Genomic DNA, 142,924 nt, shown 5'->3' with positions numbered 1-142,924 from the left:
CTGCATCTCTGTATTTCAGGGAATGTGCAAGAGGGTCTTCATGTTGCCTCCCTGCAGTGCCTTTCTGTTTGGGAGAGGCAGACAGATCAGCCTTTCCAGCTTGTCTGGTCCTCTCTTTAGTTAGGAAGCTGAGAAAGGTACACCCTGAAACTCCTGGATCTCCGGTTTCAAACATGAAGACGCCACTTTAAATTTAGATTCACAGCCTTGAAAGATCCATAAAGCTGGCAAGACCCTGTTTCTACCCTGTTTGCACATTGGAACAAGCTCTGTGGAGCAGCTCATCTGTGCCCGCGTGGGTTATTCCTGAGGTCCGTATGCATCCCCAGGAGCTGCCTCCCTAGTCCATGGTCCAGGCAGGTTCAGAAAGTCGGGCTTGATTTTATCTGAGCTCCAGCCCTGCTTCTGTGATTCCTGTGCCAGTGCTGTGCGTACCCGCTCTTCCTCCCCTCCAGTCAGTTGTTCCTCTGTCATGAAACCTTCCTCTGCCCTAGTGCTCCTGCTGCCCCTGTGCCTCTGCCTCACATACACTGTTTCGTCATGTTAAACTCCCGTCTCCCTAGTTTGCCTGGTCGCCTGGGTAACACACCTATCCCACCCCGTCTCCCAGACCTCCAGCATCTTGCTTCTCTGTGAATTCTCCCCTGAAGAGCCTGCTTACGTCTAGTAGATAGCAGTAAACCATCATGAATTTGTCCTGAGGAGGGGATGACCCAGGAGAGTGTCTTATTTCATTAAAGCCAAAGCAGATGACTTTTAACAAGAATATGAGTTATGTAAAGGAGCCACCGAGGATCAGAAGCCCACCCCACTGTCTGGGTGTTAAGTAAATCCAAGAGTTCTTAGGGCAGTGCTGAGGTTGGGGATTGGGACAGGGAGGCGGGGTACGAGGCCCTGAAATGATTGGAAATTGAGTTTCTACCCCAGCAGAATGAGGTCAAAATTAAAATTAAGCTCACTTACTGACAGTAAACATTTCTTTCACACTTCAGTGCTATGGATGTTTTCGATTTTTGAGTGCTGTGGATGGAAATTTATATCCCCCTGCATTCATTGTGCCGTCCCTGCCACCCATCGATCCAGCCCCTCCATGCATCCTCAGGCATTCCACCCGGTTACTCTTTTTCAGAATTTTCATTTTTATCTGTACTAAATTGTTTTTCCGTGTTTTTTTTAGTAGGAAAAAAAAAACCCTGGTATTTTAATTGGAGTGTTTTTGGATGGCACAGGGATATACTGGAATCAAATCCAGGGCCTGTACATGCCAAGCAGGACCTTTACACTGTAGCCTCAAGCTCTTTAAAATGTGTTTTAAAATAGAGTGCATTAGAAAAAATTAGGCTCAATAAGGCCATCTTATCAGGCGACAGATACTACTGAAAAGGTAGCTGCTATAATTCAAGAGTGGGAGCCATGCCAAAGCGGGGCCACGAGAGACAAGTTGGTCCTGGACAGAAAGAGAGAACAAGGAGGCTCAGGCCTTTCTGTGGAGGAAGGAGGTGAGTCGGGGTGAATGGGTGAGGTGTGGACTCTGGGCTGCTGTGCTCCTGGGGTAATGCAGTAAGGCAGTGGCCAAAGGCCAAAGCTTGGTAAAGTGGGCCCGGAAAAAGCAAGCTATGGTCTGAGCCCTGAGTAGTTTGCATCTGAAAAGCAAGTTATTTGTGCATGGGGTCAGCAAAACCCAGCAGGTGAGCATTAAATTTCACTAGGAATTAACAAATCCTGGGGAGGGGGCCAGTCCCAGGAGCAGCAAGCACCAATTACCAAAATTACAGATAAGAATATGGAGTGCATTAAGTGAATATTTACTAAATAACTGTAAATGTGAACTAAATATTTTAAGAATTGATTCTTAACATTTTTCTCTTCAGTGGGGTTTTAAATCTTCGTATTTGACCCTACACAACTTTTGTTACATTTGTTTCTGGAAATTAATCTGTTTCAATTTCTACTACACTTTATGTTTAGCTATTGTTAATGTATTTTGTCTATTCTATGCCTAATAAATTCTTTCCTTCTCTACCTAGTGGCATTGGCTAGCACTTCTAAAACAGTGCTCACTAGTACTAATAGGCATGTACCACTTTTCTTCTGGTAGTAGTTGTTTTTGTTTTTTGATATTGAGTCTTGCAATGTAGTTCAGGCTGGCCTTGAACTCACTATAGAGTCCAGGCTGGCCTCAAACTCACAGTGATCCTCCTGGCTCTGCCTTCTGAGTGTTGGGATTATACGTATGCAGCACTGTGTCCAATTCCTTCCAAGTATTTTAGAATTAGTGTTTCCTTGTGTCTATTTCTCCTTCTTTTTTTTTTTTTTCGTCTTTTTCCTTTTTATCAGTACCAAGGGTCAAACTCACGATTGCCTGCTTACAAGGCAGCCGCTTATGCCGCTGAGCTAAATCCCCAGCCCCTATTTCTCCTTCTTTACAAGAGCAAAATGTGACAAGAAAACTTCCCTATAAAGACTTACCTGCCTGAGGGATTTGGATGCTATTAAACTTCCCCCTAAGAGCCATATGCTAAAGTCTTAGTCAGTCTCCAGCCTATGGCACTACTGGGACGTAGAGCACCTTGTTGCAAAAAGTAGGTCATTTGGAGTATATCCCTTGAAGGGGGTACAGAGCCATACTCTCCAGCTCCCCTTCCAGCAAACCGTGAGATTAATAGCTTTGCTCTACTATGATTTCCGTGCCAAGACATTTGGCCTTGCCAAATACCCCAGAACACAATGCAGTCAACCAACCATGGGCTGAAACCTCTAAAACAGGAGACAAAATAAGTCTTTCCTCCTTTTAAGTTGATTCTCTCAAGTATGTTGTCAGTGTTAAACACTAACAAATGTCTTCCTGGAAAGTATATGACAAGATTAGAAAAGAATACTGTTTCCAGTTTGGAGCACTTATAGTAACAGACCAACTACTACTCCTTGGTAATCACTGCAGTTGGGCTGCTGGTCAATTGTCCCCTAAACCACCTTCTTTCAAGGGAGCAAGACTAGTGATGAAGGCAAATACGTGGAGAGGTCCTTTCCTTTGTGGTCTTCACCTTCACATTCTCTGTCCAGTTGCTTCTTGGTGAGTCAACAGGTCACCTCCTTCCCTCCTTTTCTCTCACAGGTGGGAGCCGCAGTGTGGAGGGACAGTGCTTTGGTTCAGGTGCTCTGAGGAAGATAACATAAACAGGTGGTGACTTGGTGAAAGAAGACAGGGAAGGAGCTAGAAAAGGGTAGGGGATCCATAGGATGGTGTTATGGTTTGTGTCTAGATGTCTCCCCAAAGCCTCATGCAGTCATGGATTTTTTTTTTCAGAGTGGCTGAATCTGGAGTGTGTGATTGATTCATAGTGCAATGCTGGGATTAAGGGTGTGAGTCCTACACTCCCCCTAGGGTGGGTAACCTACATACAATATAAGGGGCAGAAGGAGTCTTGATCTCTCTTGTTGCTTTTGCTGTCTTCTGCCATTTACCACCATGCCTTGGAGCCAGCTGACTATGGACTGAATCCTCTACAAACTGGGTTAAATAAACCTTTTCTCCTTTAACTTTGGGTGCCAGACATTTTGTCCTAGCAATGAGAAAGTAACTAAGGAAGATGGCAAGGCAGATCAGACCCCAGTGGAAGAAGAAGGGAGGGGGATATGGGAGTACCCACCACAGTCAAGGGAGGTTTCACAAGGCTTCTATCAGAGGAGCCCCCATCTCCCAGGAGTGGGTTCCCTTGGTTTCCCTGCGGAAGCCTGACATTGATGGGGAGCAGCACAAGTGGCAGATTTCACAGAGCTGTAACTGGGGCTCTTGGTGACTTATGTTCCTGCAGTTGGAAGCAGATTCCAACGGCTGCCACAAGCACTTGCTGGAGGTGTCTTTGCTGCTGTCTTTATACTGTTTGAGTTGTTAAGTCCCATTTCAGCAGGACCTAAAACCCCAAGACCTGACCTAAGTCTATCTGTAGCTATCTCTCTTGGACAGACGATGTCTCAAAAGAACTGAATATAAGCCTGAGCATCAATCCTCACTGCATGAGTATGCACTCGACTTCTCTCTCTTGGCCCCAATTTTCTCCTCTCTGTAGTGGGGATAAGTGGTGTCTTAGTTACTTTCTTGTTACTGAGACCGGATACCTGACGCCCACAGATTAAAGAGGAAAGGCTTCTTTTGGCTCATGGTTTCATTCATTTAGGGTCCAAGGCAGGATGGCATGCTAGAGGAGAAACAGCTCATTGCATGGCAGGAAGAGGGAGAGAGATGGACCCTTCCTGACCCACCTCCAGGGACCACCTCCTCTGACTAGGCTTCACTTGCCAGTGTCAGATTTACCAGCAGACTAATTCGTGCATGATGCCACACACCTGTGTATCAGTCACCTCCCAAAAGCCCCACTGATGGTCACAGGAGGCTGTTGGGGGACATCTATATATAAACTCTAACAGGGTGTATGGAGGACACACTGCATATAGATATGCTTAGCACCAAACCGGACCCAAACAGCTTTCAGGAACCAACATCCCTTTCCTTTCACTCCTCACACCTCTGGCCCTCACCTCCACAGACTAAAGGGTCAGGAGAAAGTTATCTTTTTCCCATGGTGGAACCGTGTGTAAGCAAAGTCCCCATGGCCATACCGTGACTGTGTGTCTCTGATAATCTGTCTGCTGCCCACTGGGGAACTGGCCATAGTCCACACGTAATTTGGCTGCCTTCCTTCCACACCTTGGCCCAGGCCTGGGTTGTCCATTAGCTCAAGAAAGACACATTCATTTAGACCAAACTGAATTAGCCAGGGCAGTCGGCAGCCAGGAAATCACGTGCTACATTCCCAGACCAAACAGAAATTAGTTTTAGATCATTCCCTGTTTGGTATTATCTATGCCCCAGCTCCCTCCTGTTAGAGCACATCACAGAAAATGGGATGTAGCCAATTAATGGATATTTAGCAAGTCTGTTGCCAGGACAGGACCTCTGTGTTCTCATCTGTGAAGAGTGCTTAGATTCAGCCAGGGTTGTCAGCTGCGGCAGCAAGCTGGCATCACTTGGGAGCCTAACATCTGATCAGCCACATCCGAATCTGCAGGTGGCCCTAAGTACAGGTGCTGCTTCCGCCTCCCATGGTTTCAGTGTGAGACCCAGTGAGAGACAGTCCCCAAGCTTCCTTCCATGTCTGATTCCAGGGAGAGTGACCCAGGAGGTACAATCTACTTAAAATCTATGTTAAAATCGGAGTTGTGGCAATGAACATTCCACCCATTTTGCAGCTATAAAATTTTTAATTTTTCTGCTCTCTGTCATGTTCCTATTTAGTATCTTGGTCACTGTATTTAGATTTATAATTAATAAATTTTTCCTGTATAAATGTTTACTTCATTAATCTCTCACAATCTCTTGTTTTCACTCCTGGACTATTTACATTTGGCATTTTAGTATAGTTAAATGAATTTTACATATGTGTCCACATAACCACTCCCCAGATATGTGTCCATCCACCCAGAGTCCCTCTTGTGCCCTCCCCAGTGAACACTTCCACCCTTTCTGACTTAAAACTCCATCTCCTTCAGTAAGAGCCTCACTTAACTTCTCTCCTCTCCCCTTGTGTCTTCTCTAGGAATAGTCTCATTTTCTTTATCATCCTGCCATCAGAGGAGAAATCTACTTTAGACATGTTTCAATAATCTATTTATGATTCATAAACCCTCCCAAAACATAATGGCTCAACACAAGACTTTGGTACGTCTCCCATTTTGTGAATTGAGAGGGCTTTGTGGGTTCTTGTGCTTCTCCTGCTTCTCTTTTGTGCTGCAGCCAGTGGGTGGCTGAAGATGGGTTCCTGTAGGATTTAGCTTTCCATGGTAAAACACCAGAGAGAAATCAATGTTGAAAAGGGAAGATCTATTTGGCTCATGATTTCAGAGTAACCTGGCTTTTGCTTCTGGTCTGTAATGAGGCAGAACGTCATGGCAGGCAGGATGCATGTGATGGAGTGAAGCCACGTACCACATGGCTTACAGGAGGCAGAGAGAGAGCGGAAGAGGCTGGGTCCCATAGACCTTCAAGGCCATGGCCCCGATGACCTACTACCTGCAGTCGGCTCCACTTCCTAAAGTTTCCTTGTCTCTCACTAATGCCACCAGCTGGAGACCAAGCCTTAACCACAGGAACCTCTCGGGGGGCATCCAGATCAGTACATTAAAGCATCCCTCTAGAGGACAACACTGAGCTTGGAAGGTCTGAGTTGATTTCTTTACTTTTTTTTTTTTTTTCCTTTTGGTAGTACTGGGGATCGAACTCACAACCTCACACTTGCCAGGCATGTGCTTATGCTGCTGAGCTAAATCCCCAGCCCAATTTCTTTACTCTAAGAAGAAAAGTAAGTTCAGGCTAAAAACATTTAAAAAAATTTCCCAGGCATCCATGAGGCTCAGAAGAAACCTGATAGAGCTAGTGCAAGCTAACATGTTTCTTCCAGAAACACACTGCATTTGTATGTGGCTAGCAGGTTTCTTATTCCCTGGAACACTGTTTTCTAATTTACAGATGATTGGAATCTTTTACCATTAAGCATGACATCCTCTTTTGCCTGAAGAAGCAATGTCCCTGACACAGAAAAACAGCTCTGATCCATAATTCAGAGGCTGAGAGTTTCTGAACACAGCACTGTACGTCAATCACAACTTCACAAATCCAAGGTAGGAGGACCTTGGGGTCCCTGTAGACTGTGGACCTGGTGCTGGGCTTCTTACTCAGCCTCTGCTTTGCTTTAAGCCTGAATTTGTCAACACCTGGATTTGCTATTAAATACCACTGAATTATGCACTCTGAAATGGTAGTAAAGTTGGTAGGTAAATGTATGGTTTATGAAATATGGCATCTCAGTTTTCAAAAACAGACATGGAAATACATGGAATGTTGAATATAACTTTGAATTGTGGACGTTTCCCCAACCACCCAGGCTCATGATGGTCTCACTTCTGTTCCCTGTTTCCTAGTGAGTATCCTTTGCTCTGCTCTAGATCTAGGCTAGAATACTAAGGTTCTGTCCTCCAGCCTTGTCTGCCTGCTCTGTTAGTGCCATCCTCTTCTTTTTTTTCTTTTTTTTTTCTATTTTTTTTTCCTCCTAAGACAGAGTCTTGCTGTGTTGCTCAGGCTGGTCTTGAATTCATAGGTTCAAGCAATCCTCCTGTCTCAGCCTCCCAAGTAGCTGAGACTACAGTTAAGGGCCGCCCTCATCCTCTTGAAACCCCTTCTAATTTACATAATCCACATTATCTTACTTTCCTTATTCCTGGGACAAATATCTGCACCTGCAATTTAAAGGTGGAAAGGTGTATTTTGGTTCACATTTCAGTCTGTACCTGGCAGGCTCCAAGGCGGGGAGGCCTCGTGGCAGAGTCTGGAGGGAGAGAGTGGCTCATCTCATGGCATCCAGGAAACGGAGAGTCAAGGGAAGGAGATGGTGTATCATCTTCTGGATCTAAGGTGACTGGCCTCTTCTGACCCTACCTTATACCCTTATAACCCAGTCACCCTCCCAGAACTCACACAATGGTCGAATGAGGCACTTGGGGGACATCTGGGTGTAATCCAACCGTTGGCATGAAAACTGACTATTTTTTAAATTGACAAATAAAAGTGTATGTAATTTTTTAGTGCTTTGTGTCACTTCACAGACTAAAGTAATAAAAGCAGTTTCAATTAAAAAACAAACAGAAGAACCGCTTGGTTTATTCCCACCTAGCTGCCACTTTTCCCCAGCGCGTGGCCTGAAGGTCCTGCTTTTGTCCATGTTTCTTCCCGACAGTACTAAGCCACGTGCTCTAGTGGACTCTACCTGCTCCTCGTACCTGCCTGCCATCTGTCTGCACACACTTTGTCAGCCTTTCTAAGGGCTTAGCCTGGCCCTGGGGCACTGTCACTTCTACCGCATTTCATAGGTTACAAAGAGGCAGGGCCAGCACAGGTCGGCGAGGGAGGGGGACAGAGCCGTGTGATCTCCCTCCCCGAGGTGTGGTTCATCGTGGGCCTGGCCGCAGCTGTCCTTCCTCCTCCTGCATTCTGTCTTCAGGCCTCAGGTCTGCCCGGTGTGTGGTGGCATTCACTCTGCAAACAGGGTTCTGCCGATTTACCATCTATGTGGCCCTCCCGCCTGCCTCTGGGGTGAAACTGAAGGAACTGGCTTCAGTGACACCAGTGGAGTGGAAGAGAAAGAGCTCAGAGAGACTTTGGCTTCGGGTTGCGATTTTGAAATCTTCTTCCCAACAGGCCCCGATCCCACTACTAAATGATCATGCAGGGAACGCTTTACTTTTAGTTTTTGAAAAGACATTATTCTTTGAAGAGCAGCTTTAAGTGTCCAGCAAAAGTGCGAGCGATGTGCAGAGGTACAGACGTATCCCACACACATCCTGCCCCACACAGCAGGCGCAGCGGCCTTCCTTAGCAATTGCATTCATTATTTTGAAAATCCAGACACCATCTTAAATAAAAATAGGTTCCTGGCTGGCTGGATAGAAAGAAGCCACCAACAGAGACAGTGTTGTTAAGCAAGAGAATCGATCTTTGTTTTCAATTCTTTTCTTCCATTTTTAATTTCCCCTATTATTTTCATTTTATTTTTACATCTTTGTATTTTTATGTAATTTTATTATAAGGGAATCCATGTTCAAATAATAATATATAAAGGCACAAAAAAATAGTCTGTCTCTTCTGTCCTCAATGATCCACTTCCTTCCCTCCTATTTCTAGTTCTTTTGTGCATCATACAGAGATATGCTATGTATATGCATCAGTTCCCTAAGATGAATGTAATCATTGTGTATCACAAACACATACTAATAAAGAGAGGCTAAGAGGGATAGTGTACGCGTATACATATATAGGCAATATGTGTATATGTAGGCAATATATACGCATATATATAACTTCCTTACACACATGTAGAATGCTAGAAGTTTATTTTCATATTGGCTTATTGTTCCTGTTTCCTTTTAAAGTTAATTAAGGCATGATATTTGTAAATCTTTGGGGGCTACATTATGAAAAGTCAATACATGTTTTCAAAGTGTAATTAAATCTAAGTAATAAGCATTTCCACTTCTGTACCCATTAATCATTTTCAAGTGTGAGGAATTTCATATTTTTTCTAGTCCTTTTAAAATATATATTATTTTAACCCTGGTTATTCTACTGTGTGAAAGAAGAACCAGAAGTAATTGCTCCACTCTGTGTTTCAGTGCCTGTTACTGAAATTTCTTTCAGCCCCTTTAACCCATCTTTCCTAGTCTCTAGGGACTACATTTATTTCGTCCTTCTACAAGGTTGACTTTTTTTTCACAAGTTAATGTGAACATGTGGTATTTTGCTTCTCTGTGTCTGGCTTATTTCACTTAACATAATGACCTCCAATTCCATCCACGTTGCTACAAATAACAGGGTTTAAATTTTTTGTTTTAAATGACCAAGTAACATTTTATTATATATATTATGTGTAATATCTCTCTCTCTATATATGTATATATATATATAATTTTCTTTATTTCATCCACTAAAGGTCATCTGAGTACTTTGGCTATTTTGCATAATTCTGCAATAAATGTGGGAGCACAAATGTCTTGGGATGACATCATCATATCTTTATCTACATAGACATAGATATAGGTATAGATGGAATTGGTCATAAAAATTACAATAGTGTTTCCATAATGATTATATTTATATTCCTGGTGAGTGTATGAGACTTCCCTTTTCTCCACATCCTTGTCAGCATTTGTGGTTTTCTGTCTCTTTCATGACTGTCATCCCAAGGACCGTGAGAAGATACCTCATTTGTGACTCGGCTTTTTTTTTTTTTTTTTTTTTTTTTGTCTTTCTCATTTTTATTGGTACCGGGGATCGAACTCACGACTGCCTCTTGTAAGGCAGGAGCTTATGCTGCTGAGCTAAATCCCCAGCCCCGTGTAACTCTGCTTTTTTACCTTTCTCTGACAGTTAGTGAGATGGAGCATTTTTTCATGCAGCCATGTGTATGTCTTTTGAAAAGTGTCTATTTAGTCCTTTAATCTGTTTTTAATTGAATTATTAGGTGTGTGTGGCCATCTTTTTAAATTCCTTATATATTCTGAGTACTAAATCCTCATCAGATGATTAGTTTGCAAATATTTTTGTAGGTTGCCTCTTAATTCTGTTGTTTATTTCCTTTGGTAGGATGAAGTTTCTTAGTTTGATATAATTCCCTTTGTCTGTTTTTACTTTGGTTGCCTGTGATTTTGGAGTCCTATCTAAAACAATATTGCCTAATCTGGGTATGGTAGCTCACATCTGTAATCCCAGCTCTCATGAGGCTGAGGCAGAAGAATTGCTATGAATTCGAGGCCAGCCTGGGGTACATAGAGAGTTGAAGGCAGCCTAAAATACATAGCAAGACCCTGTCACAGATAGATAAATAAATAAATTTTATTGCCTAAACCACTATCTTGAAGTGCCTCTCCTATATTTTCTTGTGGTAATTTCATAGTTTCAGGCTGAGCACTTAACTTTTATCCAGTTTGAGTTGAGTTTTGTGTACAGTGAAAGAATCTACTTTTATTCCTGTGCATGTGTATATCCAATTTTGTCAGCACCATCTCTTAAAGAAAATGTCTTTTCTCCAGTGTGTGTTCTTCACACAAAGATCAATTGGCTGTACAAATGAGAATTAATTTCTGGGTTTTCTATTCTGATGTAATCAGTACCATATTGTGTAGTTACTATAGCTTTGTGGTATGTTTCAAAGACAAGTGTTGTGATACTTGTAGCATTTTTTTCACTCAGAATTGATTTGGTTATTTTAGATCTTTTGTGGTTCCAAATGAATTTTAAGATCATTTTTATCTGTTTCTGTGAAGGGAATTGATGGGAATTGTATTGAATCTAATGATCTCTTTGCGTATAATGGTCATTTTAGCAATATTGGTTCTTCCTATCTATGAATATGGGATATGTTTCATAAGTGTGTGTGTGCACATGTGTGTGTGTTCCCCTACTGGAATTCCTTTCCTTGATGTTTTGTGATTTTTCACTGTAAGAACTTTCATTTTCTTGGTAAACACATTTCTAAATATTTTATTTTTTGTAGCTATTGTGAATGAGATTGCTTTCTTAATTTCTTTTTTTCAGCAAGTTCATTATAGTATATAAAAATGCTACTGTTGGGGCTGGAATTTAGCTTAGTGGCATAAGCACCTGCCTGGCAAATGCACAGTCATGAGTTTGATCCCCGGCATCAAAAAACAAAACAAAAATGCTGTTTTGGATGTGTTGATTTTGTTATCTTGTAACTTCATTGAATTAATTTATAAGTTTTAATAAATTTTTGAGAAGTGCATAGAATATTGTCATTTGCAAACATGAATAATTTAACTTCTTCCTTTATAATTTGGATGTTGTTTGTTTCTTTTACTTGCCTAATTGCTCTTGCTAAGACTTCTAGTACTATATTAAATAAGAGTGCTGAAAGTGGACACTCCTGTTTTTTTTTCAGATCTCAGTCTCACCTTTCTCTCAATATCAGTATAATATTGGCTGTGCTTTGTTCATAAATGACCTTTAGTATTTTGAGGTATGTACCTTCTGTACTTAATTTATTGAGAGTCTTTTTAAAAAGCAGAACAGAAAAAAAGGATACAAATGATACATATTTTCTAACAAAATAGCAGGAAATTAACACTAGTTAATGTATTGCATATTGTTATTTTAGAAGTAACTGTTCAGGTTACAAGATTTAGGCATAAAAAATGATCAAACAATGAAAGCACAAACTGTTCTTTTTGATGAACTAACCGAGATTAGTAGTATAGTTACATGTCTTGTATATGTATACATACACACATATATGTGTATACCTACATACATGTAATCTTTTCCCTTCCTTTTCTCCTTTGCTCTTAACCCAGTTGTTCTGTCCTTTTGAGCACTTTCTTTCCCTTTCATTATCACAATATCTATTGTATGTTTTGCTTCTCATGATTCTTTCAGTTTTCTTTTTTTACATTACAGAGACAATATGATATTTATAAATGTGAGTTTGATTTATTTCATTTATGAATATGGTCTCAAGTTGCACCCATTTACCTATAAAAGCCTCAAGATTATCCTGCTTTATAGCTGAGCAATACTCCATTGTATAAAAATATCACATCTTCTTTTTTTGTACTGAGGATCAAACTCATGACCTTGCACTTACCAGGGAAGCACTTAAATCACTGAGCTAAATCCCCAGCCCCTATATCACATCTTTTGTATTCCACAGTTGATGGGCATTTTGGTTGTTTCCAAGATTTAGCTATTAAAAATTGTGCTGCTGTGAATATGGTTGCACATATATCACTGTGGCATGATATTTTCAGTTTTTCTGGGAAAATACCCAGAAGGGGAATAGCCGGATTGAATGGAACTTCCAATCTTAGTTTTTTGAGGGATCTACACACTGATTTCTACAGTGGTTGCACCAGTCTACACTCCTACCAACAATGGAGAAGCATTCCTTTTTCCCCACAGCCTCACCAACATTTGTTACTGTTTGCTTTCTTGATGACAGCCATTCTTTCTGGAGTGAGATGGAATCTCAGTGTTGTTTTAATTTGCATTTCTTGAATGACCAGTTATGTTGAACATTTCTTCATGTATTTATTTGCCATTTGTATTTCTTTACCTGAGAAGTATGTGTTCATCTCACATGCCCATGTTTGGACTGGGTCTTTGAATTTGGGGGGCTTGATGTTTTTCAATTCTTTATATGTTCTAGATATTAGTCCTTTGTCTGAGAGACAGCTGGCTAAAATTCTTTCCTGTTCTGCGGGTTTTCTCTTCACTCTGTTGGTGATTTTTGTTTGAAGTGCAAAAACTTTTTAATAAGATGAGATCCCAGTTATTGATTCTTTCAAGTACTTCTTGTGTGGTTTGCATTTCATTCATGAACTCCTTGCCTACCCCTATGTCTTCAAGATTTCTACTTATTTTTTCTTCCAGTAGATTTAGTGTTTCCATCTTGATGTTTAGATCTTTGATCCATTTTGACTTTAGTTTAGTGCATTGTGTTAGACATGAATCTTGTTTTAGTCTTTGGCATATGGAAAGCCAATTTTTCCAGCACCATTTATTAAAGAGGCTGTCTTTCTTCTGGTGAACGTGTTTAGCATCTTTGTCAAAGATAAGGTGGCCAAGTCTTTTTGTAGTTGTGTCTGCATGTTCTAATCTGTTCCACTGATCCGCAGGTCTGTTTTTGCTTTTTTTCTTTTTTTTGCCAGTACCATGCTGATTTTATCACAGTAGCTTTGTAGTATAACTTCAAGTCAGGGATTTTCATGCTTCCTGCCTTGCCTATGTTGCCCAGAATTACCTTTGCTATTCTAGGTCTCTTCAGTTTCAAAATGAATCTTAGGAATGTTTTCTCTAGATCTGTGTGGTATGTAAATGATATTATGACAAGGATTGCATTAAATCTGTATAACAGTTTTGGGAATACAGCCATTTTTCTATGTTGGTTCTTCCTATCCAGGAGCAAGGAATGTCTTTCCATTTTTTGACATCCTCTTCTATCATCTTTTTTAGAGTGCTGTATTTTTCAATGTATAGGTCTTTTACATCCTTTGTTAGGTTGATTCCTAAGTATTTGATTGTTTTCAATGCTACTGTGAAAGATGTTATTTCCATAATTTCTCTCTGTCAGTTTGTTGTTTTTGTACAGGAATGCTATTGGTTTTTGAGTGTTGAGTTTATTTTCAGTTACACTGCTGAATTTGCTTAGTCTAGTAGTCTTGGATGGAGTTTTCAGGGTCTTCTATGTAGAGTATCAAGACATCTGTGAATAACAATAATTTAACTTCTTCCTTCCCTGTCTTTATTCCTTTTATTTCTCTCTCGCTTTCCTGTCTAATTGCTCTGGCTAATGTTTCCAGAACTATATTAAGTAGGAATGGTGATAGTGGACATCCTTGTCTTGTTCCTGATTTTGGAGTGAAAGATTTCAGTTATTGTCCACTTAGTATGACATTGGCTATTGATTTGTCACAGATGGCTTTTTATCAGATTGAGGTAGATACCATCTATTCCAATTCTCTATAATGTTTTTTATCATGAACAAGCATTAGACTTTATCAAATATTTTTCTGCATCTGTTGAGATGATTGTGTGATTTTTGTCTTTGGCTCTGTTAATGTGGTGTATTACATTCATTGATTTGTGTATGAATCCCACTTGGTCATGGTGTATAATCTTCTTGATGATTTGCTACATTCTATTTGTAAGTATTTTATTGATAATATTTTAAATTTTTATTTTAAAGGGGGTAAAATTAAACACAACAAAACAGAACAAAATAGGACACAAGAAAGCAATGTAAGAGATATAAATTTCAAAGCTAGACAACCTGAGATCTTTACTATCATATTGTCTCTTGTTTTCTTCCAAGTATTTGTCCATGTCTTTGCATACAGAGATTTCATACAAAACAACATAGTATAAAACTGATCCGAACAGAATGAGGAAAGCATTATAGGTCTTCAAAACCAGACAACAGGGAAGTCATAGAGTCTCTTGTTCTCTTCAAAATAGCTGCCCGTACTTTCATGTATATTGAAGTTCAACAAAACAAAACAGGCAAGGGGGGAGGGGTTGCTTGGTTTCCCAGTGCTCCAGGTCCCAGCATGGCATAGGTCCCAGTAAACGCCAGTGGCTCTTGTACTGGGTCGCCGGAGCCTGCTGTGTTCAAAGCCGCTCACCAGGGTGGGAGGGTTGCTTGGTCTCCTGGTGCTCCAAGACCTAGCATGGTGCAGGTCCCAGTAGATGCTGGTGGCTCCCATCCTGGGCCTCCAGAGCCTGCCACACTCACAGCCGCTCATGGTGGTGGTGGGGGGGGTTGCTTCAAGCTGTTTCTTTCTAATGAATTGACCATTTCACTGCCCAAGTTCTGAAATGGCCAACAGACCGTAGAAGGACATCTCTTTAGGCTCCTACTTGAAACCAACAGCATTAGGAAGCTGCTGGCCTTGATACAGGGCCAGGAGAATTTTTGTGTTGATGTTCATTAGGGAGATTGGCTGTAGTTCTCCTTTTTGGTTGGGTCTTTCTCTGATAATACTTGTCTCCAGGAATGAGTCAGGGAGAATTGCTTCCTTTTCAATTTCACTGGAGTTTGAGGAGTATTAGCATGAAGTCTTCTCTAAATTTCTTGTAGAATTCAGTCATGAATCCATCAGGACCTGTGCTTTTCTTTGTTGGTAAGTTTTTAATTATGTTTTCAATTTTAGTAGCTGATATTGGGTTTTCAAATTTTTTATATCTTAATTCAGCTTTGATAATTCATACATTTCTAGGAATCTGTCCATTTTCTCTGTCTTTTCCAGCCTATTTGAGTAAAGATTTTCAAAGTAGGTGTTCATGATCTTCTGAATTTCCACAGGTTCTATAGTAATTTGATGCTTTTCATTCCTCATTTCATAAATTTGAGTTTTTTCTTTCCTTTTCTTGATTAAGTTAGTGGGAACTTATCATTTTTGTTTATTCTTTCAACTCTTTGATTCATTAATTCTTTGTATTATTGTCTTAGTCTCAATTGCATTAATTTCTGCTCTGATCTTTATAATTTCTTCCCTTCTCTGAGCTTTGGGCCTGACTTGCTCTTCCTTATTTATAAACTTGAGGTGCAGCATTAGGTTGTTTGTTTATGCTCATTCTGTTTTCCTGATGTGACAGTTCATTGCTATATGTTTCCCCCTTAGGGCCACTTTCATTGTGTTCCATAGGTTCTGGTATGTGGTATCTGGATTTTCACTGAGTTGTGAATATTGCTTAATTTCTTCTTTAATTTCACCTGTAACCCATTAGTTGTTTAGGAGGATGTTATTTAATTTCCATGTATTTATTTAGGTTTTGGAGTTACTTTTGCCATTTATTTCCAGTTTTATTACACTATTGTTAGATAATATGCATGGAATAATTTCAATCCCTTTGCATTTACTTAATTATGTTCTGTGGTCTAATATTAGTTTATCTTGGAGAATGTTCCATGCGCAGCTGAGAAGACTATATATTCTATTGTTGGGTGGAGCACTCTATAAACATCTACTAAGTCCATTTGTTCACAGGTTTGATTCAGTTCTGTTATTTCTCTGCTAACCTTTTAGTTGATCTATCTCTGTGACAATGGTGTATTAAGGTCCTCCATTATAATTGCATTATTGTGTATTTGGTTTTTCATGTCTATTAGTATTTGTCTTATATAGTTGGGTGCACTTGTATTGGGTGCACATATATTAAATATGATTGTTATCACTTCCTTTTGAATTTTCCCCCTAACAAGTATCTTTATCTCTTGTGACCATTTTTGGGTGAAGTTCACATGTCTGCAAACAGAATAGCTACTCCTGCTTTTTTCTAGGTTCTTGTCACATGGAATATTGTTTTCTGTCCTTTGACTTTTGGTCTCTGAGTTTCCTTTTGAGTCAGATGTGTTTTTTGTATATAGCATAGTGTTGGATCCTGTTTCTTGCTCCATTCTGTCAATCTATTTCTTTTAACTAGTGAACTGAGGCCATTTACATTGGTAGTTATAACTGCTAGGTGCTGACTTACCTTTGTCATGTTATTTTCTTGTTGTTGATTCTCTACTCTGTGCTTGTCTTGCTTGGCAGTTTCTTTCTGTTGTTATTCTTGAAATTATGGTCAGCTTTATCTCTTTGTAGAGTATCCTTCAGTATTCTTTGCAGTGTTGGTTTGCTAATCATGAATTTTTTCAGTTGTTTTTTTCATGGAAGTATCTTATTTCTCTGTCAATTTTAAAAGATAGTTTTCCAGGGTAAGTCAATCTGGGTTGGAAGTTGTTTTGTTACAGGACCTGAAATACTTCACTCTAAGCTCATCTTGACTTGAGGGTTTCTGTTGAGAAGTTGGCTGTGATTCTAATGGGCTTTCCTTGATAGATGAGTTGTGTCTTTTCTCTAATAGCTTTTAATATTCTATTTTTATGCTGAATTTCTGGGATCTTAATTATTATATGTCTGGGCATAGATTTATTTTATTTATGACTGTTTGAAGTTCTACATGCCTCACTTATCTGTGTTTCAGATTCTTTTTCCATGTTTGAGAAATGTTCTGCTATTACTTTGGTGAATAGTACTTTTTATGCCAATTGTGTTGACTCTTGTATTTTCAGTAACATCTGTCAGTCTTATATTGTTTTTCTTTGCATCATGGTGAAGCTATTGAATTGTTAGTTCATGATCCCTTGTTATTTTTAAAAGTTTTTTCCTCTCATGATTGCTAGCTGCTATTCTGTCTTGAAGGTCTGAAAATCTATCTTCAGTTTCATTCAAGAAGTTTTGCCAGATTTCAATAGAATTTTTAATATCCTAGATATCTCTGAATTTTATTTCATGTATTCTATTTCTTTCTTACATTGTTCTTTCAAGGTTTTCATCATTTCGCTATGCTCCTATACATTTTTTTATCTATGTTTTCTCTAGCTATGCTAAGCAACTCCTTTATTAAGGTTGTCATTTCTTTCTTTACCTGAGAGATTATTTCCAATCTCCTCCATAGCCTGCTAGGTGAGTCCTATATTCTTCCTAGACTGACTAGCCTAGGGGGATTTATGTAAGCTAACCCTTAGTTCCTATTGTTACTGCAGCTTCAGTGGGATGTTTGACTCTAGGCCATGCATCAGTAGGTTCATTATTGCTTAGCAGGGAGGCAGGCTGGTTGTTTGGCTTCCCAGTGTCCTAAGTTCCAACATGGCGCGGATCTCAGGAACTGCTGCTGATTCTCCCCCTGGAAGGGCTTCAGTCTGCCACACTGCCACCACTTACCAGGGAGGGGAGATGCTTGCTTGGCTTCACAGTGTCCTAAGTTCCAACATTGCGCAGATATCACGGGGATATCAGGAGCTGCTGCTGGTTCTCCCCCTGGAAGTCTGTTGTAGTTTAAAAAGATATGGTGCATGATTACAATTTTTAAAAGTATATTGAGACTTAATCACATGATCTGTCCTGGAGAGTGTCCCATGTGCTGATAAGAAAAATGTTTTCTTACTGCTATTGGATAAAATGTTTTATAAATATCTATTAGGTCCATTTGCTCTGTAGTATGGTTTAACTCATATGTTTCTTTGATGATTTTCTCTCTGGATGGCCTGTCCTCTGATGAAAGTGTAGTGTTAAAGTCTGTTACTACTGCCACTACTGTTATGGTTTAGCTCTACATTCAGAGCTGACGTTTGCTTTATGTGTTTGAATGATCCCATGTTGGATACATATAAACATATAAATTTATAATTTTTATATCTTTTTGCATAATACTTTGATCTTTAAAGATTTGGAAGATTTTAAGCTATTATTTTTTGGAATCAACTTTCAGTCCTTTTCCCCTTTCCTTCGACTCCTGGAATTCTCATAATGCAAATATTCATTTTCTTAATGTTGTCTCATAAGTTTATAAGCTTCTTCATTCTTTTAATTTCCTTTTTATTGTCTGACTGGGTTAGTTTTCTGTCGGTGTGTTTAAAATTGTACATTTGACTAACAAGCTAAGGCTAAGTAAATGTAAATAATTTCAGTTTTCTTTGGCAATGTGACTCAACTGGGGCAAATAGGATTGAAAATGATCCAAAAAAATTTAGAACAAATTATCTATTTATAGAGACAATTACTAACATAGATGAAAATGCTTTTAGCACATGTTCTTTCCAGGAATCTCCCAGACTGACTGAAATAGGGCAGAATAAAAATAGAAAATTACTTTAGGAGGGGAGTCACATGTTAGATGCTACCACTTATCAGTTGCCTGGAGTTTGTGAAATCCTTAAAGCACTGTCCAGATACAAACTGACATAAAAGGGAGGGAATTAAAGAGGAAATGAGGGACATGTAAGAAACAAAAAGCAGTGAGATATGTTTTAATGTTGGCTTCAATTCATAATGTATTTTTTAATTTCCTATATTTTTTAATTTCAGGTCTTCTCCAGTATGCCTCAATTCTGAGAAATGATGTACCAATAAAGTGAAATATAGTAATAAACAAAAAATCTAAAAATAAGGTCCGAGTGGAGAAGCAAAAGGAGAAGAGACTACAAGAATATAACCACAAAATAGGATTTCCTAGAAAATTGTAAGTTTCAATTATGTTCTGAAAATGACTATCCAGTTAAGTGTTTCAGTAATTCAGTCATTATAAGTACGTTTATTTTGCTTAATCCCTTAATCTCCAGAGCAGTTATCTCAAACTGGCATGCAAACATATGAGAAGTCAAGACTCTTTACCCAACTCTCAAGACTTCTTGGGGCAGAAAGTCAGAAATCTGTGTTTTCACAAGCCCTTTGGGAATCTGATGTATGATGAGATTGGACTATCCTTATGTGTCTTTAGTTTCAGGGGTACCAGAAAGAAAACGTGGCTTATTTTTCTTCTATCTAGGTGTGGGTGAGTGTTTGGCCTCATTTCTGAAACACAAGATATCAAAAGAACAGGGAAGTAGATGTTGGGTATGAGTTTGTTCTTATGCACAATGGCATTCAGTTTGGGAGGGCTAGTAGGATGATGCTGGGATCTACCTGTATAAGGAATCTCAGAGCCCATGAAAAGGAATGCACCCAGAAGAAAATTGGAATAGTCAAGATGGGCGTGTAGCACATACCTGTAATTCCAGCACTCAGGAGGCTGAGGCAGGAGGATAACTGCGAGTGTGAGACCAGCCTGGGCCACAAGGTGATCTCAAGGCCAGCTGAACTGCATAGCGAGACTCTGGCTCAAAAAGAGAAAAAAAAAAAAAAAGTCAAATGCAAAAAGGTGAGGTTTCATAGTACATCTACAAATTCCTTGATACTACTCCTTTTGTGTGGGGAAGCTTACTTCCTCTCTGTAAGTATGGCTGGTCTTGGTTACTCAGCCCTCATGATGATTTATAGCTCCCACAAGTCGGTCTTCAAAAGGTGTCTTCCTGGTTCTTGCTCTTTGATCTTTTGCTCTTAAGGAAGCCAGGTGATGTCATCAAGACTCACTGTCATGGCCTGGAGCTGAAATGTATCTCAAAAGCCTCATATATTTGAAGATGGTTGGCTCAGGGGAGTGTTAGAGCTGCCTTGCAGTGAGGAGGTGGGGCCAGGTGGAAGTGGACCACTGACAGGATGTATTCTTGTGCCTGGCTCTGCTTCCTGGCTGCCGTGACATGAGCGGCCTTCCTCTACTGTGTCCCCTACCATGCCGTTTCTGTCTTGGAACCAGCAACCTATAAACTGAAATCGTGGGCCAAAATAAACCTCTCCTTTAAACTGTGGTGTTACAACAATGAAAGCAAAATTAAGACACTCAAGAAGTCCCACAAAGAAGTCTTCGTGGCTTGGAATGGAGGTTTCTGGGGATGCCCCAGTCCCATCCCTTCCTTGAGAAAGCTGCAGAGATGGCGCTGACTCAGCCTCTTGCAACTCTGCCTATTTCTCACCCTTGTTTCCATATAGTCCTCAGTTTTCTCACCCTTGTTTCCATATAGTCCTCAGTTTGTCTGTATTATATTTTAACATGCTTCTTTAAAAAGTGTTTGGTAAGAAATTTAGAGTTTTCTGTGGGACAAACAGTGAAATATAGTATTTTATTTAAGAGGAAGACTCCATTAAGAGAGTGCTTCGGATTGACTCTTGTATTGCAAGAATAGTAGGTCTGAATTTCTGTTGCTTTGAAGAGCTACTGGAAAATATAAAAAGGAGACAAGTAGAACCAGTTGATGGCAAAGTTTTGGCTCTCCCTGAGTCTTACCACATTTCCCTTTGGGTTATAGTTCAAGCAGAAATCATAGCTTTTGCTCTCTGTTTCGGGTATTAACAAAGTCTCTCATTTTGGGATTTAGGAAGTCCAGCCAGTCAAACTGTCAATCTCTCATCCAGTTCAAACAGGAACGGATATTAGGTACCTGAAGCAGAAGAGGGATGCTGTCTGTGGGGCTTTGTCCTGGATAGCCTGCCCACTCCCCATCCCCAGCATAGTGGTCAGAAAAGCACTGTCTTGATTTCCTGTCCATCGTACGCTTTTTCTCATGAGTGTTCCTTTCCCCTCTCGTCTCCAGTCCAGGCATCAGTAAGGTGGCCTGTGTGTCTATACGTTCCATATGTGGGATGAGGCCAGAACCAGTATTCCTTAAGTGCGCAGTGTGCCAGGCACTTTCCCTGTGATATTTCCTTTTGATCTTATGATGTTAGTCGCTTTCTCAAGGCGGGGATAAAATATGTAATGTTGCAACTTACAAAACAGTGTCCAAGCATGGCAAAGGGATGCTGCTCAGCCCTCTGGCATCCAGCACGTGTCATTTTCTTCTTCTGCATGCACGTATGGTCAGGATACTTCCTAGAGGCTGCTCACTTAGGTCTGGGTTCTCTCCCATCATTTCACTGTTAGCCCTGGACTGGGGACAGATGGGGCACGAAGACGGTCTGATCATCTCGGATTGCATGGAGAGAAAGCAGGCAACCCTGTCTGGCCTCCAGGACTATCCACATTCCCTCGCTCAGCTTTTGCCAGAATTTGTTAAGGGGGCCCAGCTAGAGCCTAGAATTTGGTACCATTCACCTGTCCACCATCAGAAGGATGAGAAAAGCCCATAGCTATGGAAAAACAAATTTATTCACAATTTGAACAAATTTGGAGGGAAGCTGTTCTCCTCAAGAGACAGAAGTGCTTTAACTTATAGAGAGGGTAGAACAAAAGCCCTGAAATAAGCAAATATCTATTCAGCTAGGGTTTGGTCCAAAGCAGGCCCAGAAAAATGCAAAAATTCTGGTTCTGATTTAAATTCCTTGCCGCCAGGGCTGAGCTGGAGGTTGTTCTCAGCAGAGAAAGCTGGAAAGACAGCTTAGCTTTAAAACTCCTCATTTTTAAAGTTCCATTTTAACTTCTTAGTTCTTACCATAATAATAAGGCAGCCTTTCCTTTCCACTGAGCTGCTGAATTGTACAAGGAAACCTGATCAGGAGTCCTGAGAGGAAGGGAGGGGAGGGAGGGCTGGGTCCTGAGTTCTAGATGGTCTTTGTCCATGGATCCTTAATGTCCATCTCAGAGCCTCCATCGGAGCCCCAGAAAGGGACATGGCTTCACTGGAGTCCAAAGAACTCCTTCAGCTCATGAGTGGCAGAAGCAATGCAAAGCAGGTGCTCCCTGTTGTAAAGTGTGGTTCCTTTACTGCCAAGCACGCTGCCTTCCGAGTGCCGGGGATGGAAAGCATGGAATTCACTGAGGGAAGTTCCCAAGAAGGAGCACGACTCTCTTAGCAAAGGCTCAGCAAACGGGGGACAGTTGATCTGACAAAATGGGGGGACTTGGACATCAGTGCTGGGGATAGGGAGGTTCCAGGTGGTGGGGGAGCAGAGATTCTGGAACGGGCTCTCAGGCTCAGGGAGACAGGATAACATCCCTGCTGGCAGCTCCCAGCAGGAACAGGCACTGGAGTCTTGCTGAGTGAAAATGTAATTTGCCCTCATTTATACAGCTACTCAAATTTGGAAGTGACTGTGTTAGGCCAGGCTATCAGAATCTGTCTGCAAGATCCCTTCCAAGCTTAGATCATTCTGTTCCCCTTCAAGGACTAAGAAGCTCTGCCACTGACCCTTAGAGGACAGTGACCAGATCCTCATGCCTTAGGTAGAGGAAGGCCCCTTTACCTGTGTTCCATTTCCATTTGGTATGCAGCTCTGCTTCAGGGAAACAGGACTTCGGGGTGTGTGTCTGGCTGTGCCTTGGAACCCTATGGCCTTGAGCAAGTTACGTCAGCTGTCTTCATCAGCTTTTGTTTGTTTTTCTGTAACTAAGAGGTAAAATAGTAACACCTGTGAGGTTACTGTGAGACTCTTTTAGTTACTTTCTCACTTCTGGGATAAAATATCCTACACCCATAGTGGAAAGGAAGAGAGGTTTATTTCAGCTCACAGTTTCAGTGAGTTCAGTCGGTGAATCAACTCTAGTAGAAGAAAGCTGTTCATATCATGGTGGCCAGGAAGCAGAGAAGGGAGGAGCGGGGATAGGGACAAGAATACAGCCTTCCGCGTCATGCCCAGACATCCTCTCTTTCTAGCCAGACACATGTAAGACTATTGAGGGACTTTTTGTAACTAAACCATTAACAGAGACTTTCAAGAAATGACATCTGTACAAGCACAATAGGTGTTTCATGAATGATGGTTCGTTTTAAGGACAGAATTGAATTCTATAAATCCTTCCATGAGAACAATAAAAAATTCCTTTTCTATCTCCCTCAATGACTCCAACAGTCCTCTTCCCCAATTCCTTTCATTAAATAGCAGTAGTCCAGTCAGATGGCCCCTGATTCCCTTTCTCCTGGAGTGGCAACATTCCAAAGAGGTATCTGGAGGTACAGTTATCTTTGAACAGTACAATTTCCATCCTCTATCTTGAAAATATATCTCATTCTGATAATTATTCACCACAGTCCATTGTCACTGTTGGGAAGCCAGCCACCAGCATCTCCACCTTCAGTGTCCACCCACTGGGTCTCCTCCTTTCTGAGGTCGGTTTTTATACTGAAAACATGTGATCCTGTTGAAACAATCAGATCTTGTCAGTCCTCCGTCCAAAACCCGATGCTGGCTTCCATTTTAAAGTTCAAACTCCACATCATCTGGTCCCAGTGGCTTCATGCGCCCGGTTCCTTCTCACTCCCCTTCGCTTACTCTTTGTCAGCCGCATGGGTCTCCTTGCTGCTCTCGGGACAGCGAGCTTATGGATACCCATATGGAGGGCCTTGGTGCCTCGTGTCCCCTTGCTTCTGGAGTACTTTTCTTCTAGGTATCTGCATGGCTTAGCCTCCCGGGTCTGTGCTCAGATGTCACCTCCTTAGGGTGGCCGTCTCTGATTATGTATATATCTCCATTATTCTGTGTTACACAACATGATCCTGGACTCTTCTGTATATTTCTCTCTGTCTTGAGATCCTTGAAATCTCTTGGCAATGCAAATTGCCAAGAGAAAGGAATTCTGCACATTCTATTCATGCTGAACCCCAACTCTGAGCTCGATCTCTGTAGGAACTCAGTAAATACATGTTTAATGAATTAATTCTCTGACTGCAGAAGACTACATGTGTGCCCCTCCTTGAATGCAGAACAGTTGCTGTAACAGTTAAATCCAGTCTTGTTTCCATATACTGATATACACAGAGCTGGCTATGGTACTTCCTTCTCTCTTCAATTGGCTCTAAGCAGTAAAAAGAAGGCCAGCAGAATTACTGATATATAATCTTTAAAGTGGGTCTGACAGTCTCCTGTTTCCTTGCATAGTGCTCCTCTCTGTAAAAGATCTGAGTGCAGCAGGGTGGCAGAGCCACTCAGCTCCAGGAATGTCAACTGGGTACACATCTCAAAGTAAGAGGCTGTGAATCTCCAGGGTACAAAAGTTTACATATCAGAAACTGAAGCAAGAGCCTCCTAAATTCTTTCACATACTAGCCCAATCAACTTATGAAGACTGGTCTTTCTGCTTACCTCCTTGCATACTGCAAAGATGTTCTTCTCACCACCCTCAAAGATCCAAATATGTTTATTCACCATCCACACTGTCCCTCCACCTTAAGGCACCTCCTTCTTCACAAGATAATAAATTCTGGGAGAGGCCTTGGATCAGGGCCTCTGTCCGCACATCTCACTTGGATTGGGCTTAGGGCTCCTGGGCTGCCCTTAACTTTGAATATGTCTTAGTGTCTTTACTGTCACTGTGGGTTGCATTGGAGGTGATAGATTAGAATTAACTTTCTGGGATTCCAATAACATCTCAGTGGGATTACAAATATAACTTTCCAAATTGTGAGGAACATTAGAAAAGGGATTACAATATTTGGATTACAGTAGTCAATATTTGGACTACAGTATCTGATCTTTGCTTACTTCCCTAAATCATTTCTTTTCTGTTTCTGTCTTCTGTAGTTTAACCTAATCCAGTGTCTTTCTAGGCTATACATGTATATTCCGTGACTATAGGTAATGAAACAAGTTGCTACATAGCGTTGGCAGGATAGAATTATTTTCATGTCTCCAATGCTTAAAAAAATCATCTCTTATCTCAGACTATATGTATATACATTTTTGGCCTGGGCATAACCCTTGCCCAGCGGCTGAATATTTTTAAGTACCTCAAGGCCTTAAAGAGTGGATAAAATATAAGATGCCCCAAGACCCAAGTATGCAGAATTTGTTCCACCACTGCTTGCAAGAAGAGAGAACCCATTGTTATGAAGATTACAGGGCTACTCTGGGATGCAGACCCCAAACCACCACAAGGGTACAGCATCTGCCATATGTATTTTTCTCCTCCATCTCGTTGGTGATGTTCCCTAAACAGAATTGGCCAAGATCTCTCTTTTACAGCAGAGAGAGGAGGATGCATTTTTGTGCATGGAAGGTCATGGCCCTTTCTCAGCATTGGGCTCTTGAGCAACATTTGTGCATTACAGACTTTGAGGTCCTAAGGCCTTGCTAAACAAGCTGTGTGCCCTTGATCTCCACCGAGAGAAGATATAGCCTTTGAAAATTACCGTGGGCCAAATCAAACTATTAGGTGGGCTTTTTTCCATACCCCATCCAGTCTCTTCAATACAAGAGGAATCATCTCTCCACGTGGATGGAGGTGAAGGTGATGGGGTACTTCAAGGGGAAGTATCAGGATGATCACGAGCCATCAACCCAAGAACCATTAGTGGGATGTCATAAACCATTTAGGGATCTCCTTCGAGGTCTCCAGCCCTCCCTGGCTTCCTGTCATAAAAGCTGTGACTGTCCTTTCTCCCTACTGAGAATGCAGTTTTGTTGCCAGTCAGCCTAGGATTCTTTTGCTTGCTTAGATGGAAATTGTAAATGGGCAAAGGACAGCTCTGCTAGTCCTGATGTCACCAGGTAGTGCAGGATGCCAACAGATGACACAGCAGCTGGTGATCACTGCTGCTGCTGGCACCCCTGACTGACTGGGTGCCGATCTCTACCGCTGATCATCATTGGCTGCTGCTCTCTGGAGCTCTTCAATGCTAACAGCCCTTAGAGTTTATTGCTTTTCTTTTGAAACAACAGTTCTATCCACACTACTTAGGATTAGAATTGCAATTAGGTTTACAGGACTTCGGGAGCCCACACTGCCTGAAAAATAAATCATAAATAGGTTTACAAACCACCAAAGGGCATCTTTATTTTAACAGCTCCTGTGCTACAGCCACCCCCAGACTTTCACATCAGCCTCACTTTTCTCATCTGTAAAATGAGAATTATTCCTGTCGTCTTGCTGCCTCATGTGTGTCAAATGAAAAACATTGATTAAAATGATCTTATAAAAATAGTCCTGCATAAGATTTATTTATTTATCATACCAGTAGCCTGTGTTTAGTGTATTAAAAACATAGACTTTAAAATGAAGGGTGTGAAAAAAAGAAAAAATTACAAAGGAAAAAACTAATAGAAGACTCATGATGCAGCCAGAGGAGAGAAGCCCCAGAGGTGGACTCCTGCGGATCTGGGTCGGCCTCTCACCCTTGTTGGCCTCGCTCTTGGCCCCAAGGTCCCCACAGCCACCAGCACCATGGAGAAGACTGAGCTGACCTGGAAGGCCAAGCCGGCCAAGCAGGCTGAGCACTGAGAGGATATGGCCACTGCATGAAGATGGTGACCGAGCAGGGTGCCGGCTGTCCAGTGAGGAGAACATCCTGCCCTCAGTGGCCTATAGGAACATGGCTGAGAGCTGCCGGTCAGCCTGGAGCATCATCTGGAGCATCGAGCAGAAAACCAACACCTCTGACAAGAAGTTACAGCTGATTAGGGACTACTGGAAGAAAATGGGGTCACAGCTGTGGTCCTGAAATTGCTGAACAGGTATTTAATAGCAACTAATCCAGGAAGTCAAGTCTTCTATCTGAAAGTGAAGGGAGATTACTTCCATTACCTCACTGACGTTACGTGTCGTAGTGATGGAAACAAACAGTAGATAATTCCCAGGGAGCTCACCAAGAGGCATTTGAGATAGGCAAGGAGATGCGGTCCACACACCAATCTGCCTGGGCTGGCTGTTAACTTCTCTATACCTTACCATGAAATTCTTAGTACCCTGAGCTTGTCTGCACACTGGCTAAAAGCTTTGATGAGGCCTTAACAGAGCTCGATACACTGAGTAAGACTGCTACAAAGACAGCACTGTCTTCAGGCAGCTGCTTAACACCGTGGACATCGGACAGCGCAGGATAAGAGTGTGACACGACAGAAGGGTCCAGGACTAAACACACACAGGTTGTTATCCTTCCTCCTGCAAGAACCCTTTCTACACATCTCCATTCTGTACTGCACTTGGATTCTGTATAGCAAAGAACCCAAGTGTGTGTGCATGTGCGTGTGCGTGTGTGTGTGTGTGTGTGTGTGTGTGTGTGTGTGTGTAGGTGGCCCTCATGCCCTTCTCACTGCAGCTCAGAAAACTCTATTCCTCAGTTCATGGTGGTCTTGGCCTTCCTGACGTGCACTTACTGCTGCAGAAAAGTCTTAATAACTTCCTTTCATATAAACATAAGTAACTTCCCACACTTAGGCAGAGGACTAAAGTGTGTATTTAAGTCGTCTGAGCCGGTTCTGCGGTGACTATGTTTTGCATTACTATGGAGATTTGATGACAGTGTAATTAATTACAGTTTAGAGAGTGTTCTACAGAGCTTCTTAATTTCTACACTCCCTCCTTTCTCTTCTTTGGGGTTTCCTTTCAGTGGGCAACTTCTCCATCTTCCTGCTGTGTTCCTTTTTGCTGGGCATCTAGAAGTATTAGATAGAATGGGAAAATGCTTGGTACCTCTGGGCTGAGGTTGGGCGTGGTCACAAGTTGAAAAACCTCCTCTATGGAGTTTGAATGGGTCATGTCTGTCTGTGACAACGGAGGTTTCCTTCTTCACCTGTGTTTGCTGCTGTTTAAATTAATAACTTCCCTTCCCAGTAAAAGTTCACTTACACTTTCTGCCCTTGTGGTTCTGGTGTTCACCTTACTATGTAATAGACGTAGCATGTTGCTGCCAGGATCCAAGCACTGTCCTTTCTTAATGCACTAGGAAGGAGAAATAAGTTAAGGTACATGAACCCAGGTCTAAAACCTTAGTACTTTTCCATGTGAGCGCGTGTGAGAGGGTGACCCAGTTTGTCTATTCCTTAGAGAGTTTCCCATGACTGTGTATTGCTAATGACTGACTGTAGCCCCCCAAAAAGCCTAGTGAGGATATTATGTCCTGTGTAAGTGCAGAGTAATGTTATGTAAAGTTATGTTTTATAAAAACAAAAAATAAAAATAAAAAAGGGATGTTTGTGTATTAGTCAACTGCATTGTTGTGACAAAAATAACTGAGATGACTTAAAAGAAGGGAAGCTTATTTTGGCCCCCAGTTTCAGAGGTTTTAGCTCATGGTGTCCTGGCTGGGCTGCTCTTAGGCCTTTGGGCAGGCCGAATAGCATGGTGGAAACAGGAAGAGGAATAAAGCTGTTTACCTCATGGCCCGCAGAATGGGGAGAGGGAGAAAGGAAGGGAGGGAGGAGAGAGGAGGGAGGAGAGAGAAGAAGAGTAGGAGGGAGGGGAGGAGAGGAAGAAACAGGGGCAGAGAAAAAAGGCCGGGACCTCAAAATCCCCTTCCCGGGCACGCACTCCGTGGTATCTCCCTCCCACTAAGCCCACTTCTTGGCACCACCACAGCCTGGTGATGCACAAGGCTTCGGAGGACACTTCAGATCCAAACACTAACTAGGGGTAGGTAAAAGGAATTAAAATGCATTTATGAGCCAGATACACGGAGGAGGAAAAGCAAATTCAAAGCATTTCTTCACTGTGGATTTCTCTGCTGTGCTGATCTATATTATAACTTTCCCAAAGAGACGTACATAGGCAATATTTTTTGTCAATATACAAGAATTTCTCTGCTTTTTAAAAGCAATATGAAAGAGAAAGGAAAGAAGGGAAAAGTAAAAAAAAAATTGAGAAAGGAAGGAAAACTACAAACAAAGCTTTTATAAATGGGGAGGGAAAGGGGTTGAAGGGAAGGCAGTAGGGAAATGGGAAAAAATAATCCAGTTATATCACATACAAGTACAAATTCTCTGGGATGAATGTGATCATTACGTATATCTAAAATGTACTAACAACATCTGATTGAAGGAAAAATACAACAGCATATCTGCTAGAATGAGTGCATCTCAGCACAGTTTGACAGACACTGTGCTGGATGAGATTATTGTTGCTGTTGTGATTGTCCTTTAGACAGCTCAAGGCCAGCCCAACCTTGAAAGAAGAAAACCAGATTCAGGCATGTAATGCGCACCAAATGCCGTGTTTGGCTTCCTAACTCTTCTGCACTCTGACCCAACCATCCTTTCATTGCTAAGTTCCATCACATCTGGCTCTGATTTAAAATGGCGCTGCCAGGGAACAAGGAGATGTGAGGAGCACACCCTGTACTGTCTCCAGACTGCTTCCACCACTGGCAGAAGATAGCTAGGACCAATGTACGGATCCAGAAAGACTGGCCCCAGAGCTCTGTGTCTGGACCAATAATAACTCTGTCCTGCAGCATGTGGGCAAGGACCTGCTGGGGATAGGATCTTCTTCTTTTACTGCTCAGGAGGTCAGAAATTTTATTTTGTCTTTTTTGGACAGGATCTCACTATGCAGGGCAGGCTGGCCTTGAGCTCACTTTGTAGCCCAGGCTGGTCTCAAACTCATAACAATCCTGCCTCAGCCTCCTGGGTACTGGGATTATAGGCATGTGCCATCACATCCAGCCCAGTGGTCAGAATTTAATTTTTTAAAAAACTTGCATTTTAAAGTTAAAAAGTAAACAATATACCATGTAAAATTCAAACAATGCAAATACTTTTAAAGTTAAAAAGGAAAGTCCCAGTCAGGCATATATACCTGTGATCCCAGCATTTGGGAGGATGAGAAGGATTATCACAAGTTTGAGACCAGCCTGAATTACACAGTAAGATTTTGTCTCCAAAGAAAATTAACTAAGCAAACAAACAAGTGAAAAAAATCTGGACGAATAGATTAAAAAATAGATTTAAACAAGCATTTAAGGAAGAGTTAGATGTACTGTCAATTTTCTGTTTCACTGAACAGCTTTCTCTCGACAGCTTCCGTGTCACTGCATAGGTGTGAACTATTTATTTCTTATTTTTAAAGTCTAGTTTATCAAGGGAAAATTTATATACAACTAAATTCACTGTTTTTTAGGAGTACAATTTGGTGAGTTTTGATAAAGTACATAATCACTCCAATCTAAGATAAGGAACACTTCCCTCACCTCAGAAATTATTGGGATGGGGGAAAGAGGGGCTCCAATCAGCACTGTCCTCATATTCCTGACCCCTAACAAGCACACCTGTTTTTTTGTCTCTAGTTTCCAGAATGCTGTATGTATTAGTCAGCTTTTCACTCCTGTGCCAAAATACCCGAGATAAGCAATTTAAAGGGAAGATGTCTCAGTTATTTTTTCTCATTTTACTTAGTTCACCATTTGTAGAGGTTTCTGTCCACCTGGCTTCAAAACAGAGTGGCGAGCCAGAGGGAAATCGCAGAGGGACGTCACAGAGGAGAAACAGTTAACAGTGTGGCAGGCAGAAAGCAGGAGGTGATGAGCAACAGGCAGTGGCAGCAGCAGAGGCAGAAGCAGCAAGAAAACAAAACCACTGTTGTATTTTATCCAGGCTGCCTGCCCTCTGGGTGGTGCCTCCCACACCCAGGGTGGGGCACCCTTAATCCCAGCATCACACCCTAGATCCAGCCATCTCTGGAAAGCCCCACATATCAGTGCAGAAGTGTTTGGGAGACATCTAGATACAAGCCATAGCATTCTGTCCCTGGCCCCTCCAAGACTCCTGCACATCTCTTCTTACAAAAGGCGTTTATTCCATCGCCACTATTTGCCAGTCCTAGCAGTTTCAGCATTGCTAAAAAGGCCAAGTCCAAAGTCTCCTCTAGGATTTAAGGCAAACTCCTAGCTGCAAGCCCCTGTATAAATGAAAAGAAAGTTAAACACTTCTAACATTCAGTGGAACAAAATGAACGTTCCCATTCCAAATGGACTAGAAAGGAATTAAACCAAAGCAAGTCCAAAATTGAACAGGACACACATTACACCCTGTAGTTCCATGCCCAGCATCTAAGGTAATATGTGGCAAGACAGGCACTCCAAAGGACTTGGGTGGCTCTGCCCCTACAGCACTGCAGGTGGTTGCAGCTCTCAGGGACTCTCTCATTTCAGCTTTGCTCACTGATTGCAGCTTTTCTCGACAATCCATGTTTCTGGCTTCCCTAGCTTTCTGGGTTCTCCACTGCACCTTCAGCTTTGCAATTACAGCTTCACACACTGAGGGAGCACTCTGCCTGGCCTCCCAGGCCTTCTTCTAAAATCTGGGTAGGAGCCTTCTTGACACCACAACTCTTGCATTGTGCATACACCTAAAATCAGCACCGTGTGGATGACACCAAGGTCTACTGACATCTGGAACAGTAGCCAGGCCTCCTCTCTTGGCTGTAGGGATCCAGTGCCTGGATTTCTGTGCAGTAGGAACCAAATCCTAGGCCACCATCATGCTGAATGTGGTGCTCTGGGGCATTCTTCTTTTACCTTTGCAAATCTGAGGCTGCAAAGGCTAAGCACTGCTGATTGTTGCGATGTCTAAGCCATTTTTTCTGTTGTCCCATTCCTTCTCAGCAACCAAGTTCTCCTCTTGTCCATCCCTGCAGTTTGCAAGTTTACCAGAGGTTCCTTTCTGGCCAAAGTCACAACATTTTAAATCATTCTGCTGAACTCTGCTCTTGATCTTCAACATTGATTTTCCTAAAAGGCCCCAATAGCAGCCCTGCCACTACCTCAACATTACTGCTTTAAAATTTCTTCTGCCACATTAATTAGTCCACCACACTTAGTCTCACGCAAAGTCTCTGGACATGAGCAAATTATGCAGGCAAATTTTCTAGCGAAGCATAACACACATGGATTGGAGGTCAACAGCCAATGCAATCCTTCTCAACAGAAATTTCCTGAGCCTGTTATTTACCAGCAGCATTTCTATCAGCATTTTGGTCTTTGGAGCTCTGGCCAGAATCTCCATCAACTTCAGTTCTCCACTTATTTCAAATCTTTCCAAACTCTTCCTGCAAGCCAATTCCAAATTCTTGTGAACCACAGCAATGACCCTGATCCTGGTACCAAAATCTGTCTCAGTCAGTGCTTACTAGAGAAGCAGAGTTAATGCAAAATATATAAGAATTTACAAGATTGGCTTACAGTGGCCACCTACACAGTCAGGTATGGAAGAGTCCAAAAGGTTTGTCTGTGCACCTGAGATTTGAAGGATCCGGTTGAAGGCCTGGAGCTCACTGTAATGTCCCATGTGAGACTACATCAGGAGGCTGAATGGTCTGAACTGGGAGCCAGGAGACAATATCCAAAGTGAAATTGAAGACTGGAGCAACCTTCCTTCCTTATTTCCCTGTCATACCATGTAGGAGGCAAGCCCATTGGTTGCTGTCAGTCACACCAGTAAATCCCATCAAGTCTCCATAAATCTCAGCCAGACCTGGAATTGTGCTGATCTAATTTAAGTAGGTGTTTCTTACTCAGGTTGACACAATCAGTTAAGTATCACAGAGGAAAAGATTTAATTTGGCTCATTTTTTAGCCCATGGTCACCTGGTTCCATTGGTTTTGGGCCTATGGTGAGGCAGAGCATCACAGTGGAGAGCGGGTGGCAAAGCAAATCAGCTCACATCAGAGCAACCAGAAAGAAGAAAGGGGGCAGAGAGAGGGAGGCGAACCAGGGACAGAATATGTCATGTAAGGCATACCTCCAGTGAACTCACTGCCAGCACTCCTGATCTTTAAAGATTCCACCAGCTTCCAAACATACTATCAGCAAGGACTAAGCCTTTAACACGTGAACTTTTGAGGGACACTTAAATTCCAAACTATGTGATCATATAAATGACAATACACAGTTTGTAACCAATTGTTCTAGAAACTTGCATTCAGTGTAATGCACTTGAGATTCTTCCATGTCATTTGTCTTGCTAATTCATTTTTTGGGCCAGGTTATTTGCATTGTATGCATGTATACAACTTGTTTAAGCGCTAATGGCCATTTGAGTTGGTTTTGGTTTTAGCAATTACAATAACATAACTATTAACATGTACATGTTGCTGTGTGGATGAATGCTTCCTTTCACTTGGATAAATGATGGAGAGTAGGGTTGTCAGGTTGTATCATACGTGTATATTTAACTTTATAAGAAAGTGCCGAATAATTTTTCAAGTGGTCACTCCACTTTGCCTTCTCTTAGCAAAGTGTGGAAGTTCCAGTTGCTCCTCAATGCTTGGTACTTCCACTCCTCTTACTTATAGCCATTCTCATAGGTGTATCGTGGTATTTCACTGTGGTTTTAGTTTACATTTCTCTGATGACCAATGATGTGAGGATCTTTTCAAGTGCTTGTTGTTTATGTATCTTCCTTGGTCAAGTATCTATTCTCGTCTTATTTTTTATTTTGAAGGGAATAAAACAAAGCAAAGCAAAACAGAACAAAATTGGATTTCAAAAACAAAGCAGAAGGAAATCCCCCATAATTGCTATATTGCATATTATTATCCTCTAAACATGTGCTCAGACTACCAGCTTTAGGCCTGCAAAGTCAATCAAACAATACAAGCATTAAGTTGTTTTTGTATCTCAGTTGCTATCATCCCAGCCTATGTTTCTCCAAACCAGCCAGTTGCCTGCCGAGGTAGGGGCTCTTGTCTCCCACAGGAGGGTGAGTGTTGGCTTCTTAGTTCTCTTCCTGGCCCAGATAGCTACCGCTGCCTCAAGAGAGGGGCAGGGTCTGTTTTTCTTATTATTATTGAGTTGTAAAAAGCATTTTATTATAGGTACAAGTCTTCAATCAGATGTATTTTGCAAATATTTTTTCTAGTTTTTTGGTTTGGATTTTCAATTTAACATTATGTTTTGAAGAGCAAAGGTTTTAAAGTTTTTATGAAGTCTATTTTAACCTTTAAAAAAAAGATTTATGCTTTCAGTAGCCAATGAAGAAATCTTAGCCTATAACAAGTTCAGTAAGATTTTCTCCTGATTTTGTGTAGAAGTTTAATAGTTTAACTCTTACATTAGCTTTCACTTTGAGCTAGTTTTATACATGGAACAAAGTAAAAGCTAACCTCATTTCTGCTTGTTTTTGTCTCTGGAATCCAAGTTTTTCAGATCATTTGTTGCAAAGCCTGTCTTATTTTTTATGATATAATATTCCACCGACTGACTTTCCCAAGAATTATTCCACCGATCTTATGTTTATCAACAGTGAGGTTATTTCCAAGCAGAGGTAGTAATGTATACCCTGGTACATAAGCCACTGAACAGTAAATGAGTATTCCTGTGGAATTTCTGGGAAAATGAAACATACATTTTAACTTTAAGAGAACCAAGGAATTTTTCTCCAGAATGCACTCCCACTAAGAGGTCTGAAAGGGAAAGCTCTGACATTGATTGGCTTATTGGTGTGAGCCTTTCTCAAATATCACATAATTTCCTCCTGGACAAATCTAATAGCCTGCATTATTAGATTCTGAAAGAGTCAGAGCTCTTCCAGGAGGTTTGAAGAAAGATGGTAATTACTGCCTTGATCAGTTACGGTAACCTCATAAGAAATGGATTCATAAAACACATGAGGAAATGGAAATGTACTAAGAATTATTTAATAAATATTGGGGTCTTATAAAACCTCACTTGCAAGGCCTCCCCAAAGAGGATAAACTCCTGTAGCAACTTGGTATCAGCAGTGATTTGCTCTGCAGGGGCCTGAGTGTACACAGTTTGCCTCCCTATAAGAGAGAGGGTCCCAACCCTCTCATTCCCTGCCCTGTAAACCTGCTGTGGGGGCTGCAGCACCAACCGTTAACAGAATTGAGGCTTCTCCTCATGCCAGGCCCCAGCCTAGGCTAGCAATGTGCATGGTGTACATGCAAAGGCCAGGAAAATGCAAGTCTACAATGTTAAACTTACATACTTTTTCTACTGTTGTTTCTTTTTCATCTTATCCAGTGATCTGATTCCATCAAATTAACTGACACTGTTAAGGATTTGTTAGATGACCAAGACTGTTCTGGGGGCCTCCAGAGAACCCAGGGCTGCGGACATTCCCTCATCTTCAGTGATATTAACACAAGCTAAATAGCAACACAAGGAGGTTTGTCGGGCAGGGGTATTGTTTATTTGTTCATTTGAGACATAGTCTCTCCATGTAGTCCAGACTGACCTTGAGCTTCCTGTGTAGCCTAGGCTGGCCTTGAACTTGTGGCAATCCTTCTGCCTCAGCCTCCCAAGTGCTTAGCTTACAGGTGTGCACCACCACACCTGGCTTGAGGAGGTGAAAAACAGTATTGGAAGATGTCATAGGTGGAACCTGTTGACTTATTTGGGCCAAGTGTACAATTAGTGGTAAACTCTGCTGAGAAAAGGAAACATGCATGCAGGATTTGTGGAGGGGGAATCTAAGCTGGATGCTGAAAATTTGGGTTCAGACAGCAAAGTATGCAGGAATTACCTTTCTCTCAGGTAGTCTGTATCTTCTCCAGGCCAGCAAAACCCACAGATGGGGCTGTTCGTTCCAAGAGCCTGAGACTGTCCTGATTGGGTTTGGCTGATAATCATAGCTTCTTCTGCTACATGTTTTGGGGGCAGTAAATGGGGCACCGCCTTTAAGTTGTCCATATATTTTAATGTACCCCAAGTATATTCTTGATGCTTTTTAAAAAAACCAACTCTGTATTAGTTGTCTATTGCTGCATAACAAATCACCTAATACTTAAAGGTTTCACACAGCAGTCATTTGATTTCTTTATGATTCTGCAATCTAAGCTGCACCTCGAGAAGCTCTTCATCTGGTTTCTGCTGGGGTCACTGGCTGCCATCATCTGGAGAGGTGAAAAGGTTCAGTATCCCAAACTGTCTCACCCAACATGTTAGTGCCTTGTCAGGGGAGGTCAGAACAGTGAGAAGCTGATGGCATCCCTCTTTGTGGCCTCTTTAGTAGTCTAAATTTTGTTTCATGTGGCAGCTGGTTTCCAAGAAAAAGCAAGAGCAGAAGCTTCCACGCCTTTTAAGTTGTAGGCTAGAAATGACACGCCATCCCTTCAGTCCCATAGGGCCTGCCCAGATTTGAGGATGTGGAAATAGACTCCACTTTCTGCTGGGCAGAGAGGCATGCTCTGCTGGGGATATGAGGGGTTCTTGTGGCCATCTTTGCATCCCATCCACTGTAATTCCTTCCACTTCATTTGTGGTATCTCCAGTTCCGGTTCCAAGTTCTAATTCGTGTGTGAGTCATCCTGTGTTACCTCATATAACCTCTCCCGAAACTTGTAAGGGGAACAGGCTCTCCGCTTTTGTTGTTGTGGTTTTTTTTTTTTAAATAGGAAAATTGAGACTTAGAAAGGTTAAGGAATATGTCCACCACCACTCAGATCTGAGTTAAGCCCAAGTCTGGCGCTGGAGCGTTAGAGTATGAATGCGCATCCTGCCTACGCCAGCTCCACCCTCCCCAGCGTGAACATCACTGCTCTTTTCTCAAGATTGTCCACATCAGGGCCCAAAAACTTCCAGACTATTTCTGAATTAACTCTTGTGATGCACTGGGGATGTGTTATGTAAGTTAAAGCAGACTGAACAACTCTGTGGATTATTAATTAGTTTAGTAATTGTAGGGATCTCTAAAATCACCTTTATAAACCCATAGAGGGTGTTCATTTAAGGATGTAATAATTTTTATTTGAAGAATATTGTCTAGTCAAAGCTCAGGTTAGTGATTCTATAGTTTAATAACTATTCGCTTTTCTACCCATTTATGGTTTTCGTTTATATTTGCTTTGCATAGAACTAAAGTTTGCAGCTTCTGGCCAGGTGGGTAATCTCAGCTACTCAGGTGTCTGAGGCAGGAGGGCCACAAGTTTCAGCCAGTCTGGGCAATTTAGCAAGATCTTGTCTCAAGGTAAAAATTAATAAAGGGCTAGGGGTGTAGCTCACCGGTAGGGTGCCCCTAGGTTCAGTCCCCAGTAACACACACACACACACACACACACACACACACACACACACCTTCTAAATAGAGCAATTTTTTTTTCATAAGGAAAATTGTTTGGAAATATACGCTCCTCTTCTTTCATTGGATGATGAAAGAAATAATTCAAGGTCAGCTTTACTTATGGCACCCAGTAGGTAAAACTGCCACAGGCAGAGGGGTTCGGCTCCACGGAGTTCTGTTTGATTCAGGAGAGTCGGTTCTGTGCTGCCGTGGGACCCTTCAGCTCTAGACTGGTAGATGACAGCAGGTGATCAGTTAGTTAGCAGTCCCGTCTGCTTTTGAGGACAGCTAGTGCACATGTGAGACTTGGCTGCTTTTCCATTGCTGCTTCAACAGCCACTTACCTCAGTATCCAGCAAAGAGAATTCTGACATCTTCATTTTAATGTGGGCATTTGATCCAGTGCTTCTGATAAATATAACTCTGTGTAGTACGAAGAAGGTTTAATGGGAAATGGTTGGCATTCTTTCTGGGCAAAGGCATGAGAGAGGGAGGGGAGGCCGGGAGAGGGAGAGAGAGAACACAAACAGCTTTGGAGACAGAGCAGAGATAAGCAAGGCTCCGCAGCAGCCCAGCCTCCCGGACTTGACACTTGCCAGATCTGGCCAGCATGGTTGTCCTGAATCCGATGACTCTGGGAATTTATCTTCAGCTTTTCTTCCGCTCTGTTTTGTCTCAGCCGACTTTTATCAACAGCGTCCTCCCGATCCCAGCAGGTAAGTGGTGGCAACAGCTCTCCTTGCAGCTGCAGCCGTCTGTCGTCTGTCGGGGAGCAGGGGAGGAAGGCATGTTGTTTGGCAATGTGTCCTGATATTTTAGTTGTTCCATTCTTGGTGGACAGAGACTGGGAGAGCGAGGCCACCCTGACCACTTCCTGCCACCTGAGCTTGTCTTTGTTCAAACGGCTCCTCCTCTAGAGTCTCTAAAATATTGTTTCTGCTTTCCCTGTCTCTTCTCCGCATTTGCTGCATGATTTCATTTTGGTCAAAATTTGGAGGAAATAAAAAGAGATAGAGAATTTCAGGTGAAAGGGAAGTGCATCCCAGATGTTTCTATAAATATCTCTCTGCCCTCCCCAGGCGGCTTGACCTAAAGGTGATGTTACCCAGTAAACATAGTTCCACCCCGAGCCTGACCGGGACGATTTCTTGAAGGCCAAGAGGATCTAGCTGACTGTGGTGGGGGCCACGGGCCCTCTGCAGCCTCGGGGCTGGGCTTTGTGGTTCTCGAGCCCTATCTGCTTTCCTGTCATGCTTCCTTCCCGACCGAGATGTCCCTTCAGCCTCAGACAAGCCTCCAGACAAGGCATCTGGAGATCCTGGGAGGGTGGGGGCTTTCCTGGGAGAAGCAGAGGGGTTGCAGAGGGATTGCATGGCCAGAGCTGGCTGTGTCTGAGTGTGGGGCTGGGAGCCTGGGCAAGGGGCGGGTCTGCCGGCCTGACAGCCTTTTCTGAGGGCATCAGACTGTTACCCTTGTCCTGCCTGATCTGGAGCAGGGGAAGTATTGGGTTACTGTTGTGGCTTCTTTTTTAAACCTTTCTGAGGAAACTCAAATGTCTTCAGAGGGTGTGAGGGAAGCAGGCAGCCCAGCCCTTGCTGCCTGTGCCCTGCCCATTTCACCTCAGCTGCCCCTGCTCTCCTGTCCCTCACGCCTCCCAGCCTGATCCGGAGCACCTCAGCTGAGCCAGAACTTTCGCTGACCTTGCCTGTGAATCAGGGAAGCCAGAAACGCAGGCAAGGGGCTGTGTCTCTGAACATAGTCCCTGCTGCTGTCCATTCATAAAAACAGCTCGTTGGCAAGTGGAGCTGCCAAGGGCCGTGAGCCCCAGAGCAGTGACTGAGGACCAGTGTGAGGCTAATTATAAAAGTGTGAGCAGAGCAGAGGAGAAGGGAGGATCTAGAGGGGATACCGGCCAGTCATGGGGGCAGACGGGAAAGCTGAGTGGTGATGTCACTGAAGCGTGTGTCCACATGCCCTCACACACTCAGGCTGAGAGTGCCAGGCTGCTTTGGGAACTGGACAGGTCATTATCGTTTATTCAAAAGGGAGGATTGATAGTTAATTGATCTGCTTTAATGGTTCTTCATCTAGTTTGGACTGCTGAGGACTTCAGACTTGGGAACTAAGGAAACTCAGTCTTCTGGTTCCGCCCCTGCTTCTGGCGGGCTCTCGGACCCTGAGGAGACAGAGGGCGATGGGCTGTAAGCACCATGTGGGCAGGGACTGGGTCTCTCCTGTACATTTGCTCTGTTTCCCAGAGTCAGAATAGTGCTGGCACAAAATAGGTGTTCCTCAATTATCTGGTAAATGAAAAAAAATACAAACTTTTCTCACTCAGGTGTGGTGGCATATGCCTGTAATCCCAGTCCCTCAGGAGGCTGGTGCAGGAGAATCCCAGATTTGAAGCCAGCCTGGGCCACCTAGTGAAACCCTGTCTCAAAAGTCAAACAATTGTTTTCAAAAAAGCTAGAGAAGTAGCTCAGTGGCAAAGCACTGTTGGGTTCAGTCCCCAACCCAAAACAATTTTTTCACATCTGTAGATTGTAATTCACCAATAATCTTGTATTATTTGGTCTAGATAGAGCCAAAGTGCCCGGGGAGTTCTAAAAGCTGGAGAGAAAGGGATCTCTGAATTTACTCTGGTGAGAACCCTGCCTCAGTATAGACAGCTTTAGGGAAGGAGTTTCACAGCTTGTGCTCAGATGAAAAGATCTGAATGCAGGGAGCATTTTCAGGGATGTGGCGGGATTAAGGGAACAAACCAGCAGAAGTAAGGCAGCTCTAGTTTAGCGCCTCAGGAAGCCTTTACCATCCTGTGCTCGGAAGGGCGGGAGGAAGGAAAAAGGAAGATGGATCCCTGGGAGATTTGGAGCTGTGAAGGAGAAGCCACCAAGCAGGAGGGTTGGTTGCAGAGGAGCCCAGGGCTGGAGGAATGGAGAAGAAATACCTTGAAGAAATAACCTCCTCCTGTCCCATCCGTCTACTGACAGTGCCCCCTGTTGGCCAAACCTGACCTGACGCGAGAGGCGTGGGGCCCCTTGCTGTGGACCCTGAGGGGTCAGCCTTCAGGGCACAGGGTTCAGGGGAAGGTGAGGTGTACTATAAGCCACTCACATAGCCACATAACCACATGAACTTTTGATGAGTTGCCAGTCTAGATCTTCAGGTCAGGGATGTGATCCTCAGACATTTGGTCAAACAATGGGGTAAAACAAGCTGGAATCTCTAAGTTAACACTCAGTTTAGCAAAAATATCTGTTTTTTCCTGTAGAGTCACTTGGATTTGTCCTTTTTACTTCATCACCATGGCCTCAACAGAACCTAGTTCAGAAATGGTGAGGCCTTGAGATGGAGCTACCTCCTCACACAGGATGAATTTAATCCTTCTAAAATATTTTGTAGCAGTTTGGTTTGAAATATTGTATACTCAGAAGCTTGTGAGTTCTTATTCTTTTAAAAGAGATTCTTTTAAAAGACACTGAGATGGGGTCACCAGGAACATCTTTTCATTCTGCCCACCATAGCTTAGCAAGCACCGGCTGGATGCCTGGTGCTGGGTTAAGTGTGAGGGGACACAGCCTGGAGGGTTTGGCTGTGTTCTGGAGGCATCCACAGTCTGTGAGCATACAGGCGCTGCATGCCCCTGGAGGTGGCTGCGATGGGAGAAGGGCTCTCGCAGCCTGTGGGTTACAGTCCCCTTCAAGGTGAGACCCACTTCCTTCCATCCAGGAGGATTATTTTCCACCCCCCTCCCTGAATCAGTGTGTGCTACCTGGAAGTCCCACTGCTGGGTCCCAGAGGAGAACTAAGAAGAGAGCAGAAAACATTACAAAAGCCAGCACCCATGCTAGGAATCCCAGCACTGAGGCGCATGCTCTTACCATTCGGAAAACTATCTCAGACTTACTCCAAGCCTGCTGACTCTTACTTTGAATCCCATTCTAACAGGCTCCAAGAGCAGGTGTCTTGAAGTATGGAGGATTAGGAATTGCACAGTAGATTGGGAAGGGAGGAGTCGCTGCTTGAGATGGACTTCTTGGCCATAATAACAAAAGGCAGCTGATAGGCTTGATTATAGGAGAAGTGATTTTAAAAACGAGCACATGATTCTGAGATTCAGAAAGAAGAGTATGTAGCAATTATCGGTAGATAACCATCGAAGGCATCACAGTCTTACAGCTCACGAAGTGGTTTTCATTGAGTTGATCCTGAGTGGTCCAGTAAATAAGAATTGTTCAGTTTATTTTGCTTAGGATATAAGTATAAAATGTATCTTAGAATTCTTTTTTTTTTTTTTATCTGTAGCGGGGATCGAACTCACGACTGCCTGCTTGCAAGGCAGGCACTTATGCCACTGAGCTAAATCCCCAGCCCCTATTAGAATTATTTCTAATGTACATGGCAACTATTAAAAGGGTCAGGAGTCCTAAATTTGATTTATGGTCTTAACCGTTTACCAGGTAGTAAACCACCTAACACTGTGGCTGAAAACCACAATTACTTATCATTGAAGCTGATGTGTTTGTGGGTCAACTAAAGGTCAGTCTATGAAGCCTGCATTTGAATGGCCCTGGCTGGGCTCCTCTGGGGGTCTGTGAATAGTCAGAGTACATTTACGGGGTGACTCAGGAGTTGCAGTTTACAGAGTGTGAGGCCACACACCCAGGGGTGCTCATGTTTAAGGAGGGGCGGATCTCCCACACAGTGCAGTGTGCACTGGGATGGCTGTGGGATCACTCACTTTCCAGGTGAGGAAATGGGTCAGAGAGGTTAAGTAACTTGCCCAGGGTCACAGCTGATTTGCGAGAGAGCTGCGGAATCTGCCGGAACCCTTTCACCAGGAGAGACCCCATCTGCTTATCGTGATACTGGGTGTTACAATCTTGCAGAGCGCCTTCATATCCTCTGGAAACTCAGTGAGTTCTTTGTTGTCCATTGCCTCCTACCTTCTCCTCAGGCTGTCAATGTCCAGAGCTCTAGCAGAAAAGTGATGATCGCCTTATAGTAAGTGCATGACTTACCAACTTATCTTTCTTTTGCTGATACTTGCACTTTCGTGATGACTAAAGATGTAAGCTAAAGGAAGCTGAAGAGTACTCTAGTGGGATGGGTTTAAACTGCTGGGTGCATGGAGTATATTGGGAGCACCCTGTTCCTGGGGTAATCCCACTTCACAAACCTGTGGAGGCACTGTGAGCCCACCTACCCTGGGCCCACACAGAATATGTGACTTCCTTCTTCCAATACAAGATTTCCCAGGCAGGTAGGGGTTCTCCAGGTGATGTTGGGGTCCAGGTCTCAGAGGCTGGATGGTGAGAAGACCCAATTCCAGCCCTGCAGGATGAGGTCATGTGGAAGGCTGTGACTCTGTCTGAGCACTGTCATCTTCTGTTGACAGTGATTCAACTCCTGAGTCACCCCTGTTGATGGAACCAGATCAGCCATTTTGTGGCCTGATGTGTAGCCCCCCACTCCTCTCCCTGGAAACCAGCCAGGCTGCCACTTGGGAACCATCCATGTCCTTGGCACTAGATTATGGGCCATTTATTTGTGTCTGACGCTGATCAGCTGTTGTTTAATGTCCCGTAATATACTTGGCAGCCATCTCCTCTGATTCAGTTCCCCATATTTGCTCTGGGTAATAAAATCAGAAAGAACTCTTAAGTCAGAGGGCTCGCTGGGGGTCTCAGTCATCTCACCTTACCCCATCCAGGCCTCTGCATACCCCTCCCTCAGCGCAGACACAGAAGTATGAGAAAAGCGCAGACACCCTTTACCACTGAGTCACTGCTGTCTGCTGCTTCCTAGCCTGCTTCTTCAGACGCGCAGCCACATGAAAACAGCACCACTCCAGAGGAACAGAGAAGAGAGCTCTCTGGGTTCACTGAGATACTCAGTAGGCTGGGATCTCGGTTCCTATTTGCAAGTTCTACTTGTGTCCTTCCTGTGATTGGTATGGATTCCCCAAACCTCTCCTTGTACAAAGCACTTCCATAGCTACAGTTGTATTTGTTCTTCACCGCGCCTCCTCCTGTGTTTGGAGGTCCTGGGTTTGAATCCTGGTTCTGTTGGTGATGAGCTGTGAGGATGATGGGGAGGATGCTTCCTGGCAGGGAGCCCCACGCTCCTCATCTTTCAGATGGGTGTGAGAGCCTTAGTTTTATGGTATCACTGTGAGGATTCACTAATGCAGCTAACATTTAATTTGTGCCAACTGTGTGCCTGGATGTTGGTTACAGCAGGGAGTGAACAAAAATTGCCCCCTCCTGAACACACGCACACCCTCTCCTCACTGTGAGATGAACTTGGCCAGGCCGGCCTTTGGGGACATGCCTCTAATTTGGTGGCCTTTATAGTATGAGGGATGGGGACTGCTGAAGGGAGGGAATTTTAAATTGTCTTACTTGCTGAACTTAAAAATTGGATGAGTTAGCATCTGTAAGTATATTACTGATACCTCTTTGTAAAGAAAAACTTTAGCCTTTTGAAAACCCAGGCAAGGTAGCAGTTCCAGTCCCACCTTCTGGTATGGTGACACTCTTTGGCATACCAGAACTTGGCTCCAGCTCCTAGAGTTACAGCTTATATCTAGACGCCCCCCCGCAGCCTTGTGCACTAAATGATACAGGGAAACAAAACTCCCAACCTACGATATGCCCAGTATGAGTTCATATTCTCCAAAATCGAAAAATGAATTTTAGGAACAACAGAGGTTAAGAGCAGAATATATCTACTGAGAGAAAGCTTTTGTCTGAAAGACAAAAGGAGTCCCAAGTGGGTTGCCAAAGACTGTGTCTTTTCTAGGGACTTTTGCAGAGTAAAACCATTAGGTGAGTCAGGTCTAAGGTGAGGGAAAACGGGAACTCGCCAGGTGGGCATGAGGTGGGACAGAACAGCGGTGGGTCAACCAATAAAATTAATTGCTCAAGTAAAACTGATTAGATTCGGAACAAATGGAGAAGTGGGCATGTGTAATGAGCAGAGACTCCTCCCATAGTGGATTGGGATGGTGACTCCTGACTTCTTCAGGGTGACAGAGAACTATTTAGAATATCAGTCCTTAGGATGTGGATACATTTGTTTGATCTTTTGTCTCGAGGTCTGGCCCCAAGTGGGAGGTGTGTATCTCCCCTACAGTTGCAAGGTATCTGGCCTTCTGTTCCAGCTCCTTCAAGGGCCTAGCCCTGTCTGACTGCCCATAATATTCCTAACTAAGTCAGCTGCCTGTAACAATAGGTGGGATTTTGGGAGTGAGTGGACCAGGGGTATGTGATTCTCATCGCTGGATTAGCCCACTGAAAGTTCTGGGTGTGGATGTTGGGAGGTAGAGTCTGGTGGGAAGAAGTGGGTCCCATGGGTGTAGCCTGAAGGATGTATATCTCTGCCTCTCCTTTGATCCTCCCTGCTCCCTGCCTGCCACATCATGAGCTCTTTCTCCATTCTCACGCCTCTCTGCCACCCTGCCTTGGAGCTAGCTAACTACGGGCTTGAACCTCAACAAACTGAGCCTAAATAAAATCTTTCCTCCTCTTTTAACTTGTGAGTGTCTAGTACTGTGCCCCAGCAAGAAGTAACTAAGACACAGAATGTCCACTGCACCACACGTGTGTACGTGTATGAATATGTGTGTGTATGTTGGTACTGGAGATTAAACCCAGAACATTTACACTAAGCTACATTCTCAGACTTTTTTTACTTTTTATTTTGAGGCAGAGTCTTACTAAGTGGCTAAGTTGCCCAGGTTGGTTTTAAACTTGTGAACCTCCTGCCTTGGCATCCCAGACACATTCCGCCACACTCAGTTCCATCTTACACGTGGTCCACTTTCCTAACTGCATCTTCTGTTAGGCCCCTGTGGACATGTGACTTTTTGGCCATGGGGCCAGGAGCCCTGCTGGCTTTGTCTTTACTTTCCCCTTCCTTAGCAGCCTCCAGGGCAGGGCATCTTTGCAGAGTTCCAAAGCTCTGCACAGCTCAGTCTAGAAGTCAATGTTCCAGATCAGTGTTTTCTCAAACTAAAGCACTATTCTCAGCCCTGCTAGAGTCATCTGGAGTGCTTTACGAAAGCCCAACATCCAACAGGCTGATGAGATCAGAGTCTCTGGGGTGTGGAATCCAGACATTCATAGCATTTAAAGTTCTCCAAGTGATTCCAAAGTCTAGCCAGGGTTAACCACTGAGCTATATAGCTGGTCTCAGAAACAGACTCCTAGGGTTCATCCCTGGGAGATTCTGATTCAGCAGGGAAGGGCTGAGGCAAAGAGCCTGCATTTCCATAAAGCTTCAGGTGCCACAAAGCTGTGGGTCCAAGGGCCACACTGCTAGAACTGCTGCTCTAGCTCACCTCTGGGTTACTATGCCAGTTTCCTGTGGCTGCTGTAGTAACCCATCAGAGAGGGACCTAACAGAACACACCTATTCTCGAACAGCTCTGGAGGTCTGAAGCCTGAAATCAGTTTCACTAGGTAGTTATCAAACTTGGCAAGACCCAGTCAAGCCCCCTGCCCCAGGGCCCAAATGAGAATCAGCCTCTGGCCTCCTCTGGCTCCAAACTGCATTTGTGGCTCCTTCCACTGTCTTCCACACCAACAGGGGAGCATCTTGGGTTTGTGGGGAGGGGGAATCTTCTTTGTCAAATCTCTGCCTCTTTCTCAGAGGCTGCTTGTGATGACATTAGGGGTCCACTCAGATACTCAGCATAATCTCATTGTAAATGTCTTCATTTAAGCATATCTACAGCGCTCCCTTTTCCACATAAGATAGCATTTATAGAGCCCAAGAATTCAGATCTGTATATTTTGGGGCTCCATTTTCAAACCTACTCCAATCACCTTTGCCACGGGATAAATGGCCCAATGCTTTCATGAAGTGACATCAGAATCCAAAGGGCAGGGCTACACGCTGCCTTCACTTGCGTGCCTTCCCAGAAGTAGACCTTAAGGCCAGACTTTGGGTGCAAGTAGTGTGTTTGGGAGGCAGCCGCAGTAGGGCGGTGGGGAAGTGAGCCTAGAAGAGACGGCATCAGGCCAGGGTGTGTTCATGAGCAGTTCTGCTGGGGCAAGAGGGACTGCATTCTACTGAGCATCTCAGGGCGGCACAGGGAGTTGGCACGCATGGCGGGAAGCTGGAGGCAGAGGCAAGACATGAATGCAGAGGATCTGGGCTGGGAAGTGACACATCTGCCATAGATACTTTAAGATGCCAGCCATGGCCCTATGGCATTTGTTTATTTGTTTATTGAGACAGGGTCTCAAATGTAGTTCAGGCTGGTCTTGAATCCACTAGATAGCCCAGGGTGGCCTTAAACTCATGGCAATCCTCCTGCCTCCGCTTCTAGAATGCTGGAACTATGTACTGTCATACCCAGCCCTAATGGCCTCTTGACAGTTTCCTGCCTCATTAGTCTCTCTGGGCAGCAGTTGTTACAGCAGTTGTTAGTGTCTCTTCCTTGCTGCAAGAAAGTTGGGTTTTACTTGCCACACGGAACCACATTAATGATGATGTGTGTATCAGTCAGCGTTTACAAGTGGAACAAGTGTAATACAATATATACAAATATATAAGAATTTACATGATTTGCTTACAACGCCACCAACAGAGTCAGCTGTGGAAGGTGCCCAACAGCTGTCTGTACACTAGAGACCCAAATGATCCAGGCCAAGACATGGAGCTCACTGCAGTGTCCTGTGTGAGTCCATATCAGGAGGCCAGAGGGTCTGTGATCGAAGCTGGATGGTCTGCACTGGAGCCAGGAGACTCCCGCCAAGGGGAAGGCAAGGATTGGAGCTCCTCTAAAGAAACAGACGCTAGGCTTCCTTCTTGGTTTCACTTTTCTCCCACTCAGGCAACAGCCGATTGGTGTTGCTCACACCCAGGATGGGTCTTCAGTGAATCCCCTCGGCCACCCCAGAACTAAGCCCATCCAGTTTAGTCGGGCAGTACTTACTCATGTTGATGGTCATGCGTCTCATTTAGCACTTTCTGTTTGCTATCATCTTTACTTGGTTTCTAATCTTTACAACAAGGGGAGCCATTATTTTACCCAAGAGGAAATCAGTATTCAGAGAGGTTCAATCACTTGCCTAAAGTCATGCAGTGCCCGGGTTAAAATTCCAAAGCGGGGCTTGCTCCTCATCTTGAGCATTGCCAGGTGGAACGGAGCAGTGGGTAGAAGTGGGCTTTCTGGTGCCATGCTGCCAAATTCAGATCATGTGCTTCCCTCAGCTTTGTGACCGGGGCCAATCACCTTCCTCCAACCTCAGTTTCCTTATCTGAGTAGAGGGACTAAAGGTAGGATGTAACTCATAGATAGAGATTGAGAATTAAGTGGACTAATTATGAACATAAAGTTTGGAATAATCCCTGGCATCTGATGTGTGACATAAACACATTTTCAGACATTATTTCTAGACTCTCACCATGGTTCTACACATGCCAAGGGGCTATAATTGCCCTTACAGTTCATTGTATCAAAGGGCCAACTTCCAACCTAAGAAAGCTTCTGCTTAAAATACCTAGTGAATTAAAGAAAAAGTGATGAGACTCTGCCTTGGTCCAGCATACTGACCAGTGAAAGGAGCTCTTCTTGTAGTGATGGGCTTTCCCAGATGGCTTTAAAAATACACCTGGCCCTAGTCCATCTTCCAGGCCAGGAGCATTCAGCTACACTCAAGCCCACACTGACTTCTCCATAACAACCAACAGAAACACTGCCGCGAGGTGTGTGTGTGGGCGCTGGTGACAGTTGAAGATGTCTGTCTCTGCAGTCTTCCACAGGCCACTAACTGAGGCTGACCGAAAAATAGGGAAGAGAAAAAGGAAGCACTTTCTTTTCCTCTCCTCTGCCTCCCCACACCACCCCCCATTTCTGCATTGCTTGCCCCATCTTCTTTTGTCCTTCTGAGAAGTTTAGAGATGGTGCCAGAATTTTGCTGCTATAGTGGGGCCTTCTCTGCAGACACATTTTCCAGAGAGGCCTTCCCAGGGATTTAAGGCCTGGCATGGGGACCTGGGAGACCAGCGGATGGGGTGATAATGATAGAACTGTGGGGAACTGGCAGCGGCTGAAAAAATAAGTATGAAATATAAATGACCTTTATTTTGAGAATGCAGGGAGAGAGACCCCCCCATCCCCTGGGGTGCGGCATCATCCCCCACCCCCTCTCCGTGGAACATGTGGAGTGGAGGCATATGAGTAGCCTAGGTTTGGGGTGGAACCTAAGGGGGTATTAAGGATGCACAGGTAGCCCACTGGCACTCGTTGGGCGCCAGAGATAAATTCCTAGGGGTGGGGAAGATACAGTCACATGTAAATTTCGAGGGGTGGGGAAGATGGAGCTCCTTGGTTCTGCCTGAGACTTTACAGTGTCCTGTCTGGGCCAAAACTCTTTCAGATAATAGCTATCTCACTTATGGAGAATTACCTGCTCAACTGGGGCTCTTCCTGTACTGTAGCCCAGGGCTCTGTCAAGTGTTCAAACTCATGTCCTGTGTGAGAGGTGTGCAAGGTGGAACACTGTCATGGGAGGCCGAAACTGAATGACCTCTTTCTGTCCAAACAGGGCCATTTGGGTTTCCACTGCCATCTTCCCTGGGTTGGACCTCACAGTGGCCCTCAGAAAGCTCTCAAATTCTCCATGTTCATATGGAAACCAGATTCTCAACCATTGAGTCTAATGTTCTAGACTTTAGGGAGGCTCCAAAGAAAGCAACCCACTTCTCTCTGTCCATCTATCTGGGAGCTGTGTTGGGCAAGGTCATGGTAGGGCAAATGGACAGTGGAAGAGACAGCGGTCTTCTGGGTCTACAGGGCAGCAGGGCCCTGTGAAAGGCATGGTTTAGGTGACACACTCCCTTGCTGCCCATGCGGCTCTCATAAGCTCAGAAGTGGAAACCCAAACGTTTTTGGGAACAGTAGGCGCTGGAAATATTTTTTGCAGAGTATCTGAGCCAAACAGTTGCCCCACCTTCACCCCAGCCCAACTGTCTGAATCAACCCCTCAGGCCCTTGCTTCAGTCTGCCTTCCGACAGACTTGGAAGAAGAGTAGGCCCTGGGGCTGGGGATTTAGCTCAGTGATGTAAGCATTCACCTGGCAAGTGCTAGGTCATGAGTTCAATCCCTGGTACCAAAAACAAAAACAATAAAAAAAATTAAAAAAAAAAAAAAGAAGAGTAAGCCCGCCAGGTCAGCTCGGAGTGCGCCACCCTGATGCAGGCTCCTGCATTCCTTTTCTTCAAGGTTAGAGGAAGGTAGTTGGGGGCGTTCAGGCAGCGACTGGGTCTAGCAGTTTACCTTAGAAAGAATTAAAGATCCATGTTCTTAGAAAGACTTAAAGATCCATTTTATCTGACTTCATGAATGATAAGCTGATTGTTAATTTACAGCCCTAACACCCACCAAAAGAGGGGATCTTGGCATGAGTCGCCCAGGGCCTTGGAGTCACAGCCTCAGTTTCTCTCGACTGAAGAAAGGAGGAATGTAAGGAAGTATGACTCACAGAATCACCGGAGGGTGCACAGGGAGGATGCAGCAGCCTGTGTGCTCAGCAGTCATAGCGGTACCTCACAGGCAATGTGGGAGGACTCTGAAAACCTGGGGCACACAGCTCACACCCAGGAACAGCGCTGTAGTTATATTCAGTTTGGGCAGATTCAGTAGGCAGCTCTACTCTCAGGGCTGCTGTGTGGCTGTAAGGGAGAAAATCCCCAGACAGGGGTGACCTCACTAGGAAACTCCTGGGCACTCCGGCCTGCGAGGTGTCCACTCCAGGGAAACTGTGCAAGTCTGAGCAGAACCCAGCTGAGAAGATGAGCAAGCTATTCCTGCTCTCCAGTTCATCCACACCAGAACTGGGCTCTTGATCCACGCAGCCTGTGCCTCATATAGAATGACAATTTTGGCCTCTTCGAGGTAGACAGCAGCTGTGCAGTTACCAGGCCTGCACAGTGCCTCCCAGGAAATCAGAGGGGATTGTGGAATAAGAGATCTTATTCTAAGATGGCTTAGCTGACACACATGCTCAGGTTTCTAGCCATTTATCCGTCTGCTGGCACTTTGTATTTTGCTCAATTTCTTTTCTAATCAGTGCAATAAGATTCATTTGAATTAATTCAGATCCACCTCACATTCCCATTTTCTTCTGATGTTTAAATCTCTGTCTTGAATTCATTATAACTATCATTTGAGAGACACAACATTTGAGATACATCCCACCAATCAAATGGCCAACATTTATTGTCCCATGTATTCTAAATTTGACTGCTATATGACAAGCAGATTCACAAGATAAGCTGACTCAACTCATAAGACAATGCATAAGACAACTTCACCTAAGTCACAGAGCCCATCATTTTCTTGTGACATTAAAATGACACACATGAGTAATTACTATGGATCACCACCGTAGCAATGTCTTGGCATGTACAAATAGATGGAGTTTGCACTTCAGCAGAGCAAGTAACTAAGGAGACAACCCACTGGGGCTCATGGCATGACTCTGCTGTTCCCCTGAGTGCTTCTTTGACCTCAGTTTACTTATCGGTCAAACACAGAAAATATTACCAACCCTTAGGTTGGTTTCCATGCTGTAACCCATGGCTTAGCACATAATTGGTGCTCAGTACAGTTACTGAGTGTTAGTAGCTGTTTGTAGGCTATATAAAGATGGCTTAAAGACAAACTTACATCTTCTAATTACAAATGGGTTAAGATTTAAATACAAAATACAAACTATATAAAGGTATTAGAAGAGGCTCTGAAAGATTTTTAGGGGCTAGCTTTAGTGCAGACAATCCCTGTTTAATAATTGAATTTAGTTCTCACAACTAGGTCATTAAATGAATTGGTTGCCAAACGAGGAATTGTATATAGTATGTACATTACACTATTCAGAACAAAGAAGCTGTCAAAGGAATCTCAACTTGATGACTTTGCTTTTATTTGCATAATTCTTACATGTAGTACTGTAATACATGTACTACTATAATGTATAACAAAACATAAAACTATAGCAGTGTACATTACAATCAGGGAAAACTACAATATTGTATAAATAAGATACTGTATTAAAAAGTCATTGAGCTCGGCACAGTGACTCATGCCTGTAATCCCAGCACTCAGGAGGCTGAGGCAGGAGGATCATTGCAAGTTTGAGACCAGCCTGGGCTACAAAGTGAGCCCAAGGCCAGCCTAAACTGTGTAGTAAGACCTTGCCTCAAAAAGACAAAAGAAAAAGAAAGACATTGAGGCTCTATAAACAAGATGTACTGAACTGTACAAGGAAAGGACAGGTCATACATGTAAGCATTCATTAAACAGGTGGGTCATTAAGTGAGCAGTATCTCAATTCTCCCCTACACCCACCTCCTCTTCCTCACTTACTCCATTTTTTAAAATGTGGAAACATTAAATTCTATTTCATAAAATATTATTTCTGGCAAAAACAAAGTCAAAAAACCAAAACAAACTGGGGAAAATATTTTCAAGTCCTATAATAGGACTACTTTATATTTAAGAAAAAAACTATAAGAGAAGGAAGACCCAGTGGGAAAGTCTGAATGATCTTCAATGTGTGAAAATATTTTAAGTCTCATTCAGTATTAGACAAATGCAAATTACAGCGCAACCATTCTGAGATACACTTTCACCTTCCGTATGGGTAGAAGTAAAACGTCTGTCCGAACAAGCGTGCAGAAACACTCTCATCCCCTTATCCACAGGACGAGTGTGCCCTGATGGAAGCTCTGTGGAAATGAAGTAGCAGCACAGGCAGAACATGATGAGTTCCCGTGCTCCGTCGCCAGCATTTCTATTCTTGCATGCATCCAACATACACTGCACATGTGAGACTTCACCAGCAAGTGATTTTTATTGGCAACAAGTGCACCAACAAATGTTTGTCACTACTGGTGAACTCTTTAATGAAATGAAAGGGAAGCGATACTCCCAAAGTCATCCTGGGAGCAAGGGTTATCCTGATACCAAAACAGCAAAGAGAACTACAGGTCAGTCTCCATAATGAACACAGATGCAAAATTCTCAGTGAGATACTGGCAAAGAGAACGCAGCTATCTATGACAAACCAACAGCCAATATCATAATAACAGTCAAAAACTGAAAACTTTAAAGTCAGGAACAAGACAGGCATGTCCACTATCACCACTCCTATTTAATGTTGTTATGGAAATATTAGCCAGAGCAATTAGACAAGAAAAAAAAAAGGAATAAGGATAGGAAAAGAAACAGTTAAGTTACTATAGTTGCAGACAACATGATATTCTACATAGAAGACCCCCCAAACTCCTTGAAAAGACTTGTAGATTTAATAAATGAATTCTGTACTGTAGTCAACAGTCAAAAACCAACAGCATTCCTGTACAGAAGCAACAAATGCATTAAGAGAGAAATTAGGGAAACAACACTCTTCAAAATAGCATAAAAAATGAATACTTAAGAATCAATCTTTAAAAAGGAAGTAAAAGATGTCTACATTGAAAATTGTACTACTCTGAAAAAGGAGACCAAAGAGGATACTGGAAAATGGAAAGCTATCCCTTGTTCAGAGGAGGAACAGCATAGGAAAACCAGCATAGGATCATGGTCATACTTCCAAAATTGTGATACACATTTAATGCAGTCCAAGTCAAAATACTATGATACCTCATGGAACTAGGGAAAACATTCCTAAAATTCATTTGGAACCAGAAGAGACCTGGAATAGCAAAGGCAGTCCTGGGCCACAAAGACAAGGGAGGGGGTACCACAATCTCTAACTTGAAATTATACTATGAAGCCACTGTGATTTAGAAAACAAGCAAGCAAACAAACAAAAAGGACCTGAGAATCAATGGAACAGATTAGAAAATGCAGAAACAACTCCAAACACACTCGGCCACCTTATGTTTGACAAAGATGCCAAGCACATTCACTGGAAGAAAGGTAGCCTCTTTAATAAACAGTGCTACAAAAACTGGCTTTCCACATGCTGAAGACTAAGTCGAGGCCCATATCTCTTACTATGCATTAAACTAAGATCAAATTGGATCAAAGATCTAAACATAGAACAGAAACACTAACTGTGCCGGAAGAGAGGATAGGTGAACACTTGAAGACGTAGGTGTTGGCAAAGATTTCGTGCACAAAACTCCAACTACATGGGAAATACTGAAAAAAATCAACAACTGGGATCTCATCCTGTTAAAAAGCTTTTGCACAGCAAAAGAAATTACCAGTAGAGTGAAGAATACTATTCACAGAGTGGGAAAAATTTTAACCTGTTGTCCATCAGACAAAGCACTAATATCTGGAACATACAAACAGTTGAAAAAAATCAGACCCCCCAAATTTAAAGACCTGATCCAAAAATGGGCATTTGAGATGAATATGCACTTCTTAGATGAAGAAATACAGACAGCAAATAAATATGTGAAAAATGTTCAACATCATTGGTCATTTGAGAGATACAAATTAAAACACTGAGATTCCACCCCCCCCCCCGAAAGAATGGCCACTCTTGAGAAATCAACTAATAACAAACGCTGATGGGACTGTGGGGGAAAAGGAACCCTTCTCCACTGGTGATGGCAGAGTACACTGGTGCAACCACTGTGGAAATCAGTGTGGAGATTCCTCAAAAAACTAGGATTGGAGGTCCCATTTGACCCAGCTATTCCCCTTCTGAGTATCTTCTCTGAATAATTAAAAATACCACAGAAAAATATGCACACCCATGTTTGTAGCAACACAGTTTGTAATACTAAATCTTGGAAGCAACCCAAATGTTCATCAGCTGAGAAATGGATAAAAAGACATTTTTTATACAATGGAGTACTACTCAGCCATAAAGAAGGATAAACTTGAGACATTCCCAGGTAAATGAATGTACCTTAACACTATACTCTTAAATGAAGGAAATCATACTCACATGTGCAAATATCACATTGTTTCTTTGGTGTAAGAAACAGAGAGGTTAAATAAGGGCCAAAATGTATAATAGTTATTATGAAATAGGAAGAATTGTTCAAAAGAAAGGGGCACAAAAGAGGGGTGAGAGAAAGAAAGGAAGGGAAAAGAAAAAACTGATAAAAGAAGGATAAAATGGCAACAAAGCTTTTTAAATGAGGGTGGGAACAGGAGCTAAAGGGAGAAAAGTGGGCTGAAAAACAAAGGAACCAAGCTATATCATGTATAGGTACCAATGCCCTATGATGCATATAATCATTATGTATATCTAAATTGTACTAATAAACATAATTAAAAACAAATGTTTGCAAAAAGGTCAGTTCACACCCAAGCAGGTAGAGTAAACAAATCTTGGCTTTTTCTAATGAAGGACTATTTTGTAGTCATAAAATGAATGTGAATGCGTTTTGTACAGTTGTACAGAATTACCCTTTAAAATACTGTGAAGAACCAAGAGGGGGTTCTTGACCACAGGAACCTCTTGGGGTGAGACTGAGCGTAGGTCAGCTCAGTGTTTCTGTTGGCAAAGATCTGGGGTGCCCTCTCTACTATGAGGAAAAGGAAGAGGAGGAAAATACTACAGCTATCTCTGCTCCTATACATACACTCCTAGTTTACCACCCGACTGCTCAACACCTGTTCAGACTTAGACCTAGGCCTGCTGTTGACTTAGAACCCACTGCTCGGACTTACAACCCTGCTTTGTTTTGTACAGTTCACCTTGTTTATACAATACTGTTATTTTTGCTGATTGTACTGTACAGAACTAGTTTTCTGTTCTATTATACATTACAGGACGGTGCGCAAGAGTTATGCAAATAAAAGCAAAATCATCAATTGTAGTTTCCTTTGACCATCTTTGTTCAGAATATTGTCATGTAGATACTATATACAATTCCTCAGCAGGCAACCGATTTATTTCATGATCAAGTTGTACAAATAGAACTCAGCTGTTAAACAAGGCATGCATATTCCTTGAGGTATACAAAAAACTAAGCGCTTGATTGATAATAAATCGCTGGCGCTGATGGCTGGGGAGAGAAATGAGAGGAAAAGTTTTCATAGATACCTGTTCATACTTTTTGAATTTTGAATCACATGTGGGTGTTACCTACATAGTTACACAGAACACTGTATGTACATACAGAACACTGCCCCTTATCTGGAACACGACTTGGGATCTTTATTGTCTTTAAAATCTCTTAGATCGAAAGAAGCCAAGGGAGCTGAGATCTCAGAGTTTCCAGAACGGTATGATCACGGTTATTACAGTGCTGTGAAAAGCCTAAGGCTCATCTTGTCAGAGTTGAGAAGCTCTACTGCTCAACCGAGTCCAGAGGAACTGATGCTCAACTGTCTGGTTTCTGGGCCCCAGGGATTCAAGCAACTCAGTGCGCCCTGTGTGTGGAGATGCCAGGGAACTCCCAGGGACCCCGCTTCCCTCCTCTTCACCTGCTGTGGACTCTCAGGTCACAGATACTCTCAGAGGTGGGGCCGGTTTGGGGACTCTGGAGAAGGGGCTAAGTGAGCTCCATGGTGTTGAGTTACAAGTGCCCCTGGAGCTAAAATGTCACCATGGAAAAATGAAGGCATGGAAACACAGGGTCTTTCCACTCAGCCAGTTGTCAGCGGGTGTTGGAAATAACCCACCCGAAGAGCCTGGTGCAGCTGGAGGGGTTTGTCTGACCTGAGGCCAGATCTCCCAAATAATTCCACAAACTGGGCCTCCCTGTCAAGCCCTAGCAGATTTAATAGAACCTGCTGATGTATGCTGGCCGCTGTAATTGAATTCAGAGCCAGGGCTCAGCCAGCCACGGGGAGATTTCTTTATGTTCCCTTGGCTCCTAATAGCATTGTCTCCTCCTTCCTTTCTATTTACCACATGCCATTTGGTCAAATTAGAACTTGAACTCAAAAAAGCAGATGCCTTCCTTAGATAAGGTCCAAAGCAATTCCCTTGGGGGAGGAAAGGCGAGGGTTTTTGACTTGCAACTGTGTGTACAAAAGAGCCACTTTTGATAGAGGCATACATAAAAATAATGACAAAAAGGAGATGATTTCCTTTCACCCTTGCAGCTGGGGCAGACTCCTTCTGAAGTGTCTGGGGGAGGTGAGAGGTCCTTCTTGTGTTATTCTCAGGGACCCAGGGACCCTCACGGTCTCATGATGAGTGGCTGCAGGCTCTCCCAGACAATGCTGGTGCCTTAGTTCTGTGCAGCTCCAGGGCTCCCCGGATCTTTGCCAACAGAAACATTGGGCTGACCCACTCTAGGTCTTACCCTTAGAGAGGTTTCCTGTGGTTCGAAATTCTCTATTTAATTTTAAAATGTTTATATTTTTTTAATTATAAATTTTAAAAATTCAAAAAAGTGAAAAGAATTGTTCAGAGCACACCAGCATACCCACTGCTGTTGGCAGAATTGTCTCCTCAAAAGCCACAAGTTGGAGCTGTAATAATGCCCTATCTCCGCATGTCATTGTTTTTGGAGTTGGAGGTCTTCAAAGATGTGATTAAGGTTAAAATGAGGCCCTAATCTAACCTGCTAGGCACCCTTGTAAGGGTGATTCAGATCAGAGACACCTGGGTCCCTTAGCGAGAGAAGGCCTTCTGCAAAACTAGGGAGAGGCTGTAGGAGAAGCCACACCTACCAACACCTTGACTGTGGACTTTCAGCTTCCTGAGGCCCGTGAGATGAATGTCTCCTGTTTAAGCCTCTCAGTCCATGGTATTTTGTTATGGCAGCCTGTTGTAGTCAGGGGCTATGAGGAGAACAATTAGAATCAGGACATGGAATTTATAATATTATTTTATGATGGTCACCCACAGTTAACACAAGAAAGTGCAGGAAATCTGTCCACAACACCAAAAATACCGAATATTTAGCAAAGGCCTAAATCCCATAGCAATGTCCTACGTAAGTCCAGATGAAAACCTAGAGCACACGAGAAGGACTTACACCAGTCCATTTTATGGATCCATGCTGGGAAGGCCCAAAGGTCAGCGGTAGAAGCTAGAAAGTCCATGCCAGCGGGGTGAAGGAGCTGTGCTGGTAGGTTGAGGGTTCTACACTGGAGCTGAGAAGTCACACTCATAATAAAGACCAGGGCTGTCCTGAAAAGCACCACAGCCATTCTCAGCGACATGGAGGTCCCGAGCTCCTCCCACGACAAGCACAGTTGAGTACCTGCCAGGAAGCCAGCGTGATGAATTCTTCCTGGAGACCAAGTGGCACACATCTTTCCCTCCGGAGCCAGGAAGCAATGCTCGATGTGAGGACCAGAGCTTCCCCAGAAAAACCTAACAGCTCAGACAGCAACATGTAGGAGAACCCACAATGCCTCCACACCTTCCTTCTCCTGTTCCACATCTCTATTTATGCTGGCAACTTTCCTCAGGTGGAATATCTACGCTCAGCACCATGGTGATTTAATTCTGCTGCATTAATTTGATCACCAGGTTTTGTTTTTTGTTTTTTTGTGTGTGTGTGTGTGGTACCGGGGATTGAACTCATGACCTTGCACTTGTGCCAGGCAGGCGCTTTTGCGGGTGAGCTAAATCGCCCGGCCCTGATCACCAGTTTTTAATCCATAACACAACCCAAACAAACTAAAGCAGTCCCCACAAAGATTCTGCAGTGGTCAGCATTTTGCTATGTTTACTCTTACCATACATCTTTTATCCATCCATTTTGTTATTGATGGACTTCAAAGTGAGTCTCAGACTTTGTCCACTTGGAAGAGCAGATTGGAGAAAACAAATGCACATCTGATTGAAGGCCACCAGTATACCTGACTGAACCGTCTCTGGCAGTTAGAGAATGACCAAGATGATCTCCTTTGGCTGGGAGTGCAGTTCAGTAGGAGAGCATTTAGCATGCAAGAGGCACTGGGTTCCACCTCAGTATGGCAAAGAAAAAAAAATCAAGGTTGTCTAATGGGCGCTTACAGACCAGGAAATAGGAACCCAAATGAATAATTAAAAAATGTGATTGGGAAGACCTAATTCTGAGTGTCGGGAAATCTATCTGGATGAGGCACACCGCTGCCTCCTTTGGGCAATGTTTTCTTGGGGTGGGGGGATATTCCTGCTCATTCTTTCTAGATCCCCACTTCGTGCTGAGAGCTGCATCTCCAGGTCCAGACATCTGGATTCAACCCAGCCTTTTGCCTGTTGGTTGTGTGTGACCTTTGGTACATGTCTCAATCTCCCCAAGCCTTGTTAGAAATGAGGATACAAACCCATGGGATTGTTGTGGGCATCAAAGAAGACTCAAATGGGAAGTACATAGAATGCTCCCCATTGCTGGTGTCGGGACAGTGCTGTCTGCTACAGTAAACAACCATTTCAATGTATTAACCTACTAACTTACCTTTGGCATTGAAGGATGTACGTCCTTCCCATCTCTGGCTCAGCCATCTGCGTTCAGAGGAAACCCCTCAGGCAGAACCACTGGTGAGAACAGTCACGGGCTCATCTCTTCTCACCAGAGGGACTGGGAAACAACCACTGCTCAGGAATCACCTGGCCTGTCCAAGAAGAGCACATATTATTGGTGTGCTAGCCTCTTCACGTGGTCCCCGGCTGTGTGAAGTCAGTGGCCAGGGAAGGGTCAGGCTGGGGGGGAACATGAACAGTGAGAACAGCAGGAAGGCGAATGTGGCCAGAGGCCCATGAGCTGTGACTTGCCCAGAAGCTGGGCAAGGCAGTCCCAGGAGGGCACCTCCTCCCAGTGCTGTGTGCAAAATCCCTTTTGATCTCTGACTCCAGGCCTGTGCTAGCCATGTGACTCAGTTTCTTCAAGAGCCACTTTCTCCTCCATGAAATGGAGATAATTCATTGGTCATGAGCATTAAAAATAATAAACACAGAAAATGCTGAACGAGTGTCACATTGCTTCATTGTGACAGTCTGGCTAAGCCAGGGTCAGTGGAAAGTATGTGATCCAGATGTTACTTCTCCTGTCATCTCAAGGGGGACAACAGGAGTAAAGCATAATTCTCTTTCCTCAGAATTCTTCTAAACATAATCCAGGAAATCTGCATCTATCAGCACAAGTTAGCAGATCAAATGAAAACTCTGCTTTTCAGAGGTTACATCCTAAACTCACTCATTTCTGCATGCACGTAGCATAGCAAGGGCTTGGCATATAGTAAACATCCAATAAATGTTGGCGAGCTCAAATAGAATTTACTAAGAAGAAAAAAAAATGGATCTGGGGCTGATGTTAGAGAAAAAATTGTTCTGGCACTTGCTGAAATGATAAGACAGCTTTATTCAGGCTTGCTCCATGGGTGTCAAGGCCAGCACAACGAGATGGAGACAAGGTCGGCTCCAATACGGTAAGGGTAAATGGGGACTTAGAGCTTAGGAGCAGCTGCATGAGTGGATGGAAAACCACTAGCAGGAGACACCAGTGTATGGGTTTCTGGCTAAACCAATTCACTAGGATTCTTGTAGAAGGCAGGGCAGGGTGTCCAGGTACCGAGGGTGGGGAACGAGGAGTCTGATCACATGTGAGGGACAGGGATTCTCTCTAAACTGACTTACTAGAATCCTTGTTACAACTGGATGCTATGATGGTGGACATGGAAGCCCAAGATCAAAGGTTAATCAAGAAAAGAAGAAGAATCAGAGGAACCAAACCAAAGTTTGGTTAAGAGAAAAGTATTTGTCAGTGGACAAGCAGAACCTAAATCCTCCACCCTACTTCTCTTCCCACCAGTGTTTTATATGCCACAATGGATTTGAAGTTCCGCAGAGCCAATGGAACCCTAGGCGCCCCTCTAACCGTGCAGCCAACTTTGCCTCCTGTGAGAACTATGGGTCCCTGGGAAGGGCATCTGAGTAATTTATGCTACATGGCTCTCTCCGTGTGGTAGTAGAAGCAGGGAGATGCAAGACAGAATCCACGCTGGCCCTGATCCACGGTGAACAGTCCAGTGTGTTGCAGAGGCGAGGACAGGAGCATCTGCAAGAGTGCCAGGGAAGGCAGAGCTCCAGAAGCGGCCTTCTGGTCTGGCTGATAAAGCTCAGAGCTGCAATTAGGACAAAACCCTGTGAATATGACACCTGTCCACAGCTGTCAGAAGGCCCCAGAAACTTAGGAGGGATTCATGTTGCTGTGCTGAGCTGTGCCCAGGCCGGAGGACCTGTGGGAATTTGAGGGCCCTTCTGGGTCCCTGCCCAAGGCCCGAAGGAGGCCCCTGATAGAAGCCAAAACTGGAACAGGCTCAGAGCTCATAGGAGCCAGTGCTCCCCCTTTCACATCTGGAAAGTTTGATACCCAGAGGGAAGTAAGCCGTCCGACTCCTGCGGCAAGTCACCGCCAGGGCTAGACAGCAGAGCTCCTAAGGTGAAGGCTGGCACACCTGGCTGGAGGGCAGGTGCAGGCCAAGCATGCATGGGGAGTTAGGGTGTTGTTGCCTGGGAAGTCAGAGGACAAAGAGTGAGACAAAATTAGCGAGACAGAGACAGCAAAAGACTGAGACGAAAAAGAGCATCAGAGAAGAGCGATGTGGAGAAGAGAGAGACGGGAAGCCTCCGTGCCACAGGGTCCAAAATAGATTCAGACTCTTACAGAGTTAGGCAGCTGCACTGGTGACTGCTGGGGTCTGTCTGTGTTTTATATTGGTATCCCCGGGCGCAGCTGAGTGAGCTGTGTGAGCAACTCCTGAGTTTCTCAGGAAAAGTTTGATGCCACACAGTAAAAACAGAAATGCTTTTAATGGCAAAAGGGGTAGAAGTCCCACTTCCAAGGGTTTGTGACATGAAGTTTGAAAAATGAAGATCCGCAGGAACGTGACCTGGGAAATGTGATAGAGATGTCATTCCTGCCACTGCCTGGGACCCAGGGCTGAGCACTCCCTGTTTTTGTTGCTGCTGTTTCCGATGTCTCCTGTTTCTGAGGAGAGGGAAGCTTCCCGGAGAAGAGATAGATCCCAAGCCATCCTTCCCCCTCCTCCCACCTTGGGGCCAGCAAACCCTCTCTGTTCTCAAGGCTCAGCTCAAGCAGGACCTCTTCCAGGAAGCCTTCCCTGATCTCTTACTTGAATTTCCTCCCCATCTCTTGTGAATCTCTCTAGCTATCCCACTCCTGCTACCTGCCCTTCCTCTCGCTGTCCCAACCCATATTAGCCTCCTCTCCCCCACCCCCCATGCAATAGTCATCAGAAAGTATGCTGGTGAAACAGTCCCGCTTGTGTGCCAGGAGCACCAGGAGCTCTAAGCCTCACAACGAGTAAGGTGGGCTTTGCCACACCTGTATTACAGGTAACAAAGCTGAGACACAGAGAAAACAAGTGACTTCCTCAAGATCACGTGGCTGCTGAGTAGCACAACCAGGACTAGAGCCCAAACTGCCTGACTCCAGGATCAGCAGTCTACCCACAGCACTGGACCACATTCCAAGGGCAGGAACCATATCTACACCCCGAATCCTGCACACACGTGCTACTCACTGTGTACTTTTGAGAGGGTGAAGCAAAGAAATAGGTAAATACTGTATGTGACCTTTCATTGGAAGAGTGTGGTATGGGGTTCCACAAACCCCAACCTGTAAGGCAAATTCATCTGCCTCCTGGTTTTATAAATAAACTCGTGTTGGAACATAGACACACTCTGTGCTATAGGCATTGTTCATTGCTGCTTTCATGTGTGGTGGCAAAGTTAGTTGCAATAAAGACCATGTGACCCACAAAACCTAAAATGTTTACTGTCTGCCCCTTTATAACAATGCCAGGCATAATGGCACACGTTTGTAATCCCAGCACTGGGGAGGCTGAGGCAGGAGAATTGCCTCAAGTTTGACACCAGCCTGAGCTACCTAGTGAGTTCAAGGCCAGCCTGAACTACATAGTGAGACCGTTGAGCCGACAAAACAAAGTTTGCTTACTCTATCGTCCATGATTGTTACTAAGCTTACTAACAATAGTGCTTGTTGTTAAGTTCTAGAATCTTCTTTTTCTTCCTATGATCTAGAAGACTGTGTGTGTGGGCGTGTACATGCACTGGGTGATTTCAGGTGTATCTAGTAGCTGCCCTTTCATTAGGCAGACTTCATCTAAGAAAGGTTTGCAGTTGGTCACTTAACATGTGAGAGGCCCTGGGATCATCCTCTAGCACAAAAACAAGTAAGGGCATCATGGTGCACACTGTAATCCCAAGCACTCTTGAAGGCTGAGGCAAAAGGATGCTGTCTTAAAATTTAAAAAAAAAAATTTTTTTTAAAGCTGGGGATGTAGCTATGAGAAGGCCCTCAGTTCAGTAATCCCTGAAAGTGCAAAAAAGTAATTAAATTTTAAAATTAGGTTTGCTGCATGGTGTGTGTGTGTGTGCGTGTGTGTGTGTGTGTGTGTGTGTGTGTGTGTGTGTGTGTGTGTGTTGGTTAAATTTGTCTTTGTAGGAAGCACTCTGGCACAGCCCCAGAGCCAGAGGTCTCTCGGCCACAGAAGAGGGCAGCGTCTCCTTGGACACCCCCACAGGGGCTGGCCCAGAGCCTTGGAGCAGCGCTGACAGGCAGGTTCTGAGCCTGATGAAAGGCAGCCTGTCTGACGGTCAAGCTCCATTTCTTCTCAGCTCCCATGGGTGATCAGTATCTCCAGGCCCCCAACCTCAGGTTCTGTCATCTTAAGGAGCATCTGTGGGTGACCAGGACACAGCTCCTGGCAGCTCAGGAATGACCCCAGGCCCCTGGCACCAGGAGCAGAAGCAACATCAAAACAGAGATTGGCCAGCTCCCACCCACCCCAAATGCCATGCAGGCCAGGCTCAGGGAGCACTGGGGGCGTGACAGATCTCAGGCATCTCCAGCCCGTGTTCCCAGCCAGTTTGCCTTGGGCCTCGCCCCATGATGCTGGGCCCATCACTCAGCCTCACACACCTGCTCACCGTCTCGGGGCTGCTCTATTTCTCAGCTTGCTGCTGGGGTAAGTATGTGTGCACGCGTGCATGTGCATGGATTGTTTTGGAAAAATGACTCAGAAAGCAGACAAAGCCAGCAGCTTGCAGCAAACTTTCAAACATTAAACTTCTCAGCCTGTGGGAGAATTGCAGCATGAAGGTTTTGACAGTGGTCAGTGGGGTCCTGCACATGCGGCCGTGTGTGCGCACTTGCTTGTGCTCCTCCTGTGAGCTTGACTTCAGGCTCACAGCTGCTGTTCCCTTGGCTTTGGAGTGAAATCATGTTCTGTGGTCTGGGGCTCCCTGGCATTGGGTGTTAGGACACTCCATCACCCTGCAGGCCACCTGGCTTGGGCGATGGGGCAGGGGCAGTAGCCACCAAACCACCACCCCACTTTCTTCGTAGATTGTATCCTCAGATGCAAATGCTGAACCACGAACTTTTACTGTGGTGTTTCAGAGAAGCTTGAATTACTTCAGGGGTCAGGCTTGTACTCTAGGCTTGTGTGACCTGTGCGCAGGATTTAGGGGGCAGGCTTCCCTGGAATGTATAGATCACCCAAAACTCTTGGCAGGCTACAGTCAGCTGGTGTGAGAACATGGCTGTTGCTGAGCTGACTAGCCATGGTGGGGGCACTCAGTGGTGCCACAGGGCGTGTGCCTTTTGCCTTCCCTCCTCACCAGGTCGCCGTCCAGTGCCACTCTTAGCAGCCAGGGAAGGTCCCAAAGCAGGGAGGGAGGAGGAAGCAAAGAGTTAATAGTCTACCAACTGGACAAGCAGGTGCAAAATCATTAGCATGTGGCTTCCCTCGCCATTTCACCTGGCAGGGCAGGACACCCTCTTGTGTCATTTCTTTCCTTTCGAGACTTCTTGAGACGCATGGGCTGGATTTGAGGGGCCACTGCGTGGAGGAGGGAGAAACGGGAAAGGCTGTCTCCGTGGCCTATGGATGGCTTGGTCTTATGAGTGGGGAGATGCAGATGACCCTGGCGTCGTAGTTAGTTGGAAAGGCCTCTGAAGATGGTTTGGGCCATTGGTCCAAATGCCTTGTGGAACAGATGAGGAAAGGAGTTGCAATGTATTCTGGGACTGCTTTCCTCTTCCCTCAGACTTTTAGTCACATCCCTGTGTTTCCAAAAGTAAGTAGGTTTGAGTCACTTTCCCAGGATGTGTTTCAGTTTCTCAGAATGAAACAGAAGGAAGACCCTTTTGTAAGAGTGAGTATCAAGTCTAAAGAGCAAAACCAGTACGAACTATGGGAAAAAATATCCAAGCGCTCACCAAAAGCTCATTTCGGACAGTTAGGAATAATTTGGCAAAGCAGTGGCTGCATACAACATGACTTTGATGTCCTTAGCAAGGGCAAGCAGACCAAAACTTCCATGGTAGTCGGCATTCCTGTGATGCTGCCTGGGGCTGAACCACATTGTGTCCAGATTTCCACAAGCCCGGAGTATACACACACACACACACACACACACACACACACACACATGCACACACGCATGCATACACGCAGTTGTTCTTGTTACAACCTTCTGGGGCTTTTCCAGACGACCCTGAGCTCAGACATGACTCCAATAGAGACAGCATAGTTCTGAGACAGACCCACAGGCCACCCAGTGCCACCAAAATAGACATGTGAAGTCCCGGCTTAGCTGACAGGGAGGGTGGAGTGGGGCAAGCTGCTCCAAAACACGTCCACCTGGTGGAAATACTCTGGACTAGAATGAGCTGTAAATAAACTAGACTGTGCTAAAAACAAACAGTTCCAGGGAGGGAGGGGACAGAAATAGATGGCTTTCACCTGCTGCGGGGAAGTAGGTCAAGGTCAAGGGGCAGGGAGGTGGAGTGGACAGTGCAGGCATCTCGTCAGGAGAAGCAGTGGTCATTCGTTTTCACTGATGGGGTCCGCAGTCTCTGGGAAGAAATAGAAGTGATTGTTATGTCACCAGGAGAAACTAAACTGGGTACTGAGTGAAGGAAGTCATTCACGGCCATATATGGTCTGGAAAAATAAATGGTGATGAGAGGGAATCTGCCACACGGACCGCTAGCCTCCCAGGTGTTCCTGGCTGGCAGAGGTTCTGTGGGAAGCGGCAACCTTGGTCTTTAGCTGTCTCTGCGGGAGAAGAAAGACAATGAGGGAAGTGTAGAAGGGCAGCGCTTCCCCACATAGCCGAAATAGGGTGGAGCGCTGACAGTGCCCCTCCTGCTACTCAGCGCCTTAAGGGAAGAGCGGTGTATGTGTGTGTGTCAAGTGTGGTAACCGTACAGCTCTGTCCTTTGACTGCTGGAAGAAGCAGCCCATGAGAGCAGAGCCGACCTGAGGTGGTGTGGTGTGCCACTGTAGCACATGGACAATTTCACACACACCAGCCCCAGAGGGCACCACTCTGTGATCTTGAAGGGTCAGGACAAAAGTAAGCACACCCTAAAACCCTAACCAAACAGAAGGAAAACAAGAGCGTCATCCAGCCACAATGATCACTCCCCATTTTTGCAAATACAAGCGGTCACTGCTTTTTACCGATCACAACCTTGGTCCTTTTCCCTTCCCATTGCTGACGTGAAGACACCCAGCACAGTTGAGCCCTTGCCTCCTGACCCCAGAGCAGAGCCAGACTTGCTTCCTCGTAGTTCCCCCCGACATCACCCAGCAGAAACCCAGACCCTCGAGTCAGCCCTTCTTACCGAAATGCCTCCGGCTCCTCCTGGGTGAGTTTGCTCCTCTTGCAGTGAGTGAGTCGGCAAACACAGGTTGGGGGACTGCAGTTGTGTTCCCAGTGGTCACTGGGGGTAGAAATTGATGCAGTAGTCTCAAGTAGTTTTTCTGGGAGGCTTTACCTCCTTCTTAGGTGTTGGCCTTCATTCTTACCTGTATGCAGGCATAGTATAGAGTTTAACTCTGGAACGAGACAGCTTAGGGTCAAGTCCGGGCCCTTTCACTTACAACCTGAATGATTTTGGATAAAATGCTTGATTTGCTGCTTCAGCTAACTGTTCTGTGAACTGGGGGTGATGATGATGATGGTGGCGGTGGTGGTAATGATGATGGTGCTTAACTGTCACACTGGCTGTGAGGAGTAGGTAAGTGTCTCTGCACGAACCACTGAAGCGGTATCTTACATATGGTGCATGTCATTAATGCTATTAGTTCAGCAAACATGTGTAGAGTGTCTGCTGTCTTTCAGGAACACTATTAGACCCTGAGAATGAGTCTCCCAGGAAACTGAGAAAACTGTTTTTACTTCATGGAGAAAATTAATGTGAAGATAAACCCAGAAAAATATATGTAGCAGGACTAGACATGTTGACACACACCTGTAATCTCAGCTTCTCAGGAGACTGAAGCAGGAAGATCAAAAGTGTGAGGCCAGCATGGACAACTTAATAAAATTTTAAAAGAGGCTGAAGGGATGAAGGTTAGCCCTCCTTGTGTTTGATCCTGAGTACCTCACAGCAAAAACAAAAACACAGCAGGGCCACCCTACCTTAGCCTGGGAAGCTGAGGATCCTAAAACTTGAAGTCAGAGTCACAATGATAGATGTGGTGATAGATGACCACACAGATTCCGGAAGCTCAGTGATTCTGTGAAAGCGTAGAGGTTAGGGTGCCATGGTGAGATCAAAACTGGGAACTAAAAAGGGATGGCTTTTGGCGATTGTGCACATTGCTGCCATGAACACTTTAGTTCGGGGATTTTGGTGAAAAACACACCCACCTTTCTGTTGGTAAATACCTAGGAGTGAAGCTACTGGGGTACAGTGTGTATCTATGTTTAGCTTTAGTAGAAAATAGCAAGCAAACACATTACATCAGCTTCCTCCCACCAACCGGTGTGTGATAAATCTGGTTGTTTTATACCCGTGCCACGTTTGGTATTTTCTGACCTTTTCATTTTAGCTGTCTGGGTAGGCGTGCAGTGATGTCACCCAGTGTGCAGCGGAGGGAGTTAGATGGTACTGACAGACGTACAGCTGACCTCTGCTTAGCAGGGCTAGCTACACACAGTAGCTTCTGGGACTCCCACAAACACCAGGCCATGCAAGAGAAGTCAAAAGCAGGAACTCAGACTACATGGTTCCATTTATATGAAATTAAAAACCAGGTGAGATGAGCCCCTGGTGTTAGATTCAGTATGGCAGCAGGTAGGGAGCCCTGGGATGGGCGCTTACGTGGCTTCTGGTGCTGGGTGTCTATTTCTTGACTTGAGTGCTGGTTTCTAGAATCTGTTCACTTGGTAGAGATATCCTGGGATGTCACTTACGATCTGGAGCTTTTTGTAATAAAGTTTCCCACTGAATACGTACTCGACGCAGGTGAGACTCTACCTAGAAAGGAAGGTGTAGAAGTCCAAGACCCTCCCTTATCTCCTCATGCTCAGATTAGGTCTCTGGCTTATTGGGACATTAAACTGTGACTTTAGTGAAATGACTGACGTGTGAGTCTGCATGTAGAGGCTGTGTTTTAATCGTGGGCCTGAGCACCTGGACATCACTGCCACCTCCAGCTCTGGCTGCTCTTGTTTACACAGTTTCCCTCTAAGTGCAGTGTCAGAGTCATTAACAAACACTTCCTGCTCTCCATTACTGGGCCACATTATGAGTCTGTCTGAACTCTGCATTGCTTTTCACAACTACAGAGTGACAGGTTTTGACGAAGGAGAGATGCATCTTAGAGTGTCATGGTGTCTGTGCCATATTAATTCCACAAAAGCGAGGCAAGGTTATGTCAAGTAGCAAACAGATCTGTTCACATCCCTAATGTGGAGGACCACTAGGCCAGCTCTCCCTGGAAAAAGACCATTTGTCTCCATCTTGGCAAACCCTTGCCTTACTTCCATGTATTGATCCATGCAGAGCTGACTAAGAACATGCTCTACCCCGTCAATTGACTTTAAGCCATGCAAATGGGTCTAGCCAGTGTGCTGATGTGTAGCCTTGAAGCAGTGATGCCCAACCTGTAGCTCCCTGCTACTAAGCATGAGCCAGGCTGAGAAACAGTAGTGCTGTTGGCTGGAATTCAGCCTCGACAAAGAGGGCAGGAGGGCAGGAGGGCAGGAGGGCTGAACACCAAAATTGAGGCAACTGACCAAAAGCACAAGGTATTTCCTCAAACTGTGTTATGTGGATTCCTCCAAACTTAGAGGCTGCCTGCTTCTGGAATCTGGAACTCTCTCTGCACACCTCTCTGGTGTATGGCAGAGATGCCGTGGTGCCTCCTACCCAGCCCAGCTCACAGCACTCACCTACTTCCTGCCGTTCTCACAGTCTTTCACCTGGGCCACTCCCTCCTCACGAGTTAATAAAACCCAGGTTTGGCCTGGATCCTGGCTGTCTTCCAGTTAACCTTTGTTCCGACAGGACTTGGGACACCCTTGGGTCCCCACAACTGCAGATGTGTGTTTGTTTCTTTACTTTAGCTGCACGTTGCACTGGAAGTGGTGACTGGAATTTACTAACTAGAATTCCAATAACTCCTCCCCTGGGGTTACACATATAAACTCCTCAATGCCACGACGGGAGATGAGATCCAGAGCAGCTCCCTACACCTACATACCAGAAGTTAGAGTTGAGGTTTGGGGTGATTGTGTGGGTCCCCTGGGCACAGTGAGCATGACCCCATACTAACAAGCAGCAGTTTTCTCTGCCAGCCCTTCCTGGCCTGGATCAGAAGAAGCGTGGTGGCCACAAGACATGCTGTCTCCTGACCCCCCCTCCACCCCCGCTCTTCCCTCCACCATTCTTCCGCGGAGACCGAAGTCCGGTGAGTACTTAGCACTTAAGGGTCCCCGTGGGCCACCTCCACAGCCTTGGTTGAGAGTCTACCCCTTCATTCTCACCCTGAAGTTGAGCCCTGAAAAAGACATTTGCAGTTCCTGGGCCATATCTATTCTTGTACGATCTCAAATCAGTGTTGGAGGGAAGGTCTTCTCAGCCAGGTACTGATCTTGGCAAAGTGTCCCATCTTTTTTAAAACAATGAGGTGAATTTATAACTTTTTGGGTTTCTATCGACTTCAGATACAGAATTTCCCCTTTCTTTTCTATTCTCTCAAGTATTAATAAAATTACCCCAGCCAGGGGGTAAAACAATGGGAAGATAAAAATGGAGAAGGTAGAAATGGAAAAGGGAGGATGGATAAAAGGTAGAAAACACATACCAAAGTACAATTAGGCTGGAGGAATTACTTCTAGCATTCTTTAACACAGCAGAGTAACTAATCTACAATTTATATTTTCAAATAATTAGAAAAAAGCCTAAAGTTTCCCAACCAGAGAAATCATAAATGTTGATTTGATTATTATACGTTGTATATGAATATTACATTATCATAGTATATCTCATAAAAATGAATAAATCTTATATGTCAATCACAGAAAAAAAAACTTTCCTAGAGTCCATGTCTTCGGTAGACCACATCCATGAAGTGACATAGGAAAGTGTCCCAGTAGCCACACTGAAGCATGAGAAGGAACAGATTTTGGGGAGAAAGGAAAAGGTGGAGAAAAGCTCAGGATTTAGAACCTAGAGGATGAAAAGCCACGGCATTCTAGGGACTTGGAACTCAGATCTTTCTGGAAGCTCTTAGACCTATACTGTCCCATAGCTACTAGCTTGAGTGGCTATCAAGCACCTTCAGTGACCCTAGTTCAAACTGAGATGTGCTACAGTATAAAATACACCCTGGTGTATGAAGACTTAGCATAACACAAAGAATGGAAAATGTCTCAATAGCAGTTTTTATAATGAATATATATTGAAAGGACAATGGGGTACACTGGGTTAAACAAAATGTATTATAAAATTAATTTCACTTGTTTTCTTTTGACCTTTTTAAAAGATGAAAATGTGGCTATCAGAACATCTAAAATGGCAATGTGGTTCTCGTCGTGTTTTTTCGTCTGGACAGTGCTGTCCTAGACATTGAATCAGGGCCCTTGAAATGAGCTTAGTAACTCCTTCCAAAGTGGCCATGCTATCTCATGAGTCCACCCAGCCAGGGTCTCAAGAGCAAAAACAAGAGAGCAGAAACTGCTGGCTCCTGAGTCTATCTCAGGACACCCATTAGGGTGCCAAGGAATCGCCAGTCATGGACCTGAACACAGAGCAGGGCCATGTCCACGGAGGCGGCCCTGCTTCTGTGCCCTCTGATCTGTAACCTTGTGTTGCTTTGCCCGGAAGCTTCTCTCCCCAGATGTGAAGAATCTCCTCCTGGACCTGGAGACCTCACAGTCCCCGTGCCCGCGAGGCTCGCTCGGCTCCCCTGGGCCACCCGGCCCCCAGGTGGGTGTGCAGAGCAGCGGAGCCCCTCTTGGTATCTGCCCCTTGAACCTGCTGAGGGGCTGCTTCTCCTTCTCTACCTGCTCCCTCAGACCTCCCGGGGAAAGCGCTGGTTTTCTTCTGGGTGAATTCTGGCCTCTTGGGTTTGATTCCTAATCTATGCAAGGGGGATAATGCTCCTGCCATTCTACATTTCATGGGAATCAAGTGAGATTTGCCTATATGGGAATGGCTGTAACTATAGCTATCATGAGACAAAAGTTTGACAGTAATGCACCTCATGTGACCACTTGCCCACCTACAGACCCAGAGGTACCAGCGTGCAGTGCAGGAAAGTGGGGGCACAGAGGACTATTCATTACTCGGAGCGTCATCGGCCCCCCACTATTGCTATCAAGCAGCCCGCTTATCCCTGCTAAAAGTAAAGGAAGAGTGAAAAAGAGACAAAACCGGAGAAAGACTTTCTGGAAAAAGAAAAGAGTCCCCTCTAGAAGCCCCATCTCTCTCCTCTGTCCTCTGCCTGCCTTAGAGAGGGGCTCCATGAGTGAGGGAGTCCCAGCCTGGGAGGGGGAAGAGAGTACATTGAGCAGTCAGCTCTTCAAGTTCTGCCCATGGAGGGGACATGGAAATTGTCACTTTCCTGAGTTAACCATCCCGTGGCTTCCTACCGCTGGACGACCAAGAGCCAAACTCTGGAAGTCTTAGTGATCTGTATCCTCACAGAGAGGACTCTGGCTTGATCCGCTCAGCAGCCCACACATCCTGCAGTACCCATGCAGCACAGCCACTGCAGTTGTCTGTGTTCTCACACCGTCTAAGTTTGTTTCAATGTTAGGACCTTTGCACATGCTGGTCCTGCTTTTTGGGAAGTTCTCCCTTCAGATATTGATCATAGCTGGCTCCTTTTATTCACTCAGAACTCAATTTTCATGTCTCTTCCTTAGAAATAAATAATGAAAGTAATCATCACTCCAGACCCCAAAATCTAGTTGAATTTTTCCTCAATCTGTTATGGTTTCCTGATTTCCTGTCGTTGTTCCTGGTCTCTCTGGTCCCTCCTCTATAATAGAAATGTAAGCCCTGTGACATACTGTGGCCCATGAATCAATCCAGCAACAGTCTGTTTTTCTAACTGAAGTTTTATTTTCTGTGGCTGCTTCTGGGTTACGAAGGTGGAGTTGACAGAGACCAGATATGACCTCCAAAGCCTAAGATATTTAGTTCCTCTCAGGCCTTGTACAGAAAAAGCTTCACAGGTCCTTGCCTATGGGAACGGGACATTTTCCATCCACCCATAGTTGTATTCCCAGTCTACACTGGGGCACAGAGTTGTAGCCTGTTCTCCATAAACACTCGTGGAATGCACTAGAGAAAACAGGAATTTGAGCCCAAAGGCTACCACAGAGGATCTGGGGAGTCTGAAGAAAGGCGAGATGGAAATCCTCTAAGGTGGACTTTATTGTCCTGCCTGCAGCAGTCTATTCAGATGGGTCTCAGGGTGCAGGGGAACTGACAGAGCACTGGGAAGAAAGGAGGGGTCCTCTGTGGACCCCAGAATGGCAGCTCTTCCATCCCACTGAACACCTGACCCACACAATCCCCTTTGACTTGCCTGGGGCTGTGTTGCCCAGCTGTGAGGTCTTGGGGCCCCCTCAGTTCTCTATCATAGTGTGAATGCTGCCCCTTCTCAAGGTGAGGTCAGGGGACTGGTGGCTTTCGCACCTGTAGGAGCTGGCTAGCAATGCAGAATCCCCCTTCCCCAGTGGCTCAAACACAATCCTCCTTTTAGCCTTTCACAAGACATGCTCCCCCCCACCCCGCACGTTATAGATCGGGAAACACTGAGCACGAACACAGTGATCTTGTACAATAGTTTTATCCATTTCAAGAAGCAACAAATATTATAGCTTAGAAGAACAAAGAGAATGAAATACAATTTTTTTCCTTTTTCCCTTTCCCAAAAGAGTAGGTATACAAATTCAAAACGGTGGTTCTCAGCCTTTTCTGCACGCTGTGATCCCTTGGGGGAGTTTCAGAAATTCCTGGAGCTCATTCTCTTCCCACTAGATTGTTATTTAATTGGTCTGGTGTGTGGTTTGGGCTCTCAGAGTTTTCCAAGATCTCTGAGGAGCTGCAGTAGGCTGATAGGTCTGGGAACCAACCACTGGTTAGGGGCCCCTGGCCATTTGAACAAACTGTAGAGAGCAGATTTCAAGCTGCGTTTTCACTTGCATGTTTACCTGAGGCTCTGAGGGTGCCTGATGCATTTGTCCCTTGTGTCCTGGGGAATTTCTAAAACAAAATCAATCACTGAGCATTTCACAAAGCTCAGAATGGGAGCTCAAAATGTGTTGTGAATGCGGGTGTGCAAAGCGTTGGTACAATGGTTCTTAGAGCCCCTGAGGTAGAATCTCCCCACTTCTGTGGCTCAGCAATGGGACAGAAGTGTATGCTATTACTTCTTCACATTTTTATGTCTTAAAAAAGAACATTGTTTCTAAAGAAGGACAGGGAGAATGACTAGGCACCTTGCACCCACAAATGGTCCATGGGAATTTGTAAGTCTCTTGCTTCCCTTCCCTCTTGTCTGGGCCTCAGAAGAGCTTTAGTAGGATAGTTGAAAAGCTAGGAGAGGTGGTGTCACATCATGTTTTTGGCAAGTGGGATTTCCCTGGGATCCTTTTGCTGCTCTCATTAAGCACCCGGAGTGTTTCAGGTAATCAAGGTTCCAGGGACAAAATTAAAGTCTCACAGAGAGTGGATGTGTGAGCACTACAGTGGAGGTACCCCTGGAAAGGCAGTGCTGAGAAGGCTCAGGAGAGGGGGCAAGGAGAACGGGCTGCAGGACAGAAAGCTCCTCTCTGGGGTCCCTGGGACCCCGCACCCACACAGAACAGCACTGGTTCTGGGAGGGCCCAGCGTGCCGAGCTCTCTCCGCCTCCCCAGCAGCAATCCCCCTTTGGTTTGATATATTCCCTCTGTAATTCTTGTCTTGATTGTGTAGGGTCCACCGGGGCTTCCTGGAAAGACAGGACCAAAGGGAGAAAAGGTACGAGCCCCTGCTTCCTTCACCCCGCCTCTCCTTTGTAACTCCAGCTTGTTTTACCAGGATGCCACTGAGAATTTTCTGGTTAATATTTCAAAATAGGTGCTAATTCTGTCTCAGTGTAGCGGCAAGGCCCCTGATGCCTGGCTGCCACGGGGGTGTGGGATAGTGCTGGTGTGTTTGGCTTGGTCCGTTGGCATGGAAGAAATGCTGTGACCAGCAGAGGACTGGTCAGCCGACTGAGCCACACAGTCGCACCCAGCCACCAGTCCTGTGAAGTCCTCTGGTGCCAGAACTTCTCCCCAGAGCAGACTCTGCTTACCTGTCTTCTCCATCCACAGGGAGAGCTTGGCCGGCCAGGAAGGAAGGTATGGTCCCCACTGTTCTGTCAGCGTCACCCAGGCCACTGTATGCCACATGCATGTGAGTGCTTGTATGCTCTCAGGAGTGAGGAGCCAGCAGTTCACTGCTACGGCCACTAATAAGCAGCTGGTGGACAGGGACAGTGACAACAACAGTCCTTTGGTCAGGAGCTAGAGCGTGCTGCCCCCAGACATTCAGGTTTCTTCCAATAGCAGCAGCAGGCCCGGCCAAACTTCCTCCAGGTTCAGACATGTTATCCACCAGCCATCAGAGAAACCCTCCAGGGCTCCAGCCAGCTCCACAAAGGACTAAAGTGCCACACAGACATAAACAAGTAGATTTTGATTTTTGGTCTATCTAAAATAAATGGGAGTCACTTATGGTCACAGTGATGCTGAGCAAACCAAATGTTCTTTGTCAAGACTCTCATTAGTATCCAGAGGAGGAAACCAGCAGCCTGTCTTACTCACTGTGGTTAGTGGACACCCGCACTGATAGTCTTGGTTCTGTGATTGAAGGAAGTGTGAAACTTTGGCAGAAAAGATACTTATGGCTATAAATTTAAATTATATTTCTGGTTAAATGTTTTACTCAGATGGGTTCAATGTCAACAAGACCCTTGCCAGGTACAGATGTCAGCTCCAGCTAGAGTGCAGCAGCTGTCTGGAAAAGAAAGTTCCCATGCTCAGACCAAACAAGTGCTGTGTTGATTAGTGATGTCTGCCATGGGTGTGAAAAGCACAAGAACTCAGTGCACACGCCAGCATTTGGCATCTCTGAGAGCTTTGCTGAGTGCTTCAAATCTTAGCTGGCTGAGATCAAGACAGACCCCTAGTCCATGCTTCCAGTGTCCCTTACAGGCTTTGCCCTTCCATCGCCCTTGGCTTATGTTGTTTTCTCTAGAAGCAGAGATATGTACAAGTGAACAATTATTAAGGGATCTTGTTGAGAGTGAGGGAAACCAAGCAAGAGTGTGGTCTAAGGTGAAGTTCAAATTCAGAGGCCTGATCCCTGTGGGAGCTCTGGAGCACGGGTACCTGAAATCTGGCTTACTGGCTGTAGGAAAAGGAGGTACACAAATCACCAGGCATCCAGTGGCCCAGGCATAAACTCTACAGTTGCAGGTTGTGGAGAGGTGTCGTTAACAGGAAGGATGGAACTTCCTGGGGATAGTGCTCCAAGCCAGTAAAAAGATCTTGAGTGAGCACCAACAGTGTCTACTGCTGATCCACACACAGTCCTGTCTCAGTCCACAGCAGGGGACAGTAGGGTGTGGAGAACCCGCTGGAATGCAGGAGACATTAGGATGAGTGGGCAGACATGATAAAGACTGAAAAACAAAAGTTTAGTTAGCATCCTTGTCCCTCTGTTCTCCATTTATTGAGTAGAATGTAATTATGTTTTGTGATATTTTATGGCACCAAGGATTTAACTTGTATCTAAGTGTCCCAGCTTTTCTGGCCTCAGTCTTTGGAAGGTAGGGATGAAGGCCCTGTGGGCCATGCAGGGAGGCCCTCTACTGGTATCTGGGCCCAAGATGTTCTTGGGAGGAGGGAAACACACCAGTTGTCCTAACTTTTATTCTTGGTTTTTGAAGGGTAGACCTGGCCCCCCAGGTGTTCCGGGCATGCCTGGGCCCATTGGCTGGCCGGGCCCTGAAGGACCCAGGGTAAGTGTGTTATGCTCTTGGGCTTATGTGATGTCAGAAAAGGAGAGCAAAACATGACAGGTCCCCTGGCATATAGTCAGTGCATTATTACCTAAAGAGGGGAAAGAAAGGAGCTTAGGGACTGTCCAGGGGTCCCCAGACACTTCCTCCTTCAGTTGGCCTGTAGACCTTGTCCAATGCGAAGGCTCTGCCCATAAAAGGAGAAACAGGATACTCTTTCACAGAGCCCTGCTTCTCCTTTGACCCAAGAATTAGCTAAGATTCTCTGGTTTCCCCGTGATGACCCCAAGGGCTCTTTGTGTCAGGAAAATCTTGCCTGTCGAGCTGATCTGGCAAGAGTAGAGGGCTGAGGAAGTGGGTGTTGGCTAGCTTGGGAGAAAGGTGAAAATCATACCCAGAGGGATCATCAAGTGCTGATGAAATCTCCTCCCTCAGAGAGGAAGGAAGCACACCCACCTCCATGCGTCTCCTTATGGTCTTCTCAGCCCTCCTAGGCTACGGTGTGGTGATGTCTGATAGGCTCTTCCTATGCAAAGAGCAAAGCAGGCAAAGTTTTTGTGTGTACTGAAAACTTTTCTGAGGTCTTGGTGCCCTCACACTGTGAACTGTTGTTTGACTTGGAAATTTTACCGGAATCAGGGATAGGCAGGTGAATGCCACCACCTGTTCTGACTCTTTTACTGGCTATATTATGGGTACAGAAAACTGCATTTCCAGTCCACTGTGGGACAGTCCCAACAGTGTTTCTTTTTAAACTCCACTGTATAGAGCTGACCCCTCTGACAGGCAATCCTGCCACATATGGCAAGTGAACCCTCGGAATGCACCAGCACAACCAAGGAGCTGAATTTTCATTCTAATTCATCTGAATTTAAATTTAAAAACCTTTCCTCAATTCAGTTATTTGAAAACTTTTAGGTATATTTAGAGCAACTTGAATGTGTGATTCTTTCACAACTAGAAGTTTCATGAAATCTAATTACAGATGAAGTATTTTGAATGTAAATTTAACTTAAGTTGAGATGTTTTATAGGTATAAAATAAACAACAGATTTCAAGTATTTATTATGAAAACAGAATATAAAATTTCTTGTTGATAATTTTAAATTGACAATAAAAACTAGTGAATTAAGCAGAATATATTGGTGAAATTAATTTCACTTGTTTAGTTTTACTGTTAACATGACTTCTAAAAACACTTAAAATTCATTGTGGTTCACCTATATTTCTACTGGTTGGTGCTGATATAGAATTCTTAAGTATGGAACATGCTAGAAATTCCAGCTGCAGTGTTCTCTCGAGGGTAATGGAACCCACTAATAAACCTGAGTGTGCCCCCTCCCCCATCAACTATATCCAGAGGTTGACACTCACTGTACTTGGCCACGAACATAGGGTGAGCATGAATGGAGATATCTGAAGGCCCTCCCTATGCAAAGAGCAAAACAGGCCAAGTTTTTTGTGTGTACTGACACCATGTCTTCTGAGGCTCCAGTTCCTTCATGCTTTCTCCCTAGCCTGCTTGCAACTGTCCCTAGGAAAAGGGAGAGGGGGGCTGGAGGACCTCAGATTCACAATCCAGTTTCCATGTCCCTGCTTCTCCTAGTTCTGTTTCTTGTCTGCAACTCTTCTGGTTCAGTTTCTTGAAGAAATGTCACTGTCGATTTTTTTGTCCTTCTCTTAATTCATGCAGGGTGAAAAAGGCGACCTGGGTATGATGGGCTTGCCAGGGTCAAGAGGACCAATGGGCTCGAAGGTCAGTGTGTGCTCCAGAGAGACAATCTCAGATTTTCTTACGAAGGCTCTGGAGCAGCTGTGGTCTACAAAAGGGGGAGTGTGGGGTGCTGTCCTAGGCTGGGAAATGTTACAGATACTGGAAAGCCCAGTGCTTCCCCTTATCAGCCCTTTGGGGGACATCTTGCCCCAGGATGCAGGTGCATAGGGGTACCCTTCTTGCTGTCTTCCTGAACTGTGATGATCAAGCTTCTGGACAGCAGAGCAAATGGAAACTTTTGTTCAGGTCTCTGCGAGATAAGAAAGCAATGTTCTTTTTAAGCCTGATACAAACACAACCCTCTGGGACATCTTTATGATTGCAGCTCCACTAAAATTTGTGGTGCAATGTGGAGAGTGCACAGTATCCCAGCCAGGGATTTCTTGCACTCTCAGACCAGCCAACCACCTTACAGCACTGATTGTAGGGGCTGGGAATTTAGCTCAGCGGCATAAGAGCCTGCCTAACAAGCACAAGGTTGTGAGTTTGATCCCTGGTACCAAAAAAAAAAAACAAAAAACAAAAAACAAAAAACAAAAACTGATTGTAAATACACTTTCTGCTTTCCTCTAGGGCTATCCTGGATCCAAAGGAGAAAAGGTCAGTACTTATGTCTAATGCCATCCCAGGACCTGGTCTGGGCTGTAGGCTCTTGAGTCAGCAATGGACAAAGGATGGGCTGAGGTCTCCCTTTAGTCAGTACCTGCAGCAGTCATTCTCATCCATTCCTCTGTCCTTTGTCAGTGGCTAGAGAGAGAGAGGCCTCCAGGACAGGGGGAGCTCACAGTGGAGACAGATACCTGTGCATGGAGCAGATGAGTGAAGCGGGTAGGTAGAGGATGGGCACAGTTTGCATGGGGTGCTGGAGGAAGGCAGCAGGTATGTGTCCCTAAACGCAGCTTCTGCAGACTCGTCTCCTCACCTGTCAAAACAAAACAAAAGCCAACAGACACTTGGAGACAAATTTCCTATGAGATTATGGACAACACAGGACCTAGAATTTTCCTTGAGTTGTCCTTTATTAATTCAAGACATCTTTGGGGTCCAAACAGAAGGCAGATCACAAAGTCTTCCTTTCCTGGGAAAGCCACCCAGCATCTCTAGGTCATCTGTCTGTAAAAGGAGGGTTTTGGCTTGGGAAACTCTTCAGCTTGAAATGCTTCACTTCCTCTACTGTACCCTACCATGATATTAACTCACTGGCTCTCTCTGTGGTTTCCTCCTAGGGATTGAGAGGTGAAAGGGGTGACTTGGGCCCCAAAGGTGAAAAGGTAATGACCAGTCCATAGAAATGATAAACTAGAGTGGAAGTGATGGCTCCCTGCTCATCCCATACGTGGAATGAAGGATGGATGGACAGAGAAGCCTCCATTTTGAAAATGGCTGACCAAGCTCATCCTTTGAAGTGTTATCAAAATATTTGTTGCTCTATTCACAGGGTTTCCCAGGATTTCCTGGAATGCTGGGGCAGAAAGTAAGTACCTAGAAGTAGTAAAACACAGGTCTCAGTTAAAAAAAAAATTCAGGCCTCCAAACACAACAAAAGGAGCCCCTATGCTGGGGCTCCTTTTCATCAGGCAGGGAGAATGGGTTTAATTGTGACAGGTTCTGGTCAGGTTTCCCTACCTACCAGGGGAGGGTAGCAGGATGGTTTCCAGCTCAACAGGAGACAGACTGTTCTGTCCAAATAGCAAGAGGATCTTCTTTGCTTTCCCTGCTTCTAAGAGGGACATGGTGATGTTCAAAAGCAGGGACTTCTGTGACAGGGAGCTCAGACCTGAGCTACAGGCCCAGGCGTTTGGCTTGATGACGCTGCTGCCCACACTCCTGAAACACAGATTTAAAGTGGGGTGTGCATACAGTCAGATGTGTGCAGAATTGTTCTAACTGAACGACAGCAATCATTTTATAGTAGGTAAGTTTGTATTTAATGTTTTAATTAAAATAGTGAAATATTCAGTGAACGTCTTATGTAGGAGAAGGCCTAATTTCAAGAGTCTGTTTTGGGTAAATTAAAGAAAAAATATTCTGTAAATGAGAATAGAATGATAGGCAAATATAACAAAAAGTATAAAATCAGACTTTTAGAAGCTTTTACTTGTTAGGGTCTGAGAAAAAGGATGAGGTCAGGATGAGGGGAAGCACTCGGGAATAGAGAGAACGCATCAATGACCATTAAAAACATTTCCTAAGCCAGTGTCGTAACACTGGCTCTTCATACCGTAATGCATTGACATTGAAAAATATTTTAACTCAAGTCTCAAATTGTAATATTTTCAAACATGCAAGTGGATGTGCTTTTTGAATGTTTTGATTTTTAAGGTTCATCTTAAAGTATTATTTTTCAAACTTAGACAAATTTTTATCCTACTGTATCTAGTAGCTAAGTATGTTTAAATATTTTCAGTCATTATACAAATGTGTTGGGGATGGTGGCACAGGCCTATACTCCTACTCCCTGGGAGGCTTAGGTGAGAAGGTTGCTGCAAGTTCAAAGCCAGTCTGAAGTCTATAGAAACAGGAGGTCTTGATTAAAAAACAAAACAAAACAAAACATTATATAAACAAGATAAAAAAGAAAAAAAATCATTTAAAACATTTAGGTTAGCTGGGCATGGTGGCACACACTTATAATCCCAACACTCAGGAAGCTGAGCCAGGAGGACTGCCATGAATTCAAGGCTGGCCTGGGCTACGTAGTGAGTTCAAGGCCAACCTGAACTATATAGGAAGACCCTGTCTCAAAAATACAAAGCAAAACACAACAAAACAAAAAGCAATGAACCATTTAGTGTGGATCTTTATTCAGTGTGACAGTGAACCTCAAAGAATTGTAAGTTACTACAAAACTAGGTACAATGGTTTCTGTGGCCCCTGCACCATTTTTTAGGCTTGGCATCCAAAGGGTTCCTTCTCCCTTTCAGGGAGCTGATATGACTATCATAGTTAGGTCTTAAGAGATAAATTAGATCAAGAAATTGCTGGCTGCTTCCAGTTGGTTAAGAGAAGGGCCACACTTCCTTCTAGCAATCTCTTTTAAAAATTTATATTGTCTACACTACTGTTTTCATCCTGCCAAACAAGACCTCTCCTGGTCTGTCTAAACAGCCAAGGGGAAATTGTGCAAACATCTCCATGGCAACAAAGAATCCATCCTGTCCCCTGACACTCTCACCACCAGGAATGCAGAAGGATACCACAAGCTGGCAAGAAGGCACAGTCTTAAAGAACAGTTCTTGGTGATGCAAGATATTGGGACTTGAATGGGGATGAATTCGTGATGGTGGCTGAGCTGACAGATCATTCAGAGCCCTTACTGTGTATTCTCCAGAATCTTCCACTGTATCACACTGCCGGGTGTCTACGGTTGTCTCTGAGTGGCCAGGGCAGCTCTTGATCAGCACAGGCTGCTGACTAGCAGAAGGTCTCATGGTTGGACCTGTTAAGTTTTCTCATTGGAGGTATATTTTGGGCTGTAAGGAGACTGCAGGAGGCAGGCATAATGTCCTCTACGCAGTCATGGTCCCAAAAAAGCTGTAATCCTATAGACCAGCTCTAAAGTCTAGACTCCTAGAAGACCATGAGGAAGAAAAAGGAAAGGTATGATGGAGGAATGAGTTTTCCAAAACGTTGGCCTAAGCTATGAAATTCTGTGGCTGGTACATTTGGTTCTGATAGTTTAATATAAAATTATTTTGAATTGGGGATGTCGTTCATATCATTCCATCCCTTGTGCAATAATAATATTGACTATCTGAATGCATGTTTGCAACATCTCTCCCCACAAAAAAAGTTTTTATCTAAATCAATGGAAGGGAATTGGAACTCAAAGCAATATTTACTAAAGAGCAGGGAAATGTACATGCCTGATGAAGACCATGTAAATGGGTACAAGCTTCCCAAAGATGATAACTGGCAAAGCTATGTCCAATCATTAAAACCACTAGATTTAACTTTGTGTTAAAAAAAAACAAAACAAAATCAAGCACAATGTAAAAACTTTAACTAAAACAGGCTTTTCCCCAGTTTGGAGTATCCCACATGTGACCAAAATATAGAGACCTGCACTTAGGTTATGTTGGATGTGGCCTCCAATTTGGCCACTAAAATATCTACTGCCCCACCGCTGCCTCTCAGGTGATAAGCAACCAGCTCAGGGTCTTTTCCTCCAAAGACAAGACTGCCTTTCATGTGACACCAGCAGTCTCCTGAGCTTCCAGGCCACCTAACCCCTGGAAAAGACTTGGAGTGATCAAGAAGCTGCCTCACGGGCAGTGATGGCGTAAACCCAGATAGATAAGCCCACTCTGCATGCTTCAGTTCCTTCTTGCTTCTCTTTCTTCTTTCCAGGGTGAAATGGGCCCAAAGGGTGAGCCTGGGATAGCAGGACATCGAGGACCCACAGGAAGACCAGGAAAGCGAGGAAAGCAGGTAAAGGTCCAGGGCTTACCACCTCCCCAGGGCAGAACTTTCTCACCTGGAGGCAAAAAGAGCAGGTCCGTAAGGTCAGTCAGAGATGTCCCGTAGCCCTGGACTCGAGCATCCTCTGGGCTGGGGGACAGAAGCACCACCACTTGCAGGAGCTCCTGGCTGGTCCAGGCTGGCCACAGTTCCAAAGCAGATGGGCAGGGTGGGTCATTTAGCTGCACCTAACACAGAAGCCAGAGGGGGTCTTCGGCTCCCAGGAAAAAGTCTAACTTAACCAAAGCAACAGGAATGGAAGGAAACTCTGCTCACTCCCTCGGGAAACTTCTTTGCCCTCCGTGTTCCAGACAAGTGGGTTTTCGAGAAAGGAAGATAGTACCTTGCAATTAAAGGTCTTTTGGGACTCAGTGACTGGGTGGTTTTCCCCACATGGGACCCCAGTTTATAAATGATCCTTTCTATTGGGCATAGTAAGGACTTAGGGAAATTGCTCATTTTGAACTTTCCTGGTCAGCAAGCTCCTGTGCTGAGCAGTTGATGGGAAGGAAAGAGGGAGGTATGTTTGCCAGGGCAGCTCTAGAACTTTCTCAGGGCTTCGGGAAAATTTTCAGTCTTTTCTGTCGTGTCTGGCCACTCCTGAGAGGAGCCCCTTCCTTTTCGTTTGTCAGTTTATTGGCCTTTTTATTTCAAAAAGATAGTTAAAATTCAATTGTATTGTTTAAATGTTTATTGAAAAGTGACCATACTTCCACTTCGTGGTACCAGACAAAAGCAAAACACCGGCTACCAGAGTATTAAAATACAAATAGTGATAAACCTCACTGCAAAATTTACAAGATCTACATACAGAGAACTAGAAGACATTATGGAGTGGTTTAAAATTTCAATAAACATTTTAAGGTGAAACACTTGAAGATAACATTTTCTGGGGAAACCCAAAAGACTTGAAATCCTTAAAATAATTTTGAAAAAGGAGGAAAATTTTGGAAGGCTTACGTGACAGTATTTCCAGAATTAATATACATTCATAATCTCATTTACTCTTTTAGCTTCTCATACCAGGGAAGCAATACAGTGCTTGTACATGAGTCTGATTTATTTCACTTATAATTATGGGCTTAAGTTGTATCCATTTATTTATAAAAGGCTCCAGTTTATCTTTTTTATGGCTGAATAATATTCTATTATATTAAAAATCTTTTTTTTATTATTATTCCTTGGTTGATGGGCACTTAGGTTGTTTCCAAGATCTGGCTGTTACAAAGTGTGCTGCTATAAACATGGGTACACATATATCACTGTGCTATGATGTTTTAATTCTTTTGGGAAGATACCCAAGAGGGGAATAGCTGGGACAAATGGGGCCTTTAATCCTAGCTTTTTGAGGACTCTCCACACTGCTTTCCAGAGTGCCTGTACCAGTCTGCACCCCTACCAACAGTGGAAAAGGTTTCTTTTTCCCTATAACCTCCAAGCATTTGTTGTTGGCCTATTTCCTAAAGATAGCCATTTTTTTCTGGAGTGAGATGGAATCTCAGTTTTAATTTGCATCTTTTGGCTGTTTAATGACATTGAAAATTTTTTCATGTATTATTTGCCATTTGTATTTCTTCATCTGAGAAGTGTATATGCATCCCAGATGCCCATTTTTTGGATTAGAGCTCTAAATTTGGGAGATCAACTATATGTAAATAATTTTTAAAATTGATATAGGGGTATGATTACATGCACTACTTGTTTGTAATGATAATGCCTTTAAATGTTAGAAGAAAGATATTTTGAACATATATTAAAATATTTGTTTATTTTATTTTTAACTGACAAATAATTATATATTTGGAACTATACTGTGATAGATATATTGTGGAATGGTCATGTCAGGCTAATTAACATATCTGTCACTTCCTACATCAATTATTTCTGGTAAGAACATTTAAAATTCATTTTTAAAAAATAAATACAATCCATCCACTTTGTCAACTTTTTACTTCTCTTTCCACTATAAATTCCACTATAAATATCACAAAAACTTACAAAATTCAGAAAAAATAAGAGAAAACATCTAAAGCTTCAACACTCAACTATATGAACTGTTGGTCATAATTGTACAGTTTGGTATGATTCTTTCCAGAATTATTCTTTTTATACTCCAAGCTGTTTCTTTTATATATAATATATAGTTATTTTTGTCCTTAACTTTTTTAGTTAAAATCACAGTAGTCAGGTTTTTTTGTTGCTGTAGATATTCACTAATGTTTGAGAAAATCCTTTTAAAATACCTGTATCATGTTTTAGTAAGCGGCAGATGGCTTTGACAAGAGAGGTCTAACCATATTGTGTATAATGGTGAAAGGTGGATATTTGGGGTGCAAAGCTTGTCTCATTCTCCTGGTGACTTCTTTGGGCTAGATCCTGTGTGGATATGCCTACTACACCTGCTTTGCTAACTTTTGCCTACAGCAAAACCATCTGGGTGTTGATTGAATACAGATTCCCACAGCATTGTCAAAGGCTTTACTTACCAAAGACTGTGATACAGTTGGCCTGAAATGGGCCTTCAGCAGGATTTTCATTGTTTTGTTTTTTATGCTTCCCTTGTCTTTCTAGTACGCAGCCAGGGTTTAGGACTATGGTCACACTCTGAAGCTAATCACAGTCTCTTGCATGTAAATTTAGGAATGGCAGAGACTCCAGTCTAGCTAATTCAGATCTCTCAAGAACTTTTGAAGTGACAAAATTCCAGTCTAATTTTCAAACTTCTGCATAATGGCTCCACAGTGCTACTGTAGTCACCAATTTCCTTAAAGGTAGGCTCAGAAAAAGGAGAGGAAATATTTTGTCTTGTTCTCCCCTGCTGGTGATTTCCATTCTGAGTATTTTATGCTTTGGGATTAAGAAGCCCGTTGGTGATTGGGAGTAGAGCTCCGGGTGAAGTGATTGCCTCGTGTGTGCAAAGGTTTGGGTTCCATCCCAGCACAGGACACGAACAAAAGAAAAAGTTGATTGACTTTCATCTTCTACTTTTTTCAGACAATGTTTGTCTTTTTCTGGGAAACCAAGACCAGGAAGCCTATTTTTTTTCTACCCCGCTGATACTGATTTCACTGTAGTAAAAGCTATCCCAAAAGCACATCTGTGAGCTCAGAGCAGCTGAGGGAACGCGCTCATCTTTCCTACAAAGTGTCACAGCCAGCCTGGGTGCGCCCCGGCCCGCGCAGGCAGCAGGTACTCCGTGGTTAGTTCTGGCAGCCAGCCATGCTGCTTTATTTCCCTCGTGAATTCGTTTCCTAGCGTAGAGTCCTGTACCCAGGGTTGGTTGCACCTGTGGTATCAGAAGTTCCTGGAGGTTACTGTAAGTCAATCCAAAGCCAGAAATAAAAAAAAATTTAGAAGAGATTTCAGATAGAATTTCCAAACCAGAAGGATTTTAGAAACCATTTAACCCAATTTCCTGCTTTTCACAAGGAAACTAAAGCCCAGGGAGGTGGAGCTGCTGGGAGCTGGGGTCAGAATTTAGGGTGTGGCGACCAGCTTTTCTCATTTCCTTTCCCTGTGACCTCCTGTTGCAGGACTTGCCTTTGGCAGATTCAGGAAAGCACCTGTGGTCTTTTTCCTAAAAACCTTCAGTTAAGGTGGCGAGTAAGAAATAAAAAACGCTTTCCCCAGAGAATGCTGCCCCCTTAGACCTGCTGAAGACGTGCTGGTGCTGAGGACTCGCTTGCTGCTGGGTATCAGAAGCCAGGAACGTTTCCAGGTCCGGCAAGCTGTGTTCTTCCTGTGCTTAGAGCCAGCTGAGCTGGCTGTCAGAAAAGTAAGGGTTAGCTGTGCCTATATTAAGCTGGTGTGACTTCCTCTGCCATTCTGGGATCCATCTTGGTGACCTCCTGAAATGCTTCAGCTTAACTGGGCTTAAGAATGCCCTTCGAAAGGATGACACTGGAAACAAAGTGACCTCACGGATTCCACAGTAAGAACTTAAGGACTCCTGAGGTATTGTCGAGAGGGTCCCCATGGCCATGTTGACCAGGCAGCAGGGCGCATGTCACCTTTCTGACTGGAAGGGAGTCTCTAGCATGCTATTTCTCAGATGTGTGAAAGATTGGGTTTCATCAGGTGGGCAAGTTTGCCAGGCCCAGTGTAGTAAGCAGAGCCACCTAAAGGTCAGTGGTCACTACCCTGATTAGGCCCAGGGCAGGGTGGGGAAAAGCCTGTGGTAGTGCACACCAGCACAATTCTTCGGGGTCACTTTAAGGGTGCCCTGAGGGGAATGGAGAGCTGGATTTGCTGTAGAAACCCCCAGAGCAGGCAGCAAAGGACTTGCCCAGGGAAGTGGCAGCAGCCGTGTCACCAGCTGGCCCGGGTCCTTAATTTTTGTATTAAGAGAAGTGAAAACCAAAGCACAAATTTACAGAAAAGATGTTTTAAATTAGGGAATTAGAGGGAAAATAAGAAAGAACTCCAGCTTAGGTAGCTGAAGGCAACACATTCTGATACTGGGGTTCAGACTGGCCCACTCACAAAGGCAGAAGGTCGGACTTTTAAAGGTTAGCTGGGGGTCTGGGCCCTGGTGGAACATTATCTCAGTCCTAGTATCATAGTATCATAGAATCTTGTGGCTTGGTTTTGTTCCCAGTGATTGAAAGTTCAGCACAAGCAGGTTCAGGACAGTGACTGGAGAAAGCATAGTTGGATGTCTCTGAAAAGAACCCCTCCTGGGTTTTCATTCTTTGTGTGTGTGTGTATGTGTGTGATTTGCTTTGTTTTGTTAGAAAAAATACTCAAGCAGTCTACAATCATTGGTCAGTTAAGAATGACTTACAAGAATATGACACAATAAAATAAAAATACAGGTACAAACTATATATCTGGAACACTTCTATTTGGCAATTTTATAACAAATCAAAATTTAAAAAGAACAAAGGAGATTGCAGATTACAGATACAGAATAAAGCAACTGAAGTACTTAAGCAAAGAAAAAATAGTAAGAAAGCACGCTGCTTTTCTTTTAAAAAATAAAATCACATTTGCTACAGATCAATTGGATAATACCCTTGTTAAACAACATTCCAGAATGTCTTACAGTAGCAGTGCTTTTATTTGCACTTCATTTAATTTTCTCTGACTCATTTCGTGTATATACCTCTTTGGGGTTTTCAGTCTTGAAAAGGGTAAGATTCTATAAATTCAGGGCTAATCACCTCGTTTTGCCAGTTTTTAGACAGACACTCTGTAAATGAATAACATATCTGTATGTAGACCTGAGAAGAGGTTTGACCCAAATTTTACAGAAACAAAGGGTACAAAATGGAAGTCAAACTTCATTGCCTGTGGAGCACTGTAGGCCCAGCGAAGAGCCAAGGTCGGTACAGAAATGGCTTTTGCGAAAGGAAAGCCGAATCATGCTTTAGGAGCAGCAGGCAGGGCCCAGGATGCTGCCTGTTCCCGCAGCCCTCTAGCGATCCCAGCTGTCTTATTATTCTTGTACAAATAAAATGGGCTGTGTCGACCCAGGAGTCCTTAACTCCTTAAGTGAATGTCTCTCTCTAGTTTATTTCTAGTTCTATTTTCTCAACCTTACCAATAGTTTGAACTTTGTATGGGGCCCTGGACCTTAACCACAAGCTTGTGTGGATCTTCTCTGTAGCTAAGAGTCAAGTGAAGATCACTTCTTTGCTTTCCAAGTGGCTGCTAATCTGCCTGTCTCCAGCCTTCTGGGGACTGACTTTCCACTTTCATTATGACTGCATCAGCTGCAGGGTGCCTTTATTTAAAAACTCAGGTCTTCTCTCACCATGGGAAAGAGATGAAACCAGACCTGCTGCTGTGCCGTTCGCCTCGCTCCACCTAACCCTTCACCCTGTGCAAACCATGTTTCCGTGTCTGTGATCTTTGTTAGCCTCACAACAGACCTATGCAGGAGTATATTTACTGGACCCATTCTGTGGAAGACAAAACTGAGGCGCAAAGCAAGGACAATGAGATACACAGGGTCTCATGGTCAAGGTGAAACTTCTTGCTTTACAGATCAACAAACCTCTCAGTGCTTTGCGCTGTCTGCTTCCTCCTCCTCCCTCATTTGACCTGAGGGGAGGGGAGCACGGTAGATTCCAGCCCACAGGAAGCACGTGTCTCACAGAGGACAGTGATGAAAGGACACTCAGATTATCTCTGCCCTACAGTCTTGGATAAATGCTGCGAAGGGAAAGCTCCGAGTGAAGGGACCTGATGCCAGGAGAAGGAACCCACTTGGGTGGGGGAGGTCAGGGATCTTTGCTGAAGCACATTTGAGCTAAGAGGTGAAGACACAGAGGAGGGAAAAGGAAAAACGGCCCAGAAAGAAGAGTTTGGGGAAGACAGATACAAGTTCAGTATTCTTGGAGATCCAAAATGCATAAAACTCCAGAGTCTAGGAAGCCTGGCCAAGGCCAGCTGCAGAGGCTGAGGAAGGAGCTGGGTCTTTATTCAGAGAGCAACAGGAAGCCAGTGGCTGGGGATGGCTCTTGAGGTGAAATAAAAATAGTCCCACAGGTGGGAAGGAAACCTAATTCTAGGCTCCACTGCCACCTCCAGGCTAGAGGACTGGCCCAAATCCCTGCTGGTCTCTGGAGCTCCAGGCTCTAATTCGTGCTGGGGGAGCGGTGAATGGGTTCCGTTTGATGTCAAGTTTCTAGGACAGCGCACGAACCAAGGCCTGCCGACTTAGCACCATCACTGTTTCCAAGCATCGCCTGCTCTGAGCCTTTTAGGAGCTTGGTCTTCGGGACCTCTGGGGCTGCGTCGTGCCCTCAGCTTTTGCTCCTACGTGCCGAGTTGGTCCTGACTTAGAGTGCAGTGGGGAAGGAAGATGTCTATGTCATGGTCTCATTACAGGCTCTGCCTCTCTTTCCATCAGGGACAGAAGGGAGATAGTGGAGTTGTGGGCCCTCCTGGCAAGCCTGGGCCTTCTGGTCAACCTGGCCGTCCAGGCCCTCCGGGACCCCCAGGGCCCCCATCTGCAGGTAAGAGCTATACAGCTTCACTGGATCTACAGGGGTGCCAGCTGCCCTGGACAGGACACCAGGAGACACCACAGAGCTCCACCTTCTGTCTTCAGTTAGAAACTGCCAGAGGCACTTTACTGTCTTTGTAATTTCTCTATAGTTTCCCTCATTCCACTTTTATATAAGCAACACATAATGCCATATGAAATAAACTTTACTTATCTGCATTGAAGATAGGGAAGAATTCCTAAAGAGGAACCAAAAGTCCAAGGTCCAGGAGTGCATGAGTGTGTTGCTACCTTGTTTAATCTTTTTAATTTGATTAGTTGTGTCCTTTATTTTGGTCCCCTGCAAGGCTTCTCAGACACCTTCTCTAGGTCCAAGAAGAAAAAACAAAAAAAGAACCGCTGAGTGTACAGGACTTTTTTCGTCCTCAGTTTATAAAAGAAATCAAAATAATTTTTATTCCAATGTGTTTCTTTAAAAAGTGAAGACGTTAAAATCGCACTGCAGCCTTTTTCCACGTTTCTGTGAAGGTGCTGGTAGCCACATTGCAGGACATACAAGAAACACATTTTGTTACATTCTTTAAACCAATCGAAGCTGGCCCTAGACCCCAAGCTGTCAGGATGCGGAGGAGATTCAGTCCTCGGCACTGGGGTTCTCTCTCCTTCTCCAACTGTCACAGAAGGGGTGGGCAGTGATCCTTGTGAATTAGGGCAGAAAAGCATCAGAGGAGGTCCCTGCATCCTTTGGTCGGCACTTCTGGAATATCGGCCTTCCAGGGCTGTGGCTCAGGGGTGCCTGTTACTCCACCACGCAAGGCTTGAGCTGTATCACAACACAGCAAGGCTAGGTGTCGTGGTCTTTGTGGCTCACTTACCATGGAGCACTCACAGCCATTTTTTAAAGAGAAAAATATAAAGATAAACAGACTTTCAAAATAGGGTAATAGGAGGGTAGCAATAACTAATACATTGTGTATTGTTATCTTCACAGTAGTTACTCAGAGTAAAGATATAGGCATGAAATACTGCCCACACAATATTAGCACAAACCTTTCTTCTCAGTGAACTAAGAGAAACTAGCTGTATAATTATCTTAGCTATCTTTCCTTCTTTCCCCTTTTTTCCCCATCATAGTTTCTCTTTTCTTTTGAACAATTTCTTACCAATTCACAGTATCTAGTGTACATTTTGGATCCTTTACTCTTTCAAGTTCGCACACTAGTGAGAAAATATTTACACACGTGGGTCTGATTTATTTCACTTACGAGTATGGTCTCAAGTTGCAACCATTTACCTACAGAAGTCTCCAGTTTATCCTTCTATATGACTGAGTAGTACTCCACTGTATAAAAATACCACATCTTTTTTATCCATTCCTTGACTGATGGACAGTTAGGTTTTTTCCAAGATCTGGCTATTACAAATTGTGCTGCTATAAACATGGGTGCACATATATCACTGTGGTGTGATGTTTCTAATTCTTCTGGAAGATACCCAGAAGGGAAATAGCTGGGTCAAATGTGGCTTCTAATCCTACTTTTTTGAGGACTCTCCACACTGCTTTCCACAGTGGTTGTACCAGTCTACACCTCCACCAACAGTGGAGAAGGTTTGTTTTTCCCCAAAGCTCCCCCACCCTCCAGCATTTGTTGTTGGTTTATTTCTTAAAGACAGCCATTCTTTCTGGAGTGAGATGGAATCTCAGTGTTGTTTTAATTTGCATCTCTTGGATGTTTAGATGTTGAAAATTTTTTCATGTATTTATTTGCCATTTGTATTTCTTCATCTGAGACATGTGTATTCATCTCATATTGGGCCATTTTTGGATTAGGTCTCTGAATTTGGGAGGCCTGATGTTTTTCCAGTTCTTTGTATGTTCTAGATCTACAACCACTCTTTTGGAGTCTTTGTCTCTTCCCCAGCATACAAGAGTTCTGTCTTCCGTCTGTCTAGGGAAATCCCTTCCCTTCCACTCTCCAATTAAGTAACCTGGATTTGAGATGCAGCCCAGGCCATGTGTTCATTGCCCATAACCTGCTTCTGTGAGCAGCCAGCTGACCTGGTTGCTTCTTTTACCTCGTCTGCATCCTCTTTGGTCCTGGAACCAAAGTTTTCCATAGAGCTCCATGACTGTGAGCTGCCAGTTTCAGAATCTGAAAAGTGTGGGTTTCAAGCTCATTGGTACACAGAGAGTTTATCTGCCATCATAAAGGCTCCCAGCATCTGACTTGTACTCTCGTTCCCTCCTGGGGCCTGGGGTTGAATGACAAGGCCAGGCCTGAGCCAGTGCTCAGAAGCCAGCTGTTTTGCCCACCCATCTTTGGTGTATTGTAGCTCCTTGCCTTTAGCAAGCCTGACAGAGTCCAGTGTTGCCTCCCTGACCTTCTGGCTCCTTCTCTTCCAGCCTAACATGTCTACTGTCTTTCCCTCCACTATCTCACCCTCCACCAGATCCCAGGCTGACTGGCATCTGCTCTCCAGCAGACACCAGAAGGATATAAGTGAATCAGTGGTGGTACCTGGGAATTGCTAGCTTCCTGAGAGCAAGATAATGTTCTCTGCCAAGCTGGAACATTATCCTGTGATCTCTCTGGGTCCGTGTGACCTGAGATGACTCTCTTCTCACCCCCTGCACAACAAAATCCTCTGCTTCCTCCAAAGCCCTCTTTTTAGTGAAGATACAAGGGCAGGTCATCTTCTCTTGAGGCTCGTCACACAGCGCCTTTCTGTGGTGGCCCCACATTGGGCACTGTTTCCTGCATATGTGTTTCCTCTTACTGCTAGGTGAAGGTCCCTGGAGGACAAGGTCTGTGACTGAGTCAGCTTCAGATCCACCTCCCACCATGGCACCTGGTGACTGAGCTGAGCAGGGCTGGTCCTGCACGTGCTCACATCCCGTCTCTGCTGGGTTACAGCCAGCAGCCAAGCAGGATCAGGCTCCTCTCTTTGAACCAGTGTCCCCTCCTCTTCACCTTCTTTTGTGTTACTTCCTTTCTGAAGAGCCTTCCAAGAGAGAGTGGGCTCAAGAGGGAACGGAGGAAAACTGGGACAATAACCTTGTTCTTTGTAAAGGTTTGTGGAGGTCATAGGTGGAAAAAGGGGAAGGCAGGAATTTAAAATCGCCATGCATAAGACCAGCTGGATAACCCTCCATGGCTGTTGAGGCCCCTAAAGGATTCTGGGGTTACCTGTGAGAGAATGATAAAAAGTCCAGAACCTGCTCTCAGGAAGGAACCGTACACCTGCATCCAAAATGCTGAAGCCCTTCTCCAAAGCCATCTGTGACAGCCTGGGGTTCCACTAACCATGAGCTGGTCTCCTTGGGCCCAGTCCAGTCCTCCTTTAAGGATGAGAACCTGGAGCCTCAGAGAAAGTTGACTTCCACTAGATCGCAGAGCTGACTCCTCCCCCCACCCCTACCCCGCATCCAGAGTCACATGGCCTCTGAGGATTGTTGCACTGGCCTCTCTGCCTCCTCCAGAGTAGCAAGCTTGAGGTGGGGAGTTCAGGTTGCTGTGACCTTCAGGAAGGCAGGAAGCAGGCAGGGGCAACGGATGCCCTCCCAGCAGCTGGAAGGAAGTGGCAGGAAAACCGTCATGGTGGCATTAGGCTCCCTGCCATGTCCTGTCAGGAGGCTCCCCGGGGTTCTGCTGCCCAGCACCATGAGGCCAGATGATGCCAGGAAGTTGGAGAAGGTAGCAGCTCTTTAGCTACCCAAGTGTCAGGGAAAGAGAGGCTGGAGAGGGAATAAAGGCAAAAGGCCTCTAGGAAGGATGTGATTTGCAATTATCAAGTTACAAACCTAGCCAAGCCCTTCCTGCACCCAGGAAGGATATAAGTGAGACAGTGGTGGTACCTGAGAACTGCCAGCTTCCTGAGGGCGTCAATATTCCAGGAGCTCATCTTTTGGGTGGCGCATTGTTAGGTCAAACATGAGTTCAAACTTCAGCCTTGCCACTAATGAGTTAGATAACTGGAAAAATTCCTAATTCACTGAGGCCATAGTTCTGGAGGAGTCATGGGGCCACAGAGCCTTTAGAAGGCTGCTCGAGCCCCTGGTCACAGAGCAGTCCCACTTCAGTCTTCCCAAGTGCTTAGCTACCTAGAAGAGTCCGGGGCTGACGGTCTCTCTGGGCCCTTCCAAAAATATCAGAGCACAAGACTGGAGCTCTTTGCATAGAATCATATTCATATTTTTGGTCAGGTCAGACAACCATAAACTGGAATAAGAAACTGGCAGCCTCCTTTCCATGCTGTCAGAATTCTGATCTTAAACAGCTCTGCCAGCCAGCTCTGGGCTGGTGGGGGGCTCAGGGAGTTGGGGTCTTTTACCAGCAGCTTCCTTATTTGTGGTCCCAACCAGACTTCTCTCTTGAAATCATTTTGTTTTCTGTCCTTCTGGGCACCTAAACACTGAGTTCCCAGTTCCTGTCTGCCCCAGATATTATATTGCTGACCCCCATGACTGGCTGCTCTCCAGTTTCGCTTTGTTCTCCCAGGATGGGTGCATGGCCGTTCTTCTCAGTCCTGTCTTATTGGCTGTTTCCTCTCTGCCTGTTTGATAAACTTTGTTGTAGCGCTGCTCTGCCAGCCAGAGTACGATTTCTAGCTTTCTTCTCCAATAGTCTGCATTCATTCACTCATTCATCAAACACGTGCCATGCCCCAACTCCTTGTCAAGCCCCAGGGGGTAAAAATAGCTGCAGCCCTGCTGTGCTCGTGGCGCTTACGTTCTGCCAGAGAAGACAGAGCCTGATGGGAGAATCTCACCTATGTGGGCTGCACAAAGAAATGCTGTGAAGGAGAGACATAAGGAGCTAAGAAACTGTGTCTGGGGTGACCACGAGAGGGTACAGGATTCAGAGCGGCTTCCCTGAGGAAGTAACGCATGAAGCCAGATCAGAAGGGAGTCAGGGGAGGGGGTGCACAGAGGATGGAGAGGGACCAGCCCGTGCAAATACCATCTCCCTGGGCCAGCAGGTCTCAGTCTCGGTCGACACTGAAACACCTTGAGAGCTTTTATGGTAGCTTAGTGGTAGAGCACTTGAGCATGTACAAGGTCCTGGGTTCGGTCTCAGCACCCAGCACACACACACACACACACACACACACACACACACACACACTCACACACACACACGCACGCACGTATACACACATGGATGCCTACATTCCAGTCTTAGAAGTCTGAATGAAACTGGCCTGAATGAGGGGTGGCCTGGACAATGGGGTCTTCAAAGGACAAGGTAAAACCAGGCACAGTGGCCCTAGGTACTCATGAGGCTGAGGCAGGAGGATCACTTGAACCCAGCAGTGTCAGACCAGCTTAGGCAGCATAATGAAACACTGTCTCAAATATTAAAAATAAACAAAAGTCAAGGTGACCTTTGTTACCCTAACAATTCTTCCACATTGTTAGTAAATTTCCTGGTCATATCTTCAGGATGTGTTCTGATTTTTCTCAGTGTCCGTGAAGACTAAGTGAGCTGAGAGTGTATAAATGTCCCACTTTTTTCCTGGAGAAATAAAAGAAGCCCACATCCAGAAATTCTTTAAATATTTATATCTATATATAATTAAAAACAATAAAAGTTATTCTTCAGCAATGTGTTCTTCTGCAAGAACTCCCGTTAATAAGTCAGAACAAATATGGCACTGTTTTTCTCTAACAAGGAAATCCAGAGAGAAACGGTACCTGGCTTTGGTTCAGCTCCCAAATCGCTGTTGAAAGCCAGTTCCATGAGCCCCTTGGCTTTCCTGCATGATGGCTGTCTTCTCTGTTACGTCTGTTACTGTACTGTTGCAAGGTGGCGGCTGCAGCAACAGCTTTTCATCTATCTGTGAGGCAAGAATGAAGGAGAAACTATCCCTCTCACTAGCTGTCTCTCCCCTTATCACCACCGCATCTTGGATCACAGTCAACTCTTTGGATCTCTCCTTCAAGCCTGCCCCCAGATGCCTTTCTGTTGTACCCGGGGTTTATATCTCCCTGCACGGTTTGGTTTTCTCTTCCTTGGTGCTCGTAACACAGTGATCTGTTGCTTTCTAGGACATCTTGTGATGGGACTCAAAGGGGAAAGAGGACTTCCCGGGCCTCCAGGAAGATGCCTCTGTGGATCCCCTAGGAATGTGAACAACCCTTCCTCTGGGGAATCCGTGTACGGGCCCAGTTCCCCAAGAGTTCCTGTGGTGAGGCTCCTCTGGGAAAAGTCTGGGTGGCTGTCCATGAGGACCTCCTCCCTGGTCCTCTCAGGCCTTTCAAGGCTCCTTTTGGTAAAACTTCCTTTTCCCCACTACACTGGGCACACATTTGTCAAAGGAAATTGCAACACAGCGGGAAATCAAAAGAAGGAACTCAGACCGTCCATTTGGTTATGGGTTCACTTTTCGGTATTTCCTTTGTCTTTTTTAAAAAACAATAACTTTGATATGGTTCAGATTATATTGTATAAAAATGTGATCTTCTAGTTATCTATTGAAATTCTGCCCTGTTTCTGAAAATGCCATTCTGAACCTTTTATTATAGCAATTTTCAAATAAATATAAAAGAACAAATCCCAGGCATACTTCCCCCAACTTTGACAATGACTAACTCACATCTAATCCTGTTTCCCTCTTTTTTCTTTATGCCTCCTTTACTGCCTGCCCTCCTTGGAATTATTTTGAAATAAACTGTGGGCATCAATTCATAGAAACATCATTTAAGTGGGTACAAGCTCATCCACCCATTATGTAGCTTTGCCATGGTTTACTTCTCCCTGTTGGTGGATATTTGTGTGACGTGCCCAAGCTTTTCACTGATATAAAGAATACTGCAAAGAACATCTTTGAGTGTGATCGTTGTGTTAAGAATCATTTCCAGATGCCAAGTTACCTAACCATGTGAATCTTGGGAACATCCAAGATATTTAAACATGGCTGATCATGGCAGGTACCTTAATTTTAAACTCAGACATTAGGAACTGAATTGAGAGACGTGGTCAGGACAGCTTCGCTCTTCAGAGCTAATGATACACTGTGTGATGAAACCATGCCCCACTGGGAAGCAGCCCAGCACAGAGATCGAGTTCCTGCCTCTGTTTCCCCTGCCCCTGGGAGCAGTGCTGTCTGGAACCCTCACAAGTGCTTTCTCTGGCAGATTTTCGTGGTCAACAACCAGGAGGAGCTTGAAAGGCTGAACACCCACAATGCCATTGCCTTCCGCAAAGACCAGCGATCTTTGTACTTCAAGGACAGTCTTGGCTGGCTCCCCATCCAGGTAGCTCACGGGAGACCCCTCAGCATGGCCCCTGCTGCTGGCTCTCAACCAGGAAAGGGATGCATGCAAGAAAGAACAGGAAGCCTCTTCCGGCTTCGTCCTTTGGGCCTGGACAGAGCTACTGCTCTCTGTCTCTGTGGCAGGGCTGAGCCTCCTGCTTCTCACACTTTCTGAGTCCACATCCGTCCCCCTGAGCCAAGGTCCCCAGCAGTCTCTGGGACCCTGCAGTACAAAAGTTCCATGTTCATCAGACCCAGTATTCTGCCAAGTCAAGAACTCTGATGGGAAAATACCTCTCTACTCCCAAGCCAAGGGACGCCCCATCTCTCATGCCCCTCAGGCCCAGAGCACCTGTCCCCAGTGACCTCCCTGCCCTACCACTGCCTGGGCATGACGCCTCCCAGGTTAACCTTGTGTGTCTCTTTGGCCAGCTGACCCCTTTCTACCCTGTGGATTACACTGTAGACCAGCGTGGCACCTGTGGGGATGGGGTCCTGCAGCCCGGGGAGGAGTGTGACGACGGGAACCATGATGCGGGCGACGACTGTGTCAGTGAGTGGAGCCCTGCCAGGGTGGCCCTGAGACCTGAGCAGCTGGTGGGGTGGGGTGATCTGGACCCCAGGTGTAGTGGTTTGGGGCCATGCTGGAGCCAGAGAAGGTGTGTCCTGATGGCCTTGGCGACCACCCTCCAATCTCAAGCCAAATGTTAGTTCTCCCACTACTGAAGCATATCAATCAGTGAAAATCAAACTTTTTGCCTCCAGGGGAGCCTTCCCAGGCCCCCTCTTTTTTCAGTCTTTTTTTCAGTACTGAGGATTAAACCCAGGGTCTTCAACTGAGCTAAATCCCCAACCATTTTTTATTTTTTATTCTGAGACAGAATCTAAATTGCTAAATTGTCTAGGCTGGGCTTGAACTTGCAATCCTACTGCCTTAGCCTCCATAGTCTATTTGAGAAACCATACTTTCCAAGCTCAAAAGAAAGGTAATGGGCTCTTGCTTTGTATGCAGTACCAAAAGACAATAGTGGGGGGAGGCGCAGGTTGGCATTCAGAGCCCTTCCCCTGTGACACAGGCCCTGTGAGGGAAAGCTGGGCTCCCCTAGCTGCCTCCAGCTGAGGCCGTTGCTGAGACATAGGCTGTAGGCAGCACGGTGCTGGGCGTTTGCTTTGCTTTTTTTTTTTAAGCCAAGTGACAGAAGCAGCAGGAGAGGTAAAAAGCATGGTTTTCCAAGTCAGAACAGGGTGCAAATGCAAGCTCTGGTAGCCAGCAGGTCAGAGGGGAGACCCTCAGGCTCGCAGCCTGAGCCTTCCCTTCGCTATAAGATGCATCTGGGGCCCTGACTCCCAGATCTTGGGAGCTTCTGATTGTCTGACATGGTGAGGGCTCAACAGGCTCTGGGTGAGCTCGTCTCTGACTTGGTTTGCCAGAGTCATTCGACGCAGAGCACACGGTCCTTGTCCTCAAGAAGCTTAAGGGGAGAGGACAGAACAGAAAGATGAAGCTATGGCGGGGTACATGCAGTGTACAAGGGGAACCCAGGGGACGGTGTAGCAGCACTGTCCTCTGGGGACTCCCAGGGTGCCCACCCTTTAATGCTATCCCTTCCTGAGGTCCCTTCCCCTCTGCCCATGTGCAGACACTCAAATAGGTGCTCACCCCGTAGAAAAGACCTAGTTGGGATCTCTATATCCTGAAAAAACGAAGGGGGTTCATCCTTGAATGAGAGTAGCAATCTTTGTAGAAGATCACGTGGTTCCTGGGGACAGGCTGGGCTCCCGTTGTTACCACCCTGGGCCCTTCTCTGCGGTCAGGCAGCAGTTACCGCGCTCCTTCTCTGTGTCAGATGTCCCAGGCTCCTCCCTCTCCCTTCACAGGAACTCACGGAGGTCCGTGCTGGGTGGACAGGGTCTCTGTCCCACTTCTGCAGCGGCAGGCCCTGGCTAGTACATGAGGGGTCTGACTAGAGTCCCAGTTTCTCACTCTGGTTCCGCGGTGTGTCCGTGGGAGACTCTGGGTCCGCAGCACAGGCATGGGGTAGGGGTGTCTGAAGCCTGGTACAGTGGTTTTCAGACAGGCGTGGTGCCCTGGGGGACCTTGGGACTGCACAGCCCTACAGGCTGAGGCAAGCCTGCGCCACCCCGCCTTCTCCGGGCTGCCCTCACTTGTGTCCCCTCAGGCTGTCGTCGGGCCTACTGTGGAGATGGTCACCGGCATGCAGGCGTGGAGGACTGTGATGGCTCTGACTTTGGCTACCTGACGTGTGAGACCTATCTACCCGGGTAAGGAAGAGGTCCTGCACCCTCATGGCACTCATCCTCAGTGCCCTCCGTTCCTCTCCCTCTCAAACATTTCTCAGGGTCTCTCACCTTCCTGGTACTTTCTAAATCCTGGGGCAGGGAGAAAAATAACAGTGCATACTCCCCACTCGCAGGGAACTTTCTGCTGGATCCCAGTGCATCGTCTCTGTTGGAGCAGAAGTCCCTGGTGCTGAGCGGGGGCAGACACAGCTGCCAGCTGTGTCCTCCCAGGGAGCCAGCAGGCAATCCCAGAGGTTACCGTGGCCAGGCCACCTCCTGGCTGTGGTCTGAGAGGGAAGCCCAGTGGAGAGGGGTGATGGCAGAGCATCCAAAGAATCTACACTTCTGCACAATCTGAAGTCCCTGGAGTACTCTCCTGCCCCTCAGCCAGGCCTGTGGCAAGAGTCAGATTAGAACAGTATTCCTCCGGGGACTGGCCCCTGAAGTCTTCTCTAGGAGTCCTCAAGGGGTCATCACGCCACTCAGGACATGTGTGTTAGTGTCCCAGCCTCCATGGTGACCTCTCTCAGACCATCTCGGAGGCACTGGCCCCTAGAGGTGCTGGTTGCACATCTAGAATGTAATCTTGTGGTACAGAAGGGCCCTGTGTTTCCCTCCTCCTCACAGAACCAGAGTTGTAGATAGGAAGGCCGTTACCCCTCACACTGTATGTTGTTCTTCCCTGGACTCCAGATGGGTCTGCTGGCCTCTTAGATCTCTGGGGTCCCTCAGGCCCTCAGCAAGGCTGGGGAGCAGACGCTAGGCCTGTGTCTCCTCGCCTCCATTTTTTCTTCCTAGCAGTCTCCTTAACATCTGCCCACCAGAGCTTATTCAACCAGGCTGGGGAGTTGCACACTATGGTCACCAGGAGCCTCCAAGCTTGTGCAGGCTCGGCCCAGACACCAATCACACATCTGCATATACTGCCCCCTCCCTGAGAGTGCAGTGCCTGCCTGGCAAATGCAAGGGCCTAAGTTCAGTTCCCAGTACCAACAAAAAAATAGTTTTAAAAAAAAAAAGACTAGAAGTCTCCTGAGAGGCAGCTGCCAGAGTCAGCAGAGCTGAGCGGCTGGATGACTCCATGAGGTGCTGGCAGTGTAGACGGTTATACCCAAAGTACAGACTTGTGCAAGGTCCAGAGTTACATGCTGACTCACTCTAGTCAGTGAAGGCCCAGAAGCCCCAGAGAGAGGCTTGTAAATGAGTGAGTCATGTATAAAACTCTGTCTTGGGATTGCCATTTCCGTTTACAGAGGTGTAGAGTGCACTGCTGGGTATGGTTGCCCCTGCTAGATATTGTTATTCAAATTCAAAATAATTAGAATTGAATTTAAAGGTCAGTTCTATAGTCACCGTAACTGTATATCAAGAGCCCCGTAGCCACATCTGGCTGGTGGTGTCATCTTGGGCTGCACGGATACACAACTGTGTCCCATCTCACAGGCAGTCCTAGAGAGGGCCCTGAGAACGGAGGATTGTCTGAGTTAGGAGCACGGCCAGTGCCCCTTCCATCCTGGTCCCTCCACTGTATCCCCAGAGCCTGACTCAACTTCCTCAAGCTCCACACCCCAAACGAGAATGAGGAAACTTTGCCTGGAGTCCTCACTCCTTAGTGAGAGGGCAGCAGGAGCTGCTGTTTGATGCAGTTTGACAGTCACCAAAGCTGGCCGTTCGAATGTGGCCTTGCCCTCGGAGCTGGGCACAGCTCAGCTGCCCATGGCCGTGTTTTCCCTGGCCCTTGTCTTTGTCCCCTCAGGTCCTACGGAGACCTGCGGTGCACCCAGTACTGCTACATCGACTCCACACCCTGCCGCTACTTCACTTGAGGACCTGAGGAGCAGGCTGTGTAGCTGACAGCCGCTTCCCACCCTCCTCAAGCTGGCCTTGCATTTTCCTGGGCCAGTGTTATCCACCAACCTGTGTGTGAACAAAATGAGGACAAGCTCTTGCTGCTGAGTCGTGCTTTTGACGGTCTGACTGGAAGAATTTAGGACCACTGTGTCCTGTCTGGATCCAAAATACTGAGTAACCTTCCACATGTCCACCCTGGAAACTAACTGTTCCCTGTCTTTACCATCTGGCCACGTGTCCTTTTTCTTCTGGAATGTCACTGTAACAGGCCACGGACTTGGCTTTGCACTGTTACATACCCGCCCTGCAGGGCTGTTTTCTTTTGCTCCAGTTTCCCCCAGAAGCCTGGGGTACAGACTTTTCTGCCTGAGGGACTTCTAGACACATCCATTCTCACCAGGGCAGCCTGCTTGCAGGGCTTTGCAGGCCTGAAGACCACAAGGCAGAAAGGTGGACACATTCTCTCCATGTGGCCGGCAGCTTTGGACTTGCTGTGGGAGTTCAACTGCCACACCATGTGGATGTGGTTCCCCAGGAAGACTCAACTGTGAAAAAAGTACTGAGAGCCACAAGACCTGTGCTCCCCAGCAAAGGGCGGAGGCCCTGCTGACCTGCGTTCTGTGTGAACAGTGCCAGGGCAATGGCCTGCCTCTCTTGACATCTCCCAAAGGGACAACTCGGAGTGTCTAAAGCTCTGGCACCATCTTAACCTTGCAGCTGCCTATGCACATTGACCTCTGTCTGGCCAGTGTCCTTCATGACCACTTCCTGTTTAGGAGTCTCACTCCACAAGTCCACACCGGGTGGGCATGGGAGTCTCCTTGTCTCTAGGGAGATACGGTCTTGGTTTTCCCTGTCTGGGGTCCCATTGAGCATACTCTCACAGAGACTGTTTCTGTCCTGGCCCCCATCATGCTTCTTGCCAACTCTTGTAAGTACCCTGTGACCTTCCCTCTGTGTCTGTGTCTCCCAGCTGCGTGCCTGAGCTCTTCCCTTCCCTACAGGGGTCTGCGAGCTGCCTTTCATCACCACCTTTCCTGACTGGAGCTTGGCTTGATTTGGCAATGACTTCTCCAGGATTTTCCCAGTAGTAACTAGATGGAGGACCCTCACCTGCCCTCCTGGCTTTGCGCAGAGCTGTTCAAGGAGCCTGAGTCTTTAAGACTCAGCAGGCAGGAGCTTCTGGTCCATTAGCTCATCTAGGGTGACTCAGAGGTGAACCTTGTATCCCAGAGGTCACATCAGCCGAGGATGGTGTCTTTGAGGCAGACGCATTGGTCAGCTAGTCCCCTTGGCCTCTAGGCAATGTCTCGAGGATACGATGCTTCCACCACCATGCTGGGACTTCTGGATGGGAAATCAAGAAATAAAGGCAATTCCTCATTGTGGCTCTCTCTTCCTTGGGGGTTTGGGGCCAATCTCTCAGTGTTGCTAGATAGAATGACGAGACTGAATTCAGTTCTGCTTCTCAGATTCTGAAGAAGGTTCTGGAATGTGAAAGCATTTCAACTCCCTCAAGGACAGAGGAAGAAAGAGAGATCAAAAAGTTCAGTGTCACAAAGCCTAATCTTGCTATCCCAGTCCTGCCTCTGACCAGGCGCTAAGGCTGGAGATCTATTAGTGCCCTTAGTTAGACCTGGCCAAGAGGGGCCCATACCTTGGAAGGCAGCTCCCTGGTCAGGCCTGACCCTCTTGAGGCTGGCTGAAGTGTCTGTGGGGCTGTGGTGAAATTCCTGCAGGACGTGCACACCTTCCTCTTAGAGCATGTTCCCCAGGTTCCCAAGAAACCAGTTCCCTGGCCAAGATGTCCTAACCCTGCTTCCAAGGCCCACATGGCTATCTTCCTCATGCTTGCCCTCCTGGGTATAGCCTGTACATGTTGCTAAGCCTGAGGGGTAGCTAGGGAAGAGCTGTTTGTCGGGATTGCAGAGGGAGCTTGGATGTGCCATAGGTGCCCAGGAAGCCCCTCTGTATGGGATGAGCGCCGGCATAGGATTTGTGGGATCTAAGTCCTTACATATGCCTCTCCCTTCTGGTCCATATGAAAACATATCAGCTATTTTGGGGAAGGTTCTGAAAGGCTTCAAAATTATATTTAAAGGATATACAGAATATTGACAACTCTGCCGCATTAGCATTTTGAAATGGAAAAGTGATCGATCAGGGCAAACAGGTGATCCTCCTCCCCTCCCCACCCCACCCTAGCCCTCCTTGAAATGCTGACTCCTGACGCAGAGAACAGTTTCCCCTGATCAGAAGTGGGTGCGCTGCCTGGGCTGGGCTGACACACAATAGACAGCTGAGTGCTCACCTGTGTCAGGAAACTGTTTTCTGAGACAGTGTGAGGCCAGCTGAAAGGTGAGGTGCTACACAGTAAAGGGGGGAACATGTAACTGGGAAGCAGGTCCCCGAGGGCATGCATGGTTCTCCACTTCTTGGAGCTGAAGGAGACTTTACACAAGGAACTTCCCATTCTAGGAACTTGCAGGTGTGGCTCTGTCCTCTGGCACTGGCAGGGTACTCCTTAGGGAATGATGGATATTTTCAGCCACTCCTGAGGTGATTTAGAAGGAGTGGTGGAGAATATGGCCTAGGCCTGTCTAGATACCCTCATGGATTGATAATATATTGGCTCATACAATTTAAAAGTCCAGTAGTGGATGGAGGTCAGGCATGGTTCAATCAGAGCACCACCTCATTGCTCGGCTATCAGGTCTATGTGCATCTCTCTCTTTGGTTAGTTTGATCCTCAAGGTGGTCATGAGCTGACTGGTGCAGTTTTAAGCTCATATCTGCACCCCTACCCTCCAATATCCAGAGGAAGAGAGATCTATTTCACTGGGAAATACTGTCCAGAAGCCCCTCAGTAATCCTGTCTTGGTCCTCCTAGGCTTCCTTTTGATGGTGTCTCTCCTTGACTTGGCAGGAGAGTAGTATCTTGATTGAATTAAAGCTAGTTATAGTGTCACTCTTAGCCTGTCTCCTGGGGGTCCTCAGAAGCACAGAGGCTGCATAGAGAAGGAGTGGCTGCTGGACTGAGCCCTGGGGACAGAAGTGGGGGGACAGGTGCTGGGCATACACAACATCGATTCTAGCGATTGCCTCTCTGGTTTTCCTTCTCCTTTCGGCAGAAGTCGGTACTGAGTAGCAGGGTAAACATTAGCGAAGACTGCTCATAGCAGAAAGTGCTTGATTCTGAAAGGGTTAGTCAGAGAGGCTGACTTTCACAGGGTTCTGAAGTTCAAGAAAGAGATGGTATAACTTGTGAAAAAGGCAGACTATAGTATGGGCTTCTCACGTCTGAATATGAAGCCTGGCTCTCTTGCCTACTCTGTAATTTACTTAAATTCTCTAGGTCTCTGCTTTCTCATCTATAAACTGGGAATTACATTACCTTATTCCAAGGTAGTAGCAAATTTTATTGATACCATGATTAAAATTTCTGACAAGAAACCATTTAGGATGCACTGGATTTTGTCTGAGTTGTTATCACTATTTAGTAGCTCAGTCACTCTCTGCAGAACCAGGGTCATTTTTCTTTCCCCTTTGAGGATAGTAAAATGAACTCAATTTTGACAGTAGTCTGGCCTGTAATCCTTATTGCAAAGAAGTAAAAAGGAGCAGTGGCCCTCCCACCCCCTAAACATTTCAATGTAGGTGGTGTGCTCACATTATGCACACCACCAGGGAGAAGCACGCCTGCAGACCAGTTTGGAGGAAGGAGGTCAAACACCAGAGGAACAATGGCCCTCTTATCAAGCCAAACAGCCAAGACTGCATTGCTTTTGGGTTAGGACAGAGTCAGGAGGAAGTGAATGGAACGGTCTGTGGGCTCAAAGGATGAGGAGAGAGGTTGACATGGAGTCTGGACTGATGCATTAGAGACCTGAAGGTGCAGAGTGCTGTACCTGAAAACTACTACTGGAGGTTTCAATCTAGGCAGAAATGGAAACTACACTCTCTGAGTGATTCGTGTGCTCAGATCACCCAAGCAAGAATGCAATGTTTTCTTTTTATTCATAGGGCTTCAGACTACAGTTTTAACAGTCCATGGTTTGAGTCACAAAGTTTTGCAGTGAGAATAAAACCCTGAGGCTGAGGTCTCACTGGGAGGAAAACAATCACTAACGGGGTAATTATGACGGTGAAAACCACAAGGACTCAGGACTCACTGGCCTTCTCAGCCTGGGCTGATTTCTTTTTAATGCTTTCGTTTCTGAACTGGTTTTGACGCCTTTGCCAGTACCAGAGAGAGGCCCAAGCTCTACTCAACTCATACTCGAGGATTCAGCCGAGGACTGAGATTCTCTTGACCACACCAGGACTCTTCACTATCTGCCCACAAAGTGATAAATTTGTAAGTAAAGTAAGGTGTTTGCAGGAAGCTTGGTAGTTGGTACTTGGGATCTTACAAGATGACGCGAAAACGTTTCTCGGTTGTTTCCTGGGACAAACAAATACAGTCCATCCATCACCCTCATGTGGACTTGGGAGAGTACATTGGGCCAAATTATTCATGTCTCCAAAACCCCTGGGAAATAGTGAGCCAACTTCTGCCCTGTGATGCTTTCTGGGAATTGTCTGGACTAACCCCTCCTCCTTGGTGGAGCAAGCCTATTTAAAATTTCAGTCACACTCAGCTGTTCCCTTCTTGTGGCAACAATAATTCACTAAAGAGACTGTTACACTCAGCCTCCCCCCCCCCCCGCCATTGCCACCTGGGTCTTGAGTTTTCCAGAGCGGTTTATTCTCCTGCATCTTCTTTGTAACCATTCTGAGAAGTGCAAGTCACATAGGAGTGATCCAATAAGCCCCAACACAATATAAAAACCTAAACTCAATAAATAGAAAGATCCCATTGCTTCATCTAAGGGGCTTTGTTTCTGGGGTCCATCCTGACTTGTTTTCAGTATCAGGCAACTCTCCCTAAAACACAGTCTTATTAAGGAAGAACTTAGTTATTTCTCCTGACCCCCACACCTATTTCCTTCATAAAAACAAAAAAAGGGCTACATATGATAATAATATTTTCCCCAAAGGACACTAGTTTCTCAAAAGAATTTCAGTTGGGGTTATTTCAATCTCTGTAACTTCTTCAAGTTTGGTCTTTGGTGTTCCATAAACAGTCCCATGCTTCACAGCTTATGCTCGGTCCTTCTTCTCTTAGAATGATGTCATTCATCACTGAGTCATGACATGGGGCTCATCAAGGGGGACCGTTCTGGGGCAATGGTGACCATTCTAGCGTTAATCAGAATCACCTAGAAGGCTTGTTCCTTCGCTGGCCTACTTCCCAGAGCTTTCTATTCAGATCTGAGGGGCAGCCTAACAACTTGCGTTTCTAACAAGCCACCAAAAATGATATTGATATTTGATATTGCTGGACATTCTAAGAGCCACCACTATGAAGGAGAGAGAGGCTTATCTGAGAATAATGGTAGATCAACAGAAAGAACACAGGTGGGGCTTTGAGTGGCTTTCGACAGTACTCCATGGAGGCAATGGAGTCTATTCCCTGACCCCTTGATCTAGCTGGGCTTTTGGTACATTTGGCCAATGGAATATTGTGGATGTGATGTCCAGCTTCCCAGGCTGGGTAACAGCAGGCAATGCAGCTTCTCTAAGCACTCATTTTAGAGAAGGCAGCTATGGAAAAGGCCAGAGACCCTGAGACGACCATGCTGGAATAGGCCTGGGGCTGATGGTCCCAAAGGAGCCTGCTTTTTGTTACCCACACGCAGGGGCCTGGCATATGAATGAAGCCAACTTGTGTCTTCCAGTTAGCTCATCTGCAAATTGAGTGCAGAGTGGCCTTGGTGGAAACCCTAAGGGGCAGCTGCCTCACCCAACTTGGCCCCAGTTCCTAACTAACAGGTTCTTTGGGACAAGGTGCTTGTTTTAACCTGCAGAGTTTTGAACTAGCTGGTTACTCAACAATAGATAACTGGAATAGTGCTTCTAGAAGAAATGGTGGAAGAGGGCCAGGGATGTAGCTCAGGGTACAGCACCTGCCTGGCAAGTGCAAGGTCATGAGTTCAATCCACAGTTTGAGACACACACACACACACACACACACACACACACACACACACACACACGAAGTGTTAAGCCAAAAAGAGCTCTGTTGGCTTGCATTTGGTGCCCTCTGCAGGAACCAGTAGTAGTAATCTGTCTTTCTAACTCCTGGGACAAACCCACCACCACCACCAACAACAACAACAAAAACAACTGCAAGAGACCTTAAAGGACACACTTCCTGGCCTTCTCATCTATAGTGGAGAAATAGGATATGCAGCTATAGTACATTAATTGCATTAACAGCCTCTATTCATTAACAGGCCCCTGGGTGTGGGTAACAAAAAGCAGAGAAGCTGCATTGCCTGCTGTTACCCAACCTGGGAAGCTACATGCTGGAAATCACATCCAATCTTTTATTCCACACCCTTTCCAAATGTACCCTTGCCACTTATCCCATCAATAGGTGAAGTGTCTTTCCTCACTCTTGGATTCTGAGCTTGAGTCTGTGACCTGCTTTAGCCAATGACACGGAGCTCTCGGTGTCTCCTCTCTCAGCTCTGCTTGTACTGTGACTACGTGCATGGGCTGGACTGCTGGAGGAGCCACGCAGACACATGGAGCCACGCAGTGCTACCATGGATCAGCTAACTTCCAACTGCAGCCACGAATCCAGACCAGAGTTTAGTGCAACCTGGTCTAAACCTGGTCTAGATAAATGTGTCCTGTCCTAAGCTATCGAGGTGCCACTGGCAATGGTTAACTGAAGATAAAGCTCCCTTAGATATGAACGTACATCACCACTTTCCCATTGAGGTGGTTCGAGCCTATTTCCACTTGACAGCCACTAAAGAAGTGGCAGAAGTTTTCTGGAATCTTATTCATCCAAACAAATAAACACTCATTGAGAGATACCATAGAGAATTACAAGGAATGTGATCACCGTCCACTTGGCTGTTTATAGTCTAGCAGGGACCCAAGAACACATGCATGCAACTAAACATTATGCAATGTTTAAAGTCAGGTTAAACTATTTATCTCCTCAATATTTTTCATTTCTTCATAGTGAACACTTTCCAAATCCTTTCTTCTAGCTTTCTGAAATGCACCGCACATAACTGTTGCCTGTCGTCGCCATCTGTGCAGCAGTATCAGTTCTGCCATAGCCTTTTCTCCCATCCATTGCATCTTAGTTCCTGTGGACCAACCCAGCTCCCTGCCCCACTGCTGGTCCTGGTCTCTGGTGTCCACCATTCCATACTCTACTTCTAGATCAACTCTTTTAGATTCTACATTTGAGTGAGATCATGCAGGACTTGTCCCACCGTGCTGACTTACTTTGCTTAACATGAGGATCTCGTTGCAGTGCCATCCACATTGTTGAGTGATGAGATTTGATGGATCGTTGGGTTGTGTGTGTGACTTCACATGTCTCTTTGATGTACTGAGTACATTTCCTTTGAATAGGTATCCAGTACAGCAATTGCTGGAAAATACAGTTCTATGTTTAATTTCTTGAGAAATTTCCATACTGGTTTCCATAATGGCTGTGCTCACATACCCATGAGCATTGTGCAAATGTTCTCTTTTCTTCACATCATCTCCAACATTTGTTTTGGGGTTTGTTTTGTTTTAGTTAGTTGTGGTTTTTTTGACCAACATTCATCAAAGATATTCTGTTATTGTTGTGTTTTTGTCTTTTGGTATAAAGATAATATTGGCCTCATGGAATGTGTTTGGAAAAAATTCTTCCTCTGCTGGGCATGTTGGTGCACTCCTGTAATCCCAGCACTCAGGAGGCTGAGGCAGGAGGAGTGTTGCAAGTTCGAGGCCAGCCTGAACTGCACAGCGAGACCCTGCCTCAAAAAGACAGAAAAAATTTTTCCTCTTTTTCTTTTTAATAACTTCAGGAGAATTGGTATTTAGCTTTAAACATTAGATAGAATTCAGCAATGAAGCTATCTGGCTGTGGGGCCTCTTTAATGGAAGGTTTTTATTTACTGACTCAGTCTTGTTACTTATTATTGGTCTATATAGGGTTTGTATTAATTCATGATACACTCTTGGTAAAGAGTATCTGTCTAGGAATTTGTATTTCTTCTATATTATCCAGTTGGTTGTTACATAGTTGTTTATAGTAAACTCTAATGAGCATTTGTATTTCTGTGGTGTCAGTCATAACTTTACCCTTTTCATCTCTGATTCTGAGTCTTTCTCCTATCCTTAGTCTAAGGACCAGCCTTTTGTTTCACTGATATTTTGTATTATTTTTGTCTTACTTTGACAGGATCTTTTTTTGTAGTCCAGGTTGTGACTTAGCTGAAAACAAACTGACACCCAAAATTAAAGGAAAAAAGATTTATTTAACTCAGTTTGTAGAGGTTTCAGCCCATAATTGGCTGACTCCAAAGCAGGGTAGTACATGTGGGTGCCATGGTAGAGGGACAGAAGACAGCAAAATCAGCAAGATCAAGAAAGGAGGAGCAGGGCTCGTATCCTCCCTTACACTACATGCAGGCTACCTGCCCTAGGGCAGGTGTTGCACTCATACCCCTAACCACGCACCGCACTACCAATCAGTCACAAACTAACTTCAGCCACTTCTGAAAAGCTTGCCCCTCCACAACCACATGTGGCTCTGGGGAGACAGCCAGCCACAAACTTACCAGGCTCTTCTTGAATTCACCATGTAATTTTATTGCCTTTTCTAAGTCTTTATTTCATTTACTTTTTTATTTCTGATCTTTATTATTTTTCCTCTTCAATTACTTTTGGATTAGTTTGCTCTAGTTTTTCCCAGTTCCTTGTGATATAGTAATGGGTTAGCTGACATTTTCTTGCTTTTTTACATGGACATTGATGGCTGTAAATTTCCCTGTTAGTATTGCTTTTTCTGCATCCCATAGGTTATGGCATGTTGTGTCTCCATTTTCATTTATGTCAATAAATGTTTTAATTTTCTTCATTTCTTTCTTGACTCATTGTTTAAAAAGCAAGTTGTTTGATTTACATGCATTTGTATAGTTTTCAAAGTTTCCAGTCTTACTCCATTGCCGTCAGGAAAGACTCCATATAATTTCAATTTTTAAAAATTTGTTACACGATCTGCCCCAGAGAATGTTCCATATGTTGATGAGTAAATATATATTTGGCAATTATTGGATGGAATGTTCTGTGGGGGCAGTTAGATTTTTCTCTGTGGATGATCTGCCCATTGCTCAAAGTGGGGTGGAGCCCTATCTCTTCTTTTAGTTCTATGAATACTTCCTTTATATATTCGGAAGCTCTAATATTGGGATTATGTATATTTAGAATCATTATTTTCTCTTGCTGAAGTCACCCCTTCATCATTATATAATAACTTTTTTAAACCTGTGTTTGACTTGAAGTCTACTTAAAGTATGGCTGCTCCTGCTCTCTTTTATCTTGTTTACAGAAACATCTTATTCTTTCCTCATTTTCAATTTATATGAGTCCCTAAGAGATCAAGTGAGTTTCTTGTAACATATAGTCAGGGCTTTTCATTCATTGTCAACCTTTCTTTTAATTGCAGAATTTAATTGATTTTCATTCAGTGATCGATTGATAAGCCATATATAACTTTTTCCGGGTCTTGTTGCACTTCTTCTCTTACAGTCTTGTTTGGTAGTTAAGAAAATTACTCTAATAGCATATTTGATTCCTAGTTTTTGCCTATTGTAGATTTTTGCTCTATAGTTGTCATGTGGTTTACAAAAGCGCCTTTTGACTCTAACAAGCTATTTTGAAACATTAGCAGCTTAACATGATCAAAAGAGTAAGAAAGAAACAAATGAACAGGAGAAAATATAAGAAACTTCCAGTTGCATTCCACCCTCCCACAAAATCCATTCTGAAATTTTGATATTCCATTTTACAACTTTCTATACTGTCTACTGCTTACATATTAGTTACAGTTAACTGGTTTTTCTGAAGGTAGTTTATGAGGAGCTTATACACCGTGCTTATGACAGCATTTTGAGTTGGTATACTCTTACCAGTGTTATATATTCTTATGCTTATTTTTCATTAAAATCCTTTTAATTTGAAGAACTTTCTTTCAGCACTGCTTGTGGAACAAGTCCAATGGAGATACAATCTGTCAGTGTTTTCCTCTCTGGGAAACTCTTAGCTCTTGATTTCTAAAGGATAGCTTTAAAGGTAATGTACTCTTGGTTGACGGTGGTTTTTTTCCTTTAGTACTATGAAAATTTCATGCCACTGTTTCCCTGACCTGTAAGATTTCTGTGAAGTCAGCGATGGAGAGAGTTGAGGCAGCTCTTGTGTTGTTTCTGTGCTCCTGCAACCTCAATGATCTTTCACCTGCGAGAGCCTGATTATGTCTGGGGAAACTTAGGTTGAGTTAAATGTTATTCACCTTTGATATTTATATCCTTCTAGTACTTGTATGTTTGTATGCTTCCTTATACAAATTTTGTGTATCTTTCTCTGAAGCTTTCTACTCCTTTGGTAGTCTTGAGTCCTCCTTGAATCCCAAAAGCCCAATATTTGCTTTTTTAAAAGTGTTCCAGATGTCCCATAAAATTTTATTCCTAATTCTTTTTTCTTGTCTGTGTATGTTCAAAAAGTTATCTTCAAGCTTAGTAATACTTTATTTGATCTGTCCTGCTATTGACGCCTTCTGTTGTGTTTTTAATTTCATTAGGCATATTTTTCAGCTCAAGAATTTAATTTTAAAAAACTTCTTCCATCTTTTAAGTTTCTCTGTTAGAGCATGAAATATTTATCTGTGATTTCTTTGATCTGAGTTGCCCTAACATAGCTGCTTCAAATTCTCTGAGAGTTCCCCATATCACCTGCTCCATTTGGGCACTCTGAGTGCAAGGTAAGGACATGATTTCCTGAAAGCTCCAGATGCTTGTTGGTGTGCAACACTGTCTGGGCACTGAAAGACTAGGTATTTATTCCAATCTTCTAATCTGGGTTTGTTCTTGTTTCTAGAAATTCAAGACTTATTTTCTCTAAGTCACTTCCCCAATTTCAGCACTCGATGGAGTCTGGTCCAGATTTGACAGGGGTCTGTTACTGGTGTGGTGTTGCTGTTTTAGTACTAGAAGGCACTCCAAGCCCAGGTCTTTCCTAATATTCTGTGAATACACTGTTCAGAAGGAAACAATAGAGACCTAGGGAGGTCTGTCTCCACAAGCTGATTCCTGGGTCCAGGATACACCTGGATGCCTCACCGATGGTTACCAGCCAGTGGTCAGACACACAGGACTGTGCCTGGCCCTGGGCAATCCTCTGAATATACTAACCCCAAACTCCTACGTCACAGGCAGGGCACTGTAGCTGTCAAGCTGTGTCCCACTCAAGTCTACAGCCCACCAAGACCAGTAGTGCTGTGGGTCAAGTCAGTACCAAGGCTCATGGTTCTATGGGTTATTTACTTAGACTTAGGCCTAAGATTGCTGTAAGAGGCCACAGTGATGTGGCGGGGACCATGTGTCTTCCTCTGGCACAGGAGCAGTTCTAGGCAAATTTGGGGATGGGGTCTGTTAGTATATGCCTAGTGTTCAATTTTACCAGCTTAGCAGTAAGCCCAGGGTAAAGTATTTTGGTTATCACTCTGCCCTGTGCTGAGGGCTGAGCAGATCTCCCAGGTACCTGTTAGGGGAATGGCAGGGAATAAAGACAAAAGACAATATTCAAGGCACAAGGGGACCCAGAGGAACCTGCATCTAGTGGATAGGCACAACAGTTTCTACGTTGATTCACTTTTATTAGGAAGCTACAAGCACGGGCAGGGTGTGTGTGTACTTTGTATGGAACAGTAACGCTAGTAAATGAGAAACAGTTTAAGGCAGTTCTTTTCCATTATTGATATGCCTGTTTTCTTTAGATTGTCCTCAGATGTTATCTTGCCTTAGGAATGCTGTGGTTAGGAGCTTTCACTGTGCAGCCAGAAGCACAGACCTTCCATATATTTCTCTGTTCCTGAAACAAGGTCATTCTCGTTTTGAGACTACGGGACCCCAGTCACGTAACCTGGTCCCCAACAGTTCTACCCCAGGCAAATGGGATCTGCACAAAACTATGTTGCCTGAGACTAGGCTGGTGAAGACAGACCTTGGTCACATGGGCCGATGCAAAGCTGGGTTGCGAATGTGTGTCACAAGGACCTGGAAGTCTCAGGAGTACACCAAGCCTCCACACAGCCAATGGCAATGCAAGTCAAGGTATCAGTCTCCCTGAGGTGCAGGTCTCTGCTGGTGCCAGGGCAGTTCTACAGTGCCATCTGTGAACACTGCCTTGGTGATAGTTGTGCTGCTCAAGATTAGAAGATGGGTGGTAGACAGTTCCTTGGCCACCAAAGCTACTGTTAAAGCTAGGCCACACCTGAGTCTCCCAGTTGCAGGAACCCACAGAGTCTCTGGAGGAAGGTATGACAGACACACTCTAAGATGGGCAAAACTAACCATTTGTCTGTCTCACAGGCACACAGTTGTCTGCCAGATACTGGAGCTGGTCTATAAACTCTGCCCAAAAGTTCCTGCCGGCATGCAGGGTCTTCAGTTTCTACAGGGTGTTTGATCTCACTGGAGCAAGTAGCAAGCCTGGTCCTAGCTCTAAGATGCTGCTCTTGAGGTTTTGGCTCTGTTCCTTAGGAGGTACAGTCTCCACTGTACAGCCCCTGGTGGAGGAAGGGTGGTGGAGGCAGCTAGCACCTGGCCTAGTGCAGATCAGTCAGCAAACTCAAGACTACAGCTCAACTCAATCTGTAATAACTGACTTGGCGTACAGGCCATGGGGCTTTTCACCATAGCAGATCTACTGTTGGGTTAAGTTTAATGCTTGGATTTAATTTCTCTCCATCCCCCAAGTAGGAGGAATTTCTCTCCATGCTAGGCTGCTTAGAGTTAGAGGAAGGGTGATATGGCCAACTGTTTCCTGCCTGCCTGCTTGTGTGTCATCTTGTTTTATTATGTCAAAGCAGACACTGCGGTCTCTCATCTGAGCTCCCTGACCCCTATGCTGGCAGTCGGGTGCATGGCTGTTCAGCTTGGCTGTGGGCACAGATTCCTGCAAGGTCTTACTTAGCGCCAACATGCTCTGCACCCTGTCCGAAGTGTATCTTTTTAAAATTGAAGCTCGCCCTTCAATTTTGAATGCCATTCCTCTTAAAAACTGAAATGTACTTAATGAATACCAAATTTAAAAGTAGTCAACTAGCTAACTAGGCTTAACCACAAAGGCTTCTTAAAAGAATGCAATATTGTTCACTAATTTCTAGTAAGAAAATAAAAACTACAAAGACATTAAGTGTATTGCTACCTTCATTTTTATTTAAATATAATGATCTTTTAAGAGAATAAACAACAAAAACTATACCACAAATATTCTACATAAATGTAAACATGCATGTCTACTTCATAACTATGCAAAATGACCTTTAGGCATTTTAAAAATTATTATTAAATGAGACAATGAACCCAAGACAAAAATAACAGGAGCAAATAAAACACACATTTCATAATGCTTCGATTTGTCTTATCTTTCAAACTACTGGTTAAGGCCTGAGTTTCAGAAATCCTACATTCATTGCCAAATGGGAATATACAGTTTGGCTGTACCTAATATACATATCCACATAACAGACAAGTAACTCTCTTTCATAATGTAATAAATACCTCTCTCTCCCTCTCCCTCTCCCTTTCTTCTCTCTCTCTCTCTCTCTCTCTCTCTCTCTCTCTCTCTCTCTCCTGGTGAACCATCCTTTGAAACAAGGAAATAAGGATTTCAAGTTTTCCTACCACTGAAGCACACCATACATAGGAAAAAAAGATTCTGCTATAGCAAAGTGGCATTATTATAAATCTGATTTTGGTTCCCCAACATGTTTTGCTAAGGCTTGCCATGGCCCTCAGACTCATCAGATTTAGTCTTCTCACCTCCCCTAAATGGTCCACAGTACAGCAGACACTATAAGAAGTAAAGGCAGCCTAACGCCTTAGTTAGAAAATTCACACGGACACATGCAGCTTTGCCAGAAGGCCTGAATGTTTCCTGGTTGGTCTAACCTGTGTGTCACTGGTTAGTCCCCATGCCCTCCCCACAAGCTAAAAGCACATGGCTGTCTAGTCCGGTGACGACAGTTTCTACCATTAAGGAGCTCTTACCAACCAGAGCTCAAGCAACAAACAGGCCTGCTTGCATTCACAGGGTACTCCCAGAGGAAGAGTCCATGAAGACAGACACTACAGAACCCAGAACCCTGGGCCTGGGGTCTGGAGTGGGTTGAAAGGAGCGGGAGAGACACAGGAAGAAAAAGTCCATTTCAGCGGGCATGAAGACACCCGTGAAGTCATCTGTCAGGCCACAATCCTGACTTCTAAAAAGAAAAACAATCCCTCACTCTGCTAGGAGACTGAGCCACAAAGGCTTTTAGAAAACAAAACCAGAGCTGTGCTAGAGGATAACCTGGCCGGGACAGCTGACTAGGGAGAATCTAAAGCTCAGAAAACTTCCTTCTCTAAGCCTAGTGCCACATGCAAGTATTTCCTATAGAAACAAACAGGCAAAACCACAGTTCCAGCCATGTAAGTCAAGGCTTGGGGGTCATGGATAAATAAGTATTTTAGTTCAAGTTCCTGGAACCTGCTCCAATTTGAGCAAGTTAAGAGCAGTAAAATAATTCCCACCTCCAGCAACAATTCAAATCTCCAATCATGACCTTTACCTTCCCTGAGCGATCATTACCACGGAATTATAAAACAAGTATCAATCAGTTCATTGTAAGTTCCTACCTGCCACCAAACCCACTGAGCCCTCATGACAGGCCAAGACCCCACCACAAGTACTGGCGCGCGCCTCCCACCCACGTTGGGCAGGGCTGCAGCCATGCTGCAAAGTGGTGGCTCCTCCTCCCATCTCAGCCCACTGGAATCACTATGCGGGCGACAGGACTCTTACCAAAGCCCCCATCATGGACCATCCGTTTCCTTTGTAGGTCCAGACTGTTTTCCTCCACTAGCTAGGGAGAGGCCATCTGAGTGGAGGACTGAGACGGGAAAACCATTGTTAATGTCTCGAGGCCCACAGAACTGAAGTAGATAGCCAACTCTTGGATACACTCATTCAAACTACAGAAATACTGTTCCATGCTAATCATGGACAATTCACCAACAGTCCTTCAACATGGAACATTTACTAGTGGTTTCCAACAGCATCAGATTCCTCTAGAAACTGCACATGTAGAAGGCAATCTTGTGACTTTCTTCTAGTTTTATATAAAAATACAAACTAGTCTAGGAGTCAGGCACAGTGGTACAAAATCATAAGCCAAAGATCTCATCGAAGATGCGCTCATTCCGTATTGCAGAACTCCTATCTCCGTTTTGGTTTCTGGAAATCTGCTGCTGGCTCACTTTTTCCACTCCTCCCTGTCCTCATCCTGCTAAAACTCACTAGATGAAGAGCACCTGGGATGCATCCACAGAAACTAAAAGGCTCAATGTAACTGAGCCACATGCCTCATGTAGTGGCAGCTGGCTGAATGTGCTCACTCGCTCGCCTAAAGCACTTAGGGAGGACTGGGATCTGAATTCCAGCTGGAGTACCTAGTGCTTTGTCCTTTAGAATCCAGTAAAAATGCTAATGTACACTATAAGCTCCATGTATAAAAATCTCTGATTCTAGTAAGAGAGAAGTTCGAGGGGACATGGACTTGGAGCAGAAGACTGTCACAGACCATGAGCTTCCCTTTCCTGTAAATAAGGGCGCTGAGCCAGAGTACCTTCCGTGTCCAGCCCAGCTGACACTCAGTAACTCCACTGAGTCCCTTTCTACCCAGGTCTGTCAAGCCGGGTCAGACAAACTTCTTTACCACTTTATGTCAACAATTTAAAGTGGCTGTAACCTGTTACTATGACGCAGTTTGAGGTCTCCCTCTTCCTCTTTATCCCTCAAAGACTGTTTCACCTCACTGGAGCAGAGCATTTGGCCAAAATGGAGGTCACTGAGACTTAAACCAAACTGCTGACCTGGTAAAGACATGGCCTTTGAGTAACCTAGACCAGGGCACACTTGTCTTTTTTTCATTAAAAATGTTAACCAAATAGAAATATAATTCTGTTAGTTCTTCTACAGATAAACTTTGCAATACATTATTCAAAAATTATGTAAGAAAATCACCCATCACGACTAAGTTAAAGACGTGAGTATCAGAGAGTTCCAAAGCCTCAGATTCCTTATAGGCACTGATTCACCACCATTTTCCTTGTGGCAATGGACTCCACGCCAAAGTAGCCTGGTCTCGTAGCATACTTCTACCCCAGGAAGCAGATTTCGAAAGATGATCGCTAATCATCACTGTCACTGCCAGACTCACTCAGCTGCAAGTCATTTCCTACAAAAGAAAACAGAATCAGATCAGAAGCACAGAACTGAAAGCGGACTTCCTCACCATGCTTGGGCTAGCTGACTGGCTGTCACACTACAGTAAAACCTGGCTAATTCAACTTACAGTAAAATCAATTTGGCTCACTAAAAAAATGGGTACAGTAAAGATTTTTAAAGAAATACTATTTTTCGTGTCTCATAAGCACAATATTGCTTATTAGGACAGAATGAGGTAGGAGTAGGTGAGACAGTTTTCAAATGTGTTAATAAATAGCAAGACAATACTTACAAGTAACAAGAAAGCCATTTAGTAGAATTGTTCACCTTAAGTTGCTCTGCAAAAGCTAAGAACACACCAAGGAAGGCTGCCCACTGAAGAAGCTGAGTGCTGTTTATACCAGTATACCCTAAACCAGTATCCTCACTGGTATGCCTCTGCTCCAGGACAGCCATTTTACTTTAGACCTTGACTCTGATCTTACTGGCTCTATAAAGCCCATATTCTTTTTTGTTGGTATTCTGAATTTTTAATTTAGGGACATTCCAAGTTAATATAGGTCCTGAGGCCTTCCAATTTCTTAGTGTGTAAAGCCAAATTTTCTGCACGTGTATCATCTTATGCTGAAGGCGGGCACTTCTGGCAATGTTTTGGGTTAACAGAGGGTTGAGTGCTGGTGCTGGCATCTAGTGGACAGAGGTTAGGGATTCTCTATAATCACCCTAACCCTATAATACACAGCACAGCCCCACAACAAAGATTTATCTGACCCAGTAGATTCACAGGGCTGAGGCTGAGATCACTCTTGCTTAGTTTACAGTATCCCACTAGTAGGCCAGCTTCCCACCAAGGCTGCCAGACCTTCCAACCGCCGTGATCGGACGACAAGAACACTCCTCAGGGTTCCAGTGAGACAGCATAATCAGCCTTCTCTCCAGCTCCAAAACAACAACACTTCTGCTCTTTTTCTCTTCTGTTTTACTCTAGCATCAATTGTATTAAAAACATCCTTCTTTCTATTCTTGCCAAAGTTTTGCAGGTCTCCAAAGAGAGGCCATGCATTCTTTTTTGTAAAAGACCTGGAGGCAGGAATGGCACAGTGTACTCTCCTTTAAATGTGGTATATGCACAGACAAGAGCCCATCCATTTGTTTCAGTGTTTTCAAGAATTCAGAAGCCCAATTTGTGCTAGTGGGGAGTGGAAAAGAGAAAACACAGCTTTTCAATTTTGCGTGCCCTTTTTTTGGCTGTTCGGTAACACATGCCTTTCTGCTCCAAATCATCTTGGCCAAGAGCCTTTCCTTACCTTAAACGACTTCAGGTTTCTAGACTCTGGCCTAAGACAAACAGAAGCTGCTTCGCAGCCAGCCCACACTTACGGAGCGTGTTCATGAGCTGGTTGCTTCCCTGGGGCCGGCTGGTCCCGTTGGCCACAGCAGGCCTGCTGTTGTAGGGCTGCTGATGGGATGGCTGTGGAGGAGAGGCCGGGCTGTTGTCCTCCCCACCGCTGCTGGAGCTGTCATCATCACTTCCTGAGGAGCTCTCAGAGTCCGAGGAGCTGCTCCCACTGCTGCTGCTCATCTGCTCAATAATGTCCACTTCAGCCCTCAGTTCTGGAATAAGACGATCATGACACGGTCATTACAGCAACCATCCTCCAGGAAGAGCGCAGAAGCTCTATAAACAGCTGGCAAAATCTACAGCAGTAAGGAGTCATTTAAAACAAATGCCCCACCCCTCCCCGACTCCAAAAACTTACAAATAAAAATCACCAAAACCAAAACCTACAAGCAAAAATACCTCACTTGCTTCAGAGAGACAATGTAAACATTCAATTCACCCAAAATAAAAGCAGGCTGGTTCAGAATAATGACTGTTCTAGGAAACAAACAAACTCAATCTATTAATTATCTACTTTAAAAATGATGATGAATTACGAGATAAAATCCCAGTAGGAGAAATATTACATAAAAGGGATAGGAAAATACTTGCACAGGAATTAGAAGGTCTGAATGCTTAGATTAGATCTATCTATAACCAAACAGAACTGGCCAGAAGCCAGGGAGTTTTCTAAGTCACTCTGGTTTAGAAACACAGGAGAATCTAGAACCCTGAAGGCATTTAAGGTAAGGAAAGGCTCTTAGCCAAGATGATTGGGAGCAGAAAGGAGTGTTACTAAACAGCCCAAAGGGCACACAGGAGAAACCCAAGCCAGACAGGCTCTGAGACCCTCCCTCACTCTCAGAGGCCTGTAGGAAGAACTGTGGCGAGAGAAGAGGAACAGGAGACTTAGCGCTCCTCTTCCGCACTCTCTCTCATATATGACTGGTGGACATGTCTGTCACACGCTGCATTTTTCACGGACGTACAGTGGAAGAAAAATATGCTTTACCTTGCCATTTTGATGTCACAGGACACACCAAGAAAAGATATTACACTTCCCTATTCAAATACATCACGTGGCCCTAAACAGCTATGGTTCCTTTAAGCTTAACTGGCAATAACTCCCCATGCATGTGTAATTGCTATTTGGCTACAGTGGAAATTTCCAGAACAGCATCGCAGTATCAATGAGGGAAGACAGGAACAAGAGGTAGAACAACTTTACACAGTGCAGAGACATTCCTTTGTTAAAAGGCAGCACTTTTATAGGGTGGAAAGGCAAACTTCCCAAGAATGATTTTTTTATCCTTATCTCCTATAGTATGAAGTTTTGTCATAAAACTTATAATGAACGATGACACTCTCATAATTTCTAATAGCCTAGAGGTCAAAAAGCATTGATTGTGGGGCTTGGGATTTAGCTCAGTGGCATAAGCGCCTGCCTTTGCAAGCAGGTAGTCGTGAGTTCGATCCCTGGTACCGATAAAAAGGAAAAAAACGAACAAACAAACAAAAAGCATTGATTGTATGGTGGAGAACGCCAAGGTCAGCTTGTCTTGCCGTTGCAGTACAGAAGCCAAGCAAGATTTTTATGTCCCTCTAGGCCCAAATTCATTTCCACTGGTCTCAGGCCTCCCTCATGTTTGTACACGGTGTCGGCAGAAGCGTTTGGCAGCAGTACTTTGAAGACCTCCTTCACTTAGTTGTGCTATTAGCACAGAGCTCAGAAGCACTGTCACCCCTGGTCCACTTCCTGACATCCAGGACCTATCCCTGCTCCACAGCCCATGGAGCTTCATATGCTTGTGCCTCTGAGAATGCTACCGACAGTTACAATTCAAGTCACTGCTCCTGGATTCACCCTTGGCAAATGAGGTAAAGGGCAGACTTCTTCACTCTCCCCAGCTCTGGAAAAGGAGGCTTTGAGGAAAGAAATTTTCTTTTTGCAGTACTGGGAATTGAATGCAGAACTTCCTACATGCCAAGCAAGCATTTTACTGCTGGGTGACATACATCTCCAGCTCTTTGTGACCTTAAGGCAGTCTTGCTAAACTGCCCAGGCTGGCCTTGAACTTACAATTCTCCTGCCTTAGCTTCCCAAATAGCCAGGGTCAAACCCATAATGGCAGTGAACACACACTACCATGTCAAAACAGGTTTTATGATCTCTACAGGAACACTCACACCCTATGCCTACACTACAGCTATCATGGCTCCAAACAGGCTCTCCACCTCTTTTGATGTCATCCAGCTGAGGTTCGGGCGAGGGGTTATCCTTCAGGGGAGATGTCTTGGGTCCAACTGGAGGCTTTGTTGGAGCTCTGAATGGCATGGGTGGTGGAGGTGGAGGTGGAGGTGGTGGTGGCTGTGACGGCTGTGGGGGACGAGTGGGCTGCTGTTCCATTCGGGCCTGGATCTTACTGCTCCCCTCGGCTCTGTGGTGAGACAGACATTAAATCAGATGGGTAAACAGTGGTTCTCCAGTTCATGCCAGTAACCAAGCACCTCAAGTCCCTGTAGAACCCCACAACCTTTCAAGACCACTGCAAAATACTACCATTTACGATTCGATCTGAGTACTATTCACTGAACACCTGCACTTCTATCCTACACTGTGAATCGGAAATATAGAGGTAAATAAAACGGTATTACTACCTGCAAGAAGTTCACATTTTATATCAAGGAGATAATACAGGCCAGGCATGGTAGCTCAACCCCATAATCCCAACACTTAGGAGGCTGAGGTAGGAGGATTGTCACAAGTTCGAGGCCAGTTTAGACCACATAGTGAGTTCAAGGCCAGGCTGCACTACATAGTAAGACCCTATCTCAAAAACAAAACCAAAAAAAAAACCTCTCACAAAACAAAAAAACCCACAAAGACAAAAATGAGACGATACAAATGTAGGACTGTTACTATTAGAATCCATTTTACTAGCAGAAAATAGGACGTTTCACTTGTGTGCAACATAGTTATAATCAGGAGTACACAAGTTTCTGAAAGTTTCTGAATCACCTGAAACAGGGACTAGCTTGCCAGTTTTTTTTGTTACTGCTCACTGCTTGCTGTGTCACAGAGGCCCACACCAAACAGCAAATTCTAAACATTCTTTTCTCTCCCCTTCCTTTCCTCCTTCTCTTTCTTGTTCAGTACCAGGAACTGAGCCCAGGACTTCATGCCCATTAGGCAAATACTCTGCCACTGAGCTACATTCTTTTTTTTTTTGGTCTTTTTCCTTTTTATCGGTACCAGGGATCGAACTCACGATTGCCTGCTTCCAAGGCAGGCGCTTATGCCACTGAGCTAAATCCCCAGTCCCACAACCTTTTCTTTTTAAATTTTTTTTTTAAAGACAGGGTCTTGCTAAATGGCTCAGCTGCCCAAGCTAACCTTAAACTTGTGATACTCCCACCTCAAGCTTCGCAAGTAGCCGGGATTACTGTGTGCCACTACACTAGCTAGCTTCAGTGCTTTTTAAAATTTAGCACAACAGTCACCTGGAGGTCTCTGCAGATTCTGAGCTAGGAGGTCTGAGGTTCTACATGTCTAACAAGTACCCAGGTGACCCAATGCTACTTGTCCCTAGATCACAGTGAACAGAAAGAAACAGATCACTACCATCAGACACTGAAGGAGTAACAGCAGCACCTGGTTCGCTATTAAGGAATGATACAGATATACAGAGCAGCACAACCCCAGCAAAGGCTCCACAGTGCAGGCCTCAGCTCTAGCGCTAGCATTTAGTTAAGTCATAACCTCTGCAATCTTCAGTCTTTCTGTTCTTTGAGGTTCTTTTTCTTTTAAGGACAACAGCATCTTTCTAGAAGTTTCTCATGAAGATAAGATAGGGTAAGGTACATATAAAAACATAAAGCACACAGCAAAGTGCCTGATATATAACCTCTTGAGAAATGAGAGTCGTTTTATTTTTTTTGTAGAGTGAGTGAAGAAAAATGGCTTGAGGGAGCATAAATAAAAAAGCATTGGGCTCTACCACTTCTTTTAAAACTCAATTACTAGGTGGGAATATACCTCAGCAGCACAGCACCTGCCTGGCAAGCACAAACTCTTGAGTTCAATTACTGATACCAAAAAAACCCCCCAAAAAACTCTAATTGCTGTATTTATAATTACTCTGTTACAATGTAACCAACAGAACCACTTGGTTACTTCTACTAGACAGGGAATGACTGGGCCAGAGTTTTTGCTCAGTAGCCTGAGCACTCACCTAGTAAGTGTGAGGTCGTGAGTTTGACCCCTGGTGACAAAAAAAAAAAAAAAAAAAAAAAAAAAAAAAAAAAATCACACATGGAATGAGTGTTGAATGAAATATTAAGAGAAAGCTCACTGTTTAAGAAAATAGGCAGGTCTATTTGGTATTACCAAGTGTACCCTATAAAGAAAGAAATGTTTTTACCCTAATAAAATTATTCAGTGATTCTTTTGGGCTTCTAAGTCTATATAAACATAAAGCTTACCCCCTTTAGATGGCACTATATTACCAATCATGAGATTGATAGCTGGCAAAATTAATACAGGAACTTGCTCTTCTCAGACTTCCTTTTACATCTTAAAAGCATTATCTTTTATTACATGTGAGGAAAAGATGCTTTACTGATGTCTGAGAACACACACGTGAAGCTATCTATTACCATTATCAATACAACAGTAGGAACAACTAGACATTTACACCTATAAAACTGCAACGGACAATACAAAGGAATAGAATAAATAAAGAAATCCTTGTCTGGTTATTTGCCTACCTTGTTTTCTTGACCTGAATGCTGCTACTGAGTTTTTCCAGGACATACTCCCCAGTGTCATGGTTAATAATAAGCACACAATCCTTCTGATAAGGCCGTTTGTTCCCCTTGAACACGGTCATCGGTGGTGTGGATCCCTGCGTGCCACAGAAACGTGAGATGATCAAACTAAACACACCAGTTATGAGTATCAATGTCAAAGCTGATGTTGCAAAAAAAACTGGTATTTCTATCTCATCAAATCTTTCATTAGAGGTACTCAAAAAGAACGGATTTCTATTTTAAATCACTCTGGTTTCTTGGACAAAATAAAAGAGAAAGAATAATGCAGCAAGGATCCTTGACTGCAACTGGCTGTAGGTAATCAAGATAGTATAAAACATTTTATTACTGTACATGTTTCTAACAAATTGGGAAACATTAAAGAAAGAGCAGCGAAAGTATGAACTGAGAAAAACTACTGTGTGTATTACACTAAGTAGAGGCAGCGCTACGTTCGCATAGTAAGGCAAGTGAGTAACCTCTGTGTTTCTTCATAACTGGAGCACAGGGTTCCCCTCAGGTCAGTAACAGAGCACTCTGCGTTTTTTGTTTTTCTTTTTTTTTTTTCTTTTTTAAGACCAGGTCTCATTATGCAGTTCAAGCTGGCCTCGAGCTCACTTTGTAGCCCAGGCTGGTCTCAAACTTGCAATGATTCTCCTGCGTCAGCCTTGCATACCACCACATCCAGCTAATAACAGACCATACTTTAAGGACAGGTTATTGTTCTGGGCAGTTAAGAGCAAGTACATGATACTCATGACATTTACCCATTCAAGTCCTTCAGCAGCTCACTGTCACTCTCAAACCAAAGGACAACATCCGTAAGCCTTGTACCATCTACCGCTGGGCTCAGTGTGCTTTGGAGCAGAGTTCTCTCCGATTCTCAAGCTCAGCCCTGCCTCAGGGCTTTACCAAAGCTTCTGCCTACTACATCTTCACCGTTATTCCGATAATCTCAAGGACCACCACCTTTAATGGATCCTTCCTTGACTGTTGTAGAATAAGTGCTGTATTTTCTGATATTTATTTAAACTCCAAACTCTAAGCTCCACAAGAGCAAGAAATGATTTTGTCAGGATTGTATTCTTAGTGTTCAGTAATGGCCAGTACACAGAAGTCGTTCAATTAAAGTTTGTCAAGCGTAGGATTTAATACTTGGTTTAGGATTGAAAACCGCCTGGCTCTTTGACTCCTTACTCACACAATAAAAATTCAGGATTGTAAGACAACTTTGAGACCATTTAACTAACTCCCTCATCTTACGTTTGGGAAACCAAGGTCCAAAGGGAGATGATGCAACTTGCCACAGACAAGAAGTAATAAAACAGGATGAATGGGAAATAATTTCTCTTCAGCTTACAGATTTCCAGATCTTTCTGTCCAGAACATTTTCATTCTATCAGCACCTAACAGAACTGTGTTCCAGGACAGCGACACAGAAACACAATGACACATTTTCGTAAGAGCTCCCTGAGTGGCTTTCTGGGCTTTGTGATCAGGGCAATGTCCTGAGCAGGGCTGCACAAAAGTCTGCTCAGTGCTCGGTGTAATGCGTCATCTCTACATTAGCTCAATGCTCCAAACCTGGCTCCTTCCTGAGACCATCACCCTGCCTGTGACTCCTCACCAGACATCCAGGGGGCAAACCTACTCTTGCCTGTCTTTTGATTGCCCTCTGCTCATGAGCTACTATGGTTATGAATCAGCAGAGTTGCTTGGGATGAAAGCTATGCACCTCTAACAGAGGGGCTAGTTGTACAGACAGGAATCTTGACTACTGTATAAGCATAAGGGGAAAGGGGGATTGGGAAAAATTAAAGAATCATTTTAAATCAACTATGTAACAAATTCCACCCTCTTCCATCCTGCCAAATTCCTTTTTCACTTATGTTGGTGCTTTAGAAATCTAAATATTTTTCAACAGTAGGAAATTCAAATTGCAGTAATATAAAATACGAAGATTCACTGTAATCCTATATTAAAACCAACAACAATGGAATAAACTCACAGGGATATGTGGCAGGGTAATTGTGACTTCATCTCCTTTGCCAACCTGAAGCTCTCCTTCACAGGAAGTATCTATAGATGCGGGTTTAAAATCATCTGCAGGCAAAGGAAAAGAGGATTTCCCATCAGTTACATTAGAATAACGACTTACTGGGCATTTCATTCAAGATTTTTTTGTTTTGTTTTGTTTTTGGTACCAGGATCGTGGTTGCCAGGCAGGTGCTTCATGGCTGGGCTAAATCCTTGACCCTTCATTCAAAAATTAAAAGTGAGTGTTATTCACAAAACTGGAATAACAAAATGGAAAATAAAAATGATTCAGAATTCTTTAAAAAACTATTTCATTATAAATCAAAATATATCATATACAGCTTCAAATTTCCTATGATGAATATGGTCTTTATGTCTATCTAAATTGTACCAATAAACTTAATTTAAAATTTTTTAAAAAGACCTATTTCATTATGGTAAACTTCACATACCCAAAAGTAGAAAGAACACTACAATGAACTCCAAAGTCTCTTCATCCAGTTTCAACAATTACCAAGGGATACCACCACATGCACACAAAACATACAGGACATTTCATCCAACCTCCATTGGAAAACTTGGGGGGAAGGAGGAGAATTTACACGGCATCTTACAAAGCAAAATATTCCCTTCTTGCAAAGGACAGATGAAATTAATGCTTCATCATCCATAATAAGATGTTTTATTAGGGTTGTGAGGATCAAGAAAAATAGAACATATAAGAAATTCTTAATTGTAAAACTCTATACAAAACATGAAAGGCCACAGCATCATAAAAGCTGATTTGGCAATGAACCTGTGAAAATTAGAATTGCCACACCCAACTTCCACAACATAAAGGTTTTGTCTACATGTTCAGACTAGACAGATGAACTGTATCCCTGAAAGTTCTCCTGCTAGTGCTTCTAGGGAACTGCAGGCACGCAACCACATGGCCATCTTCACATGAGCACAGCCTGCTCCAAACTGTAGGCCAGGCACATGGGGGAACTCTCTCAATTAAATACCACATTGCTCTTTACTGGAAAAAAATACCAGCTTAGTAAAGTCGGGAAATGATGGTCTTATTACACTGCCAACATTCAGGGTTTCAAAGAGCTAGGTCTACTAGCAAGAGGACCAAAGAAAGGCATGACAAGCGACCACACAAAGATAGAAGAAATGTCACTACCCTTGTTTTTATTGTTTTTTTTTTGGGGGGGGGGTCGTCTTTTTGCGACAGGGTCTCCCTATGAAGTTCGGGGTGGCCTTGAACTCACTTTGTAGCGCAGACTGGTCTGAAACTCGCAGATTCTCCTGCCTCACTCTCTGGAGTGCTGGGATGCACCACCTCGCCCAGCTAGGTGCTTCATTATCTAACCCACCCTCTTCTAATGTGTTGAGTCACATCTATTAGCTCGTCTGACAAAAACAAGTCTTAATACCAGCGTTAGTGCCACAGGAAATCCAAAGCCAGTGAATCACTGAGGATGCTCTGTCAACCAAATCCTAAGAGCCAAAGCTTTACCCAAAACACAGAGTGGAAGTGGCCCTTCTCAAAAGAGTCTATAATCATGAAGGAAAAAGCTCAGCATAATGACTATCTCGACATTCCTTTTGTCTGCTCTTGTTTCCAAACATAGACCGTGCTGTATTTTATGCCTGGCTCACAAATTTTAATTTTATTCTTCATCTACAAGGAACTTGGTCCAGAAATCAGGGTGGTGAAGATGACCTCAAAAGACATTAGTATCAAATAAGGCACGGAAAAGTAGAGGAAGGCTTTGATGAGGCACAGAAACTGCAGATGGGATAAACACAGGATCAGTGGCCAGAACCAAAGCAGAAGAACAGGAGAGAATGGAGTAGGAAGCAGGTGAGTCTCAGAGCAAACGGGAAGAATCTATTAGAAATGAAGAACTCTGATAGGATCATCAAAAAGGGGGAAGAGAGAAAGGGATTCGAGGGAGAGCTGGACCCCGATGAAAGAGGGAAGTCTGGCTTCAGAGCTCTGTGAGGGGGTAAAATAGGAAAGAGTCGAAGTCTTTCTGAGTGTTTAGGACTGTAAGGTAGAAAAATAATTTGTGACAAAAGGCTTGGTTTGGGTGGAGTGCTCTAAAAAAAATTTAAAAGGAACAAACCGAGCTTCAGAGGATCTGGGGTAACACAGAAGAGAGCTGACGCTACCAGGGAATCAGTCCTCTGTACTTTGGAGGGCCGAGGGAAGAAGGAAGAGCCGAGACTGACATGTGGCGGCGAAGCAGCCCAAGAGAAGCAAGGAAGGCGCGGACTTACAGCGAATGGTGTGGAAGGAGGCCCGCGGCCGCTTCTCGAAGCTCTCACCGAGGCGCAGACAATGTTCCTCTCGGTCCAGCAGCGGGTTCGCCGTCCCGTTCATGGCTCTGAATCAGCGTTCTGCCCTCGCGGCCACAGCCCCAGCTCCTCGCACCGGCGTCCGGTAAGGAGCGCACCGAGAGCCGAGCCGGGACCCAGTTGAGGCCGGCAACAAGGTTCCTCCGTGTCGGCAGAGGACGACTGCACAGACGCCAGACCGCGGGACTTCCGGCGTTGGGCGGGACTTCCGGTCTTTAAAGGAAGTAGTGTGGGCGGTGCCACAGCGAGAGGAGTCCACCAGAACCCAGCGGAGCTCCGAGTTCTGGTAGCATCCTGTTTGGGTTCCGGTGTTTCTCTGGCGGTTCCCAGATTCCACTTCCTAGAGCTGGGCATGGCTGAGCAGTGAGCGCACACTGCCCCGCCATAGAGGTAAACCCGAGAGCTGATGACGGTGAACCCCGAGCGTGCGAGTAGCGTGGCGCGCGTCTGGTAGCTAGTGTGGCTCCATAGGTCCCGGGGGCCAGCGCGGCCTGCATTATCCCGAATGGCCTGGAAAAGGTGGCTCCCCAGGACCTTAGCGCGAGCCTCAGGGTCACTTCCTTCGGGCCGTGGTGGCCATTGCGAGGGCCTCAGTCCCGGAAAGCGACGGCTCCTGGTTCTTGCGACAGCCTCTTATGAGTACAATCAAAGCTTCAGGCCGCTACACTTAGCGCCGTCTCCTCCGAGGGAAACGATAATCCCACTTTATCTGGCAGTTGACTCCCCGCTTTCTGCGCAGGTAGCTGTTTTGTTAAGTCGCTCTTCACGGGCACTGAAATTGAGTATTTTTGTCCAGGGGTATCTGTCAATTCGTGGGAGTTTTGTTTTGTTTTTTTATGAAACGGAACCGATTTTATTGTCATAGTTGATCAGTTCTGGTTTGTGTCAGAGTTCAGTGCACCAGGCTGACCCGGCCATGAATGTAAGCGCTTTTAAAGTAAGAACTGAGTCTTGGTCTCTGTAACCTTTCTACCTAGAGCAGGTCGGGTTTTGTGTAGTGCCGTGTGGTGTCTCATATTTCGTGAATTGAACCCAGCATCAGAGTTCTGATGTAGAACAACTAAACCAGTGTCATAAGAGACTATTCTGGAACCGCACCTTCTGTGTTCTGGAGAGAATGTTCTAGAACCACTAACCAGAATCTCTTTCTTCCTTCAAGGCACCTTCTATAACACTGAGGTGTGAAAACTACTTGGGAAAAAAAAGCATCCTAGAGGAAACCCTGGGTCTTCAATATCAGCATGTATTCTCAAATTATAAGGTGGAGAACCAATGTTAAATGTGTTACCATCCACTTGTGAGATGGCTTCCTTGCAAAGAAAAGGATTACAAGCGAGGATCCTCACTTCTGAAGAAAAAGAGAAACTGCAAAGTGATCAAGCTTTGGTGTCTGATTTTAAACAGCAAAAACTGGAAGATGAGGCTCAGAAAAACTGGGACCTCTTTTACAAAAGAAATAGTACCAATTTTTTCAAAAATAGACACTGGACCACCAGAGAATTTGAAGAGCTAAAATCATGTAGGGAGGTAAGCTGGTATTTCACCTCTCCCTGAACTGTTCTTTTTAAAAAATGTATTGAAGAGAAATATTTTGTTGCATTCCTGAAGGGAATGTGAAATAGGAAATTTATGGAGCCTATCAAAATATTTTGCACCTTTGAAGAGAAACGCACTGCTCAAGTAGTTTTAGTAATTTCTGGGTTAATACATAAAAGGAATTATAGTGGTTGTTTTCTATTTTTTAAAAATTAAACTGAAAGTTATAAACATTAAATATTCATAATCTGAACTTCAATGACACTTGAAATAATGATAGTTAATGAACTATTTAGCTTGGCCTTTTCCTATGAACTTAATACCTGTTCTCTCATTTAAGCTTTATTAGCTTTGTAGGAATTCTGAAGCTCCATAGGAATTCTGTGATGTCTGTTAGTATTGTCCTCATTTGCAGGTGAAAGGGCCAGAGCTGTTTGATTGGCCCAAGGATAGAATTCAGGGGCAGAGGAGGAGTTTAGATTTGTATGCAGATTTGTTCCAGAGTCTCTTCAGTTAGCTGGTCTACTAGTTTTTTCCTCCACTCCAAATTATCCAGTATTGAGTAATAATAAATTAAGTACTGGTATGGACTTTTGCTTGTGAGTTTTCTTGTTTATTATTGTCTGCCCTGCTGGATGGGAGATTTGACTCTTAATTTCTGGATGTTGTCATTATGCATATGTAATTATTATAATTTGGGTTCTCTTTCCTTAGTTTGAAGGTCAAAAATTGACTATTCTTGAAGCTGGTTGTGGAGTTGGAAACTGTTTATTCCCTCTTTTAGAGGAAGATTTGAATATCTTTGCCTATGCCTGTGATTTTTCTCCAAGAGCAGTCGAATATGTTAAGGTTGGTGTGCCACCTGTATATTTTGTATTTCTGTTTTCTTGGATTTGTTCAACTTGCCCTCTGTCCCCATTTTCCTAAATCCAGTCCTTTCCCTAGAGCTAACCAGCTAAAATCATTGCAAGTATAGGTTTCCTTTCACATACATGCCCAACACATAAACACAGCTTTAATCAAGGAATGTAGGAAAAATTATTACAGCAAGACCTATGCACTGTACACTTTTCGTTTATAGAATTGTCTTTACTTTTGTTTCCCACCTTTTTTATGTCTATTCTTTCGTCTGTGTCTTCTTTAGAGGTACTTAGCAATTCTTTTATTATGTTTCTCATATCTTCTTTTACTTGTAATAGTATTTCTGTTTTAAGTTCTTTTATAGGTCATGTAGTTTCTTTATTTCAGTTGCTGTTGCTTCAAAAACTGCAGGTGTGCAACTCCTGATCTCTTCTATGTTTACATCTGGACCAGCACTGCTTGGGTTGCAGGCCAGAGACTGCCTTTTGCTTCTTCCTGTTGTCGTGTTCCTGGTTTCTTCCCAACAAGTGGGTAGCAGGGGTCCCTGGTACTTCCTGTATTAGTTATAATTACTCTGAAGTGTGTTGACTAGGGATTGATGCTTTCCCCAGTTTGCTCGGTGGCTACTGGAGTATAAGCAGGGGCGGGCAGGTTGACCGCACTCTTCTGAGCTGGCTAACCACAGGGAGTCTTTACCACCTTAGTGTGCAGTGTGGCTGGGCTGGTGGGGTTGGTTACAGATAGCTTTAGGGAAACCTGGCAGTAGCTATTGGACAGCGCAGAGGGGCAGGACTCAGCGCAAACAGTTTCCAGGAAGCTGGCTGTAGTTCTGTCCCCAGCTTCTTCTGCCGGACTCCAAAATGGTGCCCAGTCTATCTCCCACTACCGTGGAAGAACTGAGTTCCACATACCCAGTGCCAGCCAGTGCAGTTCTCTGGTCTGCTGCTCCCCTCTGCCACTGCGTCTCCCCGCCAAGGCCTTGGGCTTGACCAGCTTCACTGTGCCCCCACGTCTCTGGGTTCCCACAGCGCTTCTGGCACGGTGTTCTAGCTCCAGTGAGAGCGCCACCAGCTACTGCCTTCTTCTGTCTAAGTTTTTCTTGTTTTTATTATTCTCTCAGCGGGCTTCAATTCTGACTTTAGTTTCTTCCTGGGTTGAGGGGACCCACTTCTTTCCTCCTTGTCTTCTCCAGAATGCTATATTCCAGGATCTGGACTGTTTTTCTCAGAGAGGCTGTTTACTCTGCTGCTTACTATTCAGCCCTCTTCCCAGACTCTTGGTGAACTCTTTTAAACATCAAGATTCACTCCTAAATACATATGTCTGTGTATGTCTTCCCTAAAGTAAGGCCTTTCTGTGTTACTTTATCATACCTGCTAAGCATAACTGTAATCCTCCAATATCTTACTAGTACCCATTCCAGATTCAGATTTTCCCAGGTAGCTCCAGATGGCTTTTCAACTGTTTTTAATCCAACTAAGATCTACTTCTTATGCTTCTGTTACATCATTTAAATTTTTCTAGCTTAAAATACTCATGTCCTATCCCTTATCTTTTTTCCCAGCCGACACTGACTTTTAGAAGGCCTCAAGGCCTCTTTGTATATTAAAGTCTCACATTCCAAATTGGTCTAGTTGTTTTTTTGTATTATTATTTAGGGTGTCCCTCTATTTCTGTATTTCTTATAAATTAAAAATTATACTTAAATAATTTTTGGCAAAAAATAATTTGATAGGTGTTATTGTATGTTGCTTATTTGTTTCTTGTCAGGAGGCAGTAATGCTTGGTGATCTCACTAAAGTGATATTAGTTTTAATCACTGGATTAAAGTAGTAGCTGTCTGATTAATCCACTGTAAAAATATTTACTTTTGCCATTAACAAATGTTGTGTGGGGGACACTTTAGCAACATGCCAATATCTAGTTCCTCATCCTTTTGTTTTTTGTTTTTTTTGGGTACCGGGGATCAAACTCCTCATCCATTTTTTAGACAGATTTTGAGATGATAGATTCTGTTATCTTTTTTTTTTGTTGTTGTTCACAAAAAAGTCATTTATTTGCAAGGTATTTTCTTGTAAGAATGGGAGCTATATTTTTCCTCATCTATTCCTTTCTGAGCCAGATTTGGAAGTCTGTCAGTGATCTGGGTAGCCAGTTGTCAGGACACAGTAAGTTATATGACTCGTTACCTGCCTTTTTACTAATCATCCTTTGTATTTTAGTCATAAAATACCAAATTTGCACACACACCAGTGTGCTTTAGGACTCTATTATGTCTCAAAGTGAGCTCTTTGTCCTAATCCTCAAACCACATTTTATTACTACATTTTGTACCGTGTTTTGATATGTAACAGTGTCGTAGTTACTTTTCTTGTTGCTGAGACAAAGTACGCAATACCCACAAGTTAAGGGAGGAAAGGTTTATTTAGCTCACAGTGTGTAGAGGTTTCAACCCATAATCCACTGGCTTCAAGATGGGTTGGCAGATGGCAGAGGGGCAATAGTTTATGGCAGCAAAAAGCAGCAAAAGCAACAAATGAGCAAGACAAGCCTCTTTTCTTTCTGTCCCTTATATTGTATCTAATCTACTGGGATTAGGACATTTCATTCTAGTCATTGGACTGATTCAGCAGTCAGCCACCCTTAATCCTTGAACCCTTAATCCCAGCATTGCTCTACAAATCAATCACACATTCTGATTCAGTCACCTCCAGAAAAAAAACCCCTATGACTACATGAGTCTTTGGGGGGACATAACACAAGCCATAACAACAGTGTATCTCCTTCATTACAAAAATTGATTCTTGCTTCCAGATAAAATGGATTGAAGTTTCTATAAATCTATTGAAATTCTGTTGAGATTGCATTGGATGCGTAGGTGAAGCTTTAAGTAGAATTGCCATCTTTTAATACTGAATTTTCCTACCTAGTAACTTTTTATGTCTATTCAGGTCCTTGTTTAGATGAAAGAAAAGTTTATATTTTTCTTCATGATATTTTTAAACATGAGTTATAACCAGTATGTGTTAGAAACACAGTATGTATTAGAAACACTTGCAGGGCTGGGGATTTAGCTCAGCAGCATAAGCACCTGCCTTGCAAGTGTGTGGTCGGGAGTTCAATCCCTAGTACCGATTAAAAAAAAAAAATGCTGCATTAGAAACCCTTGCTGCATCAAGGGCAAATCTATCCCAGAAAAAAATATGGGAGCACCCAATTTAGGGAATTTGGATGTGCTTCTCAGAAGGAGAAATCTGTTCAGAGGAGGATTAAGAGAGCTGAGGCCAGTTTTATTATCTCAGTTAAAAATTGTTTGCTAAAAATCATATTTTATATGTGAACAATTCATTGTTCAGCTTTACCTAGTAATAGTGATCATTTTTGTCTAGCACTGCATAGGATCGCCTTTCAATGCTATATTATTGTAATTAAGTTTTTGTTTTGTTTTTGTTTTTTCCCTCTAGCAAAATCCACTCTATACTGCAGAAAAATGCCAGGTATTTCAGTGTGACCTCACTAAAGATGACCTTCTGGGTCATGTACCACGAGAGTCTGTTGACGTTGTCATGTTGATATTTGTGCTTTCAGCTGTTCACCCTGATAAAATGCACCTTGTGTTACAAAACATTTACAAGGTTAGTAATTCGGGACCCATGCTTAAGAGGTGCCCACCTTGATCCCTTACTTACTCTCCCTCTGAGGCCAGGGTACTGTCCAGAGTCAGAGACTCCACTCTCACTATGTAGCCTGTGCAGTCAGTAGGTGGTGAGGAGTTTTCTTGCATAAAAATTCACATCCATGGTGCCACCCACATCCAGGTTGAGGATTCCCCTCTCAGTTTGCTGGTCTGCATGTCCGTCATCCACAGACACACCCCGGACTTTTAAAAAGTTTCAAAAAAGGTTGGAATCTAGTTCTATGGTAGAACACTTGCCTGGTAAACATGAAGATCTAGATCTATAGAAATAAAAACTGTGTAGTGTGTTTCTTTGAAAATAAGTCCTAGCTGGAAAAAAAATCAGCCTTGAAAGCTAGAGATCAAAAATGCCAGCCCCAATTAGTCTGTAAGGCTTAGCTGCCATACAGAGCAGCCATTGAATTCAAAGAGCTCAAAGAGAACCGTGACGAATGGCAGGGTCAGGACAGGTTGATTAGGGCTGGCATTTTTGATCTCCTGTTTTCAAGACTGATTGTTTCCCATTTAGGCCTTTTGTGCAGGGGAGAGAGGATATGTGTATATACATGACATATGTATCAGTTCATTTGCCTACCATGTTCTAGTATCACATCATCAGAGGCCAGCAAATTGCAGCCGTAAATTGAATCTGTCTTTGCATGTAAGATTAACAGATAATATAAAGAAAATGTAGAGCTGAGGATTTAGCTCAGTGGCATAAGCACCTTCCTGGCAAGTGCAAGGTCATGAGTTTGATCCCTTTTCTTTTTCTTTTTTTCTTTTTTCTTTTTTTTTGGGGAGGGGGGTCTTTTTGAGACAGGGTCTTATTGTGCAGTTCAAGCTAGCCTTGAGCTCACTTTGTAGCCCAGGCTGGTCCCAAACTTGCAATGATCCTGTAGCTTCAGCCTCCCAAGTGCTGGGATTATAGGCATGCACCACCATGCTTGGCTAAAGAATCTTTCTGGGTAGTAATATAATAATGAAAACTATCTAAGACTGAATCTGACATATATATAAGATAGTAAATTATATATAACTATTGAAGGTTGTTAAATTGATGCTGTGAGAAATATTGTGTTCATGGATATATTTTATATTCTTCCCTAATTGAACTATGCATTTACAATAAAAATTCTAGGAGAAATTTTAAGAAGTCAGGAGGTAGAAAGATTCTGCCAGTATCTTCTAGGGAGTCCATGTGGAGAAATCTTCAGTTAGATTCCAAATCCTAATGTGAACAGGAAACCTGGTTTAAAACCATGCGAAAGGCTTATGTGTAGAGAAATCCAGATTGGCCATTCATCACTAAATATGCCCATCACAGCTCAGGATCATCATCAGAACTCAGATCTGAAATTTGGAGAAGTAAACCAGATATAGTGGTGTAAGCCTGTAATCCCAGCACTTGGGAGGCTGAGACAGGAGCCTGGGCTACATAGACCCTGTCTCGAAAAGAAAAGAATCCCCAGTATTACAACCAAAAAAAAAAGAAAACTGTATCAGTGGTACGGTGCCTTCCTGGCAAGCACAAGGTCATCAGTTCAAGTCCCAATACCAAAAAAATCTGGATCTATGTAGATACAGATATCGAGGGAAAACCTGCAGTTATTCACACTGCTTTCATAATGCAAGGAGTCACACTGGAAAGAAACCCTGTGAATGTAAGCAATGAGAAAGCCTTTAGTTCTTCAGTTATATTCAAATGCATGAAAGAATGCACAGTGGGGAGACAGCCTATGAATGTAAGCAATGTGAGAAAACATCCATTCGATCCAGTAACTTACAGAGACATGAAAAGACACTGGAGAGAATATCTTTATGTAAGCCATGTGGGAAAGCATTCTGTACATGCAGTTATCTTTAAGTACATGAAAGAATTCATACTGGACAGAACCCCTGTGTATGTAAGCAATATGGGAAGCCCTTTATTGATAAACATTTGTAAACATGAATTCACAGTGTGGAGAAACCTTGTATATGTCAGCAGTGTGGGAAATCCACAGGTAGTAGTATACTTCATAGACATGAAATCACAGTGGGAAGAAATTGTATGCATGTAAGCACTGTGAGAAAGCCTTCACTTCCAGCTATTTTCATATTCATGAAAGAACTCACAGTGGAGAGAAACCCTGTGTATGTAAGTAATGTGGGAAGCCCTTTATTGATAACAAACACACTTATAGACTTGAAAGAATTCAATAGTGTGGACTTATGTATGTCACCAAGTGGGAAATCCTTCACAGATAGCGGTATGCTTCGTAGACATAATTCGCAGGGAAGAATTCCTGCGTGAATAAGCACTGTGAGAAAGCCTTCACTTCTAGGTATTTTCACATACCTGAAAGAACTCACACCAGAGAGAAACCCCATGTGTGTAAGCAATGAGGAAAAGCCTTCTGTCATCATTGTAACCTCAGAAAACAGGAAAGAACTCACTGGGGTGTAGCTATAAATACAGAATGTGGGAGCCTTCAGTATCATATGACCTTTCTTGCACACATTTGCATAGTAGAGGCAGTTCACATCGGTGCGATTTTTGTAGCTTATTTTGGTTTCATTCATATTCATACTTGATTTCATTCACCTTAGTCATTTTGATTTCATTCGTATTTGTAAAATAACATGTAGTTCAAACTGCCCTTAAACTTACTATGTCCAGGCTGGCCTTGAACTTGCAGCAGTGTTCTTCCCTCGGCCTCACAAGTGCTAGGATTACAGGTGTATGCCGCTATGCCCAACATAGGCCCAACACAGAGAAGTCTTCAATTGGCCTATGTTTAAGAATGCATTGGTGGGCATGGTGGCACATACCTGTAATCACAGCACTGGGGAGGCTGAGGTAGATGAATTGCTGTGAGTTTTAAGCCAGCCTGAACTACTAGTGAAACCCTGTCTCAAAATAAAATGGGGAGCAGAAAAGCATATTGGGTCACATCCCTGTGAATGTAAAAAAAAAAATTTCAATTTCTCAATTGTAACACACATTTCAGAACCCTATGAAAATTTTTCATGCAGTGCATACTTACACAAGTTAGTAATATGAAAAGCTTGGTGTAGATTTATTTTTTGTAGAATGATCCAGAAAATGTCTACCTACCATGTCCCAAAGTATAAATGCACTACCACACCTGGAAGTAAGTATATTAGTTCAGGCTGGCTTCAAACTCACAGTTTATATAAAAATTATTCCCAGCTGAATTAAAGACTTGGATAAAAAGACAGAAACTTTAAAAATTCAGAAAAGAAGCTCGGGATTTAGCTCAGTGGCATGAGCGCCTGCCTTGCAAGTACGCGGTCATGAGTTCTATCCCCCGGTACCAAAAAAGAAAAAAAAAATTCAGAAAAGAATACGACATTAGATTGGAGAAAATGAACTCAAAGAAGACCCAGAACATTATAAGCAGAAAGATTATAAAATAGGAGTTTTCTATTCTTCAAAAGACAATATTGTAAAAAACTAAAAGTAATTTACAATCTGTACAATAAATAAAAGATATCTAGACTGAGTAATTTCTACCTATCATGGAAAACAGGTTACAAAAATAAACAGATACACATAATCTTACAGGACGTGAAACTAACCTCAGTAACCCGTGAAATATAAAATACAGTAAAGTCATAACGAGACATTATTGGATTAGCAGAATTAAGTCTGGCTAGGTTTGTTGGCACAAGCCTGTAATCCCAGGTCTCTTGAGAGACTGAGGCTGGAGAATTTGAAATGCAAGCCCAACCTAGACAATTACCAAAACCCTGTCCAAAAATAAAATAAAAAAGGGACTCTTCAGAAGGTTAACTGTCTAGAATAGGTTGTAAAGGAAATCTATATTTAAATATATTTAATAATTTGTTAATAAATAAGACTCTAATATGCTTCCAATTAACACATTGATTAGCAAGATCTCTAGTGGTAGAGCTAATAAGTTCCATGATTTTGAAGTAGTGGGGAATGAGGTTAAGGTATTTGCAAGAATTGTACAGGGATGTGAGGCTCTCTGGTTTTCTTTAGTGTAAAAATTTTAGTTGCCTAATTTATAATTAAAGAGTGCTAAGTTCCCACTTGAAGCAGTGAACATAAAGTTGTAATTTTGTTTTCTGTTTAAAATGATGGCCCTACCCCCCCCCCCCAGCTCTAATCTTAGGCCGTTTGGGCCTTGTACTCTAGCAATTCTGTTCTAGAGGAGGGCAAGGGAATGGTGCAGAGGAGCAGCAGGACATAGGTGGACGCAGCACTGTTGATGATATTCTAGATCTGAAAGTGGACGGAAGATTCAATATATAATTTACAGCTAATGCATAGTACCTGTTTTTTTTTTTTTTCATACTGGGAATTGAACTCATAACCTCGCGTTTGCCAAGCAGGCACTTATGCCACTCAGCCAAACCCCAGCCCAGTACCTAGATTTTTGTGGGCTTTTTGAAGCTTAATACTATGTGATAAGTCCCACAATTCTAAGTACAGTGGTTCCTTGGTTCATGAACTTAATCCTTTCTACAATTCTGATTACAAACATAATTGGTTGAAAACCACATCAAATTCAGTGGTTAGGTTCAATGTTGACCTTATGGGGAGATTTAATTGGGTTCTCATGCAAGTCGGTTTGCAACCAGAATCATGGAAAGAATTAAGTTCATAAACCAAGGTACCACTGTATTCAATCAGAGGGTTTTTTTTAATATGTGTGTACACTTGTAAACACTATGTGGATCAGTGATGGTGAACCTTTTAAAAACCCACTTATTAATCACAGAGTTTCAACACTGCAATTACACTTAAATACTAAGGTTTTAATTTAGCAAAAAAGTACAACTCACAATGTCATCATAGAAGAGGGCTGTGCATGCTTACTGTGGACACATGCCATAGGTCCAGCACCACTGACCTAGGTACAGAATTCTTCTAGAACCTCTATAAGCTTCCCAGAGCTTCCCTCTCTTCCAACCCTGACACCCCTGGTAGCCACTGTTTTTTTTTTGTTTTTTTGTTTTTTTTTTTTCATTTTTATCGGTACCAGAGATCGAACTCACGACTGCCTGCTTGCAAGGCAGGCGCTTATGCCGCTGAGCTAAATCCCCAGCCCCGGTAGCCACTGTTTTATAGATCTGTTCTCATAAGTCATTTTCACCTGTTCCTGAACGTCATGTCATGAAAACATGTAGTATGTTACATATATTTTAGTAGGTAAGAAACATTATATTAAAAAAGAAAAAATTTAGAGCTGGGGATTTAGCTATAGTGCTTACCTAATAAGCATGAGGTCGAGTTCGATCCCCAGTACCAAAAAAAAAAAAAACAGAGAAAACATTGACTTGCACTGTCCCCAGTCCCACTGTTTAGTAGCATAGTGCACTTCAGTACCTGCCTTTTCTACTCTCCAGTGGAAATTGTTTTCCAGCTGATCTGGGATGAGGTCTGTGCCATCAGCAGCTGGTTTCACTGAGTGAAATGGTGCGCGAATCAGGAGATTATTAGAGGGAAAGCAGTTCTCGACTCCTGTTGAGACATACCCTGTGGATGCTCCGAAGCCTGACATAAACAGTCACAGTGATCAGCTGCCATTGTACACATCTTACTACTCCAAGTTGTTCAATCTTAAAGTTAAAATTAAATTTCCAAGCCAGACATAATCTCAAGACTCGGAAGCTGAGCAAGAATTGCTGTAAATTTAGGTCAACCTGGGCTACAGAGTGAGTTCAGGGCTATCCTGGCCTGTATAGTTGAGACCCTGTGTTGCAAAAACAAACAAACAAAAAAGCTAAAGTTTTTTTTTTTTAAGATAGTGTGTTGCTAAGTAGCCCCTGCTGACCTAGAACTTATGATCCTCTTGTCTCAGCCTCCTAATCAGCCTCCCAAGTACCTGGGATTAACAAGCATGCATTACCATGCCTGGCTTCCCTCTCAGTTTGGTTTGTTTCAGTTTGGTTTTTTAATAGAATAGCAAAATATGCCAACTTTGTCATCAGAAGACCTGAATTTTGACCTTCTGTATGTCACTGACTTGCCTTGAGATGTCAGGCAAGTAAGTCACATTTATTGTTAGTGGGTATAACTGTACCTAACATACCTGCTTCTTGGCATCATTGAAAGAAATAGCATGATACTAGGAAGTACCTGGTTAACTGTGTCATGTCTGGGTCAAAGGAGGCAGCAGTATCATAATTACCATTTTACAGATCAGAGCACATTCTGAGGAGTGAAAGTGCTTGCTCAAGGGCATTCAGTTAGGTAAAGGGAAAGACTGGGGTTTGAATCATGTTTCTGGGGTCTTGAGTGAGTGTTCTTTCCTCTGTCCCAGGCAGCCTTTCCTTCCTTCAGAAGTGAAGACTAAGTCCCATGTGAACTAAGTTTTTTAAAACTTTTCCTTCTTAATTATTAACATTTGAAAACTTAGCTTTTCTTCCAAGGTAAGAATGCTTTTATCTAAAAGGATTTTTCTTTACTGACAGCATGTAAATATTGCTGGTACTGGTAAGACTTTCCATGTAAAAAGCAAGGGCCACTATGGGGCCCACTTGGCGTTCTGAGAAGCATGTGGCCATCTGAGACAGCTGCTGTTGGGTACCTGTCTCCAGAAGGCTTTCATGTGGGACTTGCCGCCCAGTCCTGAACTGGCCCCTCCCTCACCTGTTGCACTCTGGCCCCATGATTCACTTGCATCAAGAAGCCCAGCACACCTGAACAAGTATGAGGGAGAAAACCATCCCTCCCTTCTGAGCACTCTTGCTGCTTAGTGAGAATGGAGTGATACCTTTCCTGCTCACAAGGGCTGGCAAAAGTGTCTGTCCCCACACTTCGGCCACTCTAGTAGGTGATTCTGAGTGAATCTCTCAACCTTTCCGATTGTTGTTTCCCTCCTCTCCCATTAGGATAGTGGTCACATCCCTTCCTTCCAGAACTGGGCAGCAGTCCATTAAGAAACGGCAAGCTGATGAGCAGGGGCGTGGTCAGGGTCAGCATGAGCAGTGTGTCCCTGTGGTACAGTGACGCCAGCATTGAGACCTAGAGATGAGGGAAACACGCTGGGATCACAAGCCACGATGGCATGCTTTCGTAAAGGACAGTTGAGTACTAGGAAATGGCCAAAAAGCTGTTGGGAGAAGTATGCTTTAATGAGGATAGGACTGTTTTGTTTATCTTTGTGTTTTAATTGTGACCTTGGATGTTAGAATGCCCTAGATGGTGCTTAAAACACACTCCAGTATTGTGGTCCTCAGTCAGGTCTTATGTCCTTTTCATTAACACGTCCTTTTCCTTCATGTTATGGGTGTTTCAGCCTGGCCCCAACCATAATCACCACAAATCTAAGTTATTTTAATTCCTCCCACAGACTGGTTTATTTGATGCGGTTCCACAAGTTCTATGCAGCCTGCTTTTATTTTGTAGGTGTTGAAACCGGGGAAAAGTATCTTGTTCCGTGACTATGGGCTGTATGATCACACCATGCTTAGGTTCAAAGCCAGCAGCAAACTTGGAGAAAACTTTTATGTTAGACAAGATGGAACCAGATCATATTTTTTCACTGAGGGTGAGATAAATGGAATCTATCCTTAAAATATGTTCTTTCCTTCTGTCTACTTGCTTTGTAACTGTTCGGCTGGTTGGGGAGGGTTGCAGCCATGCCTGGTACATATGCACAAGATCCCGTGAGAAGTGCTGCCACACACACTGCCAACGCTGCCCCTGCCCTTGGGGAGCCTGCAGCTGGCTCTGGTGGTGGCGTCCACTTAGTGAGCCTGCGGTCAACATAACTATGTCTGGATGCCCTGTGTGAGCCGCGGTGGAAAAGCGGGGAGAGAAAGCCAACTTCACTTTGTTCTATCAAAAGTCAACAAGGTAGTAAAGTCCCTGGAGATTACTTTTCCAGGTTACAGAGGCAAGGAGTCTTTTGCAATAAAAATGATTGGATCTTTTGTAAATATACATCTTTATTTCAGAGGGATTCCTAGAAAGTCATTTTGGATAAGAAAATGTTGTATTTAAGTCCTTCCAGTGTTTCAAGTATTAGTTTTAAGTCTACCTAGTAATCTGGGCTGTAATTATCTTTGATCTGTTTTTACAAATATTTTTATGTTTTGGAATATTCTTTTAGATACAAAAGACTAGAAATCACTGAGTATCATTAAAATTGCAAAATCATAAAAATGTCAGGTTCAAATTTGAAGAGGTATTTTAATATTTGCTTGCTAAAGTCTGATTAACAAGTCATAAATAATTGAGAAGATAATGTCTACAGAACGTGTAAGGGCGTGCCCTTCAAAATAGCACTCTTTATTCTTTACCCATGTGTCCTTGTTTCATTTAATATGTAGTGATATATTGTGGAGGTGGGATTTTCTGAGGATGTATCACCACTAGGTGATGTTTGTTCCCATTCTGGTCACAGAAGCTCCTACTCCTCGGGATAAATGAGGTGCTTGGTGTAAAGCACTTGAGCACAGGCAGACTTTGAATTTATTCAGTTTGGGATTTTGTTTCTTTTTAATCAGACTTTTATATTTGTAACTCATTAATAGGACAATCTGAATGTATTCCAGGTTATCCTTTTAGTATTACTGATTAAGTTGTTTAATTTGTTATTTCTATCTGGGTGTAAGACCATAAGAAGTAGTTGTGTCAGTTTTTAAAAAAAAAAAACTTTAAATTTTAGCATCGACATTTTCATTACATAAAAAACTACAAAGTCCTCTTCAGCTCCCCTCTCCTCCTCCTAAGCATTGCAGAAGCAAATGTTATGTCACCAAGTCTTTGAGCATTGTCAACCTACTTGTCTTACAGAATTCCTGGCTCAGCTCTTTGAGGGTGCAGGTTATGAAGAAGTGGTAAATGAGTATGTCTTCCGGGAGACAGTGAACAAGAAAGAGGGCCTGTGTGTGCCCAGAGTTTTCCTCCAGAGCAAATTTCGAAAACCGTAGGACCCCAGCCCATGGCCTTGCATCACCAGGTTGGCGATTGTATCTCCCCTTGAAGAGCAGAGTTTAATAAGAGTCACTCTTTTTTTGGTTTGTGTTTATGTTTTAATTTTTAAATGAGAAAGAGAATTTTATATTTAAAAAGGAAGACTGTATGTTTATATCATGTAAGTGCAAATAAAACTCAGGAGCCTGAAAGTAAGGAAAGTTTCATGGTGTAACGTAGTTTAGCCATGTTGTATGGCTGTAAAATTCTATCAAGGAAGACCCAAGAATGCCGGGACACTTTAAGAGATTCTTATCATTATTCATGTGACTCTTCAGTGTGACCCAGGTAGCATAGCAGACAACCCTGTAGAAAAATGAGGCTGAGTACACTAAAATAACACCTCCACATGTATTTTTAGCTTGAAGGGTTGTTCTCTTTCCCATGTCTCTAGTACATTTTTTTCCCTCCAGTTCATTTGTGTACATCTGTCCAATGGCATTTCTCCAGGAATACAGCTGACACCCAGTTCACGTTAGAATTTTAGAGCTACAAATGGGTATCAGAATGGACGAGCCCAGTTCCGTATTGAGAAACGAGACAATGGTAGGGGAATGGTGAGGCCAAAACAAAGTAGCGAGCACTGAAATACAAAGAAATCTGAAAGTGGTCTGCTGACCTGTCTCCCGGCACTGCTGTACAACGACTTTAACATTACAAAATACAGTCAGAATTCTTTCAGTCCGAACACAAAAATTGATTCTGAAAGATTTTGTGTGTCTTTCTGCAGAAAGCAGTTAATGAAAACATAGTCTTGAATACATGACTCCACAGTACCTGCAGCAAGCGAGGGCCTTTCAACCCCCGGCACCACATCTGGAGAGGGGAGTCTTGGTGGGGAGCAGGCCGGGTAATAGTTGTCATGATTCAAGAGAATCAGAACAAATCATTGTGACTCCTCAAGAGAGAGACAGAGCAGGCTGCTGAGCCTAGTCAGCATTCTTTTTTTTTTTTTTTTTTT

At 44.2% G+C, this 142,924-nt stretch overlaps 3 protein-coding genes, 1 non-coding gene and 1 pseudogene across 7 annotated transcripts; 3 read left to right on the top strand and 2 right to left on the bottom strand.

Annotated features, from left to right (window-relative positions):
* Positions 1-14,890: 14,890 nt before the first annotated feature.
* LOC111754655 (small nucleolar RNA SNORA2/SNORA34 family) lies at positions 14,891-15,027 on the bottom strand. Its single transcript, XR_002789337.1, has one exon. It is a non-coding gene; the product is annotated as a small nucleolar RNA SNORA2/SNORA34 family (small nucleolar RNA).
* A 6,998-nt stretch (positions 15,028-22,025) lies between these two features.
* Positions 22,026-28,769, top strand: LOC134477871 (14-3-3 protein theta-like; annotated as a pseudogene).
* Positions 28,770-37,271: 8,502 nt separating this feature from the next.
* Colq (collagen like tail subunit of asymmetric acetylcholinesterase) lies at positions 37,272-101,351 on the top strand. 3 transcript variants are annotated; one of them, XM_063257202.1, is made up of 17 exons: positions 37,272-37,860; positions 68,663-68,775; positions 70,194-70,295; positions 73,297-73,341; positions 73,680-73,706; positions 75,299-75,370; positions 77,064-77,126; positions 77,718-77,744; positions 78,371-78,415; positions 78,583-78,618; positions 81,495-81,575; positions 88,462-88,567; positions 94,607-94,746; positions 95,696-95,815; positions 96,281-96,367; positions 97,995-98,097; positions 99,872-101,351. In XM_063257202.1, exons 1-16 carry the CDS (start codon positions 37,755-37,757, stop codon positions 98,073-98,075), a joined length of 1,251 nt encoding a protein of 416 aa, XP_063113272.1. In that variant the 5' UTR covers positions 37,272-37,754; the 3' UTR covers positions 98,076-98,097; positions 99,872-101,351. The 3 variants fall into 3 exon arrangements, with proteins under 3 accessions (XP_063113272.1, XP_063113271.1, XP_012999500.2); XM_063257201.1 differs by having other exon boundaries at positions 37,277-37,860; positions 96,247-96,367; XM_013144046.3 differs by lacking the exon at positions 37,272-37,860 and adding an exon at positions 62,558-63,030 and having other exon boundaries at positions 96,247-96,367.
* Positions 101,352-113,281: 11,930 nt separating this feature from the next.
* Positions 113,282-127,126, bottom strand: Eaf1 (ELL associated factor 1). The gene is made up of 6 exons (XM_003480119.5): positions 126,857-127,126; positions 124,554-124,648; positions 122,504-122,640; positions 119,972-120,174; positions 117,736-117,969; positions 113,282-116,365 (listed from the first exon to the last, which is right to left on the bottom strand). Exons 1-6 carry the CDS (start codon positions 126,957-126,959, stop codon positions 116,319-116,321), a joined length of 819 nt encoding a protein of 272 aa, XP_003480167.1. The 5' UTR covers positions 126,960-127,126; the 3' UTR covers positions 113,282-116,318.
* Positions 127,127-127,160: 34 nt separating this feature from the next.
* Mettl6 (methyltransferase 6, tRNA N3-cytidine) lies at positions 127,161-142,124 on the top strand. 2 transcript variants are annotated; one of them, XM_003479982.5, is made up of 6 exons: positions 127,161-127,324; positions 128,094-128,461; positions 129,185-129,319; positions 132,796-132,966; positions 140,392-140,533; positions 141,784-142,124. In XM_003479982.5, the coding sequence occupies exons 2-6, from the start codon at positions 128,207-128,209 to the stop codon at positions 141,918-141,920; spliced, it is 840 nt and encodes a 279-aa protein (XP_003480030.2). In that variant the 5' UTR covers positions 127,161-127,324; positions 128,094-128,206; the 3' UTR covers positions 141,921-142,124. The 2 variants fall into 2 exon arrangements, with proteins under 2 accessions (XP_003480030.2, XP_012999453.1); XM_013143999.3 differs by lacking the exon at positions 140,392-140,533.
* Positions 142,125-142,924: the final 800 nt, after the last annotated feature.

The sequence above is a fragment of the Cavia porcellus genome, unplaced genomic scaffold (genome assembly GCF_034190915.1).
Source record: "Cavia porcellus strain 051 isolate PalLab524CR breed Dunkin Hartley unplaced genomic scaffold, mCavPor4.1 scaffold_10, whole genome shotgun sequence".
Taxonomy (NCBI): Eukaryota; Metazoa; Chordata; class Mammalia; order Rodentia; family Caviidae; genus Cavia; species Cavia porcellus.
This window is presented reverse-complemented; position numbering and strand designations above follow the sequence as displayed.

Bases quoted from the DNA above. Each gene is read 5' to 3' on its own strand.
- Eaf1 (XM_003480119.5), bottom strand. From the start codon at position 126,959: ATGAACGGGACGGCGAACCCGCTGCTGGACCGAGAGGAACATTGTCTG. The intron at 124,649-126,856 runs GTAAGTCCGCGC...CTTTGCCTGCAG, and splicing joins CTCCTTCCACACCATTCGCT to ATGATTTTAAACCCGCATCT. The intron at 120,175-122,503 runs GTAGGCAAATAA...GTCTCACCACAG, and splicing joins ATTCAGGTCAAGAAAACAAG to AGCCGAGGGGAGCAGTAAGA.
- Mettl6 (XM_003479982.5), top strand. From the start codon at position 128,207: ATGTTAAATGTGTTACCATCCACTTGTGAGATGGCTTCCTTGCAAAGA. The intron at 129,320-132,795 runs GTTGGTGTGCCA...TTTTCCCTCTAG, and splicing joins GAGCAGTCGAATATGTTAAG to CAAAATCCACTCTATACTGC. The intron at 132,967-140,391 runs GTTAGTAATTCG...TTTATTTTGTAG, and splicing joins TGTTACAAAACATTTACAAG to GTGTTGAAACCGGGGAAAAG.
- Colq (XM_063257201.1), top strand. From the start codon at position 37,755: ATGGTTGTCCTGAATCCGATGACTCTGGGAATTTATCTTCAGCTTTTC. The intron at 70,296-73,296 runs GTGGGTGTGCAG...TTGATTGTGTAG, and splicing joins CTGGGCCACCCGGCCCCCAG to GGTCCACCGGGGCTTCCTGG. The intron at 95,816-96,246 runs GTAGCTCACGGG...CTCTTTGGCCAG, and splicing joins TTGGCTGGCTCCCCATCCAG to CTGACCCCTTTCTACCCTGT.